The 144,179-nt window shown below is 42.8% G+C and overlaps 1 protein-coding gene, 2 long non-coding RNA genes and 1 other non-coding gene across 7 annotated transcripts in view; all 4 read left to right on the top strand.

Annotated features, from left to right (window-relative positions):
• Window positions 1-19,976, top strand: part of LOC142889628 (NLR family CARD domain-containing protein 3-like) — a 391,584-nt gene extending 371,608 nt beyond the window's left edge. Inside the window, exons 7-9 of the mRNA XM_076028403.1 lie at window positions 17,996-18,172; window positions 18,503-18,676; window positions 19,065-19,976. Of these exons, the coding sequence (XP_075884518.1) occupies window positions 17,996-18,172; window positions 18,503-18,676; window positions 19,065-19,077 (364 nt within the window). The 3' untranslated portion in view covers window positions 19,078-19,976. The remainder of the gene's footprint in view (window positions 1-17,995; window positions 18,173-18,502; window positions 18,677-19,064) is intronic.
• Window positions 213-403, top strand: LOC142889713 (U2 spliceosomal RNA). The gene has a single exon (XR_012926905.1). It is a non-coding gene; the product is annotated as a U2 spliceosomal RNA (small nuclear RNA).
• Window positions 19,977-39,411: 19,435 nt separating the features above from the next.
• Window positions 39,412-39,922, top strand: LOC142889686 (uncharacterized). The gene is made up of 3 exons (XR_012926879.1): window positions 39,412-39,568; window positions 39,651-39,746; window positions 39,847-39,922. It is a non-coding gene; the product is annotated as an uncharacterized LOC142889686 (long non-coding RNA).
• A 21-nt stretch (window positions 39,923-39,943) lies between these two features.
• Window positions 39,944-121,281, top strand: LOC142889680 (uncharacterized). Of its 4 annotated transcripts, none has more exons than XR_012926871.1 (5): window positions 39,944-40,426; window positions 40,570-40,865; window positions 45,533-45,780; window positions 119,899-119,994; window positions 121,083-121,281. It is a non-coding gene; the product is annotated as an uncharacterized LOC142889680 (long non-coding RNA). The 4 variants fall into 4 exon arrangements; XR_012926870.1 differs by lacking the exon at window positions 121,083-121,281 and adding an exon at window positions 120,093-120,168; XR_012926872.1 differs by lacking the exons at window positions 119,899-119,994; window positions 121,083-121,281 and adding an exon at window positions 45,855-45,908 and having other exon boundaries at window positions 39,947-40,426.
• The last annotated feature ends 22,898 nt before the right edge of the window (window positions 121,282-144,179 follow it).

Here is a 144,179-nt window from a genome sequence, read left to right as displayed (position 1 = left end):
ATGCTCACGTGGCCAGAACTAACTTTAAGCTGCATCCACTTGCATTAGGTTGGCCAACTTGTGTGCGGCTTCTGCTGCTCACTGTCCATGGAAGGTTCATCCACACTTTTAGCACCTTGTTGTTGTTGAGGCCAAGTAAATGCTGCCGCGATGCGCCGTGAGCGAGGGTGGCTGTGAGCGGAATGACTCCCTGTGCTCGCCAGTGACGTGGTATCGCTTCTCGGCCTTTTGGCTAAGATCAAGTGTAGTATCTGTTCTTATCAGTTTAATATCTGATACGTCCCCTACCCGGGGACCATATATTAAATTGATTTTTGGACCAGGGAGATGGAATAGGGGCTTGCTCCGTCCACTCCACGCATCGACCCGGTATGGCAGTATCTCCAGGAACGGTGCACTCCTCCTTACGTTGTCTAAAATCAAGCTCAACTAGATGGGGTTGAGGTCAGATTTGATCGGCGGTTTGGAGCGCTTCTGTAATAGCACATGCGGGGTTGCCTTTCCGTGCGCAATTCCCACAATGGGTAGAGTATGATTTCACGTCCCCTGCAGTCCTCTGACTTAGAGCACATCTCCGTAGTAAACAGCAGAGGGCGTTGCACTGCGACCTGTCAGCTGTTGGTCCGGCATCAAGCAGTCTGCTGCCTTTTCTTTGGTGCCGTCCCGCTGTATGCATTGCAGCTAGTGCTTTAGCGTTGCGTTTTCTACTCCTCGATGAATTATGGTCAAAATCCATATTATTATGTTGTTGTTTTTTTTAAATGCTCATACAAAACAAAAAAAAAGTGTCACATCCACTTGTAGTGCATTATTTTCGCCAGCAAGCTTCTCTTGTTACGACTGACCACATTGACCCATATTTTCCATATACTCACCTGACCCATATTTTCCATATACTCACCTGAATCAGATACCCTGCAAGGGCAACGATCTTAGACCTTCCCCGAGGTGATCGGTGGAGTGCCGCGCAACCAGCACGTGACTTCTACGATGAGCTTCCACCCACGGAAGTGCCATAGGAGGACACCGATTAAATAGTATGGCTTGTCCACCAGAAGGCTGTATTATGGTGTACATAATATAAAACTTCGGCCCAGTTCTGCTTGTATTGCAATGGTTGGTGTTCCTGAAGTTTCATTTTTCGTCCCTTTTTATTTTTTACATCCATGTTTGTGATGAAATAGTATTGTGAATCGCTAGCTCGCATTGCATGCTGGGAAACAGCGTCACTCAAGGAAGTTTTGGCTTCGCTGACACGGTCCTGAAGGGAAGTGGGTTTTAGTGCACTGGAACGGGATGAATGTGTTCAATCAAGCAGTACAAACCTGATTAATTGTCTTAATACTTCACTTCGAATGGCCATATTGTTTAGGATTAGAATTAGATGACAACTTCTTCACAATATTTGCAACTATTCAATTTGACCAGCAGGTGTCAGTAGAAGACGAAATTTCATGTTGACTATTTCCTAATGGAAGTGCTCTCTTTACGTTGGATTTTTCTCATAATTATTTGAAGTGTAGGCCTGTAGTTGATGAGGAATCACGGTGTGCTAACGCTACTCAAACAGCTTAGATGAAAAAAGGGAGTGTGATTTGGGTTTGTTTCCCATCAATGTGTATTATATATGTGTTATTTACCTCATCTATTCTACATTTTAAATAGATCACATTTGACATCTGACCCACTGAACACTTACTATTGAACATATTTTTAAACTATGGGCTATTTAGTCTTGTTTTAGGATATAATATAATTCATTGCACAAACTGTCAAGCTAAGTATAAGAGCTATAGTCTACTACAATCAGTCGTGCCAAAAAAGAGACATTGTCTTTATTTTTCATTTTTATTGTATTGTGTCAGCATTGAACCATACAACCATGTAGTGTTGTCCAACAAGAATGCATGGCGAATCAAATCCCAAACAACCTATGAAACAATGAACACGTTTCCATTGCACTTCATTTTATTGAGCACTAGATGACCTCCTCGAGCACTGTGTCATTGAAGCCTGGAGTAATGAACCATTTTTTGAAACAAGTGTCGAAGCTTCAACAAAGCCTCGATCGGCCATCACTACCTACGGCTGCGTGCTCTAACACAATTTCAGAAGTGACTAAGTGACTAGGACCGCACCTGCAAGGCGTCATCCACTCTCTCACACACACACACACAGACACAAACATAGAGGCACCTAGACCCACCCGTGGGTCATAACACTCCGTGTGGATCTTTTCACTCTGGCATTGAAAGGGGGTGCTAGCGCTAGCCGTTTGCTAAGCTATGTACAGACAGCACCACCGCTTGCCTAACCACATAGTCACACCGTTTATATACAACAACTCGTCATCAATATCTCTAAAGTAGAAGTCAAGAACTTTTTTCAAAAACGATAACTAACTCAAACTTTTTTGTGTGTTTATAAAAACAAACTAAAACAAACTTAAATTGAAGTCATATTTCACTTCGTTTACGTCTGTCAAATGAATATTTGCCCAGGAAAATGTTTTAGTTTTACGCAGCAGCACCGAAATGCACCTCGCTTTCTGTGACGTCACCCCTCTTTCACAGCAGTATGTTGACGAGCGACTCGTGGCGGGAAAGTCCGATATGCCACTTTTTCCCAATACGACGAAGAGAGTGACAAAAGCCATTGTCTTGTGGTGGAAAGACACAAAATATGTGGCTTGCTTCTAAAAAGGGAAAAACCCTGACAAACCTCCATTTAAGAAGCTCGCACAAAGCAGTAGTGAACATGTTTATTGAGACTGGGAAGTAGACACGACAGTTTGACTCAGTTGACTCAAATATCCTGTGGCGATGAGAGTGGTTATGGCTATCTGATAAAGCAAGATTTAATATTGGGAATTTAACAAAATGAAAAGGAACTGACAACGCCACCCTGGGAATTTCACCCAGGGAGTTCTACTAAACACAAAAGTAATAATTAGGCACACAGGTAAGTTCTACGAGGAAGGAGTAGGAGACGTGGTTCAGAATGTTTAAAATATGAAACCAACTTTTATTCAACATTTAAAAATAAAAGGAACAAACAGACCAACACTTCAAACGGAGCTACTGAGCTCCTTATTCTTGGTGTAGAAACTGAGGCTTACCGATGAGGGGGCCAAACGAGGGAGGAACCAAAGAAAACAAGGAACACCCTACTCACACGTGACACACCTGCAAAGAAAGTGAAGTGCAAAAAAAAGAAGAAAACAACCACAATCCCGGGTCACAGCACTTGAAGGGGCCCACCACCCGGGACACCGCCACCACCAGCAGCTCTCAGCGACTACAAAAGAAAAGATAAACAGTTGGTTACTAAAAGTTCCCTAAAATCTGTCACATGTACTGAAATAGCAAGAAAAACAAACAAACAATGCAATTATGCAATTACACACACACACTAGTTCCCACCAACCACGCACACGCATACACACATGCACACCACTGTAGCTGGACCGGAGACTTGATAGTGTAATGTCTGCTGTCTGAGGGTCAGCAGTAGCGACGTAAGCAAACAAGGAAAAACACAACGAGAACGGAAAAACAACAAGTAAAACCAAGGCGGGACGGAAGCAACATGCACCGTCCACCGTCTGTATAGGGCGGCTAGCACAATCAAGTGCGGGCGAGGCAGCAGTGTTCCTGCACTTATCTTATAGGACCGAGTTTTGGGCCACAGGTCTTGATCACCAAGCGTCCTCCAGGTGAGGAGAACAACGAGGAGGCTCTGCGCAGCTTTGTGCTCGCAGGCGGCTGTAGTGTGCCGGTGAGGTGTTCAGGAAGCACTGTAAAAAGAACGGACAGGTGAGGTACTACGTACCTATGCTAATAAGCCATAATAATTTAAATGCTAAAATGTCCGCACCTGATCCTCTTAAAACTCGGGCACACAAAGCGGATGTTCAGTGTCCCATTGACCACAATGGACCACTAAACGAAGCTTTTAAGAAAAATGCGAAATGAAGCCACTGAGAGCTAAAACAACATGCAAACAATGCCACAGTGCAGCTTTTCTCAAACGGGTCAATTTTGAAATCATTTTAATCAACTCTGTCTTCATTGATCAGAAGGTTTTTGCAGATTTGGAATTAAAACATTTTAACTGCAGGAATCATAAAATCGTCTCATCAGTGACGTTTATAGAGCCATTAAAAAATTAAATATGTGCTGAACAGACGAACGGAGGTGTAAGAGGCCTGTGTGACCAGCAGGGGGCAGCAGAGGACCGACAGCCGCAAGTTCCTCCTCAGAGAGGCCTGAGAAGGTTCTGCACCTTCAGCTCCTCCAGGAGGTCCTCAGCAAAGTGTCAGATTTTGTCAGTTTTTTACCTCGGTCGGCAGAGTCACAGTATGAAGCTTGCAGCCAGGGGGCACTGCAGCTCACTCAACACCTACAAGGTTTGAAAAGGAAATTGAGTGGAATTCATCTGGAATGAAAAGAAAAGCACAACTACAGCAGAAAAACTGAACACAAAGACGCACAAAGTTTGAACTACACACTGCTCTTCTTCTTCTGTTGATTCAAATGAATTTGACAGAAATAATATCTGAAAGAAGAAAAAAGATATTTAGCTCTCAGCCAATTAGAGCTGCTGCTCCTGTGTGTGTGTGTGTGTGTGTGTAGCTGCTCTCAGGGGTAGATCCTCAAAAAAGGGTGGGCAGCGCTAAAATGCGGCGCATTTTGCTGCGGGATTGCAGCCGCAATTTGCGCAACAGATGCGGGTATCCACAAAGGTTTTTGCACTAATGACATGCAGGCGCAAACACGCCCACGAATGCGGCACCTGAAACAGACCGCAAATGTTGCGGTCTGGCAACCTGAGAGCAGTTTGCTGGTGAGATGGTGAGTGCATGTGTTTGACAGTGAAACTCTGCTAGGATAAAAGCGCTCCTGTGCGCGCCTGGCATTACGATGCAAAACGCATTTGTCACCAACACTTGAGTACCATTCGTATTTTTCATAGCCGATCTAAAATATTGGCATATGTACTGTAGTCTATGCCGATCTATATGTAAGATTTGGGGACCTACATATGTAACGGTGTTATTAAATTGTGTTCAATCATGTTAAACTTGGTTGGGGCACAGCCATGGCTCTTTATATTTTATTTTTATTTTATTTTGTATTTTATTTTGAAGTTAGCGCTTTGCATTCTGGGCGATTCTCAGTACAGAGGAAGCCCAAGAAGCAGGTGAGACGGTCTCCTCCCTGCTGAGACAGAAATGAATGCAATAAGTTGAGCTATGCTTCATGTAACTGTGTTTGAGTGTTTAAATGTGTGCTGGTGTCTTTCATTTATTTATTTATTTATTTATTTTTTAGCAAAGTTCGTTTTTATTTTTATTCCTATTAAAAACGATTAGCATGCTAGCATGTCCATTAGCAGCACACAGCTCTCATACGGAGCACGTTGTCTCTGCAGGAGGTGACCAAGTTTCACGGAGCAAGTTATGGTTGTGTCCCATTCTGTTTCAGGTATGTGTGTGTAACTGGAAGAATGTTACAGTGTATAAAAATGGAGCTTTAGGGAGTGAATTATTTAAATTGCGAATGTAATTTTTTTGTATTTTGTAGAAAAATGTATTTTATTTTTAATATTATTTGTATTGTAAAAACAACAACTATACGATCACTACTTCAGTACAGAGGAAGCCCATGAAGCAGCAGGTGACAAAGTTTCACGGAGCAAGTTATGGTTGTGTCCCATTCTGTTTCAGAGAATAAACTGCTGCTCCACACCTGACTTCTGCAAGTCTTCATTATACAGCAAGCAGGACAGAATAGGAGAGGTCACACATATATATTGTAATGGTCTGCCGGACGGTGCGAAGAAGAAGGCACTTGGGGTAACAGAATGCTTTATTTATAGTACCTGGTTACTGTCGGCCGTAACCACGCCAACCACAAACTCACAATCCAGCTTTTGCTAACACGTTCAGGCTCTCCGCCTCGCAGGGTCGACTCTCGCACCCTTTTCAGACTTCCTCATTCCCTCACATCAGTCCCGCCCCCATTTCCTCTCTCAGCCATTCACATGCCTAACCAACTTAAGATGCATTCAGGAACATAACAGATTCTAGAACATTAAACAACAGCAGCTTGCTACAATATATTGCAGGCTTTTCAGAGAGGAACGTTTCACTCAGAAGCCAAAAACACTTTGACAGACAGAAGCTACACCTGGTTTTGTCCGGCGGTATTTGCGTCTGTCAAACTGCGCGCGGACACGAGCACAAACTCTTTCTGGATCTGCCACGGTTTGGCGTTTTGCGCGCAATGACTCATTTAAATACATTCAAATGAGTCTGGCGCAACCCTGCCGCTACTTGCGCCTCGGCGCATTTTGCGCCGGTTTTCACGTTTGCGTCCTCTCTCTGGATCGGAATCACCGTTTTTGGCGCTATTTACACGGATTTTCTGGCGCAAAAGCCGCGCAATCGCTTTGTGGATCTGGCCCACAGTCACTTCACACATTTGCAGATTTAATTTTGATTTCTAAAGTACTGCATAGTTTGGCTCCAGATCCTCTGGCAGAGTTCACCAGCCAAAGAAACAGGTGTGTGTGTGTGGTTAGAGAGCGAGTCTGGACACAATTTGAACAGCTTGAAGATCTTGATTGAAGCAGCACAAGTCCTCCATGCAGACATCAGGTTGCACAGCAGTGGGTTGAGGACCACTCAGCTGCCCACTCAGCTGCCCAATGACAAAAGAACACAGAAAAAACAGTTCCTGAAAGCTCAACCCTCGGGGATTTGAAACAACTGACGAATGTGATATTTATGTCCCAAGTTTTGTTGTGTCTGTTTGAAACAGGGAGCTCACTCACTCACTCACTCACTCACTCACTCATTCACAGTGCTCTTTTATTTCAGGTAACGGGGAGCAGCTCAAAGCCCAAGTGGTTCTCCGTCAGGCTCTAAGTTGAGTGGAGGCAGCAGCAGCAGCAGGGTGAGTCCTCACTGACTCAAGGATCCACATTAAATGTGATACCAGTCAACAGGGTCAGTGAGAGGTGGACCAGTGTTTCACTCCACTGGAGACTCAGTGACATTGTTTGAAGTGAGTGTGATCGTCCTCCTGTAGGTGGCTCTGCTCTGCTGTGATGTGGAACTGGCCAATCCTTGATCCACAGTCTCTATTGCAGTGGGTGCATGTGTGAATGCTTGTCATGGTGGTGGTGGTGGAGGTGTCAGGACGCATCTTGGTGGTTGCTCTCTCCTTTCTCAGTGGCCTCTTTTTCCCTGCGGCACTGTGGACGTCCCTCTCTATTTGTACTGAGCCTTCATGGACCATCCTGCTCCACATGCCTCTCTGGAGGGCAGCCTCCTCCCAGGTGTTGAGCTTCAAGTGGCACTTTCTCTAAAGTGTGGTCTTCTAGTTAATGTTTATCACTCTCTTGAAGGTTTATCGTTCATGTTTTCTGGAATTTCTGGTGAAAAACAGATTGTAGATGTTATTTTTCATGGGGATGAAAAGTGGATGAAAACTGTTTTTATCTCCATATGTTGAAAAAAGTCAAATTCAGTTCATTTGATTCATTTACTGGAAATGTCATATTTTAGTATATACAGACTATTGACGTTCCATGATTATTTACTTTTTTTTAACGTTTTTCCAGAGTGTGCTGTCATTTCAGGCAACACTTCCTGTATCAGAAAGACTAGAACCAGGAATCCTGAAACACTAAAGCAGCAGCTCAAAGTCCAACACGGTCGTGTTCACCTCCCGCCCCTTACTTTAGTCGCAGATCAGAGGCGCGGAGTGTTGATAGATCACAGCCAACGATCCATACACTGGAAGAACCCAAAACGCTGGGAATTTGACATGAGATGTGCTGCGGAGACCAGGACCAAGCAGGTACGGATGATGAATGAATGATAAGATATGATATGTTGTTTCATCAGGAAGTTGGTTCACCTGGGACGATCGGCACGTAAGCCCGGGAAAGAGATGTGTACCTGCAAAAGACTTTGTTCAGTGTGAAATGAGTGAGTGAGTGAATTGGTGAGTGAATGAGTTGGGGTGGTGTGTATGGGTCTGGATACCCATTCATTTCCTATGGCGGTCACTTTTGACCGGGAACACCACAGGTGTTGATTAAAACACTCAAAATTCAATGAAAAAGGTCAAAATTAATTTTATATGTTCAAGTGCGTAGAGTGTAAGGCCTTGAGGCAATCAGATGTAAAACACAATATCTATGAGTGTGTTAACTTGTACATCAATCAGATTTGACCCGAACACGACAGGAAGGTGAAGAGGAAGTGAAAGTAAAAGTACAGCCACCACCAGTGGACACACAGACCTGGAGAGAATTCTTGGTCAACTCCACAGTGTTGTTCCTCCAACAATGATTCTCACCTGCTTTGTGGTGCTTCTTCCCTGGTTGTGCAGCTCAGCACCAAGTAAGTTTCTAATGGCTTCACAATGCTGTCCAATATTTCTGCCGTTTGGTACAATCTGCCACTTATCACAGTCACCCACTAATTATGTTTGAAGGATCTTCTATGACAATAAACAACCTACTGCTGTGTAGGACCAATATATGAACGCAAGAAGGTGAAAATGAGGAGATGAATCTCAACTGTGAGACTGAACGAGTCATTGAATGAATTCTCTGTGTGGATTCATATTTGGCAATAACCCTGATTCAACTTCATCCAAGTATTTTTGTTTCATTTAAAGTGACCGTGTACATTGATCACATGATCAGCATCAATTGCAGCAGATTTAGTCAGAGGTTATTCCAGTGGCCTCGTCCTCTGTTAGCACCCCATATTCATAAACTGCAGTCTGGGACATAAATAGATGGCATCTTCTTTTCTATTGAAGAAGATTCAGGGAAGTGAGACTCTTACCATGCACAGAACTGACCACATCCTTTCCACAGCTGGGGATGAAATCAAGGTTTCAGTCTCGTCCTTGGTCCCAGTACGGACTGGACAATCCACCACGCTACCCTGCTGGCTCCATCCACCACAAAGTGCTGAGGATCTTGAGATCCAGTGGTACTGCAATGATCAAGATGATTCCCAGATCATGGTGTACAAGGAGAGGAAAATAGTGTATGCAGGCCAGAACACGCCGTATGAGGGCCGGGTTTCATTCGGCACCAAGGACGCAGCATCAGGTGGGCTGGCATCAGGAGACCTGAGCCTCCAACTGGTGAACGTCACTGTGGAGGACGCAGCAGACTACACCTGTTATGTGAGCCGAGATCAGGGCTTTGACAAAGCAGTGATCACACTGCTCCAGTAAGTACTGTGAGGGAAACTAAAGCAAACCAAACACAAGAATCCTGATGCCTTGAAGTCAAACATCTTCTGACCTTCCTCTTTCTCCACCCTGCTCCTCAGAAACTGGAGGTCCTGTGCTTCTGTCAGCAGTGTGGAGAGATGACAACACAGCGAATGTCAGCTGTGAGTCTGGAGGCTGGTATCCAGAACCCAGGCTGCAGTTGAGGGACTCTAAAGGGGCTCTGACAGCAATGAGTCTGAAACACAGCAGAGACTCTTCAGGTCTGGTGTCAGCCCACAGGCTTCTGGTCTCCAGCTCCTCAAAGATCTCCTGCTCAGTGGGTCTGGATGGTGAAGAGGCCAAGGAGGCCAGTGGGTATCTGGTCCAATCATCCCAACCCAGTTACCAGAGTTCAGGTCTGAATTTCCTTCTCCTGGTTAGGAGCTAACTGCATTCTGTTGCTTGTACATGTGGCAGCTGATGTCATGATTTCATGTGGAAACATTTTCACAACAAGGTAGCATGTGGACATTTATTGGAGACAAGAGTTGAAATAAGCATGTATGATAAACTCTCCAAGGCAGTTATGATACCTCTGTTGAATAAACACTGTTGACTTCCATCCAGCTGGAGGCACTGGAGGGTCTGCATGGGTGGCCTTCACTGTGCTGCTATTGGCCTGTTGTGGTTCAAGAGGAGAGGTAAACCCTGATTGGACATCATATTTCTATTTTTATAAATATAAAGTGCCCCAAAATCCCACTGTGTGCTCAGATGACTGATGAGTTTCTCTTTGTAAGCAGTAAAATTAAGATCATCTTCTGTTTCAGAGATATTGACCAGTAAAATGAAGGATGAAGAGAATCAATGCAGTGGAGGTAAATAGGAGTGCACATTTTATTCCCACACATCAGTGAAACATTGCACTGTTTGTTGTGATTCTGAATGTTTCGTTTAAAGCAAATATCAGAAATAAAAAAGTACTTTGAATGAGTCAAAGCAGTGAATTCAGCTCCAGTTGTTTCTATGTGTGTCCACCAGGGAAAGACCATCCTTTACCAGGTGAGTCTCACTCTGGAGATAATGAGTCTGGTCAGCATCTTTGCCTCCAACATTTTCTCCGTTCGTTCCACTCCGACCGTTGTAGTCCTTGGTGCGACGGCCACCGGCTGCGAAACCAGGAAGGCTTTTCATTGTGTGTTGCTCCGTTCGTCCGGCTCGCTTTGAGCTTTTTCTTCGGCCACAGAGAACAGAAACGTCTGTAGTTCTTTGTTCACCCATGGTACAGTTTCATAAGCTTTTCAGTTTTTAATACGTGTTAATGTAAAAATCCACACACAAGGCATTTAAAAATGGCGGTTTTGGTCTTTCGCGAAAGACTGCCTTTGGCCAATCAGTGTCCTGAACGTTGCTACGTCACCCTTATGGTCTCAGCTCTGCTCGCTTCGAAGCCCAACGAGGCAGGTACCAAAATCCTAACCCCTGGGACCGTGACAATTGTTTTTTTCAATTTAAGTTTTCGTTATTTTATTCGTTTTCGTTAAGTATTAGAACCGTGGTCAGCACTGGAGGACATTTAGAGCAAACAGTCAGACAACAGCAGCTTCACCACATCAGCTGAAAAATGGAGTTTGGATGCTTTCAGCTTCAAGTCGTGGACAGAAAATGATGCTCACACTGTCACACTGATGTTTTCTTCTCCAACCTTCTCTCAGCTCCAGAGGTTGGTGGTCTGCAGGAGCTTCTACAGCAGCAGAAGATCAGTCTGGAGAGGAGATGTGAACGTGTGACTGAAGGTGAAGAAGCAGGAAGTCAAGCTCTCCTCAACAGCATCTACACTGAGCTCTACATCACTGAGGGACTGAGTGAGGAGGTCAACCGAGAGCATGAGGTCAAACAGCTGGAGACCAAGAAGACCAAGAAGACCAAGGAGATCCTCCACGACCGTCCAATCAGGTGCAGCCAGATCTTTGAAGCCTCACCTGAACAGCAGGGACTCAGGGAGTCAGAGTGGTGCTGGCCAACGGCGTCGCTGGGGTTGGAAAAACCTTCTCAGTGCAGAAGTTCACTCTGGACTGGGCCCAGGGCCTGGAGAACCAGGACCCTCATCTGGTGCTTCCTCTCTCATTCAGGGAGCTCAACTTGGTCAAAGAGTAGCACTACAGTCTTCTGGAGCTGCTCCATGTTTTCCATCCAACGTTAGAGAAGCTCACAGCAGAGCAGCTGCATGTCTGCAAACTTCTCTTCATCTTGGACGGCCTGGATGAAAGCAGACCGGCTCTGGACTTTGAGGACAACCAGGTGGTGACTGAGGTCACTCAGAAGAAGTCAGTCAGCGTCCTGCTAACAAACCTGATCAGAGGAGATCTGCTTCCCTCGGCTCTGCTGTGGATAACTTCCAGACCTGCAGCAGCCAATCACATCCCTCCGTCATGTGTGGACAGGCTGACAGAAGTACGAGGCTTCACCGATGACCAGAAGGTGGAGTATTTCAGGAGGAGGTTCAGAGATAGAGGAGATGTGTCCAGCAGGATCATCTCCCACATCAAGGCCTCCAAGGAGCCTCCACATCATGTGTCAGATCCCGGTCTTCTGCTGGATCACTGCCACAGTTCTGGAGAGCATGTTGAGCTCAGAGCAGAGAGGAGAGCTGCCTGAGACCCTGACTGACATGTAGTCACACTTCCTGCTGGTCCAGACCAAGAGGAAGCAGCACAAGTATGGAGGAAGTCCACAGGAGCTGACGCAGGCTGACAGGGAGCTTCTTCTGAAGCTGGGCCAGCTGGCATTTGAACATCTGGAGAGTGGAAACATCATGTTCAACAGTGAAGACCTGGAGAAGTGTGGTCTCAAGTGTGACTGACGCCTCTGTGTACTCAGGAGTTTGTACAGAGATCTTCAGAAGAGAGAGTGTGATCTTCCACAAAACCGTCTACTGCTTCGTTCATCTGAGCGTCCAAGAGTTTCTAACTGCAGTCTACATCTTCCACTGTCACACCATGACAAAGGTTTTGGAGGGTTTCTTAAAGCATATGGAATCATACCCTGTTTTAACTCTGGCGTTTAATATCAACCCTAAGAATTTGATCTCCCTCACCAATCCCTGGATGAGTTCCTGAAGAGGATGATGGAGAAATCCCTGAAGAGTCCAAACTGTCACATGGACTTGTTTGTTCACTTTCTCCATGGACTCAGTCTGGAATCCAACCAGAGACTCTTAGGAGGCCTGCTGGGTCTCACTGACAACCATCCAGGAACCTTACAGAAGGTCATCAACAACCTGAAGGAAATGAACACTGGTGATGTTTCTCCTGACAGAAGCATCAACATCTTCCACTGTCTGCTGGAGGTGAAGGATCAGTCAGTGCATCAGGAGGTCCAAGAGTTCCTGCAGTCAGAGAACAGATCAGAGAAGGAACTCTCAGCCATCCAGTGTTCAGCTCTGGCCTACATGCTGCAGATGTCAGAGGAGGTTCTGGAGGAGTTGGACCTCAGCAAGTACAACACATCAGAGGAGGGAAGATTGAGACTGATTCCAGCTGCGAGGAACAGCAGGAAGGTTGTGATAGGAAGGTACGTAAACATGTGTGTGTGTGTGTGTGTGTGTGTGTGTGTGTGTGTGTGTGTGTGTGTGTGTGTGTGTGTGTGTGTGTGTGTGTGTGTGTTGAAGCTCTATGTGCTGTCATTCTTGGACAGGTCTCTCTTGTAAAAGAGATATTGGGTCTCAAAGGCCCTGTTTGCACTTGGTCACTTGCAACTGTTTTTGGGGATCATATCACGAAGTACGCATCTTGAAGCATCTTTTCGCACATAGCATTAACATGCGTCTCGAGCGTGCCGCTTGTGATCGCGTTAGTGCATTTTCAACCACTAGGGGCAGTAAAGCACAAAACTACAGCTAGTTTCACCTGAAAACGAATAAGAATCAACTTCCTGTTTGCGGACGATATCAAGTTACTTGTTTTAATTCTACTGCAGCTCGTCCGTATTATCGGAAGTCGTGGACAAAGTCAGTTAATGGTCTTGGAGCGCCGACTAAAGAGAAGAGCAGCATGGAGAAGAAAGAGGGCTGCAGCATTTGTCTCTGCTCTGATAGCCGCGAAACCAGAAAGATGCGTATGAATCCGAATGAGGAGTAAAGACTGGTGGGACAGAGTGGTGATGACTTCATTTTCGGATCAACAGTGGCTGGCAAATTTTCAGATGCAACTTCGCACATTTAATCTCATATGTGGGAAACTGCGACCGCTGCTCCACTGACAAAATACACTAATGCGGAATGAAATTTCTTAGTATCCTAATAAAAGAGTCAAACAAAAATGATTTGTTTTCGCTTCTTGTTTGTAACTTTATAATGACGACGCCGGGAGGTGGGGCGCCGACCAAGTACGTACACGGGAGAGGTGAGTGGAGTAGGCGGTCGTTAATGTGGACTGAGCCGCATTCTGTTCACATGTCCGTGACGAATGCTATGTTATGCTATGCGAAGCGTCAAAACCACCTCCCCGAGGTGGTTTGAATGATCGAATGACAAAACGGATTTGGACTGTTTGCCCTTGGTTGCGTGTGATTTTTTGCCGATCGAACTCGAAAAACGCTTGAAATGACCAAGTGCAAACAGGACCAAAGGGACAAACCTGGTTAAATAGTTATAATAATAATTCAACTACAGAAGAGTTGTCAGAATAATCAATAAAGTTCCCTAAAACACAAATCAATGAGAGTCAAAGATCTTCCAATTCATAGATATAGTGGACGTGAAAACACTAGAAATACTATTTCCAGGAAAGAATGAAAATCTTGCGCTCAGTATTCTAAGTTTTTTAAAGTGAGTTGCGTTTCTCTTTTTTTCCTTTTTGATTTTGTCTGACTAATTATTCCAGCTAATCTTATGGACTGTATAGGAGAGGCAAGAATCAGCTTGGGCTTCAGCCTGCTGCTTTTTCCTTAACACAGTTGTTATGTTTTTGTTGTTGTGAGTCTTTATAATGTGCACATTTGTTTTGGAAGCTTGTTTTTCATTGTTGTCAGTTGATTGCACAAGATTGATTGAATTTACACTGTCAACCAAAATCAACTATTCAATCATTCATGATGAAGATGATGGTGATGGTGGTGATGATGATGTTGATGATGATGATGTTGATGATGATGATGGAGGTGATGATGATGTTGATGATGATGATGATGATGATGATGATGGAAGCAGCTGATCAGCTTGTCCAGCACAACTTCTCACTCTGATCTTCTTCATTCAGGTTTCAACTCTCAGAGCTTGAGTGTGCAGTGGTGTCTTCAGCTCTGCAGTCCAGCCCCTCCCACCTCACACTGCTGGACCTGAGTACCACCACCCTGAAGGATCCTGGAGTGAAGCTGCTCTGTGCTGGACTGCAGAGTCCAAACTGCAGACTGGAAGTTCTCAGGTCAGTTCCTGCTTTCTACTGGTGGACAGTGTGTGTCAGCAGATGACAACTGGTGTGTAACGCTGCTCAGTGTGAAGACTTTGAAGCAGATATTAAAGACTCATTGAGACAAAGTGGATGTTGTTGATATTTTCATGTCAACAATCTGCAGCCAGAAAAGACTTTGGATGGTGGAAGAAAGTGTGGAAAATGTCTCCAGTCACTTTGGAGCTCAATGGAAGTTGTTGATTGGTGATGAAGGTCACATGACTGAGCAGAAGATGCTGTGAAGAAATATCAGAGGCAGATTAATAGTGCAGCAGTATTCCTTCATCTTGTCCTTTGAATGTGTTTGACTTGTAACAAGACTCTGATGACTGAAAACAGCCACAAGCACACAAAGGACTCACTGATTATTTTCCATCTTCACTGCTGATTGGCTGCACACTGACTGACACACTGCTGTTGTTATTGTGTTGACAACACACTGCTGTTGTTATTGTGTTGACAACACACTGGCACAATGACTCCTTTGAGGGAATGACTCAGTGATCCCAACAGCTGCACATCTGGATCATCAACAGGGAGAAATGACTCTGAATATGACATTTACACCATGGAAGAAATCAAATATTGATTCTTTATTCAGGTTGAGTTGGTGCAGGTTGTCAGAGTTCAGCTGTGATTGGCTGCTCTCAGCTCTGAAGTCCAACCCCTCCCACCTCAGACACCTGGACCTGAGTCATAACCAGCTGCAGGATTCAGGAGTGAAGGAGCTGAGTGGTTTTCTGCAGAGTCCAGACTGTAAACTGAAGACTCTGTCAGTTCACCCAGTACTGTCTGTACTGGCTGTACTTGTGCCAACTTGCTCGGTCCCAGTATTAAGTTTGTTTGAGAAGCAGAAACGATATTGCGACATCAAGTGGACACATTTAGAACAGCAGCTTCTTTCATTGAAAAATTGTTGTATTTAATACTTCAAAAAATTATCTTGCGGGCCGTAAAAACCCAGCTTGCGGGCCGTATGGGACACCCCTGGTCTAAAGACACAGTGTGTAAAATCCTGCTATCTACTGGTCAGATTTCAGATTGCAGCACTCATTCACTCACTCCCTCTCTTTTTCTTTAGTTGCAGATTCTGAAGTCGACATTTCACTTTGATTTTCAGCGTGATGACACCCTGGAAAAACTCTCTATCATTATAAACTCTCCATTTATTCTCTATTCAGGTTGGAGAAGTGCAGTTTGTCAAAGCTCAAGCTCAGATTGGCTGCTCTCAGCTCTGAAGTCCAACCCCTCCCACCTCAGACACCTATACAGTATATAGGTGAACCCATTGTTTGAAGCTGGTGGTTGGATCAGCCATCTTGAAGCGTATGTGTGGTGTGCTCTCCAGTATGGAGCAAACTGTCAACCTGCCTCGTTCTCAGTGTTTCTCTTCCCAGATTATAATAATAATGATAGATTTTATTTATAACGCACTTTACATCTGCAGTTAAATCTCAAAGAGCACAATGAAAACAGTAACGACAGTAAAAACAGTAAAAGAGAATAAAAAGACAGTAAAAACGGTCAACAAATACAAACAGAAAATCAGCCAGGAAAAGCTTTGCTAAAAAGGAAGGGTTTTAGGCTGGAGTCCAGTTGAGTAACAGAGGAGGGGGGAGAGGAGGTGGGAGTGATCTTGACGTAGAGTTGTGTGTCGTCGGCATAGCAATGGAATTGTATTCCATGCCTGCCTACGACATGACCGAGGGGAAGCATGTAAATGGTGAAGAGGGTTGGACCAAGAACAGAGCCATGGGGGACCCCACAGGTAACAGTGTTGTTGCGGGACTTGGCATTACCCAGGGCTATGAACTCAGTCCTTCCAGTGAGGTATGATTTGAACCTGAGCAGGGCTGTGCCAGTGATGCCTATGTCATGTTGGAGGCAATGAAGGAGAATTTGATGATCAACAGTGTCAAAAGCAGCAGAGAGGTCAAGAAGGAGGAGGAGGGAAGTGGAGTCAGAGTCAGAAGTCATCATGAGGTCGTTGGTGACTCTGATGAGAGCTGTCTCAGTGCTGTGAGAGGGGCGGAAACCAGATTGGAATTTTTCATACAGACTATTAGAGTGAAGATGATTATGTAGCTGAATGGAAACAACTCTTTCCAGAATTTTGGAGATGAAGGGGAGATTGAAGATGGATCTGTAATTTGACAGAGGTTCAGGATCAAGGGTGGGATTTTTGAGCAGGGGCTTGATGATGGCTGTTTTGAGGCTATCCAGATTGGAGAGAGAGATTAATAATGTCTGTGATTAATTTGCTGATGGAGTGACAGTGATCTTTTAACAGAGGGGAAGGGAAAGGGTCAAAGAATCGGTCAAAGACGGTTTGGATTTAGTTATAATGTTTTCAACCTCCTGCTGCTCTGAGGGGGAGAAGTGAGACAGGTGCTGTGTGATGGATGGAGAGTCAATTGATAGAGCAGAACTATTGGTTTGGTCAGTTTGGTTGTGGTGTAATAAGGTTTGAGAAGGAGTTTTACGGTGGAGAAAAGTTGTTTTGAGTTACCTGAGTTGTTGTTAATGATAGAAGAATAGTGTGCTGACCTGGCTTTGGAGAGCTCTTTGGCATAAGTGCGTCAGTGTTCGCGATAGGCCAATTTATGCACCGTCAGTCCAGACAAGACGTAAATCGAGGATGGAGAGTAGATTGTGGTTATAGTAATCCAGGAGGTCATTAACTGAAGTGTTAAGGGGTGGAGAAAGGAGCTGGAGATGCTGACTGAGGGAGGTGGAGTCAATGTTCTTTAAGTTCCTGAAGGATATACGGCGTTGATGTTTGGCAAGTGGGGAGGGGAGAGGGAACCTGAAGGTGACAGCGTAGTGATCCGAAATACCAATGTCCTGAATGTGAAGGTCTGAGATCTGGGTGGAATCTGTAATAACCAAGGCCAATGTTTGGCCTTTGATGTGGGTGGAACCGGTGACAAATTGATTGAGGTTGAGACATTCCAGGACCTGTTTAAAATCAGCAGCCAGTCGACAGGAGGGTGAGTCTACATGGATGGGGGTGGGGGGGCGGGGGGGGGGAGCGCGATAAATGAGTGCTATGGTAGCAGATTTTACACACTGAACCTTTGAGGCAAAATGAATCAATGAATTACAACATTTTTAACAGCTGATTATTGGTCACATGATGAAACAAGTTGACATAAAATATTTTATTGTTATGATTCATTATTTCAATATTATTGTTGTGCTTCTGTTTGGTTTAATGGACATTACAGTGTTATAGACATTAATATTGTTTAATAGTGTTGAAAACTCCACTCACACCATCATGTATTCTTTATTCAGGTTGAGTTACTGCTGGTTGTCAAAGCTCAGCTGTGATTGGCTGCTCTCAGCTCTGAAGTCCAACCCCTCCCACCTCAGACACCTGGACCTGAGTCTCAACCACCATCTGCAGGATTCATCAGTGAAGGTGCTGAGTGGTTTTCTGCAGTGTCCAGACTGTAAACTGGAGACTCTGAGGTCAGTTCACCCTCTTCACTCTACAACTTCTATCACTCTTGTTATTGTTGTCATGATTTTCACTTCACTTGTGATGGAAATTCAATTTGCAGTCCCTGCTTTGTGTTTGAAATGAGTGAAACTTGAGTTTAAAGACAAAGTTTGCAAAATCCTGCCATCTAGTGGTCAGATTTCAGATTGCAGCACTCATTTACTCGCCCTCTCTCCCTCCCTCTCTTTTTCTGTAGTGTCAGATTCTGAAGTCGACATTTCACTTTGATTTTCAGAGTGATGACACCCTGGAAAAACTCTCTATCATTATAAACTCTCCATAATTTATTCTCTATTCAGGTTGAGGAGCTGCAGTTTGTCAGAGCTCAGCTGTGATTGGCTGCTCTCAGCTCTGAAGTCCAACCCCTCCCACCTCAGACACCTGGACCTGGTTGGGAACCACCTGGAGGAATCATCAGTGAAGCCACTGATGGATCTTGTCCACAGCAGAGACTATCAACTGGAGAGTGTGAGGTCAGTACTGGTTTGGAAGCAGTGGATGATGGGTCCAGCACCAAAGCCAGTTGATCCCACAGCAGCGGTCCAGTGTTCCCAGTCACAGTGTGAGAGGAGGATGGTGACGTCCAGCTGCTCCTCATTCATCCAACATCTGCTGCCAAACTGCTTCTTCTCTCAGTTCACCACTCAATTATTGATCAGTTCATCTTCATCAGGCCTCAGTATCAGTCCAACACTCCATGGTCACATCATATGGACCTTCATATGTTCCACACTTGACATGTGACTGAGAGTCTGCTTCTCACCAGTCACTCCATCATCTCCATCAACAGTCAACATCTCTGTGATGATGCGTTCAAGGACCGTGAGTCCTGACTCCTGCTGTCTCTTCCTCTCTCTACAGGTGGGAGGATTGAGGGAGGATGAGGAGGAGAGTGAAGAGGAGAGCTCCATCTAGTGGTGACTGACAGAATTACAAGTGGAGCCAAACAGCAAGCTGCACACACTAGTGTGTGGGCGTGTCACGACCTTTGACCCCAGTGGAGCCTGGTGGCTGGCGGACTGCTTCTCACTACAAGCTGCTGTGGTTACTGGGAGAGACGTCCCAGAAGCCACTGGTGGACCTTGCAGTGCCACATATGGACTCTTGGATTGTTCTTGGCCTTCCAGTGAAGCACTGCGTGAGCACTGAAGGTCAACCATGACTGACTGCTGTCCTCCTCTCTGGACACCACAATCTCACTTCCCATCTAAAAGTCATGAAAAAGCTTTGTGGGTGAGATCCTCTCACCATCTGACCACTGTTGGGAGTGGAGCCTTCAAACACTCCAATGACTGGACACTAATCAGAGACTGAGCCCGACTGGAAGCAAAGTCACTTTCATGGTGTTGTTCCCCCAGCAGCACTTTCCACAGGCTTCATTCTCATTAGCTGATCTGACCAAGCAACTCCAGGTTGAAGCTTCACGCTAGCTTTATTGTCAATGCTACAGTTTATGGACCATATACAGAGCATTGAGCTCTTGTTACTGGGCGGCCCACGGTGTGAGGAGAGAGCTGCTCTGTGAAAACGGAGCCGCAAGCAGTTTGCATTGCAGTGCAGTGATTCCAGCCTCCAGTAGCACCTGAATGACACCTAGGAGCTAGCACGAGCTAACGGAGCTAACAAGAACGTCAGAGCGCTGAATACAACCAAGTAGAGTGGACAATCAGATGTAGTAAAATGATTCACATTCTCTACTTCAGTACAGATACTTGTCTAAAATCAACTCCTTTACTCATAGTGCAGCTTCTGAAGTCAATTGAAGTCAAAACTGTTTGAGGCCATTAATGAAACAAAACATTTGTTTTGTTGGTTGTGACAGAATAATCTGGAGTGAGCTGACCAGAGGTCAAAGGTCAGAGGGCTCACAAACTACAAAGACCATAATTAATTCGATTATTTTCTTTAATCGAGTCCCAGCACTAATAAATATATATTTGTTTCATAAATGTTTAATGCACCTTTTTTCTTGAGCAACATAATTAAATCTCCACCTGCTTCCGTTTGCATGTTTCAGCAGAGTGATGTGTATGTAGATAGAAAAATCTATGTGAGTAGGTTCAGTCTGCTGTGAAGTGTGGCCCTGTTATGGCCATGGGGGCCTTGGCTATTGCCCTGTTGTTGCTGTGTACTGGTTGTGTGTCTCTTTCAGGTGCTGATGACTAACCAGGTGCACCTGGCCGGTGCACAGCTTGTTTAGGACCGCCTCCCTCAGCACTGGCTCTCTCACACATGGCTTCCACCGCAGCAGCTGCTTTGTTTTTCACTTCCCATGATGCTTTTTCTTTGTTGCACACAGACAACACGCACTCATACCATTCACTCCATCCACACACCTACAGACATTACTGACAAGTCACTGACTCTCACACTCCATACATTCTTATTTTTATTTCTTCACAGTTTTGCTGTATTTTAACTGTTTTTATTGCAATTAATTTTAGTTGTTTCATTCTGGAAAGCACCGTGTGCACCATTTGGTTGTTGGAAGGTGCTATATAAATAACATTTGATTGATTGATTATTTTTGGTGTGGTGTGCGGCTTTATTGTCATTGCAACACGTAAACGTGTACAACGAAATTGTGCATAAACAGTCCAAATACAATACAACAGTAAAGACAGGACTGCAGGATTGAGCATTTTCAGTGGGGGTGAAGGTGTTATTATGTTTAGTTTAGATGTTTGTGTTTCATAATATGATTAGTTTAGCTGTTTGTTTACAATAATATGATTATTGATATTGAAATGTTGAACTCAATCAAAAGAGCTCCACATAAAGAAAGGCATTGTTGCAGGAGTCATGCAAAGAGCTCAAGGAAGGACAAAGGAAGCACATCCCTCATCAACTGCTGACCAGAGGGGGACCAGAGGATGGACAGCAGAAGCAACTGGCTTTGCCACCACCATCAAACTCTACAACACATTCAGTTCCAGGGTGGGGAACTTCTGATCCATGGGAGGCACGGGAGACAGGAACCTGTGACCTCAGGCTTGTCTTGCAGGAAATTGTTTGAACAGGTGACAGCGGAAGAAGGGAGGGATCATTTGGCTCCCTGCCAAATAAGGACTTGTTTCTTCTCATTATCAGTAATCAGAGTGTAGCGCCTCCAACCTTCACTGGATGAAGACACCACACTGTCTAGTAGTGATGGTGAGGTGAAGCCTCATGAGGCGTTCAACCACTTGAGCCAACTGCTTGGAGAAAGGCTTCATTTCTCAAAGCTTCATGTGCACACGACACCACATACTGGCCAAGTGTACAATCACAGGCAAGCTGTGTCTGAACGACGTGTGATGCATTGAATTTTTGTGTCTGTTATGTCTGTTGGCAATGACTATGAATTGCAAAAAATGTCGGACCAAATCATTTCTCTACATAAATTATAATATGTGTATGATACATTTTTGAATGTATTCTGTTTGTGCAAATGCTCAGAAAATGCTAATATAATATGGCAGGTTGTGCAATGTCTTTGTGAAAAGGGCATGGGTGTAATCAGGCAGATGACAGTGAAAGTGCTTGTGGGACTTGGAAAAGGGCAGAGATCAGGGGTGCTCACACTTTTTCAACATGCAAGCTACTTTTAAAATGAGCAAGTCAAAAAGATCCACCTACTATAAAATAGGAAAACATATTAATTCAGAAATATATTTGTAGTCCAGTGATAAAGAAAGAAGGAGGATTAAATGGGTCAACATGTTCCCATGTGCATGTATGCTTATCATTGCACAGAAAACTCATGGTTTAAAATTGTTAAGGTTATATCTGCCTAGGTTTTATTTTATCAGTAAAAGTGTGTTTACGTTAAGATGTTTTACTGGATATTTTTGTGTTTTTCAACGCATAGATTAGGGATAATTGGTGTGTGTGTGTGTGTGCACTTTGTTTCCTTGGCGCTGAAGACTGACGACGACAACGACGACGAGGAATCAACACACACACACACGCACAAACACCAGTGCAACACACACAGGTCCTTACACCTGTAAACAGTGTGTGTGTGTGTGTGTGTTAGAGGCTAATGTTAATGCTGGGTGTTAGGCTAGGTGTCTTCACCTGTCACAGGTAATTCACTGTTATTTCAACTGAGGCACCGCCGCTATCTGCTAGCCACTCACCGCTATCTTCTTGCTCTTCATAAAGAGCTTTATGGAGCAATAAGAGCGGCCAAAGTGAACAACTGCTGTGAAATCAGGTGATGATCTAGTTTAGATTTTCCTCTCCGACAGGTGACCTTTGTCCTCGGCCACCGAGAACCAAAGCATCTGCAGCTCTTGGTTCACCCACGGCAGTTTTCAACAGGTGAAAATGTAAAAATCTCCAGGCACTAAATTTAAAAGTGGTGCTTTTGGTTTTGGTGAAGGACTCAAACTCGTCTTTGGTCAAAACTCTGAGCCAATCAGTGCCCTGCTCTGTGCTCACAGTGGAAACCACTAGAAACCTGCCCTCTGCCTCTCCCCTGTGGTGAGCAGCTGGTCCTGCAGCCTGACATCAGTCACGTCGAGAGGAACCCAAATGCAGACAAAGATGGCGGACACCGGCGCCGCCATATCTCCAAGACCGGAACTCAACGTCGGAAGTTACTTCATCTTTTTTTTTTTTTTTTTTTTTTTTTAATAATTGCGCAAAACTGTACAAACAAAAACAAAACAAAAAAACACAATTGCAACAAAAACTATCCAACAAAAACTAAACTAGCGTCGCCATAACTTCCTTTTTTTTTTTTTTTTTTTTTTTCACAATCAGAAGTGTCTCTGAATGTCTATGATGGCTGACAGATTTTATTCTCAGAGGTAGATCTTGAGAGTGTTGGGTTGTTTCAGGAAAGCAGAGAGGGGAAATGAGTGTGAAGGGGGGAGGGGAGGTGATGAGAGGGATAGAGAGAGAGGAGTAGAGGAGGCAACTGGCAACAATATACAATTGTGTTAAAAGAGAACAAAACAGATCGTAAATTTGCATAGCTAATTGTCAGATAGTGCATATATACCCATACAAACATACATGCGAGTACATACAGTGATGATAATAATAATAGTGATGATAATAATAACAACATTAATAGTAATCATAATAATAATAATAATAATAATAATAATAATAACAATAATAATAATACATTCATGGATAAATAAGACAATAAGCTATGCAACAGTGTGCAACAGTGTACCCGCGCTTGTGTATACTTGTGTGTGTGTGCATGCTTGCATGTGTGTATACATGTGTGTGTGTGTGTGTGTGTGTGTGTGTGTGTGTGTGTGTGTGTGTGGATGTGGTGGTGTGTGTACCTGAATGTGGGAGGGGGTGTGTTTAAGTACGTCACTGGAAGTAGGCTGCCAATTAGTGCGGCCTCCGAGGTCGCAACCGCCCCACGCCAGCGACAAGCCCGACGTGCCCAAGGCAGGCCCGGGCACCCAGAGGCCCCCCCCCTACGGACCCAGTATGGCGCATCAACCGCCCCCCTCCTCCCAACTCCTCCAGAACCTCCTCTGACATCTGTAGCATGTAGGCCAGAGCTGAACACTGGATGGCTGAGAGTTCCTTCTTTGATCTGTTCTCTGACTGCAGGAACTCTTGGACCTCCTGATGCACTGACTGATCCTTCACCTCCAGCAGACAGTGGAAGATGTTGATACTTCTGTTAGGAGAAACATCACCAGTGTTCATCTCCTTCAGGTTGTTGATAACCTTCTGTAAGGTTCCTGGATGGTTGTGAGTGAGACCCAGCAGGCCTCCTAAGAGTCTCTGGTTGGATTCCAGACTGAGTCCATGGAGAAAGTGAACAAACAAGTCCATGTGACCGTTTGGACTCTTCAGGGATTTCTCCATCATCCTCTTCAGGATTGGTGAGGGAGATCAAATTCTTTTATCTTAGGGTTGATGTCAAACGCCATCAATGGTGTGACAGTGGAAGATGTAGACTGCAGCCAGAAATTCCTGGATGCTCAGATGAACGAAGCAGTAGACGGTTTTGTGGAAGATCACACTCTCTCTTCTGAAGATCTCTGTACAAACTCCTGAGTACACAGAGGCGTCAGTCACACTGAGACCACACTTCTCCAGGTCTTCACTATAGAACATGATGTTTCCACTCTCCAGATGTTCAAATGCCAGCTGGCCCAGCTTCAGAAGAAGCTCCCTGTCAGCCTCCGTCAGCTCCTGTGGACTTCCTCCATACTTGTGCTGCTTCCTCTTGGTCTGGACCAGCAGGAAGTGTGACTACATGTCAGTCAGGGTCTTGGGCAGCTCTCCTCTCTGCTCTGAGCTCAACATGCTCTCCAGAACTGTGGCAGTGATCCAGCAGAAGACCGGGATCTGACACATGATGTGGAGGCTCCTGGAGGCCTTGATGTGGGAGATGATCCTGCTGGACACATCTTCTCTATCTCTGAACCTCATCCTAAAATACTCCTCCTTCTGGTCATCGGTGAAGCCTCGTACATCTGTCATCCGGTCCACACATGACGGAGGGATGTGATTGGCTGCTGCAGGTCTGGAAGTTATCCACAGCAGAGCCGAGGGAAGCAGATCTCCTCTGATCAGGTTTGTTAGCAGGACGCTGACTGACTTCTTCTGAGTGACCTCAGTCACCACCTGGTTGTCCTCAAAGTCCAGAGCCAGTCTGCTTTCATCCAGGCCGTCCAAGATGAAGAGAAGTTTGCAGACATGCAGCTGCTCTGCTGTGAGTTTCTCTAACGTTGGATGGAAAACATGGAGCAGCTCCAGAAGACTGTAGTGCTGCTCTTTGACCAAGTTGAGCTCCCTGAATGAGAGAGGAAGCACCAGATGAAGGTCCTGGTTCTCCAGGCCCTGGGCCCAGTCCAGAGTGAACTTCTGCACTGAGAAGGTTTTTCCAACCCCAGCGACGCCGTTGGTCAGCACCACTGTGACTCTCTGAGTCCCTGCTGCTCAGGTGAGGCTTCAAAGATCTGGCTGCACCTGATTGGACGGTCGCGGAGGCTCTCCTTGGTCTTCTTGGTCTCCAGCTGCCTGACCTCATGCTGTCTGTTGACCTCCTCACTCAGTCATGTAGACCTCAGTGTAGATGCTGTTGAGGAGGGTTTGAAGACTTCCTGCTTCTTCACCTTCAGTCACACGTTCACATCTCCTCTCTAGACTGATCTTCTGCTGCTGTAGAAGCTCCTGCAGACCATCATCAGCCTCTGGAGCAGAGGAAAGGTTGGAGAAGAAAACATCAGTGTGACAGTATGAGCATCACTTTCTCTCCACAACTTTTCAGCTGCTGTGGTGAAGCTGCTGTGTGACTGTTTGCTCTCAACGTCCCTCAGTGAATCTTCTCACTGGAGGTCCTGACATGATCTCAGAGTGAGAAGTGAAGGAGGTGCAGGTGGACAGTCTTACTGTGATCAGTCTGGGTGTGACTGGCAGGTTGCAGTGCTGCTCCACACCCACCACTCGTCTTCCTCCTCTTCCTCCTCCTGTGGATGGAGACACTTTGATGAACTCGTCACTTTTTAATCTTTCTTTATTGAAATTCTTCATTTGACATGAACTTTATTTTAATCTTTGGCTCTAAATCAGCTCTAATTCCCATGATGCTCTGCTCCCAGTCTGCCCAGTAGAAATGATTTCATCAGCTCTGCTCAGTTTTGAAGTCAACACTGGGGTTGTGTTTCTTTCCAGTGATGCTTGCTGGATTTCAACAATTTTAAATGTGAAGGAGTTGCGCGCGCGCGCACACACACACACACACACACACGCACGCACGCACGCACGCACGCACGCACGCACACACACACACACACACACACACACACACACACACACACACACACACACACAGTGTTCTTACTGTGTCTCAGGAGGTCCAGGTTCATTACTAAAGAGTGGAGGTTCAGCTTTGGACCAGTGACTCTTCAGAGACTCCCAGTTGGACCCTGGCGACTCTGCTCTCTTTCTCTTGTATTGAACTCTGCAACACAAACATTGATGTCTGTGTTTAAACATGATTCTTTCATCTATGATCTGCTGAGAGTCATTAATAAATCTCCACACACTGCTGTTTCCAGTCAGGATGAAGAAAGAGGGTTGTTCCTCTCACATCAGGTTCCAGTTTTTCCAGACAACCAACAGTTTGAACAGTGAGTCAAACAGCAGTTCCAGTTACTGAGTCACTCTAAGTGTTCTTACTGTGTCTCAGGAGGTCCAGGTTCATTACTGAAGTCTGGAGGTTGATCTTTGGAGTGGTGACTTCCACTTGGGAGCGAGAGAACAGGAAGAAATCAACCAGACTGAAGTCACATTGTTGACTAGCGTCACATTGAATGAGTTATTCAGTCAGCCAGGACTCACCTGCTGCTGCTGCTGCTGCTGTGGCTCCTCTGTCTGTTTCTGCTCCTGCTGCCTCAAAATGGAGTCAGACTGAAAAGTCTTTCGCTTTCAGTGTCTCTTCCTGCTGTCCCAACACTGACAAATGTGTTTCTAATAATAATATACAGAAGTGTTTCACTCTAAAGCTACAAGAAGGAACCAACTCATTGTTAATAAAAAAAAAAAAAAAAATGACTGTTGATGGAATCGTTTGAGTGGGTCAAAAGTCAAACTTGATGGAAGAAAAAAAAGCGTTTCTTAAATGTGTTTTTCTCTTTCAGAAAAAATATAATATATGTAGCTGACTTTGATCAAATAGAATAAATAAGATAGTATTGGACTATTGGTTGATTTACTTTTCGTTCTTTCAATTTTCCTGTTTTTGTTTTGTCAGTCTTTGTACGTATGTTTACCTTTGGATGCTTGGAATGTAATATAACAACAAATATAATAATAGGTTGAGTGAATCAATGAGAAAAAGATCAATAAAATGTTTGCACATTACTTATTCAGTCAGTCACGACTCACCTGCTGCTCCTCTCACTGTTTCTGTTTGCTGCTTCAAAATGGAGTCGGACTGAACACACCTTGACCTTCTGTACCTGCTGCTGCTGCTGACGCTGATCCCAGAGTCTTTTATCAGAACCAATCAGAACCTCAACCAGGATTCACTGTGTCACTGATGATGTGTTGTGTGTGTGTGACTGCCTCTGACAACTGACACCTCAGAAATATAGATGACATTTCAATAGTGTTGGAGGAGGAGCATCTAAACATCAGGGGTCATGCGGTGCAGTGATGTCATCATGAGAAGGCTGTTGTGTTTTTGCTGGGACAGAATCAGTCTCTGTGGCCAGTGGCATGTGAGACTGGATCAGTCATGTGAAGAAGGTTCATTAACACACAGTGCATCTGAAAATATACATGAGAAAATAATGGATTTCAACAGACACTGTAAACTTCCTGCTCCATCACATCCGGTCGTCTTTCACCAGACCACAGAGACTCTTTCCACTGACTGATACAATACACACATAGAAAATCAACACAACATAGAATGTCCAATTTTTTTCCCCTCATGTCCAAAAAAGATACTTTAATTTGTCCAGATTGCATCGTCACCAACATCTCATCACAGTTTAGCACAAGACAGAGCTATTCCAAGCAAAATCCAAAGAAGAAGAAGAAAAAGAAGAAGCATTTATTAATCCCAAATTGAGGACATTTGCAGTTTGTCTTGCTTTTCTGGGACAAAAGAAAATTCAAAAACTCCTTGAATGAGGCTGAAACTGAGGTCAATGAGCGTCCTGTCATGGCTGAGACAGAGTGGAAGGATGCAAACCAAGACTTCCAAAGGACCAGTGGACCATCAGAAGGTTTGAAGAGTGGCCAGGTAGCTCACTGCATCAGAGGAAGAGCTTTGAATGGCAAGGTTGCTGGTTCAAGCCCTGGCACAGGCACACTAGTGTTTTGAATTCAAGAGGAGCAACTTGTCATCAGAATTGAAGCAGTCAGTGTTCAGAGACATTTTGCTTTTCATGCTGAGCTACGTGAAAACTGTGAAGTCACTTCTACTGATCTTTTGGGGCCGTTGGAGCTCAAAATGGATCGCTAGCTGTTGTTGGAACTCGATCCTCCAACCACAGGAACTATCAGTCAGCACTCTTCCACCCTGAGCCATCAGCTGACTCTTTAAATACATCCACTGCTACATTTATCCTTCGTTTTGGAGCCATTGACCTTCAAAACGGATCTCAGTGCATGGTGGGACTTGATCTAACAACCTTATGATTCAGTCGTCTTATCAACTGAGCCGTCTGTGGGGTGATGGGATGCAGCTCCTGGAGAACTGATTTAAGCTCTTCTCTGAACATCTGAAAAAAATCTATATATGATGTTGTTTTTTCCAAGTACAAAGAATTTTAAATGCTTTAATAAAATGCTTGAGTCAGTCCAAAATGTCCCGAAACTAAAAGTCCTGTGGTAGCTTAGCATGAGACAGCGCTACACCAAGCAAAATCTCAACATGTCTGAAATCATCAAAAAAACACATACTACAGTATAAAGTACAAATATGTATAGTAAAGACGTGGTCATGTGTTACCAACTGGGATTTGAACCCACATCTCCAATAACCACAGTCAGAGGTTTAGCCTACTGAGCTAACCACCGTGTTAGCCTGAGGACTGTGGAGGTCAATAGGTCACTCTGTTCATACAGCCTATTATACAGCCCACTGCTTCTTGTAAACACATGACTATAAACTGTTTCATTATATTACCCACGGTGAGGCTGCATTCAGCTGTTATGGTCCTACTCGGTGGAACAGCCTGCCAGAGAGCCTCAGGGCCGCAGAGACTGTTGATATTTTTAAGTGGAGGCTCAAGACGCACCTTTTTAACCTGGCGTTTAACTGACTTCTTTTACTCTCATCTCTCTTACTTCACTATTTCTATGCCTTTTATTGCATTTTCTTTAAATTATTATTCGTATGCCTTTGTGGTACATGGATCAACCACAATTAGTGTTTAAACACTGGGAATATGTTAAATTGTTGTGCTTATTTTCATTCATTTGTTGTTTATAATTTTATTCAAATAATTTGAGTGTTTGGGTGGCATGTGTGAAGTATGAGAGGGGGGAACTTATGTGTTGGGGCGAGTTGCGCTGGGGACAGGTAAAGGGGGCGGTGCCTTCGCCGTTTCCTCAGATGCATTCTGGAACGATCCACAGCACAGACATAATAAATGAGTAGACCCCGCGTTGGCCGCTACCATCTATTGGCGCTGTCGAGAAATGCAGCCGCCATCTTGGCCCGGTCGTCCGCCTCACTCTGAACCGCTGTTTGACCGGCGCTATGAAGTCTCAGCACATTAAATCGATCATACTTCTAAAATACTTCATTAATTTTCACACAAATTTTTCACCGCAAACGTCATACATAGAGGCAATTTGTTTGGGCATTTCAACTATTCAGAATAGGATCGACAGTAATAGAATATATCCTGATGTGCAATTGAGGTGCTGAATGATAGGAATTTTGCAAAACACACAATACAGTAATGTGAAATCACCATTATACAAACAGAAAATAAAGGTAATATTAATCAATGATATATCGAAAAATAATAATAATAATAATGATAATAATGGATAATCAAAATTATAATAATCAATGTTACATTTTGCTAGCACAATTATTAACCAATCTAGAAAGAGCATACATGATTAATTATTAATCAAGGATCTATCAGGGTTTCTGCTTTGTCTCAATAATTATTGCAAACTGGTGGTCTTAATAATTTAATATATACACACATACATGCATATGTACATACACATAATTACAAGTTAAACTGCAACATATTACATGCCAACTTCAACATGTGGCATGCGTCCATCATTATGAACACTTGGTCACCAGTCGACGGATGTGGGAAACTAGTTTTAAGGGGCTTCTGTGGGTTACCCCTGAGTTCACAACCAAGTTGGTTGCACATGCTGATGTTTGAAGCATGCCCATCCATTGTGACACATACCACCTGAATACCCCGTGCATGCAGCTCCTCCAAAGACTGACTGAGAAGGACCCTTTGTGTGTCCGGAGACAGAGTCTTTGTCAGGTAGTATGCAATGGGAGCCTTCCAATGCCCTTGAAGGCCATAGTTGTGATCCTAGGATAAGTAGAGATGAATTGTTTGAGTTGTGTATTACTAGCTGTATCACACATGAAACAGATGAGCTTACATTATTTCTAAAAGTCGTCAGCTGTCCAGTCCACTGCCAGTCTGTGAAACCATCATGATATGCTTAAAATAGAAATACTCACATGTTTATGCTGAGGTTCTGAATGTGAGGTTGAGGCCTCTGCGTCATCCTGAGGGGTCATAGACGGGCTCTCCTCAGCTCTTCTTGAGGCAGATGTACTCCTGTTTTTTTCTGGCTAAAATGAAGATCAGACAGACAGGTAGACAAGAATAATGCAATATTTCACTTCATGAATGTTTTTTTGTGATACACCTACTCTCTGGAGGTGATCTGGGAAGTTAAAGATGGAGGGAATAACGCAATCTTTGAGGCGCACATTCTGTCCTGTCGTGTTGAAATCCTCCTCCTTAAAATGTTCACTGCATAGCACTGAGGAATCGCTTGCCGTGAATTTGTCCCTCCTCAAAGCCACTTCCCACTGCTTCCTTAAAACGTTGTCTTTAGGAAACCTTCAAAGTGACACAGGAAGTCACCAAAACACATTTTAAAAAGGAGCTCACTTTCTTCTTCGTATTTTCTTCATTAATGTTTCTTCGAACGTCTCCTAAACAGAAGTTTTTCCAACCTATGCAAATCTATTGATAATAAACCAAAGTTGCTGTAATAATAAATAAGCCTGTTTGCAAATTGCTCTTCAGTCAGATGTAATCTCGACTGCATTTACTGTGGGATGGGAATGAGGCATGAGAGAATATTACAGCCTGTGTCACTTGTCTAAAAACAATAGCTGGTCAATGTTATATCGGCAATATTTGCATTCTTTCTATCATAGCATTCTGGTATCCGTTGTAATATAAATCCTTGTTTTTGTTTTATCTTTGTTTCTCGGTAAAAATTGTAGGTTGTTCGCCAAGCTTCGTTTTGAAGCATTCAGCTATTTCACAGGCAGACATAGCAGTAAATACAATACAATAGTATTACATTGATAAACGACGAATAGAAAAAGGTTTAATCTTACCTGTGAGAAGTTATCCCCCGTGCCCTGCTCTCCGCCTGTTGGCACAGGAATAAGCAGCACAATGCTCTGGCATCTTGGACAACTGAAAACAACACGACCACAGAGTACGACCATATGAGTAGGACGACCGGGCCAACATGGCAGCCGTTTCTTGCTGCGCAGCGCCCCAGGCGGCGTCTCGCCTTTATTATGTCTATGATCCACAGCACCAACTGTGTCTCTGCTTCTTTGTTTAACCTGCTTCATACAGGTCGCTAAAGAAAAAAGACAAAACACCGTAATGCCACATATATGAGTATTTGTGTACTACCAAAAGTGTTTTTTGAGAATTTAATTTATGTTCAAGACTTTATTTATGTTAAGATGACCGCGACAAGTCGCCATTTTGTGTCCGGCGGAGCAGCAGTTTCGCTCGCCGGAGCAAGAGTCAGTGTTTGTACTCTAAGTTAAAGCGTTATGATTGTTGTTGTTTTATATTTTTGTTAACAGCTTAGGGTCTGTGTGTACGGAAAATGTTCATTTATTGTAATGCATTAAAGCATGTGTATTTGTTTGTGAACTGTAGAGATGGAATTGAATGTGAATGTAAGAGAACTGATTAGAGGAGTATGTGGAACTGAGCTAAATAGCATTGGAAACGGCAAAGCATTGTGTTTATGTAACTGTTGATATGATATATGTGAGTGAATAAATCTCAGATGCATTCTGGAACGATCCACAGCACCAACTGTGTCTCTGCTTCTTCGTTTAACCTGCTTCATACAGGTACAGTATTTGTTATTGTGGTCCTCCATCCTGGGGACCCGTAACACCTTTTATTGCATTTAACTCAACAACAGGTGCCACTGATCCCTCTGGCCCTGCGCTTTTCAAAGCCTCCACTAGGGGGCGCCAGAGGACTGCGGGGGAGGCGACCGTGAAAACTGTGGCATCATATTGAAAGTGAAGCCAAAGTTGAAGGATGAAGCGGAGGGAAAAGCAACAGTGTCCATAGTGATGATGAAAGTCTCTGACTACAGTTGATGTGTTGATGATTTGATTGGAGGAATTGCACCAGAAGCCTCAGAATGAAGACATTAGTTGACTGGAGAACTGGAGGAGGTTTCAATGGATTGAAAAATATGTTGCAACACTGCAATAATATATATATATATATATATATATATATATATACACATATATATATATATATATATATATATATATATATATATATATATATATATATATATATACATATATATATATATATACATATATATATATATACATATATATATATATGTATATATATATATATATATATATATATATACATATATAAATGTATACACATATATATATATATATATATATATATACATATATACATATATATATATACATATACATATATATATATATATATACATATATATATATATATATATATATATATATATATATATATATATATATATATATACATATATATGTGTAACCGATGTGTTAGTTAGTTAGTGTTTGTTAGATTTCATAAAAATCTGTTATTGTTTATTTTGTTCATGCCTATGCCTGCCTATGCCTATCCCATAACCCTGGAGGGTCGTTGGGTCACCACGGACGATGTTCTGACCAGCTCTCTCCATCCCTCTCTGTCCTCTGCAGCTTTCATTGCCTCACTTAGTTTCAAGTGGGTCCATTCTCCGATGTTATCTTCCCATCTTTTCTTTTGCCTCCCTCGTCTCCTTCCACCTTGTACGGTGCCTTGAAGGATGGTCTTCGCAAGGCCTGAGGATCTGGTGATGTGTCCGTACCACCTCAGTTTGCGCTTGATGATCCCTCGCTACTGAAGCAAGTAGACATGCAATAAAATTAAAGCAAACATTTTTAAATCTTTCTCTTTAAAATTTCCCGTTTTCGGAAGTCAAATAGCGAAACTCTGCTAGGATAAACGCGCTCCTGTGCTCGCCTGGCATCTCCATTATATTTATTTTTATATTTCCATTATGGCACCAGACTGCTGCCATAATGGAAAGAAAGTCAAGACACAAGACGCGTTAGTCACCAACACCTGAGGACCAGCTGTATTTTTCATAGCCTATCTAAAATATTGGCATATATACTGCAGTCTATGCCCATCTATATATAAGATTTGGGGAGCCATATATATATTTCAGGCTTTTCAGAGAGGAACGTTTCACTCAGAAGCCAGGAATACTTTGACAGACAGAAGCTGCACCTGGTTTTGGCTGGCGGTGTTTGCGTCTGTCAAACTGCGCGCGGACACGAGCGCAAACTCTTTCTGGATCTGCCGCTGTTTGAATGAGGCATATTTGCATAGAAGGGGGTGTCCTTTTACGCGTAATGACTCATTTAAATACATTCAAATTTGTCTGGCGCAGCCCTGCCGCTACTTTTTCCGCAGATTTTCACGTTTGCGTCCCCTCTGTGGATCGGAATCACCGTTTTTGGCGCCATTTACACGGACGCCAGTGAAGGAACTCTGATCCAGTGGAGCTCCAACCTGCAGTGACTTTACACACAACTGAGCATCATGTTGAGTTGAATCAGCAGATCAAAGCAACACTGTCAGTCACAACAGGACGTGTTGACACTCAGTGGCTGGAACACACTGGAGTGTGAAGCTGCACTGAGTTCCCTTGTTGAGGAGACTGCAGTGGAGACACTGAGGACCTGCTGATGGACATGAGGGGAAGATCAGGGGAAAGACTGGAGGCGAGAACCAGAACAGGCAAGGTCAGTAGCAGGTGAGTCAGTCCGGGGTTACGTGCTGGAGCGTCGTGCATGGCAGAGGAACAATCCGGCAGGGAGGAGAGGGAGCAGGGCGGCTAAATAGTCTGGCAAGGAGAGCAGGTGAAGAGAGTTAGTGCTGATTGACCTGGGTGGAGAGAAGTGGTGATGCCTTCAGGGAAAAAAACGAAAATTCAGCATGAACATGATGGCAAACCATGACACAGACTGGAAGTTCTCAGGTCAGTTCCTGCTTTCTACTGGTGGACAGTGTGTGTCAGCAGATGACAACTGGTGTGTAACGCTGCTCAGTGTGAAGACTTTGAAGCAGATATTAAAGACTCATCGAGACAAAGTGGATGTTGTTGATATTTTCATGTCAACAATCTGCAGCCAGAAAAGATTTTGGATGTTGGAAGAAAGTGTGGAAAATGACTCCAGTCACTTTGGAGCTCAATGGAAGTTGTTGATTGGTGATGAAGGTCACATGACTGAGCAGAAGATCCTGTGAAGAAATATTAGAGGCAGATTAATAGTGCAGCAGTATTTCTTCATCTTGTCCTTTGAATGTGTTTGACTTGTAACAAGACTTTGATGACAAACAGCCACAAGCACACAAAGGACTCACTGATTATTTTCCATCTTCACTGCTGATTGGCTGCACACTGACTGACACAATGCTGTTGTTATTGTGTTGACAACACACTGGCACAATGACTCCTTTGAGGGAATGACTCAGTGATCTGAACAGCTGCACATCTGGATCATCAACAGGGAGAAATGACTCTTAATATGACATTTACACCATGGAAGAAATCAAATACTGATTCTTTATTCAGGTTGTGGGGCTGCTGGTTGTCAGAGCTCAGCTGTGATTGGCTGCTCTCAGCTCTGAAGTCCAACCCCTCCCACCTCAGACATCTGGACCTGAGTCATAACCAGCTGCAGGATTCAGGAGTGGAGGTGCTGCGTGGTTTTCTGCAGGGTCCAGACTGTAAACTGGAGACTCTGAGGTTAGTACTGGTTTGGAAGCAGTGGATGATGGTTCCAGCACCAAAGCCAGTTGATCCCACAGCAGAGGTCCAGTGTTCCCAGTCACAGTGTGAGAGGAGGATGGTGACATCCAGCTGCTCCTCATTCATCCAACATCTGCTGCCAAACTGCTTCTTCTCTCAGTTCACCACTCAATTATTGATCAGTTCATCTTCATCAGGCCTCAGTATCAGTCCAACACTCCATGGTCACATGTTGCTCATATGTTCCACACTTGACATGTGACTGAGAGTCTGCTTCTTCTCACCAGTCACTCCATCATCTCCATCAACAGTCAACATCTCTGTGATGATGCGTTCAAGGACCGTGAGTCCTGACTCCTGCTGTATCTTCTTATCTTTGCAGGTGGTGGTGAGGATGAGGAGAGTGAAGAGGAGAGCTCCATCGACTCGTGGCTGACAGAACTACAACCAGTGGAGCCAAACAGCAAGCTGCACGCACCAACACTGTGTGGGCGTGTCACGACCTTTGACCCCAGTGCAGCCTGGTGGCTGGCAGACTGCTTCTCCCTACAAGCTGCTGTGGTTACTGGGAGAGACGTCCCAGAAGCCACTGGTGGAGCTGAATCCTCAGTGGAAGAAAACCAAACCAAACCAGGAATGTGTTCCTGTATCTACGTGAATTTATTTCCATCACGTCAGTCTGGACTCTGGCTGTTTGACGGACAGAAGTCAATGGTGTATCATCTTTATATATTTGTGTATGTATTTATAATGTCAGCTCTGTTTTCTGTTCAGTTTTTTTCCTGTCTGAAATGTGTCCTGTTGGCCACTGAGTGGCGCAGTCGGCCCTGTGTGGATCTTCTTGGTGTTCCAGGTGCTGGAGAGTGATTGGCTGGTGCCACTATTGAAGGAGGACGACCACAGCGCACATCACCAGGTGCCCCGTTCAGAAGGAGAAGAAGAAGATTTCTTGATTTTAATTTTGAAAAATAACATCTAATTGCCGCTCTTATTTAGATTCATAAATCAAACAAAATAAATAAATACAGAAATAAATAAATGAATAAAACTTTTACATAAGCATGTCACTAAAGAATAATTCCCCCTTTGTCACCACACACAACGCATCGTTAAAAGTCCACATTTCACAAAAAAAAACCTCCAAGTCCCCTGCCCTCCTGTAAAACATGAAATCAACACGTAGTCTGGACTGGATCAATTTCTTGCATATGACGGAGGGATCGACCTCTGCCCCATCATTTGTCTTCCTCTTACGGCTCAACCACACCCCCAGCTTAGTCTGGCTTAAAACCAAGTTTAAAACCTGGCCTTTCCTCTTGCTCTGGCGACTGTATTGTAATATATAACAATAAATTGCACAGTTCCGCATTGCATAAATGAGGCACATAAAAGCCGAAAAACACAGCCCTCAAGTCATCTCTGAGACCAACTATCCTGCACACCCGTTACACAGAGACGGAAGATTCTGTACTACCAATTGTCAAAGAGGCTCCAGATGTCAATCTGGTATTTGAGCCCGGACCATCAAGAGAAGCTCCAGTCGATGAAACTGAGAACTGGAGAGGCATCGGCATTCCACCCAAGAAGAGGAAAGGGTCTTCCTACCTCTGTCCTTGTCCTGAGTGGTTCCACGCCGATCCATCTGTGACAACCAAGAAAATAAAGGTTGCGTTGTTAAGGAATGGAAATATCAACAACACAAGAGTCTGTGTACTAAACACGTGTGTGTTTGATGTCTTCTGTCAGTGCTTGTGTCGTACTTACTCTGACAGTGTTAATTTCCAAAACCTGGTTAATGGTGAGGAAACTGACAACCAGCTACTTCAGTTGGTGAAAGCCATCACAACTGAGGGAGTGTCTCAGCAGATGCATTTACAGAGGGCACAACTGTTGGGTACACTGTTTGAAAGTGCACCGTCGAGTTCGGGCACCCTGCAAATTGATGCACAATGCAATATTACTGCCATCATTCAGAGGACAATGAGGAACATCGCAAGTGTTTACATCAGAAAACAATGTTCCTCAGAGCATTGTCGACTCCATACACCAACAACAAGGGAAGTTCCACTTGTGTGCCCATCCATTGCTGTCCTACAGGAATCTGGAATGGCTCATCTTCAAACAGCCATAGAACAAGGACTGAGCCTTCCAGAGTCTCCCTGCCTCAGGCCAAATCCTGCCCCATCTCAGGTCCCATCTGCTGACAGAGGCACAACTGTGAGAGAGGAACGATGTCCTGGGACAGTTACTCACAGCTATGGTGTTGGAGACATGTTATGGTTTGACACAGACCTTGAAAGGTGCCCCTCCAATTGCCCCCCCCAAAACAATACTTGCCAGCGAGAACTTTTGATGAATGAATTTCCCCTCAATTTGATTCTCCAAGGCAAGAAATTCATCCTAAGGGCAATAATTGCTTTTCGAGGAGGACTGACACCATTATGTGTCTTATTGCCGGAGGGCTCATTGTGTCTGGGAGCTCTATGAGGACCTGAGAAGTGGAGTGCAGACAGCATCAGAAACTGTCAAGCCTTCAGGCTGTGTTATACTGCACATAGAACAACACAATCCATTTAAGGGCCTTACGCAGTGTTGTATTGTACACAGTTGTACATGTTCTGGTTGTTAACTTTTGCAAAACTGCATTATAAATGAGTTTTAGACCTCAATGTGTCTTAATTAACTTTTTGCAGTTGGTCATAATTGCTAAAGATGAGGACAACGTGTTGAAGAAGAAGCAATAGTGGAGGTTGTAACCTGTACTTGGGGACAGAGAACACAAAAGCCCCCCCCAAACCATCCACCAGTTAGTTATATGTTATTTAAATTTTAAAATAACGAAGAAGTACGGAGATGATCTATCAGACACATTCCTCTTTGCAGATGGGCCAACTAGTTTTGAAGCTGCTTGAGCCTCAGAATGGCAGTCATGAGCAAGCGGGCATCTCCAGCACTAAGGCAGTGGAGCTGCCGACCACAAGAGAAGAATCAACCAGTCCATTGAAACCATTTGTTTGGTCTAGTGAGTGGCAACAGTTCTTTGAGGATCTTTAGTGCCTTCTCAGCTGTAACCCTGTAGTGTCTGCTCCAAATTTTTCCTCATTGGCTAGAAGCCCCAAATTTGACGTGGATGTGTCTTCGGGGATCCTGATGAAGCAGCAAGTGGCCCCATGTCTCTAGGACAAAGTTGACCTTTGACCCTCATAGACTTGTATGGCATTAGGGTTAGCGATAACCCTTTAGACAACAGTTTCCAGCTGTAGGAGAATTAACTGGCTGTTTGTGAGGAGTTCTGACAAGGTGATCCACCTGGTTAAAAACAGGGAGGTTTCCCAACAATATGTAGAAGAATATGGCCAAGGGCCAATTCCAATTCCTCTATTAATCCTCAATCTCAACCTTCGCCCTTAACCCTCAATCTTTTGCCCTCAAAAATAAGTGTAAGGGCTATCTTGTGACTTGTGAAATGGGATACCCCTTAAGTGCAGTTACGTCTTCAGACTGTGGGGGGCGGCCTTACGCCAAAGAAAATACTCAGAAAATACTTCCATTTGTAGCTTGCTTTTTTCATCGCCATTTTTCGAAGATGTCCTGGCGAAAATACGTAATGCTTTCTGGGTAGCCCTTACTCCCAAGGGTGGTGCCGGAGAATGTCAATATTGAGGGCGATACAGCCGCAACTTGACGTTCTGAGAATCGGGACAGCACTTGCACTTCGCGGGAGCGCACATTTTTGAGATTGAGGGTTAAGGGAGGAATTGGAATTCACCCCAACTGTCTCTCACCAGTGACTTTTCTCTGGAAATAATGAAGATCACCTGCAGTTGAACTGTCAAGCAAGCTCCTCAGTGGAGCGATGCACATTATGAACTAGCTGCCATTCATCTGTCAGTTGTTACCTGTGAGTATTTACATCGTGTGTTTGTGTGTGTGTGTGTGTGTGTGTGTGTGTGTGTGTGGCTGTTCTTCATAAAGTCAGACATTGGCAGCAGCAGCTACAGGACACAGTTTCTATCATTCTGTCCCACATTTTGATTGGCTCTCAGCAACAAAGTGAAGCTGCTGTTGGCCAGAAATGATGATTTTAATGAAGATGTTTTGAAGAAGTTGTAATTGTCTTCGATTGTTTTCAGTTTATTGCATGAACAGTCTGTTGGTTTGATGTTTAACTTTCCTTCCTTCTTCTGTTCAGATTTTCTCCTGAAGCTTCTTCACTGATGAATATTTGACCTTTGTTTAATGGACACAAGGCTGTTTGTCTCTTTTGTCTGCAGGGATGAACTTTGTTACCATGTTGTTGTTTTTCTCCTCCGTCTTTACCAGTGACACGAACTGAGAACCATCAGTTGTCCTGATATGTGACATCACAAGGTACAAAGTGAGGTGGCTGGATGATGGAGAACCTTATTTACCTGAACCCAGGTATGGATGCCAAGAAACTGTATGAATGTGTCAACACCGTGAGGAGCAACTCCAGGAGGAGCTCTTCTCCTGTGAGGTGTGGAGGACTGCTTCTGCTGATGATGTTCAGCTGTTTCCTCTAATCCGTCAGACAGAAGGTCAGACTGGGACCAGTAAAGTGAAATCTGTTGCCAGAAAAGGAGAAACTGATTTTTTGTTTTTTGGTCTCTATTTGTCCAGGCCCCGATACATCAGCAACACTGACCACCATGTGGTATTGTGCCTCTGGGAGCACTGGGAACACTGGTGGGAACTCTGAGGAGCCTCAGCCTGGAGGTGGTTCAGCTACGTGTGGTGGATCTTGTTTCTTCAGACTCTGGAGGATTCACCTCTGAAACAAGTCAAGTTTCAAATTAAGGTATTTTTCTTCTTCCAGGCTGGTGGCGCCACCTTGTGGCAGTTTTTCTTGTGGTCGTCGTCATGTGCATCCTGGTGGACTTTCTACTTTGAAAAGAGCCAATTTCTGAAGGCAGATGACAGAGAGGCACACAACACAATGACACCTGCAGTTTTGTAGAACAGACAGTGGAGACAGAAATTAAGAGACTCCTGCAGTTCGGAAGTCATTTCTCCTCCCTTGGCTTTGGTTTCACACTAAACTGCAACTTCCTGTCATGATGCCATATTTAAAACAAAAAACTTTCGATATAAAGCCTCAGTTCCTCAGAAGACGGCAGCTGAATGTCTTGTGGCAGAAATATTTTCCAGGCTGCCAGGTTTCAGAAAGCTGAACTGATCTCCTCTGTTTTCCAATTTGAGCACCTCAGAGACTCCAGAGAAAAGATACAACTCTCAAACATCAGAGATCTTTTTTTCTTTCAACTTCGTCTTCAAAGTTAGCAGAGTGATGGCTGTCGGTAGCACAGGGGTGGAGGAGCGAGACGGAAGAACCTTTGGAAGCCAGAGGGTGAAGATGTGTGTGAGTGTGTTTGCCACACTCATCATCTCTGTTGCAGGTAAGAACTGAAAAAATGCCAAAGACTTTTTCACAAACGATGGTGCCAATGTTGAGATGGAGGAACTGAGGTTTGCTTTCTAACATCCTGAGTTCAATACAGTCTGGAAATGCTTCCACTTGATGTTTCCTATATTCTTACAGTTGCAGAGCCTCAGTTTGTTGCCATCAGGAACGGAGACAACCTTACTTTACCCTGTGGACAACAGCTTCCCAGCTGTAGGGGAATTCACTGGCTGTTTGCTGGGAGCTCTAACGAGACATTTCGCCAAAACAAGGAGGTTTCCCAACAATATGTAGAAGAATATGGCCAACTGTCTCTCACCAGTGACTGGAAATAATCAAGATCACTGAGGAGCTTGTTGGACAGTTCACCTGCAGAAGGAGATGGAGTGGTTCAATTCAAGATCTGGCCACCATTTATCTGTCTGTTATTTCCAGTGGGTATTTACAACTAATCTAAAGTGTGTGTGTGCGTGTGGGTCACCCTGTTTTGGCTCTCCACCATGGAGCCTGATTCTTGGAGGAATGGGCAGAGATGATGAGGAATATTTGACCTTTGATTCCTGGAAACGAGGCTGTTTGTGTCTTTTGTCTGCAGGGGTGAACTTTGTTACCATGTTGTTGTTTTTCTCCTCCGTCTTCACCAGTGACCAGAACTGAGAACCATCAGTTGTCTACTCTGTGGCATCACAAAGTTCCTGTATATACAAATTAAGGTATTTTTCTTCTTCCAGAATGGTGGCGCCACCTTGTGGCAGTTTTTCTTGTGGTCGTCGTCATGTGCATCCTGGTGGTCTTTCTACTTTGGAAGAGAGCCAAAGGTGGGAGCATCTTTTCCACTCATGAAACTTTGTTCTGAGGAGAACTTTGCATTCAGGAGCTGAGATTTGACTGTCTGTGTCTCCGTCTGAAGGCAAGACGAAATTTAAGGCGGAGAACACAGTGAGTGAAATTGTGTTTTTGCACAATTTGGGCTTAAAGTCACTTCATTTGTGTCATTTAAAAACAGACTGTTCTTTGAGTTGTTTTAACACTGGTAAAAAAAAAACACAAACTGACAAGAGCTGAGTCATCTAAAAATAGAATATTTTGAACAACACATGGTGAACAAACACACAGGAAGTCCTAACTCGCAGCTGTGTGTGCTTGGATGTAGGTGGAGCTGGTTGTCAGCTACACCAAGAGAGGCGCCAAAGTCAGAGTGAGAAACACACAATAGCAACACATAATTTAATTCCAATTATTATGACCATGATGATGATCATCATCATCTGACCTCCAACCCAGGTGCACGTCAGAGACGGTGAAGATGGAAGGCTGGAATTTGAGTGAGGGTCTCGGGGTTCCTCATGGGCTAGAAGCCCCAAATTTGGCGGCGTGGGTGTGTCCTGGAGGATCCTGATGAACCTGAAAGTGGCCCCATGTCTCTAGGACAAAGTTGACCTTTGACCTCCATAGACTTACATTGAATTAGGGTTAACGATAAGGCTGAAACTAGGGTTAGGGTTAGCTGAAATTAGGGTTAGGGTTTCAGGGTTCCTCATGGGCTAGAAGCCCCAAATTTGGTGTGGGCACTTCTTGGGGGCTCCTGATGAAAACGCAAGTGGCCCCATGTCTCGAGGACAAAGTTGATCTTTGACCCTCAGACTTGTATGGCATTAGGGTTAGCGATAAGGCTGGAATTAGAGTGAGGGTTTCGGGTTTCCTCATGGGCTAGAAGCCCCACATTTGGCGTGGGTGTGTCCTGGAGGATCCTGATGAACCTGAAAGTGGCCCCATGTCTCTCGGACAAAGTTGACCTTGGACCCTCATAGACTTGTATGGCATTAGGGTTAGCGATAAGCGATATAACCTGGTGAGTTTAAGACTTAGTGACTCTACGTGCATAAATGTATGGGGTACCCCGTCCTTACCTTGCTCCAACCCACCCTCCACAAACCTGGCTGTCCAGTGCCGAAGTCAAAGTGAGAGAGAGAACAAGGAAGGAGGGGGGCCTTTAAACTGTGACACCGCTGCTGATTGGCTAGTTGGTCGGTTGAATGAGCCAATTCTAGAGCTCCCCTTGGAGTCCACAGGTGGCAGCTAATCTTCTTGATCACAAGCGCCACCTGCCTTTCTGCATTCCCCAGCTCGCCCCGTAGCCTCTGGGTGGCGCCAATCTTGTACTTCCTTGAGGACATAAGGAGAAAAGAAGAGGAAAACAAAGAAAGGAGCCTCTGGACATGTAACATATAAGACTTATCGCTAACCCTAATGCCATACAAGTCTATGGGTTGAAATCTCAACTTTGTCCTAGAGATATGGGGCCACTTGCTTTTTCATCAGGAGCCCCCAAGAAGCGCCCACGCCAAATTTGGGGCTTGTAATACTTGAGGAACCCCGAAACCCTAACCTAAATTTCAGCTAACCTTAACCCTAACTTCAGCCTTATCGTTAACCCTAATTCAATGCAAGTCTATGGGGTGAATTTTCAACTTTGTCCTCGAGACATGGGGCCACTTGCTTTTTCATCAGGAGCCCCCAAGAAGTGCCCATGCTAGATTTGGGGCTTCTAGCCAATGAGGAAAAATTTGGAGCAGACACGACAGGGTTACAGCTGAGAAGGCACTTAAGATCCTCAAAGGACTGTTGCCACTCACTAGACCAAACAAATGGTTTCAATGGACTGGTTAATTCTTCTCTCGTGGCCGGCAGCTCCACTGCCTTAGTGCTGGAGATGCCCGCTCAGGGGCACCGCCAGGAATTTTGGGCCCCCTTCAAAACAACAAAAACAAATGGGCCTCCTTTGCGCAGCGCTTGTCAAAAGCTTCACATCACTCAAAAAACACACAGTATAGTTCAATAATAGTGCTTGAGTCCATCTTTGACAGTGTCAGTGTATTTTTATTGTGAATTCTCCACTAAGCAAACTCTTAACATTTATGAATGATTCATGAAAAAAACACTTGATGTCTCTCGGACAAAGTTGAGCTTTGACCCTCATAGATTTTCACTGTATTAGGGTTTAGCGATAATGCTGGAATTAGAGTGAGGGTTTCGGGTTTCCTCATGGGATAGAAGCCCCAATTTTGCTGTGGGCGCTTCTTGGGGGCTCCTGATGAAAACGCAAGTGGCCCCATGTCTCTAGAACAAAGTTGACCTTTGACCCTCATAGACTTGTATGGCATTCGGGTTAGCAATAAGCGATATAACCTGGTGAGTTTAAGACTTAGTGACTCTACGTGCATAAATGTATGGGGTACCCCGTCCTTACCTTGCTCCAACCCACCCTCCACAAACCTGGCTGTCCAGTGCCGAAGTCAAAGTGAGAGAGAGAACAAGGAAGGAGGGGGGCCTTTAAACTGTGACGCCGCTGCTGATTGGCTAGTTGGTCGGTTGAATGAGCCAATTCTTAGAGCTCCCCTCAGAGTCCACATGTGGCAGCTAATCTTCTTGATCACAAGCGCCACCTGCCTTTCTCCATTCCCCAGCTCGCCCCGTAGCCTCTGGGTGGCGCCAATTTATACATCTCTTCCCTTGAGCCGCCTGTTCACAACTGTTTCTCCACTCACTCGAGTTTACTGAGCCCCGCCTCTCTCGCTCTGTGAGTGGAACTCCTCCCCCGCAGCCCGAGTGCGCGGCTGACGACGAGCTGGTTAATAAAAAGAAAAACAATGGTTCAATCATTTGGAGGTGGTTCGGATTTAAAGTTTCAGATGACCATCAGCAAAATGCGGTTTGTAAAGTGTGTCGCAAACCTGTTGCAACCAAAAGTTCGAGCACGACTAATCTCTTCCGCTATCTACAACTACGCCACAAAGTGGAATACGAAGTGCTAAACTGCGTGCCGCCACCGAGACCACAAAGCCTCCACAGCCTCCTGCCCAGAAACAAACCACACTTCAAACTTCTTTCGGTTGTGCTGTGCCGTATGAACGGAAGAGTGAAAAATGGCATGAAATTACGAATGCGGTGGCTTACTATATCGCTAAAGACATGGCCCCCATTGCAACAGTAGAGCAGGACAGTTATTTATTTTATTTTATTGTTATTTGAAATTTGCACAAAGAAGAGATGCACTTTGCGTTTTGTGATTTGCACAACTGCCAACCAAACAAGTCTGCCTGTTACAGTTTGCGTAATTGCACAGTATTTTTTTTTAATTAGTTGCTATGTGTATTTTTGTTATGTAGGAAAGGTTATCCAGGCAGTTTTTTTTTTCATTGTTTTATACAGTATGATATTGTGCAGACAAAAAAGAAATAAATAAAGGTGCCTGTTTGACATTTGGTATGAGGCTACGACTGATAACTTAGTTTTTGTGTTTTTTTTGAAGGGTTTGCCTTAGCGAAAAAATTAGCAGAGAGCTTTCGAGGGAACCAAATTACATTGCGGAAAAATATCGATATAGATCGAGTATCGCCATTCAGCTAAAAAATGCCGAGATACAAGATTTTTTCAAAATCGCCCAGCCCCAGCGCAAATCATATCATTATGACTGCATCCATTTGAACTTGTCCTGTATTGCCTTGGATCCCACTAGATGGCGCATTTGCCTTATTTACAAGCACCACGGTCATCGGAGCTGATCGCTGCCACTCTCCCATCTCTGCAGCGTCTACTAAGATTCCACAATCTATTACACCTCCTGAGCAAAACAGGCTACAGATAAAATTAAACATCTTCAGTTGAGCAACTCAGGCAAGTTAAACTGATTTGCACTATAATACTAGGAAAATAATCCTCTACATGTCAATAAATACAACAGATTGAGTAATCATAAAAAAAAAAATGCTTACTTTAAAGAAGAAAATCCAACAAACCAACAAGTGCAACACTAAAAAGCAAACCATCAATTAAAATCATGCTTAATTACCTTAGCTTCGTCCCTGTCAGGCCGGGACTTGAGGCAGGACTCAGACACAGAGATTTAACGGAAAACAAGTAAATTTATTTCACACAATTAATTGTCCGCAGATCAGAGAGATCAAATAAAACAGGCTATAAGTAATCCTATTCTCACTGACAACAAAATCAAAATCACTCGCATGGAGGAAAAAGGACTGACTAACTAACAAAAGTTCTATTCTAATGTATTCTTGTTTTTCTCCTCCGTCTTCACCAGTGACCAGAACTGAGAACCATCAGTTGTCTACTCTGTGGCATCACAAAGTTCCTGTATATACAAAGTGAGGTTTCTGTATGATGGAAAACCTTATTCACAACCTGAACCCAGGTATGGATGCCAAGAAACTGTAGCTATGTGTCAACACCGTGAGGAGCAACTCCAGGAGGAGCTCTTCTCCTGTGAGGTGTGGAGGACTGCTTCTACTGATTATGTGCAGCTGTTTCCTCTCATCCGTCAGACTGAAGGTCAGACTGGGACCAGTAAAGTCAAACCTGTTGCCAGAAAACAAATTGCTAACTTTTCAGATGTTTTGGTCCAGGCCCCGATGCAACAACACCAACACTGACCACCAGGTAGTCTCGTGCCACTGGGACAAAACAAAAAATCACTCACAAGGAGGAAAAAGACTAACTAGTAGTGATGGGTCCGGCAACACCGATACGTCGGCGCATGCGTCGAGGTCATAGAGCAAAACCCCGTGTCGGTGCGCGTATCGCTTTAAGAAAGTCACGTGACCGATACAGAAACTGTTTCGAACTGACACCGACGCGCCAAACTGTGTTTATAAGGAAGCGCATCTGTCAATGGGATGTATCGGCCGAGAATTATGGCGCAGCCTCAAGCAAAGAGAAAGATTTCCGCCGTGTGGGACCATTTTGATCTCATGTCCGAAAATAAGGTATTTGTTTTAATATCCTTGTTGATTCATCCTGTTCCTCTCAGAGTTTCCACTTGATCTATCTGAATTCAAATTCATTTCAAAGTGACTCTTAGTTTACAATTCATATTATTTTCTGCAGGTTAAATGTCGCATTTATTCGACAGAACTATCATATTTAAATAAAAGCACCTCTTCAATGCTGAGGCATTATAGGGCCAGGCATGCGAATGAAGTCCCAGATGCACCCAGGATAAACTCAGGTATACAGCCACTCTACAACTTATTCACAGTTGCTTTATTGATAATTAATTCCTATTCATTTATTATTTACTTCATTTTTAACCATCAAGCTTCCAGGAAGCAGGTGCTGGATGAGGCTCTGCTGAATTTCATTCTGAAGGACTGCCAGCCCCTCAGCATTGTTGAGAGTGAAGGGTTCAGGGAACAGGTTCAGGTCCTTGAGCCCTCATATGTTTTGCCAACCAGAAAGGTTTGTGTAGAAATCATCTTAAGTATTATCTAAAAGTAAAAGTATCTAAATTTTATTCTTTAATTTAAATATATTGATTTGCTTTTGGTTTGACTTGGTGTAATTTTCAGACCATCAAACAAATGGTGGCCAAAAAGTATGAGGAGGAACGGGAACGAGTGAAAATGGAAGTACAGCAAGCTGTGGCAGTGAGTATAGCAGCTGACATGTGGACATCTGTGAACATGGAGGCTTACTTGGCTCTTACCTGTCACTACATTAATGAGAATTTGCAGTTGTGTACATCTGTGTAGGGAGTGCAATACTTTCCACAAAGTCACACTGCTGACAATTTGGCCCAAGTCAAAAGGGGCATGATGGAGGACTGGGCCATAACCGACAAAGTAAAGTGTTTTGTGACTGACGCAGCACCAAACATGATTGCATCCACTAGACAGCTCCAAATTCGGCAATCAATTTGCATTGCACATAGTCTCAATTTATTAGTTAGAAAATCATGTGATCAGATCCCCACACTTCCTTCCATCAGACACAAAGCCAGGCACATTGTCACATACTTCAGATCAAGCACTACAGCCAAGGAGAAGCTTGCTCAAGTGCAGCAACAGATGGGACGACCAACCCTGAAACTTATCAATGAGGTGCCAACACGCTGGAACAGCACATATCAAATGCTGTCAAGGCTATATGATGAGAGGGAACCAGTGTGGGAATCTCTGGCCTCTCTAAAAACAGATGTGACTCCACTTACAGCTGATGAGTATACCATCATAGGAGAAACACTTCTTGTGCTTGCTCCTTTCCATCAAGCTACAGTGGAGTTGTCTGAAGAGAGGCAAGAGTCGGGGTCAAAGGTCATCCCGATGATGAAGATGCTCTATCATGCACTAGAGCGTAATGCTTCAACCTTGCACACACAGGCAGCCATACACCTACATGAACACCTGAAGTGTGGAGTCACAGACACTGCTTCCAATCTGGAGTCATTAAGTGTGTTGACCCGAGCAACACTTCTAGACCCCAGATTTAAATCACTCGGATTCCGCAGTTTCTCCAAGTGCAACGAGGCCATCAGTAGACTGCGGTCAGAATGTGCGTCTGTAATCGGACGCACAAATGAGCCCCAGGAACGTCTTCACAACAGCTGTCTGCACCCACTTCAGGCATGTTATTCAGTATTATTTGTTTGTTGTTGTTTGGAAATCATGTACTAAAATGCCAATTTGTTGTTTTTTAGATAACCTTTGGCAACATGTTGACATCGAAGTGGACAGGCAGACCAAAAGTGCCACAGCTGATGCCATCCAGGAGGTGCAGAGATACCTGGCACAGGGCAATATTGCCGGGTCCCAGGATCCTCCTCCTTTTTATCCACACCTCTACCAGCTTTCTTTACAATTTCTCTGCACTCCAGCCTCATCTGTGCCGTGTGAGCGAGTCTTTTCTACAGCTGGAGAAGTTGTCTCAAAAAAGCGTAACAGACTCAATTTCAAAACGTTGGAAGAACATATTTTTTTTTAATGAAATTTGTAAAAAAAAAAAAAAAAAAAAAAAAAAATCAGGTCACAAGCATCCTCATTTACAACACGTTCACTTAGATTTTCACGTTATGATACATGTTCACATTATTTATTGACCGTATCTAAAAATATCCAAGATATTTTAAATTTAAATGAATATATGAAATAATACAATATATAATACAATGACTTCAATTATATTATTGTGTATATACACTAGGTCATCAAATCAGTGTCAGTTGAGTCCGTCAACTAGGTTGCCTGTAGGGATTTTTAAGGTCCAGCAGGTGTCAGTATTCAGTGACACAGTATCAACATAGTATCAATACAGTTTGGCAATGTGTCGAAACGCGTCATGATGCCTCATCTCCCCATCACTGCTGAACATAAATCACCAGTCAATATCTAATAAAAAAAAAAAGGAGAGGAAAGATTTTGCCAAGGTGAGCTCTCAAAGTTGTTTCATTTATTTCTCCTAGACAACTTTGAGGTCTGTGTGAAACCAAAATGAGACAATGCCTTATGTCTCCTGTTTCTCATTTTTTCCCCCTCTAGAGCGCCAAGGCATCTACAATCTCACAGTAGTCTATTTCTAAGTTGAAATGGAGATCTCATCAAGCGCTAAAATGATTCTCAGATTTTTCTCACTCTCTGTGTCTCTTTGGGATCTCAGGCAGAGCGATCTGGGAGGTCTCGGCATGACCTCTGTCTATTCTCATCAAAGTATCATTTATGCAACTCATACAAAAAATGATTTTCAATGCATGTGTCTCTTTGGGATCTCAGGCGGAGCAAATCAAGAGTTCTCCACAAGCACTCGTTGAATTCTAAGTCAGTTAAACTTTGTGTAAGTGCGACAAAATACAAATTCTTTAAAAATGTATATAGATATGATAAGTGAACACACATAATCAAATTCGGAGCCGTCATTTGAATCAACTTTTTGTACTTCAAGACAGGTTACCTTGCTGTTTGACAATGTATATGTTTTAAAAGCTCAGAGTTAATATTTGTTACCATTTGAGTTTACAATACAAACTGTGAATCGGTGGCCCAAAGATGTAATCTTGTGTCTTCACACTATTTTCAGTCCCTTTCAAGTTTGTTAGGGAAATGTACAACAAAGAAAATACCAGGCTTTGAGGACAGATCAATACACATCAACTTTCCCAAAATGCTTTCAAGTGCAACTACTGTCCTTTTAACGGGAGCTTCAAGTAGGCTCACAATATGAAAACATGTCCCACCTGTCAGAGTATCCTGTATAAGATTTATGCCTGCAACAGAGAATTCATTGACAAATGCAAATTTGATCTCACTTTGACATTCACTGTTTTTTTTAAGGCACACAATAATTCAATCTGGCCATATTTCATCTGCATCAAAAAAATAACAGTGGAATTTTTCCTTCGTTTTGATTTCACATATTGCTTTGAAGTGTAAAAAGTTTTCCCTACTTGAGCTCTATTATATGCCTTAACATCATTGTAATGTATTCCCTGACCAAGAAATTGTTCCACGAGAGATTTATTATCGGCTTCAAGACACAAATGCAAAGATTCCCCGATCATCTCCACATTCTCAACAACACTGTGTGTTAAATAGGAAGTGTCACTTGTCAATTTGGCCAAGAATGCAGTGGTTGCAGTGTTCAGCTTTATGTATTGCATAAACATGAAATGTTAACCAGCTCATCAAATATTAAATATATTTTTCTGTGAGGTTCAAAATCAAATCAAGTGAAACACGTCAACACAACTTTAATCCAAAACAACTTCCTGCCCCTTTTAAAAGCAACAAAACTATTTTTCTTAATTGTCGGGAAGACAAAAACTGTAGGTGTTAATTCAATGGAGCACTTCACACATCCTCCACACACACACATATACACGCACGTAGCTTGCTGCACGCACACTTCCAGACAGAACAAGCAGAACCATTTAGGCGGTTGAATCGAATGCAAAGTCCATAAACACTGACACCAGCAGCACTGAGGCAGCAGCTGCACCTCCAAGATCCAATGAGTTTCAACTATTAGGAGAACAGATGTGATGACAAGGTGCAGCTCCGAGGAAACTGACTGAGTGACTTCCAGCACTCGCAGTTGTTAATCTAATACCAGCGTCCTAATGTGACGCTAATCAGATGCTAATGTGGAGCTGCATCTGGTGGGCATCCGTCCGTCAGTCTCTCAGATCCAGCAGTAGGAAGACGTAAATTCCACTCTAAAGCTGTTCTTTGGTGTTGGGGACTGTTGACTGTAGAATCGTTCCGCAAGGGGTCTTTCACACCAGACTTGAAGCGGTGCGTACCTCCGCAGCTGGCTTGCGCTGTGCAGCGATCGTTTCGGCGTCTGGTCTATTCTCTGTGCGAGCTGCGAGCAAAAAAGCAAGAGGACAATGACAATAAACAATTTTCGAGCGCTGATGGAACGTAATCGAACACCTTTGGCGCAATATTATGAAGTAGCACACATAACGCTCCACGTCACCCCGTGCGGCAGGTACAATATGTGATGTCGTTGTGGGTCTCCCTTCCCCACTACAAGCCGATCGGAGCCGAGCCAAATGAGCCGATTTCAACCCAGGTCCCTTGCCGGGTTGTTTGAAAAGTTTCGGCGCGGCTCGGTGAGCCTTTCCCACTGCCACCAAATGCAGAGTAATAGCAGGACTACATTACGTTTTTTTGGCCAGTGGAAAAGGCGCTTAAGTCTGGAATTTGCTCTGAGTGCAGCCTGGAGAGGAGACAACTCCAGTGTGATGTAAAGAGCTTGTTTATGAAGCTGTTGGTAGCAGCAGCAGATGAAATCATCAGCTTCTGAAGTGAAAAGCGAGGCTCAATCGCTTCCATATAGCCTCTGTTCCACTAAAATTAGCGGGATGACACCATGTTTTTGGACGCGGGACGTCGCGGAAGCAATCGGCATTGAGTTCCGTCTCCACGCACCAAACCCAACTGGGTTGCACCCCAAGCTGCACCCCCTCCGCTTTCACCGCTGCGTGTCTGCTGACGTCATCGCGCTGAGATCGCATGATGAAGTGCTACAGAATTCAAGAGTCCGGCGGTGGCCAGTGTTCTTAGTTGTTGGTCACTTTTGGCTGTAGTGGAACGATGACGTCGTTACCGCCAGACTTGAAGCGGCGCGCACCTCCACGGCCGCTTCCCGCCGTGCAGCGATTGTTTCGGCGTCTGGTCCATTTTGTGCGCGAGCAGCGGGCGAAAGGTGGTGTTGTCCCGGGTTTCCGGATTCCATCGCAAGCCGATCGGAGCCGATTTTGACCCTGGTTGATTGCTGGGTTGTTTGATCCGTTTTGTCGCGCGGCTCGGTGAGCAGATTCCACCGTCACCAAATGCCAATTATTTTCAAAAAAACCCCACGTTTTTTGGCCAGTGGAATTGGGGGGGGGGGGGGGGGGGGGAGAGAGAGAGAGAGAGAGAGAGAGAGAGAGAGAGAGAGAGACCCACATGGTCTGTTGATGTTTGAAACAACCTGATGATTGATTGCTCATCGCTGTGAAAAATCCCCATCTATTGTTATTCTTTGAATTGAATTTTGGTTATTTTCCTTTATTGCCCAATTATCAGCTCATAGCTGTCCAGAGCCCCCTCCACACCCCAAGGGGGATACGCCTGGGACGTCATCATATTCTGACATCTGTCAGTTTAACTGTCTTCTTATGTGTAGAAGAGACAGAGAGACAATGAGGGCATGGCCTCCAGCTAAGGGGTGGTGCCTCAAGCTGAGGGTGGGGCCTTAACGTCCTTGGCTTTCTTTTCGTGCTCTTGAACTGTAGTTTTTGGCAGCTGGTCTCTCGAATGCTTCAGGCTTACAAAATCATTCTGATGTTTCTGCTTTACAGGGAAACTAATGCAGCATTACGTCAACCCCCCCACTCCCTCAACTCCCCTCCCCAGATGAAAACCATTAAAACTGATTGGTCAGGTTTGTTGTCTTTGTGGATCGTGTGCAGACATCCTCAGATGTTAGCAGGGAATTGTTGTTGATTCGTCTGTTTACAGCTACGTTGAAACTCAATCTGGACCAAACGTGCAGCCGGATAATCTAAAGGTGAAGAAGTCCCCCTCAGAGCCTCCACCTTCGAGCCAAATGGCCCAAATAAGATGTTTATTGTTCTCTGCCGTAAGCAGCTTATGGGACAAAGTGGTGCAGAAACATCATCAATATGCTTAATTCATTTTCTTTTCTTTATTACGGTGAATGTCCAGATGTTGCTTCGTGAGCCTCAGAGTGCTTCAAGTGCAGTGTGTCTTCATTACGGCTGTAATGGGGCAGAGCATCCTGCGCATTCCTATGAGAACACCCCCACGGACCACCACCTCTCCACCACGCTGATGATATCATCGGTGCAAGCACTTTTTTTTTTCTCTCCAGTGCACTTGGGGTCCAAACAAAGTGGAGCCACGGAGAGAGAGTCAGGAGGAGTTCCATTAAAGGTAGCCACACACTGAGTTTCTGCCAACTGGTGACCAGTGGGTTCAATAAACTGGTGAGGTTAAAAATCAGCAGACATCTGGTGAGAAGAACACTGGGAGTCCCAGTAGTCCCAGCAGTAGCTCAGGTCTTCCTATTGGCAGTTTCCTTTTTTTATTGTTAATTTTTTTTTTGTGTTTGTTTTTTTTTTGTTGCAAAAATCAATTATAAATTACATCACACATTATAATTACAACATTTTAACTACACAACTTAACTTAACTACAACAATTATTTACATCATGCAAATTTCCCCCTTTTTCTCACACAACTCCTCAAAAGTGAAACCCCCCAATGATGCACCAACACACTTGGGCAGAAAAAACGACACACACTATTATGAAAAATAACTAATTAGGACAATAAAGCAAAATAGATGTTGAGTAACACTTGAAAATAAAAAATGGTTGTGTTTCAGACACAAGCAATAGCAGTTCTGAATTTACTATAACTCAAATTCAAAGAAAACAGAAAGAAAACACACTTCTAAGTCACAGTGTACTTAAATGACCTAAGCCGGCATAAACTTAAACAAACAAACAAAAAAAACCCAGTTGAAGGCCTGTTTGAAAGGATAACTGGGTGGCAATCTCTTTGCTCTCCCTCGGAGCCCAAACGGCGCGTTCACTGGCGCCGACGGTCGGAAAAACGGCGCTCCTAGCTAGCCGGGCTAGCCTCTCCTCCGGAAGGCTAACCCGTGCCTCTCGCTCACCCCAACAGCTGTCGTCCGCCGGCGTCCTCCTTTGGGCGTCGCCGGCACACGCGTACGGAGCTCCTTGGCACGACAGATTCACTAGTTCAGCAGTCTTTTGGCCGTCCTCAGTCCAGGCACGTGTTGAGCTACGTGAGCTCAACACTCGGACCGGCTAAGTAACTCCACCCTGCTTGGGAAAAAAAACACTTTGCACTGGCGAGTTGCCAGTAAGGTCTTTGCACCTAAAAACCAAAAACCAGTAATAACCTAGCGGTACCGCAATGACACCTTATTAAACTGTTTTTGACCTTGGCATTAATCTTTACCGACAGCTTAGCTTCTACCTTTTCTTTCTCGTCTCCCTCTCGCTCGCATGTCTCACTCATTTCTTGCCCACCCCGCCTTGCTAGGTGTTCCCACTCTCTCGGCCAATCAAACAACAGTACCCCACAACAACAATATAACCCCACACTCAAAATGAACATTTTCCCCCACATTAAACTTCTCACATCCAAAACTATATTAAAAATTCAATAACAAAATAAACAGAATAATAATAATAATTTTTATAACACTTTTTAACCACTGATGAAATATTGTCTTTTAACCACCGGGTTACACAACTTAAAATAAAACAACTGGCCAAACATATCATCACACAGCTGTGTGATGATGTTATGAAAAGCTTTTGACAAGCATTGCTCAAAAATGGCCCATTTGATTAGTTTTTTTCAGGGGGCCCAAAATTCCTGGCGAAGCCCCTGTTCACACTATAGAAATAACAAAAAAATACCAAAAAAAACCAACAACTATCAAATCAAAATCAAATGAAATTTTATTTGTATAGCACCTTTCATACAATAACATGCAACCTAAGGTGCTTAACAGCAATTAAAATAAAAATAAAGAATAAAGATAAAAGAAAAAGAACAAATAAAATCCATCTGCCTCCTCCCAAAACACATACAGGTTATCAACCCCACCCCCACACTACATCCCAGAGAACAGTCAGGAAATTAAAAATCAATAAATAAAATTAAAATTAAATAGCAGGGCACTGAGGGACAGTATGAGGAAACAGCCACCCAGGGGGATCATCCACTGAGAGGGTCCCCAGACCGATGACACCCCTCTCAGTGAGGAGCCCCCCACGAGGAAGCACTAGAGCTAGAAACAATACAGGAAAGGAAGAGAAAAGAATAATAATAAAATAGCTATAAGACCGTGGAGTAAAAACATATACAGAAAATAAGATAGCAAATAAGATAAAATAATAAAAAACTAGGGCTGGGCAAGTTAACGCAGACAATTACTTTATCGCGCTGTAACGCATGTTGCTCACGTGCTGTAGGAGCCGTGACTCAGGGATGTGCGATATATCCCCGAGTCGCAAAAAATCTACCTCGTGAGAATGTCATCTTGCGGTAATAACGATAAATTGTGTTGATAACGTAATTACGTGCGCAAAGCACTTGCTGCTGCTAGCCGGCAGCTCATGTGTCGCACAATAATAATAATAATAATAATAATAAACTTTTATTTGTACAGCGCTAAATCACAGCCAAAGGCGTCTCAAAGCGCTTTATACAATCAGAGAGAACCAACCGGGCCCCCGGAGCAAGCAAGATGCGACAGTGGCTGGGAAAAACTCCCCTGTGGGAAGAAACCTAGGGCAGAACCAGACTCCAGAGGGCGATCATCTGCCTATGAGTAGTTGGGGTGAAGTAGAAAGATAGAGGAGAGACAGAGAAAGAGAGAAAGGAGCAGAGTGAGCCAGGTTGGCAGACAGGACAGAGTGAAAAACAGATACACCAACCAGGCAAAACGGATATAAACACAAAAAATAGGAACTAATTCAAGGCTGCTGTCCATGTGGAGTGTAAGTGTCCATGCTTTGGAAGGCAAGAGCCTAGCTCGATGGACAATCTGCCGATAGGACTAGTCCAGGTCTTAAGCGTGGCGGTGGGATGAAGCGATGACAGCAAGACCCCCAGGACAGCACAATCCAGCTCCTGGCGCAGTGGTCATCACCTGCCGGGGACACAGAGACTGCGGCAGTATCATGCATATCGAGCATACTGTACAAAGCATAATGAGAGCTTGGACAGAGTGGATAGAGTAAAAGATTGATTGGGTGAGGAGAGTGATAAAGGTTCCGCCTGCACAGAGCAACGATCCCTGTAACGGGAGCGAAAGATCTCCCTCCACGGCGTAAGCCTACAGCAGCTTAACTGACAGTGGATGGAGTCTAACTATAAGCTTTAAGAAAAAGGAAAGTCTTAAGTCTACTCCTAAATAAACTAACTGTGTCTGCCCCCCTCACCGAGGCTGGAAGATGGTTCCAAAATAGAGGTGCCAGGAAACTGAAACACCTACCTCCTGATCTAACTCTAGAAATTTTTGGGATAACTAAAAGACCTGAATCCTCAGAGCGAAGGGCTCTTGGAGGATGATAAAGTTCAATTAGTTCCCGAATATAAGAAGGAGCCTGAGAATGAAGAGCTTTGTAAGTTAAAACTAGAATCTTAAATTCAATTCTAAATTTGACAGGCAGCCAATGCAAGGAAGCTAAAATTGGAGTAATATGCTGCCTCCTTCTAGTTCCGGTTAACAATCGTGCCGCGGAGTTTTGGATTAACTGTAATGTCCTAAGGGATGAATTTGGGCATCCTGCTAGTACCGAGTTACAGTAATCTAGCCTAGACGTAACAAAAGCATGGATTATTTTTTCCGCATCTTTGAAGGACAAAAAACTTCGAATTTTGGCAATGTTTCTTAAGTGGAAGAAAGCTGACCTCCCTACATTCTGTATATGAGAATTAAAGGTCAGGTCCTGATCAAAAGTGACTCCTAGGTTCCGCACGGTAGAACTGGGTGTAGTACCAAATAGACCACTTTGTCCATCAAAAACTCTGTCCCTACTCTCTCGCGATCCAAATATAATTATTATATTACAATAACAATAACAATAACAAGCACGGGGCTGATAGCGTACCCACCGTGCTCGAGAATCGATCGTGGATTGTGTGCAAAGTGAAAATAAACACCACGGAAACGATTTGCAAACATCCTGTTTTACTTTTTATTTACTTTCTTTTGGGTCAGCGGACCGGGATGTTGAGGCACACTCTAAAAAAAAAAAAATGTACTGGCTCAACTTAAAAAAATTGAGGTAACAATTTGCATGCATCTTTTTAAGTAATGCCAACCAGAGTTTAATTTAAGTATATCCAACAAGGCTCTAAATGTCGCACTGACACACTGATGCTAGTACTACTAACATGATTTTCTTTATCTGTAAGCAAAATTAAGTTAAAGTAACCTAATTTATTGAATTCAAAATTGTGTAGATAATGTTGTAAATTTAGCTGCAATAGCCATTTAATTTATCCCTATGCTACTTAAAAATTTCCATGTAAGTTATAGATAAATCAATATTGTTATATCATTAATATAGCACAATTATGATTTTACATTTTTTATGCAATCAATTAAATTTAGCATTGATAATACATTGAGTATTAGTTATTCTTAACTCAAGTCAATACAACTGGCAACTCCACCTTTTATTTTCAAACCATAAACAGTTCCTTTCAAATGTTTCCAGAAACCTCTCACGTTTATCTGTATGTTTAAACAAAATAGACACATAAAAAACAAAATGCGCACCATTTCAATACAATTTCAAATTAAAAAAAATATATACTGTTAAATCAACCAAAATATTTTTAAGTGAGAGTGCTGTAAACTTTTTTTTTTTAACAGTTGATATGACAACCAAAATAAAACTATGTTTATCATTTGTTTTAAAGCTAGCAAGAGACAATGCAGGCTTTGCATCAATATAAAACATGTCACACTAAGTGCTCCCTGGAACATAGAGCCTGTTTACATCTGTGGAATTAGACATGACACTGTGAACATATGACTGCTTTCTCACCTCAGCAAGGATTTAACATCAGAAGCAAAACTGAACCACTTAGGAACACAGTACACAACAAATCAAAGGGATAGTTCACCTGAAATGAAACTTCACATATTTTCTGCTTACCCCTGTGTCATACATTTCACAGTACAGTCTTGCCAGATGCCCAGTGTTCCCTCATTTGATGACCGCAGCTTGTTTTTAAGCGACATGACTTTAGGGCTGGCTTTCAGGCCATCCAGTTCAAGGAGCATCTTTTGAAATACCTCTAAGGTGTGTTTCAGTTCTGTTGGGCAGCTCAGATTGAGTGCGTATATCAGAGCCATCAACAAGGCACAGCCTCTTGCTACAGCCACGCCCCCTAGGACCTCCGTTCCCTCCATCACGATGGTTGTGCTGGCTGGATCAGATGCTGTAGCCCCTCTGGTGACACCTATCTTCATCACTTGGTTGGTGACATCTCCATTCTGCCCTTTGCCATCCTTTTAAAGTCAGAAGCACAGAAATGGAAATGAGTAAACTTGGTTAAATGGAAGACTCCTCCCAACTCTGCTGCTTTCTGGAAAAAGCAGCTAAATCTACCACTTCTCGCAGCTCAGTTATTTTAGACCAGATTCATCCATGAACAATGGTGAGGATAGAAGCTTACTATTAAAATGTCTGTTGTGTGGAATTATTTTACTTTTAAAACTACAGCAGCCCAACAGCTAAATGATGTCTGCAACAAAAGCATTTGTAGAAAATGTAAGGAACAGAGCCTGCAACCTAGCAAGGGTTAATGACGACATCACCGCCTTAACCACTTTGTAGGCTCAAGACAGGATAGGTGCATCTGGGTCCTCGCCTGCTATCTGCTTCTTCTGAATATTTGTAACTGTGTGTAAAAAAAAATAATCTTGTTTTAAATATTTACATGAAGATAAAGAGATACCCTTACACTTATTTTTGAGGGCCAAGATTGAGGGCCAAAGATTGAGGGTTAAGGGCGGGGGGTTGAGATTGAGGAGTTAAGGGAGGAATTGGAATTGGCCCTTAGTCTTAATGTCAAAATCTTAAATGTTATAGTGCCAGTATAACATTTTGATGGAAGAAAAATCAAAACACAAATCAGAGCACAGCTTTTCGGATGCTGGTATACAAAAAAAAAGAGAAGTTTTTTTGTTTAAAAAAAGAACGCAGCTTGTTCAGTGTGAAGATCTGATGATTTAGTGTTGCCTACCAAGTATTCCTCGACAAGATCCTTTTCCTTTTCCCCGAGATGCACGACCAGGCAGCGGATGGCAACCTCTCTCCGTCTTTCAACTGCATCACCCTGAAAAGAAAAGGAAAAAAATTCTTAGACCTGCTCTACCATATGACTTCCATATAGCTGCAACTACCAAGAGTGTAAACAAGCAATTCTGAGGAGAGCTATTGTGGAGTGATGCAGAAACAAAGTAGGTCCATGGGTAAGAAGGCTATGGGTAAAAAAGTGCAAGTGATGAAGCCCAAACCTTCATCCTTAAATACTTTTCTTTTCCCCAAAATGTTCAAGTTCAATCATTTCAGAGAGGAAAGAATTCATGCAATAGGGAAGGAGCTGACGGGTCAAATATCACCAGTTTAAATTAAACAGGAACAGGTACACAAAAATCTTTTGCATACTTGAATCATCTATTGGACAGGTGTGTAGGTGGAGTAGAAGGAACACCCACACACTGTCTACACTTGCACAATAAAGACTAGATTTAATAATTTGCACAACATTTCGGTCAAAGACCTTCATCAGTTGTATAGAGACAAATGGAATCCGGGTCTTTATATACAAAAGTAGCGTACACAGTGCCTGATCACTGTTTGCTTGCTATCAGAAGTGACAGGAGACACCTTGTGGCTCAGAGTGGACTCATTTTATTCATCACAAGATCAATTTATCATAAAACTAAAATATATACGTGTATATATATATAATGAAAATGCAGATATTTTAATGATCTATGGTATGTATTCAGGTAAACTGATGTTTTCTGATAAACTGATGTTGGGATGAAGGAGTCCACTTTAAGCCACAAGGTGTCTCCTGTCACTTCTGCTTGCGAGCGATAATGATTGGCCTGATTCCATTTGTATGCACACACATGTCTGGAGGTCTCTGATTGAAACGTTATGTGAATTAAATATAGCGTTTTTTGTTTTTTTTGCTTAAGTGTAAACAGTGTGTGGGTGTCCTTTCTTTTCTAATGAACAGCAACAAAGATTCATATCTGAAGCAGCATGTTCTTGATGTTTTGGATCTTAATTTTTGCAGCTCCTCCCCGCGAAGATACCACAGACATTATTTTTGGGAGGTACTGATCAAGTTTTGCCATGAAGGTTGACTGTGGTGATCCGTTTGAACTCTTCATTGATCTGTATGGGAAATAAAAGCACAAACAGGGACACGCAATTACAGAAATGTCAAAATTAGAGTTTCATATCTAGAAAAATAACACTCAAAACTTCAATCTCCCACCCCCCACCACCACCCGCCAGTACACACGCACACATCTGGACATTAGCACTAAAGAACTATGGAGTACTTACTTGAACACGCATCACTACTCAATCAATGTTTTATGTTTAAGAGATATGAATGTTCAAAAGCATGTTTAAATTGAAAAGAAAAGACTAAATGCTCAGTATTAGTTTTTAGACCACTATACCTGTTTTGCATCAAAACGAGCAGGCCAACGGTCCCTGAATTCCATGATGGGTGGTTCTCCGTTGACAACCTCCTGCCTGTGAATGGAGATCTCTAAAAAAAAAAAATTAGACTTGGTGTACCGTAATTTCCGGACTATAAGCCTCTACTTTTTTCCCATGCTTTGAACCCTGCGGCTAATACAACGGTGCGGCTAATCTATGTTTTTTTTTTTTTTTTTTTTTTTTTTTTACAGCTAACGGCCACTAGGGGACCTTCTCAATTTATGGATTTTTGCAGCAGCAGTTGTAGCCAATTCAGTGGTCTGGCACGGACCAGTGGTCTCTACCGCTAGGGGCGCTAAAGACACTGGTACTGACCAGTTGGTCTGGCAAGTACCAGTAGTCTCTACCGCTAGGGGCGCTAAAGACACTGGTACCGACCAGTTGGTCTGGCACGGACCAGTGTTCTCTACCGCTAGGGGCGCCAAAGACACTGGTCGCGGCCAGTTGGTCTGATACGGACCAATGGTCTCAACACTGGTCGCGACTGCTTTACTGTGGTCTGTCCTGTGCACCTTGTGGTCTGTCTGTTGTCTGGATCAGTTAATAAGTGGTCCGTGAAGTGGTTTTTGATTTTTAATGCACCTTCTCCGTTCACTGAACGTGTTGTCAGTACTGTTAGCTGAATACATATCAAAGATCATCAATTTTTGTCTGTCAAATCCACATACTGGTGTCGCGGGTGACAGTTTTCGGACTATGGTTCTTACAGTCTGACTGTGAACTAAGTGTCGCCTCCTCCCACGGGGAACGAGCGCCTCGCTCGACAGGAACAACGTACGCTATATCCTGTACAAGGGGACGGTCTACCATAGTGTAACCGGTGGACGAGACGTCTGCCGGATTCTCTCGTTGGTCACCTTCAGTGTGGGACGTCAACAGGTCGGGCGGACGATGATGTCGATGTTGCCGTTGTGTAAGGTGCAATTTTATTATTTTCTGTATGAAGTGATTTGTGATTGTTTGCTGACGATGCAATTACTTTCTCTTTCTCTTGTGTTTATATCATTGTCTATACAGGCAGTTGATACTGTTTATTGGACTCCCCCAGCACCTTTCCATTACATTGGACTGGAGATATTAAATCCCTTGAGCTCATGCTTTAATTCCATTGTCATTGTAAATAAAGCATTAAAAAACCAACAACAATTCTATCTTGTGGTCTATTGGGGATTAAAAGCAACTTCTGTGTCACAACACTTGCACTTGCTGACTGCTGCCTGACACTGACCAGTGAGCCACCGGTCGTGATCAGTGGCTGCCAAGCACTGACCTGTGACTTACCACTTGCAACCAGCTCTACAGAGGTCTTTCCTGTGCATCTTGTGGTCTGCCAGTTGTATGTTGGTCTGTTAGGTTAATAAATTTCAGAGATCATAATCTTTTGTCTATCAAATATACTCTGTAGAGGCTAAGCCTACCGCTGGAAGCCCCTGAGATGCTTGCTTGATGGGCACCTGTTCGACGCGCTTGCTACAAGTCGCATCGTTTATGTCCACAAAGATGACGAGACTTACTTGTTTGCAAAGACGAGTTCATTGCAAATCACCCTGGCCCAACGTGCAACAATCAATTCCTTGGACATAGCTTGATGATGCAGACACAACGCCTTACGTAGCAACGCGGTCGGAAACTGTTTGTGCTCCACCCATCAGGCAACCTCTAACACCTGAAAATGGGTGTGACACCAATTAAACTGGAGTGCCACCTAGTGGACAAACACATAATGGCAGAGAATAGCTCTTACATACTCAGTTTATTATTATTATTATCATCATCATCATCATCATTATCATCAGTAGTAGTAGTAGTAGTGGTAGTAGTAATATACTAATAATAGGTGGACAATAGGTAGGTGGATGAATTTCCCCAGCATCTTTGAGACAGTGTGTTACAGACATAAATTCAGGATTATCTTGTGTTCCAGACCAACATAGGTGTTACATAGTATGCGGATGGTACTTTTCCTCATATTAGTGCAACAGTACTGTTTACAGTTGATTATGGAGGAAAATGTACTTCATACCTTGAACGTAACTTACAGCGCAATTATTCATAATTTTAAACTTATCTATAAAAATGTTTGATGCAATTTGCCAATAACCTCCTGTATGATTGCACAGTTGATGGAGCAATGACTGTAATAACACATAGAAAGGACATAATGTCACAACAATATAGAGTGTATTACAAGTTTGAGTATTCCACTGCCAATATAACTGCAATCCACTTGCTGGCCTGACACAGACCAGTGGTCACAACCAGTACAGGCGCTGAAGATACTGGCACAGACCAGTTGCTGCCTGGCACTGACCAGTGACTCACTGGTTGTGACCATCTTATTTAGTGGTCTGTCTGTCTGTCTGTCTGTCTGGATCAAAGGTCTGTGGAGTGATTTTTGATTTTTAATACACCTGCCCCGTTCTCTGTACAATTGGAAGTACTGTTAGCTGAATAAATGTCAAATATAATATTGTGTCTACCAATGATACTCATGATTATTTTATTATTTCTATTGTGAGTGATTCATCGTTTGAGACAGTGCAGCTGATATCCAAAAAACCTTGCAACCTGAGTTCTGGAAGTAATTTTGGTTGTTTTTTGAGACACTAGATGTCGCTATTCAAAGATTCCACAATCTTTCGTAAGTTTGGACCTTATTTTTTGAGGAGAGAAGTTGAACTTCAGTGGTCTGAGCTTTCCTCGCGGCTGCTTTAGTTGGACACGAGGCCAGGTGAGTCACTTTTTGATTTTGATTGAATATTTGAAGACCGTTAATTTAAAGGGTGTGAGTCATTTTTTTTTTTTCTTCACATGCAGCTACAGTATGCTACTTAGACGCTTAATTGAAGCGTGGAAGTGCTGCCATCGCGAGGTGAACAGAAAAATTACAAGAAAATGAAGTTCATTAATGTATGAGCTGGGGACTGAAAGTACAAAGCTGTATTATTTGCTAGGATAATAAATACATTTGAAATGGAATTGATAAGACATTTAAATGATTTTGGGTTACGATCAAGGTCAAATTTGCCACAAAAATCACTGTAAGAAAACACATTCCCATTTTCATCTAATAAGTTATTCCACATACAAAACTCAATCCACATTAAAAATAAATAAATAAATAACATATATATATATATATATATATATATATATATGTATATATATATATATATATATATATATATATATATATATATATATGTATATATATATATATATATATATATATATATATATATATGTGTATACATATATATATATATATATATATATATATATATATATATATATATATATATATATATATATATATATATATATATACATACACACATATATATATATATATATTGTTATAATTAAAATGTAAAACTTAATCTGGGACCTGATTGACTGTTGTCTTCATTCCGTGTTAGACATATAATTTTATGTTTTAAGTTTTGAATAGCGTTTGAGCTTTTCTTGACAGAAGCTTACATCTTTTAAAGTCAATGTCAGTATACCAATATTAATACGAAATTATACTGTCATTTAGAGCTCAGTACAGCCTTCCAGAGCCTGGAGGAGTTTTACCTCAATGAAGACAAAAATTGCTAGTACTGTAACGTGGCTACAGTGGCAACCAGAGCCCACCTAAACAAGGTCCACTTGAAGTATGCTGTGTGCTTCAGTGATGATGGAGTTGGTAAGCATAATTAGTTTGTTTTATGTAATTTGTTCTGTTTTGTTGAAATTGTGCCAAATTTTAGCGTAATGTCAGTCTGTATTTATGGCTTAATATATTAATTTTCTCGACAGTAAAGTGTTATTTTTTTCCACAGACAGTTTTTGTATTCCATGTCGCTGCCAGATGAAGGTCATACAACGGAGCCATTGGCACTGTCCTAAGTGCCAATTCATGATGCAGCGAAAGCATTCTTTTGAAATTCACCTCAAAAATCATGGTAAGATCTTTTAAAAAAAAAAAAAGGACATATATCTTACCCTCTTCAGTGCATGTAGCCCACAGTTTTTTTTTGTTTGTTTTTTTTACACAGAGTGGTCTATGTAAAATTTAACATCTTCAAGTAAAAGGAAATAAGCACATCTATTGTCCATACCATTTGCAGGAACAGAAAACATAGTGTTTGGAAAACACACAAACACAAAACAAAATATAAACAATAAAACAGATCATAATCACAAAACAACATCTTCAACAACAACAACAACGACACTAACAAAACTTTACTCTATACAGTCTCCAGAAGAGAAGGCCCGCCAATTATTTTCTTTTCTTTTTTTAATTGTTGCAGTACATTGTGTTCTGAAACTTATTTTTCTTAATCAACATTGTAGCACAAATGTTGAGGGGTTTTATTGGGAATTGGGGGGACCTAACCTAGTATTTGAGGCATTTTCTTAAGTGTCTGCACAATGTTTTTTTTTTTTTTTTACAGTGTTTTTGTATAACATTACATGCTTAGTATTTGAGAAAAAATAATGCCACATGCAGTCTGTGATGTACAGCGCCTTGCAAAAGTATTCACCCCCACTTTGCTTTTATCTATTTTGTTAGATTTCAGCCTGTAATTTAAATGTTTTTCATCTGAATATTTCGTGAGATGGAAATGCACAAAGTAATCTAAGTTGGTGATGTGAAATGAGAAAAAAATATATAAAAGAATAATTTAAAGAAATAAAAAAGTGGAAATTGGCATGTGCATATGTATTCACCCCCTTTGCTATGAAGCCCCTTAAAAAGTGCTGGTGCAATCCATTACCTTCACAAGTCACAGAATTAGTTCAATGAAGTCCACTTGTGTTCAATCTAAGTGTCACATGATGTGTCAGTATAAACACACCTTCTCTGAGAGGCCCCAATGGGCTGCAACTCTACTTAGCAAGAAGAATCACATCATGAAGACCAAGGAGCTCTCCAAACAAGTCAGGGACAAAGTTATAGAGAGATACAAGTCAGGACTGGGTTACAAAAAAAATAAATACATCTTTGATGATCCCCCGGAGCACCATCAAATCTATAATCGCCAAATGGAAACAACACGGACCACAACAAACCTGACAAGACAGGGCCGACCACCAAAATTCACAGACCGGGCAAAGAGGACATTGATCAGAGAGGTAACACAGAGATCAAAGGTAACCCTGAAGGAGCTGCAGAGTTCTACAGCCAACACTGGTGTGTCTGTCCATAGAACCACAATAAGCTGTACACTCCATAGAGCTGGGCTTTATGGAAGAGTGGCCAGTGAATACCTGTCAGTGTTAAAAATAAGAAGGCACGTTTTGAATTTGCTAAAAAGCATGTGGACAACCCCCTAAATGTATGGCGGAAGGTGATCTGGTCAGATGAGACTAAAATTGAACTTTTTGGCCACAAAGGGAAATGCTATGTCAGCATGTTGGCAGCAACCCAACACTTCCCATCACCCTAAGAACACTGTCCCCACAGTAAAACATGGTGGTGGCAGCATCATGCTGTGGGGATGTTTTGCAGTAGCAGGGACGGGGAAATTGGTCCGCATAGAGAGTAAGATGGATGGTGCTAAATACAGGGACATTCTAGAGAAAAACCTGTTTCAGTCCACCTGTGATTTGCAACTGGGACGGAGGTTCACTTTCTAGCAGGACAATGACCCGAAGCATACTGCTAAAGCTACGCATGAATGGTTAAAGGAGAAGAAGTTAAATGTGCTAGAATGGCCTAGTCAAAGCCCAGACCTCAATCCGATTGAAAATCTCTGGTTTGACTTGAAGACTGCCGTTCACAAGCGGAAACCATCCAACTTGGAGGAGCTGGAGAAGTTTTGCCATGAGGAATGGGCAAAAATCCGAGTTGAAAGATGTGGCAAGCTCATAGAGACCTATCAGAAGAGACTTACAGCAGTAATTGCTGCAAAAGGTGGCTCTAAAAAGTACTGACTTCAGGGGGGTGAATACATATGCACATGCCAATTTCCACTTTTTTATTTCTTTAAATTATTCTTTTATATATTTTTTTTCTCATTTCACATCACCAACTTAGATTACTTTGTGCATATCCATCTCACGAAGTATTCAGATGAAAAACATTTAAATTACAGGCTGAAATCTAACAAAATAGATAAAAGCAAAGGGGGGTGAATACTTTTGCAAGGCGCTGTATTCTTCTTTTCTCCAGACTTGACATTTGTGAACAAGGATCCAGAGGATTCTTTTGAAGCCAGCACAAAGTCATTTCAGTGTCCTGCGTGTGGTGCATGCTTCTCCACCGCAACAATATTGAGGAAGCATGAATCTGTAAAACACATGAAGGTGACAGAGCCAATATTCCTTGTGGATGAGGAGAGGGGAATATTTGTCACTGCCCAGGACAAATCTGGACCACGCACAATTATACACATGCGCAAGTCCTTCAATCGACAGGTTTTTGATTGTGAAGTTGAGAGCTGTCGGGAATTCGTGGCTATGGCCACTGGCAGAGAATGTATACATCATGAAAGAGTAAAGCATTTCTAGCCACAACAGCTACCTCCTCTGCTACAAACTACATCCATCGATGAGATGTTCCAAAAGGGACCTATCTCCAGTTCAACAAAACAGGAATGTTGTCAACTAAATCAGCAGGCCATGGAAGACGGGACTACATGTGTTTATCCTGTTTTTCTTTGAAGAGTATGGTTTTTCCAGGCCGTAAAGTGAACTTCTCGGTGTTTACTTCAGTAGTAGACAGTTGGTCCCTTTTTGGAAGGACAAGAGTCACACTAGACGCTGACAGTGGGAAGTGGACATGTTGCTGCAAATGCAGAAAGAAACGTAAGTGTGTCCACATTCATGTGTCAATATGCTGGACCTTCCAAGAGAGACGACACCTCTTACAGGACAGGGAGATGGATTTCAGCAGTGACACCGACGACGATCTGGACAGCAACGACATTGAGCCAGGGCTTTTTCAAAAGACAAATGACTTAAGTTCAGTGCAAATTAAAAAAAAATGTTGAATACATGTGTGTAACAGGTTGAACTGTTTCCTGTTATTGAAAATCCTACTGAAATATGTAGTCTGTCCTTTTGCTATGAGTTTTCTTTGAGTTGTTCTTTTTTTGTGATTAGTTAGCTGGCGCCATCTACTGGCAATTGATGACGTGTAAATATAACCGGAACCGGAACTTTATTAGCAGTTCTGGAGCAGTCTGCTAATGGTGAGCCACGGTCCGGTGTTTCTCTGCACAAAACGTGAATTTTGTACAGTTAGCTTCCGAATTGAGTGCATTCTCAGTTGTACTGATTCATGTTGGTTATGCTATGCTTTATTTTTATATACTGAAGTCGGTATTATTATTTTCCTTTTAGACATTGTTTGCAGCGGAGATCCTGATGACAAATCGGTTGTCATTCATTACAGGTAATTGTGTTCAATTATAAAAGTTCTCTGTGTGAAGGCACGTTTGTGTGTTTTACCGACGCCATTACATGTGAGGCAACGTGCTTCACGATTGTGTTTTTTTTTTTGGGAAACCACTAGAGGGTGCTGAAGTGCAATTTATTTTGTTTGACGTTTTCTATTTTGTATTGTTGATTCATTTCCTACATAAAAGAGGATGATATTGTTTTAAAAGTAAATTGAAACTGTGTTAAACTAATTGTAAAAAACACTATATGATCACACCATAAAGTAACTAAGAAAAAAGAAGAGAACATTGAACTTTATTAGCAGTTCTGGAGCAGTCTGCTAATGATATTGTTTGCAGCGGAGATCCTGATGACAAATCAGTTGCCATTCATTACAGAAATAAAATAATTCATCATCCACCTGGTGCCTCGAAGTGTGTCACTGGCGGGACGGGAAGGCAGCAGTTACAACTCTAAAAAACTTCCTGCTAAGTTGCCAGAAGAGTTGCAAAACACAAGACCGAGCATCCTCCTCAGGCTTTCACCTGAGGAAACAAAATGCCCATATTGTCCAGGTCCTACACCACCAGATCTGTCAGAGGAGAAACTTGTCACTAAAAATGGCACTGTTTATGGCATTCTCACAGTTTAAAAAGTCTGAGTTTGAGTTCAATTTTAATTCCAATTGTAACATTCAAAATGTTAATGTGCCTATCTAGTACTGCATGTCATGGGTGGATGTTCCCTTTTTTGTCCCCCTTTAGATGTCCATGTGTACATCAAAACTTGCCCTGTCTGCAAGATACCTGTCAGATTCCAAAATTATTTGACAGGAATACATAATTACAACAACCGAGTCTTCACAACCCTTCAGTTATGTTCATTCATGACAAATTTACTAAAGGTAACATACTTTTAAACTACCTGCATGTAATAACATTTAGTTTAATGTTGCAAATACTATAAAACTATTTTATTTGTCTTCAGCAGAGCCACACTGCTATCGGGAGATTCATTGCCGCTATGGAGCATCAGCTCAATATCACAATCCACCACAACACCATACGGAGGGCTTTTTTCCACTACTCTGCACTTGTAGCAGAATGTTTTGTATATGTCAGACATTATAAGCGTGCGTGACAAACATAAACTTGATTTAAATACCTTGTGATATTTTATTTTGGTCTGTGCATTTATTTTCTATGAGGGTATTCGTTTCCTGTAGTGGCAGCACTTGGTCAGCAAGGGGCGCTGTGTTGCAATGGTTTTGGTGGCTGACGGGGCTCAGAAATAGAAGAAGCAGTCACAGCAAGATTGTGATGGTTAAGACAGGTGCTGACTCCTGACGTTCCTGTGTTATTGTTCCATACAGGTAAGATACACCAAATGTGAAGCTAGAATTAATATCAGAGCGACGTTTGTGTTAGAACCCTAGAGCGTGTTTGTGAATTGCTACTGTGATACGACACAAAGGCTAACACCGATAGAGCCCGCGTGCAGATTGTTGCGGACCCGGTGGACGGCGTGCAACTTCCGGTTGGTTTTCAAAAGAAGAGTTAGCGCTTTTTCTGTTACATTTAATTGTATTATTTTCGGTTTGGTTGAATTTGTGATTTCATTTTCGTAATTGAAAGGTTGTTTAGTTAGATTTACATTGAGTTACAGTAATATGATCACACTGTGAACTAGTTGAATGTGTTTGTTTCCTTTTTCTTTGAATGAATATGCTTTGCTCAGAAATAGAAGAAGCAGTCACAGCAAGATTGCGATGGTTAAGACAGGTGCTGACTCCTGACGTGCCTGTGTTATTGTTCCGTACAGAAATAAAAAAAACAACATTAATGTGCTGCACAAAGAACTGGTCAAGCGCCATTCTTTAACGTGTAACACACTTACAGATTACAACTATGACTTCTTCTGCTACAAATGTGGTCACCACACCCCAGTGGCAATAGCAGATGCCAACTGGAAGTTGTCTATTGATCTGCCTGGTATGTTAATGCTCATTAATATGCATTAAGGAGTGACATTTTTTTTTGAAAGAATTTTTAATTATTTCAGGCTTTTAGAAATTTCCAAACTTATTTCTTATTGCAATTATGGCTCAGAGAATCAACTTTGTGATACTTGGGAGTATCTATGTATTATTGGGTGAAGGATTAAACACATGGACATTTTGCGTTGAAATGCATAGGTCTCCAATTAGTTTAGTTTTTGTTTTGTTTTTTCATGAAAATGGTATTTGTTTAAAAATTGCATGGCACAACTCTTACATTTTAATGTTTCCAACTTTTTTGGTGATTAGTGAGTCTTCTAAAGAGGCCTGATGCCACAGAGATTCAAGATGAGGATCTGTCAGTGAACATCACGACAAAGTGGGACCGACTCAAGAAGGAAATTATAGCAAGTGGCATCTGCGAAGGTTTGTTGTTGCACAGTTGTGAATGGTGACGTAGTTGAAGGAAGTAATGATGAATAGTAAATGTGACAATGTAATGTCCAATCATGCAAGTAATTACTCGGATACTAAACTTTTTTTTTTTTTTTTTTTCTGCTTTAAGAGTTGAAAACCCACAACCCATACTCTGAGGAATTGTCCCATTCCTCTTTTGTGCCGTGGATTGGACCTGCTTCAAGAGTTGGAGACGTGCTTCCCAAGACGGAGATCCTGAAAGGTCTTATGAGGAGGCCAACTACAGAGCCTATTAGACACAAAGGTCCATGCTTGGATGAGGATGAGCTTCTTCAGTTGATGGACTCAAAAAAGGTGATACTGTTAGTGGCTGGCCATTATTTCTGCATATTTCCCCGGTTTCCCCATTGGTTTGTGCTGCTGGGATTAGTTCATATTCACCTCATTTCAGTTGTCACTTTATTATGCCACCTGCAGGCAAGCAAGAGTGAGTTTATTAAAGCTTGCACAGATCTGGGTGTTCCAACGAAAGGTTCGGAGGCAGACCTGATCAACAGACTGGAAGAGATGCTACTTTACAAGGATGTTTATCCCAAAATGTTCACAAAGCTGCAGAGAACGGGGGCTGAGGATACAGATGTATACTCATTTAACATGCACTCCAGTGTTATTTGTGTAATGAAATTTGGTTATCACAAAAACATAATTTGATATATTTCTTTTTTGTACTTTTTATTGTTATTTTCCTTTTAACCTCACCTGGAGGTACAGTTAAAGAAAAAATTTATATAATACATAATCAATGTTTGGCAACTTTCTTGTATTTGTAACAGTCATCATTTGTCTTCATTTCGGTGGTGTACTGCACATGGGGTGCACTCACTCTGTAGTTTACTATTGTTCACCACTTCTCTGGCAAGAGTGCAAGGGACCATGCAGATGGCCTTTTAAGCTTTCTAAACCCTCCCAGCATTTACATTTCGGACATTGCTGGTCATGTTGCAAGACACACCAACAGTAGAACACAACAGAAATTTTTTCAGCCGCATGATGGAAGGATTTGCGAGCCGTCAAAAGAAAACATCCAAGCTGCACAACAGAAAACCCTGAAAGTGGACTTTCCATGGGCCAAAAAGCTCCTCTTCAGGAGTAATAAGATGGACTTCCAAAATGATGACAGTTCAGGAGACCCATTAAAAAGACCACATCCGATCACAGGCACAGCACAACGGTACTCCCTCTATGACCATTTCCATCAGAAAAACAAGACCCGGTCAGAGGAACTGCTGCGCAGCCTCAACCTTGTTCCTGAGCTGTGCAGTTACGTCAATTCAGCAGAGGCTGAACAGAAAAACAGGGAGCTGTCTTACGACAGATACTTCCTGTGCTAGATGAAGGAGACACATTTCCTGTTTTCTTTAAGGTTGGTCTTCCATCTGCATAATGACATGATTAATCAGATATTCAAAAAAAAACATGGAGAAACAAACAAAATAACAACTTGAAATTGGACCTCATGGACGGCTGCTGCTTACCAGTACAGGTAATTGTGCGACAACTTTCTAAAATGTAGTTATTTTTAATTGGAGATATGACGGATCATGACTGGTATCTGTGAACTGTGGTTACGCCTTTTTTTTTAATTTAATTTTTAATTTTATTTTACCTTTTCAGATTTCTCTGCCACAAGAGGAAACGTGGACGTACCAATGGATGTACCTTCAGAACCAATTGCCAGACCAAAGACAGACCAAATCCTTCCCCAAAAGGGATTCTCATTAGTGCATTTCCAAATAGAGGAAAAACACAAGGTCATTTAAAAAAACTGTTGCCTTAAGTGTAGTGTAAATGTGTTAAATAATCAAATCTTACGAGCGGCCTGCTGAACTTGTAGTTCTATCCATAGCATAGAGTAGATTGAATAAAGTAGATTGGGGGTTAATGCTATGATTTGAAACCTCAATAACATGATGCTAAAGGACATTCCTAGGGCACATTTCACTTCGCATTATACATTTAAAGTAATTCATTTTAACTTTTATCTTTGCTCCCTCCAAAAGGAAAAACTGACTGACATGTACAGGGCTCCAGCAGCAGACTATGCCGTGGTTAAAGTGGATCAAGCATTAGTCTATCGGACAGACCTTGAAAGTCTCTGCCCACAAGCTCTCCTACAAGATGACCTCCATGCCTCATATCCATGGCTCACAGATGATGTAGTGACCCCGAACACATATGTTGTGGAATACAATGACAGCAAGTGTTAAAACATTCATAGCTTTACTTGTAACTTTACAGGTGGTTAATGCAAGAGTAAGCCAGCTGGCAAAACCTCTGCAGAATGTAAGCCAATTTGTTTTTATTATAATTATTTGCAATATACTCGCATGGATAGAGTAACAGTTCACTTATACAAAAAAAATGTTTTATGATCTTTTTACAGGTGTTTGCTTTGCAGACTTATCATTTCACAGCTTGGTGGAGAAACAGCATAAAAAAATGAGTCTATCAGCACCCGGCATTTGAAATCCATCCAGGTATGCATACGTTTTACATGCATATTCTTGTTTTGCATTCCCTTGCAGAAATGCACTTCAACAGTAACAAACTACAAATTTTGCATTAAGGGTTTGACGAACGACTCAACTGTTCTGTTTCCCCGAGTTGTTGGCCATGAAACTCCAGAAACAGGAAATCATTTCATACTTTGGGTGAGCACTGCAGTAAAATTAACAGACCAGATTTTTTTTCGAAGAGTTATGGAATGAAGTTTAGATTTGAGATGGAGATTGGAAAGATTCAGGGTTTAAAGAGGAAAAACGACCAGATTAAAACCCGATTAGATAATGATATGGCCTTACCCCACTGAGCCACCAGTATGACTATCATATGGCTTGTTGTGGAAAAGAGCAAAGCTACTGAGGCAGAAAAGCTGAGTGAATAAGTAATTTAATGAACAGAAAATAAAAGATCGGAGTTCCGAGGCACAAACACAGTACAACCAACAGAACAGATGCAACCAGTGCAACAGCTCGAATGAATGCAAGTGCAAGTGCAAAGAGGGAAGGAGGAAGAAGGTCTCTTATACAGTGGACCGGGAGAGGATAAGATAAGGAAAAGGAGGGGAGGATGAGAGGAGACAAAACAACGAATACATCACCCTGGCGGGCGACGACGAGAATGTCTCGAGGATACATACAGTGGCCTCACCCTGGCGGGCCACGAGGAGAATGTCTCGAGACGGTTATACAGTGAGACATAACAGATTACACGGGATGCCAAGAATACTTATTTTCCATTACAGGCTTTAATCATTTTTCCTTGCATCTGGTGTGTGCAGTGATACAAATGATTGCCATTCTGTTGACAGATTTTTGATGGCTCGAAGAGGGAGATCAGAATATACGATTCCCTGCGAGAGTACACACACATTTCTGCAGAAGATATGGAAATTCTGTGGTATGTAAAATCGGTCAAGGTCGAGGAAAGACACATGCTTTTTCTTTGTCTGATTCTTGGTGGGAGGTTTGAGGGAGTAGGTAAGTTGGGGTACCCTATACACTTTGCACGCACGCAGTTGTTTTGTTGTTATCCCACTAGGTTTATTGGTTGTGCCACACTTGTATGTTTTTAGAGAACTTTTTTTAGATAAGCCAGTGAGGCATCTTGTTTATTTGTTTTTCTTTAGAGTTCAGCCAGACAGGCCTACTTTTGTTATATTGATTTCATTTATTTAGGCACAGTCACCCTGCCCCATCCTCCCCCACCTTGTGTTCATTTATAACAATAAATCCTTTGTTCACTTTCATTGAGACTTGTTTGATTTCCTGATTGTCTCGTGTTTGTCCACCAACTGTGGTTCACCAGGTGGACGTAACACAATTGGGGGCTCGTCCGGGATACCTTTTCCCAGAGCTGACAATCAAAATTGACGAGTTGATGTGGTTGTGGCATTGAGAGTAAGCATGAGCTTTAATTTGCAGAATTTCATTGATGACCCAAGTTTTGAAACACTTGACTCCTGTCGCAAGGATGATTTGCTATGTATTGCAGCTCACTTTGATATTATTGTGCAAAAGTATGGTGTTAAAAAGGAAATCAAGAATAAAGTCCTAGAGAAGCTAATGGATTTGGGGATCCTTACGGACCCTATTGACTCTGCTCAGCCTATGGCTGGGGTTTCTCCAGGGGTATTTTCTGTAGCTGGGCCAAGTTCTTCCTTGGTTTGGGATGATGAAGGGGGGCAGCAGGTTGCACAGGCCACACCGCGGGGGGGAAAAGGCTGTCCGTGAGGGTCCTCCTGCAACGTTGCCTCGCTTTGAGCCTCTCTCTCCAGAGATTCATGGGTTTAGTGGCGATGCCAAATTGAAGGTTTGTTTAGCCTGCCTTCAGCTAGAAGCACAGGAAAAGGAGAGCATGCACAAAGCAGATTATGACCTTAAATTGCAGGTTAGAAATTGAGGCTGAAAAAGAAGTGAAGTTGCGGCAGCTTGAGGTAGAGGCCATGAGGATCTCCTCTGCGCAAATAATGGCACCTTCACAAACAGTTTTCCACAAACAAAGCTTTGATGTCAGTAAAAATATTGCCCTGGTGCCAACGTTTCGAGAGACGGAGGTTGATTCTTATTTCAGTGCATTCGAAAGAATTGCAACTGCACTAAAATGGCCGAAAGACATGTGGCCTATTCTCCTTCAATGCAAGCTGGTTGGTAAAGCCCAGGAAGTTGTGTCATCTCTTTCCCTAGAAAATAGCTTGAAATATGATGTGCTGAAAGAGTCCATTTTGCGTGCCTATGAGCTTGTGCCAGAAGCGTACAGGCAAAAATTTAGGAATCATAAAAAGACAAGTGGTCAAACCTTTGTTGAATTTGCAAGAGAAAAGGGGGTTCTTTTTGACAAATGGTGTGGTGCTAACGATGTCAAGAATAGTTTTGAATCCCTTCGTGAGCTGATGTTGTTGGAAGACTTTAAAAATGCTCTGCCTGAAAGGATGGTGATTTTCCTAAATGAACAAAAGGTGACTACATTGTCCAAAGCGGCTGTTTTGGCCGATGAGTTTGTTTTAACACATAAAAATGTTTTTATGTCACCTTCCCGCTCTGACAGGGTCTCAATGTCTCGCTCAATGAGACCTGATTCTGGCCCACCTCCTTTTGAAAAGGCTAAGGGACCACAGTCCCCTTCTGACACTCGAGAATGCTTCTACTGTCATAGGAAGGGTCATGTTATTGCTGATTGTTTTACTTTCAAGCATAAACGACAATTCCCATCTAATTCCTCACAACCAAAAGGCATGGGTCTGGTTGAGACTGTTTCCCCTCCAGTCACTAGGATGTCACAAGATGCTGAAGACGTTGAACCTGATCCCTGTTTTAAACCCTTCATTTCGGAGGGCTTTGTGTCACTAACTGGGGATCCAAACAATCAAAAGTTGGTAACCATCCTTAGGGATTCAGGAGGTGCCCAGTCCATTATCCTAGAGGGCATCTTGCCTTTAACGTCCAAATCTTCATGTCGCTCAAGTGTGGTTGTTGCTCCTCTGCACAACATTTATCTTCAGTCTCCCTTGGTCAGCGGATTATTCAAAGTGGCTGTTCTTCCTGCCTTGCCCATTAAAGGTGTTGATTTCATTCTTGGCAATGACATAGCAGGAGACAAAGTTGTGCCAGCCCCTGAGGTACTAGACAAGCCCAATCTGACCCTAGAATCTGACTACACAGCCCAGACATGTGATATCTTTCCTGCCTGTGTGGTAACCCGAGCTCAGTCAAAGAAATATGGTGTTGACTTGTCTGACTCTTTCATGGTTATTGAGCAGGATCCAGATGCTGTGGTAGCTGAGTCTGAAAGTCAGGTAAAAGCCAAGCCTTCGGATGCTGCATCATCCTCTTCCAGTTCAGAGGTTATGAACCTGCCAGCCACCCGAGAGGAATTCATTGCAGCACAGCAAGGTGATAGCATACTTTCAAAATGTCGTTCTTCTGCTCTTGGCCAGGTGGAAGCAGAGACTAAGATGAAGGAAGCCGCGTATGTTTATAATGATGGCCTTTTGATGCGTCGCTGGGTTAATGATCCTTCAGAGGAGGATGCAAACTGGAGTGCAACTTACCAGGTTGTCGTGCCTATGGCCTATCGTTTGCAGGTGCTGTCCTTAGCCCATGACCACCCATGGTCAGGACACATGGGGGTGACAAAAACACACAACAGAGTCCTTAAACATTTCTTTTGGCCAGGACTCAAATCCGATGTTGTTGGTTATTGTCGCACATGTCATCTGTGTCAGGTTACTGGAAAACCGAACCAAATTATTCCCCCTGCACCTCTTTGTCCTATTCCAGTAATGGGACAGCCATTTGAAAAGGTCATTGTCGATTGTGTGGGGCCGCTAGCAAAGACTAAGGCTGGAAATCAGTTCCTTCTAACAGTGATGTGTGCTTCCACCAGGTTCCCAGAAGCCATCCCACTCCGGAGAATAACAGCTCCAGTTGTCACCAAGGCTTTGGTAAAGTTCTTCACAGTGTTTGGTCTGCCAAAAGTCGTTCAATCGGATCATGGAACCAACTTCAAATCCAAGTTGTTTGCCCAGGTGCTTAAGACTTTACGCATAAAGCATATAACATCTAGTCCTTACCATCCTGAAAGCCAAGGCGCACTTGAACGATTTCACCAGACCATGAAATCCATGTTGCGCAAGCACTGCAATGAGTCTCAAAGGGATTGGGATGATGGTGTCCCATTTGTTTTATTTACTGCTCGTGAGGCTGTACAAGAGTCATTAGGTTTTAGTCCCGCTGAGCTAGTGTTTGGGCATGAGGTCCGGGGTCCTTTAAAGGTCCTTAAAGAGCATCTGGTCACACCAGGGAAAGAAGTGACAAGCATTCCTGAGTATGTTTCCAGGCTCAAGGATCGCCTCCAGTTAGCCTGCTCCTTGGCTAGAGAAGCCCTGACCTCGTCCCAGGTGAAGATGAAGAAAAGGTATGATCGGAGAGTGACTGCCCATTCATTTCAACCAGGTGACAAAGTTTTGATTCTCTCGCCTGGTCCTGGTTCTACCCTCTCAACTAAATTTTCTGGTCCTTATGTTGTAGAGAGAAAACAGAGTTTGTCATGTCAACATGATAAAACAGTACTGTTCCAGAGAGGATCAGAAGAGGTTCTCTGCAGCTGAAGATGTGCAGACTGCTGTCTCACCTGTGGCTTCTGTCTCAATGGTGACCTCTGCTGGTGTTTAAGATGATGGCGATGGGTTGGTGATGCATAGTGCCACACCGCAGGGGGCAAGGCTCAGTAATACTGAAATATTGTCTGATCTGTCCCACTACTTGTCTCATCTCTCTGATGACCAGCGTTGTGATGTTGAAAAGCTCATATGTGATTTCCCAGACCTGTTCAAAGACATTCCCTCTCAAACCTCTGTCATTGCTCACGATATTGTTCTGACAAAACCAGCCCCGATTAAACAGCATGCGTATCGGGTTAATCCCGCAAAGAGGGAGATTATGAAGAAAGAGGTTGACTATCTCCTACAGAATGGATTTGCGATTTGAAGTTCTAGTCCATGGAGTTCCCCTTGTCTTCTGGATACAAAGTCTGATGGAAGTCCCAGATTCTGAACTGACTTCCGCAAGGTAAATGCTGTCACTGTTCCTGATGCACATCCCTTACCTCGTATTGATGACTGTATCGATGAAATTGGTCCAGCCAACTTTGTCAGTAAGCTTGACATGTTAAAGGGATACTGGCAGGTTCCTTTAACTGCACGTGCTTCTGAGATTTCAGCCTTTGTGACCCCTGACAGCTTTCTCCAGTACACTGTGATGCCCTTTGGTCTGTGCAATGCACCGGCTACTTTCCAGAGGCTAGTGAGTAAGGTACTGGGGGGTGTTTCAAACTGCCGAGCATACTTGGATGACATCGTTGTACACGCAGATGACTGGCTTAGTCACATGACTACACTGAGGGAGGTTTTCTCCTGTCTGTCTGGTGCATCTCTTACCCTCAACCTTGCAAAATGTGAATTTGGAAAAGGCACTGTGCTTTATCTTGGTCAGCAAGTTGGTCGAGGACAGGTGCGGCCTGTGGATGCAAAGATCTCTGCCATTACTGCGTTTCCCACACCCACCACCAGGAGAGAGTTGCACCGTTTTCTTGGGATGGCTGGCTATTATCGCCGGTTCTGCAAAAACTTCTCCTCAGTAGCTGCTCCGCTGACCGCTTTAACCAGTCCCTCAAAACCATTCAGTTGGTCCAGTGAGTGTCTACTGTGTTGCACTCCTGTTTTGTCTGCACCAGATTTCTCTGTGCCCTTTAAGCTTGAAATTGATTCCAGTGCAGTTGGTACGGGAGCTGTTCTTCTGCAAGAGGACCAGCAGGGCATCACTCATCCTGTGGGATACTTTTCACGAAAATTCAACAAACAACAACTGAAGTATTCTACCATCGAAAAGGAAACTCTTGCACTCCTGTTTGCACTGCAACATTTTGAGGTTTACCTCGGATCCAGTGCGAAGCCTATTCAGGTTTTCACAGATCATAACCCCATTGTGTTCCTCCATAGGATGCATAATCAAAACCAACGTCTCATGCGTTGGTCCCTGATCATTCAAAACCACAACCTTGAGATTCACCATAAAAAGGGATCTGAGAATGTTCTGGCTGATGCCTTGTCACGTGCGTTGTCGTTGTATATCATGCTGTTCCAAACATTATGTTTGGACTTATATGGGTGGGCGTGTCAAGCAGACAGCGTGCGTTTTTGTCTTCCCTCCCCCCGCCCCTTTGTGTTTTTCCTTTCAGGTGCTTGCTTGCGGCAGCATGCCACGCCTCCTATTGGCCTCCTGTCTTTCAAGCTGGCCTATCAGGACGGAGGCTACCTGATAAAATGGAGGTCTGCGGCCTTCCAGTTCTCTTGCCCCTGCTGTTTGTTTTGTTTGCTCAGACACATGCTTTTTCTTTGTCTGATTCTTGGTGGGAGGTTTGAGGGAGTAGGTAAGTTGGGTACCCTATACACTTTGCATCCTCCTGCAACGTTGCCTCGCTTTGAGCCTCTCTCTCCAGAGATTCATGGGTTTAGTGGCGATGCCAAATTGAAGGTTCGTTTAGCCCGCCTTCAGCTAGAATCACAGGAAAAGGAGAGCATGCGCAAAGCAGATTATGACCTTAAATTGCAGGTTAGAAATTGAGGCTGAAAAAGAAGTGAAGTTGCGGCAGCTTGAGGTAGAGGCCATGAGGATCTCCTCTGCGCAAATAATGGCACCTTCACAAACAGTTTTCCACAAACAAAGCTTTGATGTCAGTAAAAATATTGCCCTGGTGCCAACGTTTCGAGAGACGGAGGTTGATTCTTATTTCAGTGCATTCGAAAGAATTGCAACTGCACTAAAATGGCCGAAAGACATGTGGCCTATTCTCCTTCAATGCAAGCTGGTTGGTAAAGCCCAGGAAGTTGTCATCTCTTGCATGCTTTTTCTTTGTCTGATTCTTGGTGGGAGGTTTGAGGGAGTAGGTAAGTTGGGTACCCTATACACTTTGCACGCACGCAGTTGTTTTGTTGTTATCCCACTAGGTTTATTGGTTGTGCCACACTTGTATGTTTTTAGAGACCTTTTTTTAGATAAGCCAGTGAGGCATCTTGTTTGTTTGTTTTTCTTTAGAGTTCAGCCAGACAGGCCTACTTTTGTTATATTGATTTCATTTATTTAGGCACAGTCACCCTGCCCCATCTTCCCCCACCTTGTGTTCATTTATAACAATAAATCCTTTGTTCACTTTCATTGAGACTCGTTTGATTTCCTGATTGTCTCGTGTTTGTCCACCAACTGGGTTCACCAGGTGGACGTAACAAATGGTCCATGTTGTTTCCTGAACAGTGGCAACAGAAGGATGGTGTCAACTGTGGTGTGTTTGTCTGCACAGTGAGTACCTTATTTTTTTTTTTAAAGGAAATGTTTAAAGAAATGAAATGACTGAAAATCAACCTTTTACCTTTTTTCTTTTATTGCTCACGTCAGGCAGCAGAGCTAGACATCAAGGGGACAGAAATGACAACTGAAGTCTTGAACCAAGTGCAGTTGTGCCGTCTCAGGATTTACCATGCAGCCTGCTTGATGGCAGATGCTGTTCCTGAGGTGACGTATCATAGGACACCTAGTGGTGAAGTGAAATCATGACTACATAATAAAGCTTCACTTGTGTGTTGTTTTTTTTTAATTGGCAGAATAGAAGACTGAGAATCATTACAGCCTGAATATAGTTTGAAGTAAATCTTCAACTTCTTCAATCATCATCTTCAATTTCCTTTTTTTGTAGGACATTAAAGTGTCAGAGTCATGTATGGCGGAAGCAATTCATACCTGCAATTATTATGACAGCAGTGGAAAGGCGAAGAAAAGGTACAGTTGTACTGGTGAAGACACTGTATTAAGGGCACTAGATTCACAACTGCACCCCTTCAATTTACAATTTGGTACACTTGGGAATACAAAATCTTCCATGAGATGTACATGTAATCATGGAAGTAATGTAATGGGAAATTAATCAGATTTGATCACCTAAAAATGGAATTAAAATTCTCTATGCACAACTGAAACTCATTAAATTCTGGTGTTTTAATGTGAACGCATGAATTAATTATTCTCAGAATTTAGAAATTGTGTCTTGTGCTATAGATTTGATGTTGTATAACATGATACAACACCATGTTAGACATCTGTTAACAATAAATCACTAAAATTTTCTGTGACTTTTATGTTTTAATTACAAGTGTTGCAGCCATCTTTGTGTAAAATGTTATATACTATTATACTTTTTTTTGTCCTGCTTTTAATTGATATTTGTGGTGAAACTTGGCAACACATAATTTATTGGCAATGTTACAACAGAAAACATTTTAAAATGCTTGGCTTTGTATAGTCACATTAAATGTGAGAAATGTACAAAACATTTTGCTTCTCAGTTGGAAGTGAAACATTCAGCTGTCTGAAAGAGGCTTAAAGACTGTAGCTGTTGCATGTGCCTTCATTTGTGTCTATGAAATTGTAGGCGGTTATACCCAAAAGTGCAGGAAGAGGATTGGGTCAAATGTGAGACCTGCAATGGCTGGCTGCACAAGGACTGTGCCAATTACGAGGGCAGTCACTCCTCTGACTTTTTCTCCTGTGGGTGTGTCCTGCCTGAGCCATACTCCTTCACCAGGTTTGGCCAAATGATTCTTCACCCTTCTTCCACTTAATCAATTAAAATCTGAAACATGTATATTTCAATAACTGATCTTTAAGAAATTACATATTATACTCTGCTGTTTTTTTGTGTTTTTTTTTTTTTCTATTTGCAGCACTTTGACCTGCCTCAGGAGCAAAGGAGTAGAGGGACTCATTTCAAAACAGAGAATACAGGTTTGTATTTATTCTGGTTACTCATAAAGTAAATGATGCAACGAATGAAGCTAACAGATGTTCTTCTGAAAGGCACTGAAAGAAATGTTGGAACGTGGGGAGAGGAAGTCCAACAGGATGTACCTGTGGCAAAACCGCGGCTCTAATGGTGGACTAAAACAGATCCTGAATTTAAAACCAACATGTTTCAGTGAGGTCAAAGTATTTAAAAGTGATCACTTTATCAAAGTGTCAGAAAACTAGATGGTTTACCCTTACTGTGTCCAACAGATGAGTGAGCTAATTGATTTGGTGAAGTCAGCGCTATCCTTGGACTACACAGTCTGGAGAAACATTGACTTCATCATTGATGTCATGGTGCCAGAGGTATGTTCAATTTCAGTTGAGGAAAGACATTTAATTCCATTGATATCCAAATTCTACTATCCTCACAGTGTTTAGGTTATATTGTTTACTTAATCACCCATTAATACAAATGTTAATATTGTTGTCTATGAGTCATCTTTCTTGTAATGGATCTATATTTTTTTTTTTTCTGTAGTCCACTAAAATGTGTTCTGTTTTGTAGGCCACAATAGACATCTTGATGCGACATGAGGGTTTTCCTATAGGCTGAAATATGTGCCACCAGAAACTGAATTTGAATCATTTATATTTGAATTTGAATAGCTAAATGCGAATAATTGAATTAAAAATTTGCATTTGAACCACATCATTTGAAATTGTATTGTTAAATTTGAATCATTGCATTGAAAAACTGTATTTGAATAGTAAAATTTGAAATTGAAATTCAATAAAAAATTGATTGTCACTGAAAATCCAACTGTCTAGACATCTTCACATTCAGTTCTCACAATTCAAGTTCAGTTCTCAAAATTCAAATTCGCTTCTTAAAATTCAGCTTCAGTTTACTGTGACAGACATCCGGGTGCTTGAGGATGAAGGGGAAGAGCAATTGAGCTCCGATACACAGGACTCCTCTTCGGCCAATCAGCACTTACTTTTGTACACTTACGTTGATGTACCGGCGTTCTGGTTCAACTAGCTACTATGTTAACTGGCTACCTTTGTTTACTCGCATCTGTGGTCCAAGTGATCACATTCCATGTTTTTGTTTTGTTTTTTGAACGTTTCTTTGTCTGTCTGGTCGGAACGGTGTTAACGAAGAGAGTTGGAAGGAGTTGCAATGAATGTTTTTCATGTATGTGGCGATATTGGTAGGTGACAGATGTGACTGACTGACAGGTGCATATGGGCATGGCTCGCCTGCTGCCAAGCGGTGCGAAGCAGCCTCACCATATAGCAATGGGAATACGTGCTTAAAAGTGAACTTCGGCAAGTCACACAAAGTGTTTTACGGGGATTTGGGGTCTAAGAGTTACGTCTCTGTTCAGAAGGTAAAATGGGCGACGTTAAGTTGTGAAATACCCCATAAAACAACATAACACAGGGTAGCAAGTTCATCAAGACGACTGCTGCCTGCTGTGACTAGTGACGTAGTCCTGGACTCCTCTTAATAATTGCTGCTGCGTTGCAGATTGAACGTGGCAGTCGGTGGAGTAGTGGCTAAAATGCTTGGTTTCTTAGTAACCAGTTAACATAGTAGCGAGTAGAACGTTCAAAAAAACATGGAATGTGTTCACTTGGACCACAAGGAGAAATCGTTAAACGTTCATAGTAACGAATTGAACCGGAACGCCGGTCCATCAATGTAAGTGTACAAAAGTAAGTGCTGATTGGCCGAAGAGACGTAATTCTTAGGCAGCGCACCAACACCAAATCCCCGTAAAACACGTTGCGTGACTTGCCGAAGTTCACTTTTAAGCACGTCTTCCCGTTGCTATATGGTGAGGCTGCTTCGCACCGCTTGGCAGCAGGCGAGCCATGCCCATATGCACCTGTCAGTCACATATCTGTCACCTACCAATATCGCCACATACATGAAAAACGTTCATTGCAACTCCTTCCAACTCTGTTCGTTAACACCGTTCCGACCAGACAGACAAAGAAACGTTCAAAAAACAAAACAAAAACATGGAATGTGATCAGTTGGACCACAGATGCGAGTAAACAAAGGTAGCCAGTTAACATAGTAGCTAGTTGAACCAGAACGCCGGTCCATCAACGTAAGTGTACAAAAGTAAGTGCTGATTGGCCGAAGAGGATTCCTGTGTATCGGAGCTCAATTACTCTTCCCCTTCGTCCTCAAGCACCCGGATGTCTGTCACAGTAAACTGAAACTGAATTTTGAGAAGCGAATTTGAATTTTGAGAACTGAACTTGAATTGTGAGAACTGAATGTGAAGATGTCAGTCAGACAGACAGTTGGATTTTCAGTGACAATCAATTTTTTATTGAATTTCAATTTCAAATTTTACTATTCAAATACAGTTTTACAATGCAATGATTCAAATTTAACAATACAATTTCAAATTATGTGATTCAAATTCAAATTTTAATTCAATTATTCGCATTTAGCTATTCAAATTCAAATATAAATGATTCAAATTCAGTTTCTGGTGGCGCATATTTCAGCCCATATTTTCCGAGGTTCCATGCCGAAAGAAATCCTTGGACGTGTAATTGCTTGACTTCAGGTGGATGGAAGTTCTGTAAATGTTTTTTTGGACTCTAATCTGTTGTTTTTGCTGAAATATCGTTTACACAAATGCACTCATGTTGTTTGTGTGTTTATCTAACTTCAGAAAGATAGATACACACAATACTTGTCTTCCTCTTGCAGAAAGGAGGAAGACGGTCATAATGGTATTAACCTGCTGCTGAAGAGTGAGTTTTTTACATTGTTCTCTTTCAGTGTACAATGGCTTTTTGCAATTATGCTTTGTTTTATGGTTTACATCCTGAAGATCCTTCAGAACTTAGGAGCGCAGTTGAGAATCTGTTTTCAGCCAACAGTGCTGCCAACACATATAGAGATGGTATATTAAGTGAGCGAGCTCCCCCTCCCCTTCTCACTGTCTCCCCCAGGAGGACACGGCGGCGTGGCGTCGCCCACGCGGGAGAGCGAGCGGAAGAGCCGCTGTTTTGCACGCACGCACGCACGCACGCACGCACACACACACACACACGGTTGTGTAGTGGATTTTTATTGTATTTGATACTGTTGTTGTGCACTGCCGTGCTTTGAGGCGGGGGGACGTGTGGCTTGAGACTGCGGTCAAGCCAACCGACAGTTCGAAAAAAGCGGTCGAGCCAGCAGGCACTCGCTTTTTGCTTGCTCCGTGTACACCAGGTATTACGTTAGTCATTGTACTCAATGGGGAAACGAGATCGAATCGCTTTTCACTGTACTTGGTTTCAGATGAACATTATTGGAGAATTCCTAATTGTCACGCCATCATTCCACATCAGGGTGCTAGGGAACCACCCCAGGAACACCCTCACTGAATTTCAGCAATTTCTGATGGAGCGTTTCAGAATAAAGCTCATCCAAAAATGTAATTTTTTTATGTTTATTCTTGATTTCAATTGAAAATAGTTGAAGAATTCCTAATTGTCACGCCAGTATTCCACTTCAGGGTGCTCGTGCACAACCCCAGGAACACCCTCACTGAATTTCACAAATTTCTGATGTAGCGTTTCAGAATAAAGCTCATCCAAAAATGTACTGGAGTGACAATTAGGAATTAGGAGTACATTTTTGGATGAGCTTTATTCTGAAACGCTACATCAGAAATTGCTGAAAGTCAGTGAGGGTGTTCCTGGGGTGGTGCCCTAGCACCCTGAAGTGGAATAATGGAGTGACAATTAGGAATTCTCCAAATATTTTCATCTGAAATCAAGAATAGTAAACATAAAAAATTTACATTTGTGGATGAGCTTTATTCTGAAACACTCCATCAGAAATTGCTGAAATTCAGTGAGGGTGTTCCTGGGGTGGTTCCCTAGCACCCTGAAGTGGAATGATGGCGTGACAATTGGGAATTCTCCAATGATGTTCATCTGAAACCAAGTACAGTGAAAAGCGATTCGATCTTGTTTCCCCATTGAGTACAATGACTACCGTAATACCTGGTGTACACGGAGCAAGCAAAAAGCAAGTGCCTGCTGGCTCAACCGCTTTTTTCGAACTGTCGGTTGGCTTGACCGCAGTGGCGTGAGCAGGGTGTCGGCGTCGGGAGCGCGGAGCACCGCGACTCCCATTCTTTCCCATTTAACAACCTGTAACAGTTGGTGCACTGGTCAATCATCTCTCACCATCATCTGTTCCTCACTAGTCACCATGTTGCTCACACACACCTCACCTGCATCCGTTTGGTCCCAGTCGGCTCTGCTGCTCCTGGGCGGAAGCGCGCGCCGCTGCAGGGGTGGGGTTTTATTGAGTGCCGGGCTAAGTGCCGTAGCCCATTGCCGTCAGGGGGGGTGTTGGTTTTTGTTTGAATAGGCAATTAAGGGGAAAATGCGGGGTTTATTTGTATTTAAGGGTTTGTATGTTTAGGGGGGGATTGTGTTCAGTTTATTGAAGTGTGTATTTCTTTGTGTGATTGGTTTTGTGGGAATATTCTGTATTTTCAAGGTCCCCCACGGTTAGTGGGGTGGCCAAATGGGCCACAGGATGCTGCCCGATATAAACAAGAGTACCGAAACGCAGACACATGGGCGCCGCCATTACTCCAACCATAGATATATATAGAAGACTAGACGTCTCACGGCGCAGAATCCAACGTCCGCACTGGCCGCCATGTTTCCACAGTCCGGCTGTCACGGTCTAATGTAGTGAATGTAAGGGAAGGTGAGTGATCTGAACAAACATTAACACTCTGATCTCGCTGAAAACTTGACGGATTTGCACACGTTTGCTTTCTTACAAACGTTCATAACGTAGCAATAATTCTGGATGGTTGAACATGTTGATAGTGCAGCTTTCTATCAGAAAAAAAGCATAATGGTGCTAAGGCAGCCTATTTGCACAAGTTAGTACGACTGAGACCACTAAGATTTTCATTTTCGTTAAGTTTAGCCAACAGCTATTTCAGGACAAACTAGTATTTTGTTCTCATACAATATTTGTGGTGTCGGTTGTAGTTATTCGCTGAGGTGTGTTTCCTGTAACGTTGCAAACCAAGCTAATGAACTTAGCCTACATCTATTGCTGCTGCATGAACGCAGTCTCATCAGTTTATGCAGCAGAGACACGGTGATCAATGAACTAGAGCTGCTATCTCACCCCCCACCTATTTGATTCAGAGTCTAATGGTGACAACCTGAGATTACAGTCCGTCTTTTTTGTTGATGTGATAAAGGGATTAGGATTGGTAGGTGTAAATAAAACGAGCAATTTGACATATGGAGAGACAGAATAGCTTTTCTTTTCAATAATTCAATAATTTAACTTAATTCGCAAATGATTTACAATTGGATTGCTTTGTTACAGCATCATGCATTATGATTTCTCCAGGAAATTGGAGACTGAAAAGATGCCGGACTTCTGTGCAGCTTATAGATGCAGCAATCGTCGCTGTTCACAAACAAAAGCTTGTGGGATCACGTTTCATCTGTAAGATATTGTTGGAGATATTGTTGGAGCTAGTCCAGTCTAATTTATTCTAGTCCTTTCTAGGTGTGTCCTTATTGTAAAAGGAAATATTGCTTAAAATTGTTAACAATAATTCATCTGGAAAAATTTCACACATTTTAAGGTTTCCCAAAACCAAAGAGAGGAGGAAGAAGTGGGAACTTGCCCTAAAAAGGGAGGGGTTTTCTGCATCAGAAAGAACACTGCTCTGCAGTGAGCACTTCAGGGCTGTGGATTTCGATAGGACAGGGCAGACTGTCCGGCTTAAAGATGGTGTGGTGCCATCCATCTTTGACTTGCCCACACATCTTCAAAAGGTAGCCTATTTGTATCATGAAGCAAAAAGAAAACACAGTGCAGGCCATTATATCCAGAAAAAACTTCAAATAAATGCCACAATTGAGTTTGTGCCTCTGCAAGTTCCAGAATGTGTTTATTAAAACAAATGGTAAACAATCAAAAAATGTTTTACTTGTGATTATTTTTGTAATTGGTAGCAACAAGATGCACAGCCACTTCCAGAAGAGTGGAGGATAGTCTGCCCATGAACTTGTCTCAACCTGATGTGAGTATTTACACGTCAAATGTCAGAGCACCATATCGCTGTTTATATCAAATCTTTTAAACTCAGAACAGTACCCTATGTGCGGGTGTTAGAATTTGAAGAGCTCAAAAAAATTTCAGCTGGTGGTCTGTGTAGACAGTAAAAGCTTTAAAATCCGCTTTCTGTCTTTCTCTGTCACTCCTGCACTTGAATGAAAAAATGTAAGGCTTGAAGATTGAACAGACACCTAGGGGTAGACAACCATTACATTGTTATCCACAGTCACAAAACTTTTTTTTTGTTTTATAACCTGACAAGCCTACACAAACTCTACATTCAAAGTCAAAGTATGCTGCTGTGTTTTCTGTAGATTGATTAGAGAACTTGAACATATTTTCAGGCTTACATACTTGAAAAGTGAAGAAATGTTATCAATTCCTATGTAACTATAGTTGATATATTTGTTTATTTTGCCAAACAACAGGAGGCAGTTGGAGAGAGGAGCTGTAAGCGACAGGCCACTGACCATTTGTATGCACTGCCTGCTTGCCCACAGGCTATGAAGGGCAAACTTGATGAGGCTTCATTGAGGGTAAGTCAACTGCATCGGGAGAAGAGCAATGCCATGAAGAGGGAAAAAAGGGCCAAAAAAAACATGCAGGCTCTTTTGGAGGACCTGAAGGAAAGAAAAGCTTGAATGTTACTCAGGTAAAATAAAAATATTTAATTGCATTTTTCGTGTATTTTGTGATCATTGTTGACGACCTATAGTTCTATAAAAAGGAGACCTTAATCGCTTTTGCTGAATGAATTTCTGATCTTCCAGTTCACCTCCTTTCAAACCAGGGTGTTGAATACACCAAGGCCCAGAGAGAGTTTGCCCTCACACTACACCTGCATGGTCCTAAGGCTTCTCACTACCTTAGAGAGTCATTGCATATTCACCTACCACATCTCAGTTCACTGCAAAGGTATTCTTTGTGATGTTTAGCTACTTGGAATTACATTAACCATTTTAAACAATATCATTGCCAATATTTAAACTTACTGATAAAATAGTTCAAATGTCATTCTTGGCAAGTTGATATTGTAGCTTTTATTCTTTGTAAAGTACCAGGGACGCCTGGGTTTGTTGTAGAATTACATGGTTAGATTTCTATTTTCTATTTACCAAAGGTGGCTGGGCTCTCTTGATGCAAGACCAGGTCTCAATATAATGATGATGGACATGCTGGAAAGAAGGTGTCAGGAAGACATGGAAAAATACAGACGTGTCACCCTGATGCTTGATGCCATGTCCATTAAAAGTCATGTTCAGCATGATCCTCAAACCCAGACGATGTTTGGTTATGTTGATATGGGGGATCAACTTAATGAAGCAGACATTGCCTCTGAGGTTCTGGTGTTTATGTTGGTTGGGCTAATAGGTTATTGGAAAGCTCCAATAGCCTATTATTTGACAAAGTCCCTCACATCAGAAACTCAGAAGGTTCTGGTTGAGCATGCAATTGAGGAGCTCCATCGTCGTGGTATTCAGGTGGTGTGCATGACCATGGATGGTCACGCATCAAATCTTAGCATGTGCAGCCAACTTGGCTGCAATCTGAGAGCAGACCCTCAGAAGCCCCTGAAAACACATTTCCAACATCCAGTCACAGGTGAAAATGTGTTTGTGATGATGGACGCATGCCACATGCTTAAGCTAACAAGGAATATGATGCAGGTACATGCTCATTATTGCCAGTTTACTCTGGTTGACTTCTCTTACTTATTTTTTATAACATCGTATAACACATTTTACATATCTTTTTTTTAATATATGATGCTTTACAGCACTTAAAAATATAATGTGATTCCATGCAGGCATATAGCCCAATTTTCAGCCCATCTGGCAGCATTTGCTGGCAGCACATTGTTCACTTAAACAATGTGCAAAAGAAAAGTGGGCTACATGCTGCCAATCGCATCACCGACAAGCATGTGAAGTTCGACAACCAGAAGATGAAGGTATGGTTGATTTATATAGAGAGGGCTACACTCAAAATAGGAACTTGGGCTGTATTTTTATACTCTGTTGATGTTTATCTCAGTCTGTGCTCTTATTTTCTCCTTTACTAACCAAGGTCTCCCTGGCAGCTCAGACTTTGAGCAACTCTGTAGTTGTGGCACTGCGCACCTTGAGGGACATGGGCTACACAGAGTTCCGGGATTGTGAGGCTACGTCGCAATTTATTGAGGTAATGCAGCTGAGTATTTACATTACTGACCAAAACTATTTTACAACATTCTACTGTTCACACTATGTGACTTAATTGCTTTACCTCTTTAACATGTATTCTCTCCAAAACCCTAACACTCACCTTCATGAAGAAAAGAGAGTGCTATACCATTTTACAGGTTTGAAGTAATTTTTCAATTTGATTGTAAAACACATAGCAACACAGGATATGCTATGCAATGTCTCGTGCTTGGGTCTTTTTCCTGTCAGATGCTAAGATATAGTCACGATTCCAGTGTTTCAAGTTAATGTAGTTATTTTTTAACAGATCACAGACAGGCAGTTTGACATCCTCAACAGTCGAAATCCCAGGGCCAAAGGGTTCAAAGCCCCTCCTGATTCTAGGAATTGGGCCTACACCAAAGAGTTTTTAACAAAAGCCAGAGGGTTTTTCCTCAGCTTGAAGACTGAAGATGGCAAGCCCCTCTACCGCACAAAGAGGTGTTTTAAAATAGTGAATGTTAAAAGTGATGCACTGACACCATGCTGATACTCAGTACCAAATCATTTTTGTCATTGAATTATCAGAATAAGACTCTTAATTTTGAAAATAGGGCGTTATTTTATTCTTCGTGAGATACTGGCCAATTTACAAATCAATCAATTATCTAAGGCAAACATCTCCTGGTTACAGGGCATCCCTCAAATCCATGATATAAGTTCATGAGACCCTCCGTTCTTTTGTTCATCAATTATCTTCTGCATCAAGTTCAGATGCTCTGTCCTCGTGTCTGCATCAAGTTCAGATGCTCTGTCCTAGTGTCTGCATCAAGTTCAGATGCTCTGTCCTAGTGTCTGCATCAAGTTCAGATGCTCTGTCCTACTGTCTGCATCAAGTTCAAGAGATGCTCTTTTCTGTCTGCGTCAAGTTCATAAAGTGGTATGTATTATTTTATTCATATGATACTTGCTCCAATGTGTGTATTTGTCTGTGTTCCAATTCTTCTAATTCTTGTATTCAGTGTTTTTCTTCCCAGATGCCAGTGACAAAATGGTATGAATTGCTATGTCTGCACATTATGTTGTGAATTAATTCAAATATCTAAACATCACGTGGACCGATTTGTGGAAGCTGCCCCAAGCAAGGGTAAGCTTTCTCATCAGGGCCACATACGACACCCTCCCAAGCCCCCAAAACCTGCAACGCTGGTATGGTACGGAAGAACTCTGCCAACTGTGCGCCCACCAATGTCCCAGCCTACAGCACATCCTCTCCTGCTGCAAGACCGCACTGAGCCAGGGACGGTACGGATGGCGCCACGACCAAGTCCTGCGGAAGCTTGCAGAGATCATCGAGGCGCGCAGGCTTGAAGCAAATAGTGGCAGCCTGGCAACACCACACCCTCCCATCCAGTTTGTCAGGCAAGGGGGAGAGGCCCTCAGCAGCAAAGCGAGTGCTAAGTCCCTGTTGTCAGCAGGGGGTGAGTGGGCCCTGAGAGCCGACCTAGGCCGACAGCTAAAATTCCCACAGGAGATTGTTGCAACCACCTTGCGACCAGACATTGTGCTCTGGTCTGCCTCCACAAGGACAGTCATTATGGTGGAACTGACTGTGCCATGGGAGGATGGGTTGGAGGCCGCATTCGAGAGGAAGAAGGACAAGTATGCAGAACTTGCAGCTGCATGCACACAAGCTGGTTGGAGAGCATACATCTACCCAGTAGAAGTTGGCTGCAGAGGCTTCACTGGAACCTCCACTCAGCGGTTCCTCAAGACCATTGGCATCAGAGGCGCCAAGCTGGGAAGGGCACTGAAAGACCTGGCAGAAGAAGCGGAGAAAGGGCGCTTCTGGCTCTGGCTCTGCAGAAAAGACAAGGCTTGGGGGAGAGATGGATCCTAGGGCCAGCTGCAGGGGGCTCCACCACCCTGAGATGTTCCGGGATTGAAGGAGCGAAACATCAAGGAAGGGTGGCTCCCGGCTGACGACCCTGCAGCTGGACCATTGGCACTGGCAGAAGTGCGTCAGGCAGGACTGCCTTGCAGGTGGTCTCACCTGTGCTTCCATCTATAAAGAGGTTTAGTATTCACATATTTAAAGGGGAGGGATACAAGGATACAAACTATTTAGTCCACCCCCCCTATACCCTATAGCCTACTGTTAGTTTGCATCCCTGCTTTCTTGTGTGCTGTTTGGCCGAATCACCATGGTAATACATTACATTTGCTTTTGGAGGTTCCTCTCTGTCCAAGGCTTTGTCATAAACATTGACACATTGCTGTCAATGGTTCCTCTGCTGCTTGAAGGACAGCAATACATCCTGACCTACAGGTTCAGCCAGGACCACTTGGAACTTCTTTTCAACTGCATCCGAGCATCCGGTAAGATTCATCATTCAAATTAACTAGTCGCAGCCATAACACAATTTAACCATTTTGTGTATTTAGAACAATGTCTGTGGGTTTGAATATCTGTTTGCAGATTTCAACACCATTGATACAATTGATACAGTCTAGACTCTAAATAATGTCATAAGATCATTCAGTACAAGAAAGCATGTTTTGAATATCTGTGGAATGCACTAATGTATCTTGTGTTTTTAAAGGTGGGTGGAATAACAACCCCAACGCCAGCCAGTTTAAGTACATATTTAGAAAGCTTGTGGCCCGGTGTGGAGTTGTTACATGCAGAGGCAATGTGACAGCCCAGGATAACACACAGTACCTCCCGGCTGACAACACCTCCACCAGTCTAGCAGCTGTTGATATGTCCTCCGCAGCAGGAGAAGAGGAGCTTCCATCCCCATTTGCAGACATTCCTTCACTCATACATGACCACAGCTACCTTTGACGGCCTTGTGGACAACGCTCTGGTTTACAGTGCAGGTAAAGGATGACTGAAAGTGGATTTTGCCCATAACTGATTGTGCCTTTGGTCAAAAATTTAGCTCACCTATTACAATAGTCCCAAAATATAAAAATAATAATTAAAAAACATGTCTCTTAATTTCATCCTATCCACATTTTTTAAATAATTATTAAAAGTTATGATATTGTTCATATACCTTAAATTAAAGGCTTTGTTGTGAGACGGACCTTCAAGAAACTCTCCTGCGATGTCTGCCGTGGCAGTCTGGTTACGGATGCTGGGTCCACCATCGAAGATCAGAGCTAGCACCTGCTCACTCTGAAAAACAACGGAGGTCTGGTGATTCCTTCAGAAGGCACACTGAGAGTCATCAGAGCCGCAGAGTGGGTCATTCGGAAGGCATCATTGAGTTTTGAAAGGTCACAGCCCATCAAACTGCTGGAGGTTGGGAGATTGGGACAGAGGACGTGTTTGGGCTCGGGGAACACATTAATGACACACAGTATGGGATCGACAGCCACCACCATACACTTCTTGAATTGCTTGTGTCCCTTTTTTTTAAACTCAGGCTTCATCACATTGCAAAAATGAAAACGATGAGCTTACAGAGCAACAACATGCAACAGAAATTGAACAAAACTGTCCTTCCAAGGGCATTAGTCCTATAGGTCCTCTCTCTCTCTCTCTCTCTCTCTCTCTCTGTCTCTCTCTCCCCCTCTCTCACATTATTTTTCAGTTACTGTAATCAATATTCTGCTATTACTGTTGTTGAAACATTAAAACATGGCTCTTGCTGTTCAGTGTACATATAAACACAACAAAATGTTATGTTGTATTTGTTGTCCTTTAGGCCACTTCCACTTTCTGTTTTTATTGCCGCACTGCAAATGTTTAAAAAAGGAATGTGCTTTATATTAGGCTATATATTATAAGTTATATTTATTAGCCTACATCTCATTTCGTAACACTGAGTTTTGGTAGCCTAATAGGCTACCAAATAGGTGTGTGTGTGTGTGTGTGTGTGTGTGTGTGTGTGTGTGTGTGTGTGTGTGTGTGTGTGTGTGTGTGTGTGTGTGTGTGTGTGTGTGTGTGTGTGTGTGTGTGTGTGTGTGTGTGTGTGTGTGTGCGTGTTTTCGCTATTTTCACATGAAAGCCTAGGGTTATAACTCAATAAGTATGCAGTATCATAGCTATGCTTATAACAAACCAAACCGCTCGAAAATCGGTTCAACATAGAGCAATGTAGGGCTATTTAAAAGAACATGCACGATAAGAATACAGTTATGAGTGAGAGAGGCGGAGCGAGGTGACTGTGGCAAAATGGACGCCAGTGCGGAGGTTCGATTCCATTGGCCAGCAGTGCGGATAAGACATCTAGCCTTCTATATATATCTATGACTCCAACCCACTGACTCCACATCGGAACTCAACGTTAGATCTTTTTTTTTTTTTTTCCTTATGTATTTTTTAATAATTGCGCAAAACAGTACAAACAAAAACAACAAAACAAAAAACCCAATAGCAACAAAAACTATCGCCAGGGGGTTGCATACATAAAAGTATTTTTACGGTTTGCACAATAAAAATAATTGTAGAAGGCAGATAGAGTCAGGGTCTTGATAGCTTGTATGTTGCTATTATTTTCAAATAGTTTTAATATACTGTTGGGCATCGTCCTCAAATGTAAGAAAAAGGGTTTTAATGCATTTTTTAAAAAGGGTAAAATCAGGTTCAATATAAGAGAAAATCAAATTATAGACATCTACTCAGCGAGGGTTAAGTTAAAAGAATTTTAAAAGTAAATTTGTAGGCTACTATAAAACTCAGATTTAGTTCAAAGCTCACAATCACTAAGTTATAATAGAAAATTAATAAAATGGGACTTTACACAAGCAAATAAACAGAAAACTTTCTGGTTAGGCTGCAGTTGCAACATGCACACATGGTCAAAACAAATGGCATACTTACTTTCACATTAGCATATGGTTACTATTCATTCATGTCAACAGCAAAATAAAGGCACTGTAAATCCTTGCTATTGTGAAGTGTATCAGGAATGGGCAGCAATGTGAATATAAGGACCTGATCAAAGCCTTCAGTGACTGGAGTCACAAGAACCGTCCTACTGAAAAACCTCAAAGACCAAGGAAATAATAATAGATTTCTTGCAGATCCAAGCCCCCTCTTCAGCCAGAGTACCAGTGGGGAAGACCTCAAGGTGGTGCCAAGTCATAAATATCCAAGTGTACACCTGGATAATAATTTGAAGAGGTACCTAAACAGAGACGCTCAATAAATTAGGGCAGAGCTGCCTCTTTTTCTTAAGGAAGCCAAGATCTCTTGACATCTGTAGCAAAACGCTGAAGATGTTTTGTTTGTGGTGGCATGTGTGTTGTTTTATGCTGCAGTCTGCTGGGGAGGGAAGGAAAATTGTTTTAGGTTTCTGATGTGTTCATCTGCCTCTGCAATAAATTCAAACACTGCACAGACACAGCTCCCAACATACTGTTTTTTTCAAAGGCACAGAAAAGCAGCTTGGCAAAATGACTTCAGTCCTGCTGGTTGTTTTTTCATCCACCAGAGATCTCCAGGGACAAGCATTATGAGTAAAACAATGGCCCCATACATCACTGCAACAAAACAGGTATTTCCTGCTTCTGGAGAGCTCTTCATTATCCCATTTAGTCATTATATGCATGAAATAATTATATTCAACCATTATCAGTTTTCTGTTCATTCTATTGTTTCTAAAATGTAATAAAAACAATATTACACTGTCATACTGGCAATAATAATTTGACTAGAAGTTCTCACAATGCCTTTATTAAGATAATCCAAAAAATAAATAAAAATTGACCAGAAACAAACAAAAAATAAGTGACCAGGCTTCAGTTGGCCGTTGTGGTGGCGGGTGGCTGTGGTGAGGAGTGAGGAGGCTTAAAAGCTGCCACGAGCAATGTTCTTTCTGCATTCAGTCTTGTCATCCCGTCATTCAGAAAGACTTCAATAAATATCTGAAACACAGTGACATAGATATAATTACACGCAGATATAATTTCTACAAAAAGAGAGGTCAACGAGGACAGACAAGGGGACGTGCTTCTTCTGCTTCTCGTTGCCTTGTTTAGCACAGTGCTACTTTGGAGTCTGTAAAAAAAACGGTTTTCCACCATTTCCTGGAGGACTTGGTGGTCCAGTTGTTCCTGACTGGCAGTGGCATCACAGTAATCCAATGAACGGATATGGTAACACAAGCTCTGAGAGAGACCACTTCGCTGTGCAAGCAGGTGGTATTGCCGGCAATCCTCCATCTCGCATCTCGTCACATGTTGCTGTCCCCATGCCTTGTGCTGCACATGAAGTGGAACACTGAATCCTCTGGAAGTTTTTCTGACGGCATAAAGGCTGTTTCTTTGATCAACACATATACTTTTTAGGTGAGATTTTGCTGTTATGTCTTTTTCTGGGCCGGGCTTTCTTTGGACATGTAGAAAAAGATTTTTCTTGTACAGAACAAGTGGACAGTGTGGGCACTGCACATGGGCTGGAGGCAACTTGCCAGTCGTTTTGTTCTCTGGAGCAATGGTTTCTTTTGAGGTTATAGCTAGATCTGGCTCTTTTGGTTCTGCTTCTTGATCTTTCTTTCTCGGTGACAACTGCAGGGGTCTTCGGGGATGCTGTTTGAACATATGAATGGTCAGTTTTAACAGCTGACACGTAAGAATGTTCCATGTCCACTGATGAAAGAGCAGGGTGGGTCTCTGTTGGGGCTGGTTGAGGAGGTGGAACTGTGGTGAGTTGGGGAAAATCACATCCATGTTTGCACTCGATTAAATGTTTTGTCATAGTGTCTTTCCAGATTACTGTTTCACCACAAAATGGACAATGAAAATGGCCTCCATGTCTGCTAGATGAACTTTTCTAAAAAGGGACAAAAAAATGTGTTAAAACCATACAGTGCCTGAGAAACAAATATTTACTCAACACCTTATAGAGCATATACACATGCATTTTCCTTACCGTAAATACTTAGTTCTATTTCAAAAATGACTGGGTATAACAATGGTTGAAACATGACACGCAGACATGCAAAATCACAAGTATCATGCAAAATTACATGGACATGCATATTTTTCCTGAATATATCCTTAAAATGCACTGCATGTGCCTCATGACTCAGCAAGTGCCTCTCGATGACACTTGGGCTTTTGGTAAGAAATTTGGGGCAGAGGACACCCAAAGACCGATGATGACACGTTTGTGCACTTCAGTCTTTCCTCTGTAAAAGGGTGAATCTGGAAGAAAGAATATAAACACATAGGCAGAGAGACAGACAGACAGACAGATAGATAATGGTTAAGGAAATGATCGTGTTTATATAATTATTTCCTAAAGAGTGATCGGTGTGCCTATTACATAAAAAGGGAAATAGCTCCGTATAAAATTGGCATACGACTTTGCCACATCCGTGAATTTATCAAAATAATCCATTAGCGTACTTTCTTTGGCTAAGCTAACGTTAGCCTGGAGCATCGACTCAAGCGTAGAAACAACCTTAACGACGACACTGTAACAAATTCTTCGAAACATCGCATTTGAAAATAGCACAAATCGCATCTTAGTGACCATGCCACACTCGTTGGTGGGAATTTTTTAAAAACATTTTTTCTTACCATTCTCGCGCTCTTGCTAAACAATGCTGCTATGGACGCCGAATAAGCAAAACATTTCACGAAGAAGAATGAACTTCCGGTGTGAATTTCTGGTATGGAAGTTATGGCGCAGCTAGTTTAGTTTTTGTTGGACAGTTTTTGTTCCTATTGTTTTTTCTTTTGTTTGTACTGTTTTGCGCAATTATTAAAAAATATATTTAAAAAAGAAGATCAACTAACTTCTCCCCCCCTGAGCTGCCACCTTATCGTGGTGGGGGAGTTTGAGTGCCCGAATGATCCCAGGAGCTATGTTGCCCGGGGCTTTATGCCCCTGGTAGGGTCTCCCAAGGCAAACAGGTCCTGGGTGACGGGACAGACTAAGAGCAGCTCACAAAACCTTATGAATCAAACCAAAAAGAGGACCGTGACGTCGCCCGGTATGGCGCAACCGGGGCCCCACCCTGGAGCCAGGCCTGGGGTTGGGGCTCGTATGCGAGCGTCTGGCGGCCGGGCCTTCGCCCGCAGGGCCCAGCCGGGCCCAGCCCGAAGGAGCGACGCGGGTCCCACCTCCTGTGGGCTCACCACCGACAGAGGAAACCGTAGGGGTCGGGTGCAGTGTGGTTTGGGCGGTGGTCGAGGCGGAGGGCCTCGACAGCCCGGGCCTCGGAAACAGCCTCTGGCTGTAGGGACATGGAATGTCACCTCGCTGGGGGGGAAGGAGCTCGAGCTGGTGCAGGAGGTCGAGAGGTACCGGCTAGATATAGTCGGGCTCACCTCCACGCACAGCATCGGCTCTGGAACCCAGCTCCTCGAGAGGGGCTGGACTCTCCATTTTTCTGGCGTTGCCCGCGGTGAGCGGCGGTGGGCTGGGGTGGGCGTGCTTATTGCCCCACAGCTTAGCCGTCACGTGTTGGAGTTCACCCCGGTGAACGAGAGGGTCGCGTCCCTGCGCCTTCGGGTTGGGGACAGGTCTCTCACTGTCATTTCGGCCTATGGCCCGAATGGCAGTGTTGAGTACCCGGCCTTCTTGGAGTCCTTGGGAGGGGTGCTGGATGGTGCTCCGACTGGGGACTCCGTTGTTCTGCTGGGGGACTTCAACGCACATGTGGGCAGCGACAGTGTGACCTGGAGAGGCGTGATTGGGAGGAACGGCCTCCCCGATCTGAACCCGAACGGTGTTCTGTTGCTGGACTTCTGTGCTAGTCGCAGTTTGTCCGTGACGAACACCATGTTCGAACACAGGGGTGTCCACCGGTGCAGTATGCATCAGGATGCCCTGGGGCGGAGGTCGATGATCGACTTTGTTGTCGTGTCGTCTGACCTCCGTCCCTGTGTCTTGGACACTCGGGTGAAGAGAGGGGCTGAGCTGTCAACTGATCACTACCTGGTGGTGAGCAGGATCCGCTGGCGGGGGAGGAGACCGGAAAGACCCGGCAGGCCCAAACGTATTGTGAGGGTCTGCTGGGAACGTCTGGTTGAGCCCTCTGTCAGTACGGTCTTCAACTCCCACCTCCGGGAGAGCTTCTCCCAGATCCCGGGGGAGGTCGGAGACATTGAGTCCGAATGGACCATGTTCTCCACCTCTATTGTTAACGCGGCTGCTCGTAGTTGTGGTCGTAAGGTCTCCGGTGCCTGTCGTGGCGGTAACCCCCGAACCAGGTGGTGGACACCGGAAGTAAGGGATGCCGTCAAGCTGAAGAAGGAGTCCTATCGAGCCATGTTGGCTCGTGGGACCCCGGAAGCAGCTGACAGGTACAGGCAGGCCAAGCGGGCTGCAGCTCGGGCGGTAGCGGAGGCAAAAACTCGGGCTTGGGAGGAGTTCGGGGAGGCCATGGAGGAGGACTTGCGGTCAGCCTCGAAGAAGTTCTGGCAAACCGTTCGGCGCCCCAGGAGGGGGAAGCAGTTCGCCACTGACACTGTTTATGGTGCAGGCGGGGAGCTGTTGACTTCGACTGGGGATGTTGTCCGGCGGTGGAAGGAATACTTCGAGGATCTCCTCAATCCTGCCGTCACGTCTTCTGCGGAGGAAGCAGAGGCGGGGGACCCGGGGGAGGACTTGTCCATTACCCGAGCCGAAGTCACCGAGGCAGTCAGGAAACTCCTTGGTGGCAAGGCTCCGGGGGTGGATGAGATCCGCCCCGAGTACCTCAAGTCTCTGGATGTGCAGGGACTGTCGTGGCTGACACGTCTCTGTAACATCGCGTGGTGGTCGGGGACAGTGCCTGTGGACTGGCAGACCGGGGTGGTGGTTCCTCTTTTTAAAAAGGGGGACCGGAGGGTGTGCTCTAATTACAGAGGGATCACACTCCTCGGCCTCCCCGGTAAAGTCTATTCCAGGGTGCTGGAGAGGAGGATACGGCCGATAGTCGAACCTCGGATCCAGGAGGAACAGTGCGGGTTCCGTCCGGGTCGTGGAACACTGGATCAGCTCCATACTCTCCGCCGGGTGCTCGAGGGTTCATGGGAGTTCGCCCAACCGGTCTACATGTGCTTTGTGGATCTGGAGAAGGCGTTCGACCGTGTCCCTCGATGCATCCTGTGGGGGGTGCTCCAGGAGTATGGGGTCCGGGGCCCTCTGTTAAGGGCCGTGCGGTCCCTGTATGATCGGAGCAGAAGTCTGGTTCGCATTGCCGGCAGTAAGTCAGACTTGTTCCCAGTGCGTGTTGGACTCCGGCAGGGCTGCCCTTTGTCACCGGTTCTGTTCATTGTTTTTATGGACAGAATTTCTAGGCGCAGCCAGGGGCCGGAGGGAGTCTGGTTCGGGAACCACATGATTGTGTCTCTGCTGTTTGCAGATGATGTCGTCATGTTGGCTTCATCGAGCCAGGACCTCCAATGTGCGCTGGGGCGGTTTGCAGCCGAGTGTGAAGCGGCTGGGATGAGAATCAGCACCTCCTAGTCCGAGGCCATGGTTCTCGACTGGAAAAAGGTGGTTTGTCCTCTCCGGGTCGGTGGGGGGATCCTGCCTCAGGTGGAGGAGTTCAAGTATCTCGGGGTCTTGTTCACGAGTGAGGGGAGGATGGAGCGTGAGATCGACAGGCGGATCGGTGCAGCGGCTGCAGTGATGCGGTCGCTGTACCGGTCCGTCATGGTGAAGAAGGAGCTAAGCCGAAAGGCAAAGCTCTCGATTTACCGGTCGATCTACGTTCCCACCCTCACCTATGGTCACGAGCTTTGGGTAGTAACCGAAAGAACAAGATCGCGAATACAAGCGGCCGAAATGAGTTTCCTCCGCAGGGTGGCTGGGCGTACCCTGAGGGATAGGGTGAGAAGCTCGGCCACCCGGGAGGAGCTCGGAGTAGAGCCGCTGCTCCTCCGCATCGAGAGGGGCCAGCTGAGGTGGCTCGGGCATCTGTTCCGGATGCCTCCTGTACGCCTCCCTGGGCAGGTGTTCCGGGCATGTCCCACCGGGAGGAGGCCTCAGGGAAGACCCAGGACACGCTGGAGGGACTATGTCTCCCGGCTGGCCTGGGAACGCCTTGGGGTCCCACTGGATGAGCTGGAGGAGGTGACTGGGGCCAGGGAGGTCTGGGCATCTCTGCTAAGGCTGCTGCCCCCGCGACCCGACCCCGGATGAAGCGGTAGAAGAAGAAGAAGAAGAAGAAGAAGAAGAAGATCAACTAACTTCCGGTCTTGAGTTCTGGTCTTGAGTTCCGGTATAGAAGTTATGGCGGAGCCCATGTCCGGCGATAGTTTTTGTTGCTCTTGGGTTTTTTTTGTTCGTTTTTGTTTGTACTGTTTTGCGCAATTATTAAAAAAATACATTTAAAAAAATAAGATCAACTAACTTCCGCCGTTGAGTTCCGGTGTGGAGTCAGGGGGTTGGAGTAATGGCGGCGCCCATGTGTCTGCATTTCGGTGCCTCTCGATATAAAGGGGGCTCATTTTGGTATGGGGAGTTGAGCTGGCTAGTATGATGTGGGACTAGAACACCTGGAAACTGGTTCCCGCTGTTTCATTTATGGTTGTTTTTTTTTTGTGGACAGAAGAATAAAGTTTTTTTCCCTCCTGCACTTGACGCTGCCTGCCTCCTCCTTCGACTCCACAACCTCAATCCGGTCGGCCCAGATCCCCTTTTTCGTGGGGAGCCCACTTTGCCCCTCCACACAGCCACAGAGTCCGCCCATGCAAATCCTCCCTCCGGTCTCAAGGCTATATGCAGAACTTCTCAGTGACCAAAATGTTGTGCAAACTCAATACTTGTCTGCTGTTCAGCTAGGCCAAAATTATTTATTCAAAATTTGTTTAAAAATGAGTTGGGATAATTTTATTCATTTTCAGTTGAGAGAGACACGTTACAATAAGTTATTACCCCACTAGTTTAAGTAAAGGTGAAAAATGCATTTTATCATGCTGAGAGACTTGTTTATTTTGAGTGTAACTTACTAACCCTCTGAATCATTTTTTAGAGTGCAGGAAACACAAAAATGTTAGTGAACTTTTACTGGTACAAAGGTCAATTTTAGCATGGACTTTTTCAGGCTTTGTATTCTAAAGTTACTCGAAGCAGATTTTGAACTCTGTCGTTTATCCGCACCGTCTTTTCAAGAGCTATCTTTCTTTCTATTCTCTGTGGCGCTCGTTTTTAGTGAGCTACTGCTTCTGTAAACACAACGTGATTCAGGCGTTCTTCTTCTTCTTCTTCCGCCTTCAAGGAATAAACTTGCGGCGCCACACCAGGCCGGGCATAGGTACTCCATCGTTTTCAGTCGTTTCCAGACGCGTATCCGTGTAAACGGGATTTATTTTTTTGATTTCTTCTTAATACGACTTGGTGTAAATGCATTTTTCTTCGAGTGCGGTTTCAAATATATGCAGTTTCAAAAAAAAAAAAAAAATTCCCAAAATGGAGTTGAATTGTTTTTATTTATTTATATTTTTATTGTCACTTTTATCGTTATTACAATAAATGCCAGAAATTATTGTGATAAAACTTTTAGTCCATATCGCCCATCCCTAACCGTGAGTTTCTAATGTTTATATTTGTGAGCGCACTTCTTTAACACTTGGGTAGGGGGTGCGTGTGTCACTGTGGGGTGTAGCCACAACGCTACTTAATGACATTCACCTGTGCGCCTCGGATGGCTTGGTGTGGTGGGGTGAGCATCAGAGGTCATTGTGATTAAGAATAAAGTAAATAAAAAAGAACCTCAAAGCAAGAATGGATTTTTTTTTTGCATGCGCGTCAACAATTACTCCTTCGTTTAGCCCACCGCGGCTTATTTATTTATCGATCGCCAGTTAGCCACAATACGTGCTTTTATTTTGTAAATGTGTGTTGCTGGCTTCTGCGGAACCAGAAAAGAAAAGACTTTGTTCATATAGTAGAACATTAAAATATAAGTGCACTATACACTTCTTTTAAATTGATTATTGGATTTTGCGTATACAGTGTGATTAGTCGTGATTAATCAGGGAAATGAAGCGATTAATTGCGATTAAAACTTTTAATAGTTGAACAGCCCTGATATATACACACACACACACACACACATATATATGTATATATATGAACTGCTTCACTAAAATTTGTTTAATTTTTTCAGTAGTCAAATCTGTTATATTTAAAGTACAAGGGCTAAAATGCGCACTGAATAGAGTAGCTACTGTATCTTGTCTGCTGTTTAATAAAATGTTCTCCTTAATAGAGTGGAATTTCCATTGAGAAAACTAGAGCAGTAGTAATCAGATGTCTAACTGACTACCTGGGAGAAGACATGGGTGCCTTAATCAAGGAGTTTGAAGTGAGCACAATAAAATACATAATCAGCTGCACTTTGCTCCTTTGTGTCTATTGGAAAGACTGCAACATTGCTCTTGTATCTAAATAACATTGGGTTTAGCAAACCTAATACACCAAAATATTATCTAAATCTAAAGTAATTCCACATTGGCATGCCATTCAATTCAAATGTGGCAGAAGGCTGAGGTCTATCAGGACCAGAACCTCCTGCCACAAGAACAGCTTTTTTCCATCCGCAACTGCTCTGATTAACAGTTCTTGTGTCCCCCCACCTTCTCCCATAGACAATATGCACTCCATCAGCTCTCTACCCTGCACTACCTACTTGTTGTACATTGCTAATTTTGTAATTTATCCAAAGTGTATATAACTGTATAGCTGACTTCCTTCTGTATATGTTTTAAATATTTTTTAGTTACCGCCATCTTTTTTTGTTCTGCTGTCCTCTTAAGCACCAACCACACGATAACAAATTCCTTGTAAGTGCTAAACCTACTTGGCAATAAATGTGTTTCTGATTCTGATTCTGATTTCATTTATGTAGTGTAGGGATCGTCATTGAGGGTTCCATCATACCCAACCACGTTCGGGATCTCAGCAGAGCCTGCTGCTACTTGCTTGGGCTGACTTATGCCTTGGACCTTAAATACCCCAAAACTCTAAAGTACACTTTTGAGGTTTTTCAAAAGATGCTTGTCGAAGTGGATGCTGGGAACCTGTCAACAAAAGTGCAGAGACTGAAAAACAATGTAATGATATAGTTGTCTGTTGGGTGAGCACAGATGAAACTCAAACCCACTATGTGTGTAAGGCAAAAACCGACTGCACCCTCAGTATTTAGTGAGTTCCGTCTGTGTTATTTCTTTTTGATTGCACATTTACATTGTGTTTTGGTTTATCATTCCTGTGAGCCACAAGGTTTTAAAGTTTTTGCTTTAGAATTTTGAGGCAGGTTCACCATAAATAACTTAAATGTTGTACTTCTAATGGAGCAAGTTTTTGCATTTTTTTACATTTTCAGTATTGACTTCTTTTCTTGGAACAGCTTCATATGTGATGCTGTGGGTTAGGGCTGGACGATATGACGATATATATCGTCTGGACGATAGAAAATGTCTATCGTTTAACATGAAGCTGTATCGTTTATATCGCGGTGTCGCAAAATACGCTTTACGGCAGTATTTCACGTCACCGACGCGCCATACGGCAAGCCAAGGCACGCTGCGGTGTTTCCAACTTGCCGACTTTCCAACTCCCCACGGCGACTTTTTTTTTGTAATAAGCGACTAACGACAAACCTAGCGACTTTTCCTGGCGTTATTGGAGACTTTCCCGGTATTTTGGAGACCGACATGAAAGCACATATCATTCCTCCGCAGTTCCTGTTCTTAGCGAGCAGCGGGGGCTGCCGAGAGCGCCTGCCCCGCCCCAAATTAGTCAAAAACGGTCACGGCTCGACTCTCGAGGCTGTGACCTGTTTTACACCAGAAGCGTCTGCAGAGCGTCAGCAGAGCGACCGCGTTGACGCTCTGCTCACGCTCCAGCACCCTCCCACACAGGACGCGTTTTATGAGCAGAGCGTCTCGCGCAGCGGCTCGATCAGTTCACGCGAGGATTACAAGATCGCGCGACAACCCAGGTAGTTTTCGCGTGTTTTTAAAGAAAACAACAATGAAACAAAACATCGATACTTCAAGACACTGTTGGGACAGTGTCTCAAAAAAAGAAAAATAATAATAAAGCGAACTGCTGGCATCATACAAAATGCAGGTATTTAAAGTATGGATGCATTTTGTTCATCATAGTTTGAGATTCAAAGTGAAATCTGTTTTTGTTTGACGGCCGACCTGAACAGCGTTGATGTTTCACAGTAAAGTACAGCACATATAAATACAAAATCCAGCACATTGTGTGTTATGATGAAAATCAACCCGATCCAGCGTGTTTTTACACCATTGACTTCCTGTCTGAACGATCCTACCTGCTACAATTGACGCAGGAGGGACGCGGCAAGCGTCAAAGAATAAATTCTGGCGTTCTTTTCCAGTGGCTCGCGTTTTACTGCTTCTGGGATGCTTCTGAAACGCGGACGCTCTGCGCCTGGTGTGAACCTGCTCATTCACTTTAGTGGCTGCGTTTCACTGCATCGACGCGGACGCTCTGCTGACGCTCTGCAAAACGCTTCTGGTGTAAAACAGGGGTGAGTTGCGCGGCAGTCTTTGGCAGCTGCAGTCAGGAGAGGAGCAGAGGAGACCCTCAGAGAGGAGACCCTCACCACTGCGAGTCCAGGCAGCAAATGAGCCGCGCACGCTGATCCCGTCCTTTTTTACAGAGCGGGGTGTAAATGTAAAAGGTTTATTCATCGTCACACTAAAATGAGTCACTGCATTCGACTCGCAAAGCCTCAGTCACCCTTAATTTCAAGAACTTATGGTCCAACAACAATGCTTTTAAATAAGGTGGTTAAAACCAGAAGCTAAAGATATGCTACACTCATAAAACCAGCTGCGAGGCTCCGGCTAGCGGCCAAACCTCTTCACTAAATAATGAGCCAACCATACTGCGCATTGAAACTGTATATACATATATATATATATATATATGTATGTATATATATATATATATATATATATATATATATATATATATATATATGTATATACACACATAAATATACATATACAAACATACATACATACATACACACATACATACATATATCGTATCGAATTGGGGTATAAAATGAGCTATATAGGGAATTGAAATTTTCGTCATATCGCCCAGCCCTACTAAAATGTATGTTTCTCATTTGTGGCAGTTCAGATAAATGTCACTTCAAAATAAAGTTGGAGAAAAGTAAGCAATGAGATTTTTGTCAAACTTTTTAAAGAATAACTGAAAACATACTTTATTGTGGTATATCGTGATAGATATCGTTATCGTGATATAAAATAATCCATATCGTGATATATGATTTTTTCCATATCGCCCAGCACTACTGTGGGTGGTTAGACAGATGAACATGTTAGAGCAAATATTAGTTGCCGATGATCGGGGGAAAAAAACACAGTTGAACCCCTCCTGTTGTTGTGATACAACTCTAGTTCTTGCAGAGAATTTTGAAGAATTTGGGGGGGGGGTCCTTGTTAAAATGCACTTTTTCTTATTACGTGCAATATAAATAATGTGCAGATGTTAGAAATTTTTTTAATTTTCTGTGGGTAAATTGTTTTAAAAGAAGATGTATCCTGTTTTGTGAGCTCTTGGTCATATTCATTTATCGTAACTACCGAATGTCCTCAAATAAAAATTACAATTAAAAAAAATCTGTCAGTACAACACATTTTAAATAAGTCATTAGCAATTATCTTCTATAAATGTTTTTAATTATACTTGCTGAATTTCTTTAGTGTCGTCTACTCAGGTTTCCCATATGGTAAACACATAATTTCAGTTATGTCTACTCAATTTATGTGGTATTTGAGCCAAGTCAATTCATTCAGATGAATTTCAAAATATTACTTAGATTTACTCATGATTCATGTTTTTTAAAACCAATTTGAGAGCTTTCAAATCTACTCAATATCTTTCAGTGTAAAAATGTTTCACTAATTGTATTAACCCTTCAAGAAAATATTCTATTTTAATATTCAGATTTCAAATGGCTGTGACTTGAAATTGGTTAGAGATAAAGCCATACTGTAATTGAGAAAAATCTTCAGTAAACCCAGACTTTTTGTTAGTTTGTTTTTGTATTATGTCAGATGTCTGGGGTCTGTATTCTGCATAGGGACGCACCGGCAGACTCGCTGTCACGGGACGACTGAACATCATCGTCAGAGTGCGAATATTCCTCTTCATCATCTGAGTCAGACATTACTTGACGTAGTACTTCGTCAACGAACAAACCTCTCGGCAATGTATTCTCGGCAAAATTCGCTATCTTTCTCTCCGCTGCCACTACAACCACTTCCTCGTCTCCTCGACTGAGGCGGTCTTTCTCTCTATTTATACTCCGAAATCTGAATATAAATCCCCCCCACAAATGCTGCTCAGATTGAAGCCACAAGTATCTGCCATCTCCTGATGTAAAGTGGAAACTACTTTTAGTACCATATTTGCCGCTATGGCCTGTTTAATTCAACAATGACGCTTGTTGCAATTTTGCGACCATGGCGCCTAAAGGGTTAAGTAACATATGATTGTGTTCAACCAGGGTTCAGAAAAGACGCTGCACAATGTAGTCTCGTTCTCACACTCTTTACTCAGCTGTGCCGCCACACACATAGACATAATAAATGAATAGACCCCGCGTCGGCCGCTACCATCTATTAGCGCTGTCGAGAAATGCAGCCGCCATCTTGGACCAGTCGTCCGCCTCACTCTGAACCGCTGTTTGACCGGCGCTATGAAGTCTCAGCGCATTAAATCAATCATACTTCGCTAAATACTTAATTGATTTTTCACTGCAAACGTCATACATAGAGGCAATTTGTTTGGGCGTTCTCAAATATTCAGAATAGGATCGACAGTAATAGAATATATCCTGATGTGCAATTGAGGTGTTGCAATGATAGGCATTTTGCAAAACACACAATATAGTAATGTGAAATCACCATTATACAAACAGAAAATAAAGGTAATATTAATCAATGATATATCTAATAATAATAATAATAATAATAATAATAATAATAATAATAATAATAATAATAATGGATAATCAAAATTAAAATGATCAATGTTACATTTTGCTAGCACAATTATTAACCAATCTAGAAAGAGCATACATGATTAATTATTAATCAAGGATCTATCAGGGTTTCTGCTTTGTCTCAATAATTATTGCAAACTGGTGGTCTTAATAATTTAATATATACACACATACATGCATATGTACATACACATAATTACAAGTTAAACTGCAACATATTACATGCCAACTTCAACATGTGGCATGCGTCCATCATTATGAACACTTGGTCACCAGTCGACGGACGTGGGAAACTAGTTTTAAGGGGCTTCTGTGGGTTACCCCTGAGTTCACAACCAAGTTGGTTGCACATGCTGATGTTTGAAGCATGCCCATCCATTGTGACACATACCACCTGAATACCCCGTGTGCATGCAGCTCCTCCAAAGCATGACTGAGAAGGACCCTTTGCGTGTCCGGAGACAGAGTCTTTGTCAGGTAGTATGCAATGGGAGCCTTCCAATGCCCTTGAAGGCCAACCACCAGAAACACGAGCGCCTCAGTAGCAACATCAGTCTCATTGCTTCCATCACCCATGTCTACAAAGCCAGGCATTGACTGGTTATGCGGATTATATTGCACATGTTTTCTGATGGCCATGGCATCCAACATGAGTGCAACACGCCCATATTTAGCCTGGTCATCCTTCTGTTTTTTCTTCAACATATCCAGCATAATTTTGTTCAGGCCGGGCTTGTCATCCACAGAACAAAGCCACCTGTAAAGAAATATTGAGAAATAGTGATTAACATATTACCCATGCTATGTAACTTCCCAAAAAGGAATTTGATAACATCATGACTACCTTTGTAATGTATGTGGATGGGGGAGGGGAAAATTCATAGTGTCTCTGAGGTATTTGTATGCCTTCGGACTATGAAGATGGAGTGTGAGGGCGAACTCTCTGTGCTCCTTTGAGTACTTATGACCCAGCTTTGCCATGAAGTCTAGGTTAAGATTTGAAATAGCATAAGACAAAATTCACAAGTCACCTTCAATTAATCACTAAAAGTTTTAGCTAATAAATCAATTTCAAAGTGGTAATTTCATTTTACCTGAGTAGAACTCAAGTCGGTCCTTGAGGTCTTCATTAATGAGGTTATTTTCACTTTTGCCCTCTTTTCACATGCCTTGGCATTCTTTTTTTCTCGCTCCAATATTTGCACTCTTTCCAAAGCTTCAGTGAGTTTGGCCTTTAAAGCATTTGGGGAGGAAGCCATTACATAGTTGTGATCCTAGGATAAGGAGAGATGAATTGTTTGAGTTATGTATTACTAGCTGTATCACACATGAAACAGATAAGCTCACATTATTTCTAAAAGTCGTCAGCTGTCCAGTCCACTGCCAGTCTGTGAAACCATCATGATATGCTTAAAATAGAAATACTCACATGTTTATGCTGAGGTTCTGAATGTGAGGTTGAGGCCTCTGCGTCATCCTGAGGGGTCATAGACGGGCTCTCCTCAGCTCTTCTTGAGGCAGATGAGGACAGGCTCCTGCTTTGTTCTGGCTAAAATGAAGATCAGACAGACAGGCAGGCATAAGTATTGTACCCTGCCCGATGAATAATGCAATATTTCACTTCATGAATGTTTTTTTGTGATACACCTACTCTCTGGAGGTGATCTGGGAAGTTAAAGATGGAGGGAATAACGCAATCTTTGCGACGCACAATCTGTCCTGTCGTGTTGAAATCCTCCTCCTTAAAATGTTCACTGCATAGCACTGAGGAATCGCTTGCCGTGAATTTGTCCCTCCTCAAAGCCACTTCCCACTGCTTCCTTAAAACGTTGTCTTTAGGAAACCTTCAAAGTGACACAGGAAGTCACCAAAACACATTTTAAAAAGGAGCTCACTTTCTTCTTCGTATTTTCTTCATTAATGTTTCTTCGAACGTCTCCCAAACAGAAGTTTTTCCAACCTATGCAAATCTATTGATAATAAACCAAAGTTGCTGTAATAATAAATAAGCCTGTTTGCAAATTGCTCTTCAGTCAGATGTAATCTCGACTGCATTTACTGTGGGATGGGAATGAGGCATGAGAGAATATTACAGCCTGTGTCACTTGTCTAAAAACAATAGCTGGTCAATGTTATATCGGCAATATTTGCATTCTTTCTATCATAGCATTCTGGTATCCGTTGTAATCTAAATCCTTGTTTTTGTATTATCTTTGTTTCTCGGTAAAAATCGTGGTGGTTCGCCAAGCTTCATTTTGAAGCATTCAGCTATTTCACGGGCAGACATAGCAGTAAATACAATACAATAGTATTACATTGATAAACGACGAATAGAAAAAGGTTTAATCTTACCTGTGAGAAGTTATCCCCGTGCCCTGCTCTCCGCCTGTTGGCACAGGAATATGCAGCACAATGCTCTGGCATCTTGGACAACTGAAAACAACACGACCACAGAGTACGACCATATGAGTAGGACGACCGGGCCAACATGGCAGCCGTATTTCTTGCTGCGCAGCGCCCCAGGCGGCGTCTCGCCTTTATTATGTCTATGATCCACAGCACCAACTGTGTCTCTGCTTATTTGTTTAACCTGCTTCATACTGGTCGCTAAAGAAAAAAGACAAAACACCGTAATGCCACATATATGAGTATTTGTGTACTACCAAAAGTGTTTTTTGAGAATTTAATTTATGTTCAAGACTTTATTTATGTTAAGATGACCGCGACAAGTCGCCATTTTGTGTCCGGCGGAGCAGCAGTTTCGCTCGCCGGAGCAAGAGTCAGTGTTTGTACTCTAAGTTAAAGCGTTATGATTGTTGTTGTTTTATATTTTTGTTAACAGCTTAGGGTCTGTGTGTACGGAAAATGTTCATTTATTGTAATGCATTAAAGCATGTGTATTTGTTTGTGAACTGTAGAGATGGAATTGAATGTGAATGTAAGAGAACTGATTAGAGGAGTATGTGGAACTGAGCTAAATAGCATTGGAAACGGCAAAGCATTTTTTATGTTTATGTTTATCATTGTTTATGTAACTGTTGATATGATATACGTGAGTGAATAAATCTCAGATGCATTCTGGAACGATCCACAGCACCAACTGTGTCTCTGCTTCTTCGTTTAACCTGCTTCATACAGGTACAGTATTTGTTATTGTGGTCCTCCATCCTGGGGACCCGTAACACCTTTTATTGCATTTAACTCAACAACAGGTGCCACTGATCCCTCTGGCCCTGCGCTTTACAAAGCCTCCACTGGGGGGCGCCAGAGGACTGCGGGGGAGGCGACCGTGAAAACTGTGGCATCATATTGAAAGTGAAGCCAAAGTTGAAGGATGAAGCGGAGGGAAAAGCAACAGTGTCCATAGTGATGATGAAAGTCTCTGACTACAGTTGATGTGTTGATGATTTGATTGGAGGAATTGCACCAGAAGCCTCAGAATGAAGACATTAGTTGACTGGAGAACTGGAGGAGGTTTCAATGGATTGAAAAATATGTTGCAACACTGCAATAATATATATATATATATATATGTAACCGATGTGTTAGTTGTTTAGATTTCATAAAAATCTGTTATTGTTTATTTTGTTCATACCTATGCCTGCCTATGCCTATCCCATAACCCTGGAGGGTCGTTGGGGCACCACAGACGATGTTCTGACCAGCTCTCTCCATCCCTCTCTGTCCTCTGCAGCTCTCATTGCCTCACTTAGTTTCAAGTGGGTCCATTCTCCGATGTTATCTTCCCATCTTTTCTTTTGCCTCCCTCGTCTCCTTCCACCTTGTACGGTGCCTTGAAGGATGGTCTTCGCAAGGCCTGAGGATCTGGTGATGTGTCCGTACCACCTCAGTTTGCGCTTCATGACAGTGGAGAGCAGGTCATCATGTGGGCCGATGGCTTGGCTGATCTTTTGCCGAACTTCCTCGTTTGTGACGTGTTGAGTGTAGGAGATACCCATGAGTCTTCTGTAGCATCTCATCTCCATGCTCTGTATTCTCTTCTGTAGCTCTGCTGTAAGGGTCCAGGTTTCACAAGCATATAGGAAGATTGATATGACCAGTGAGCGCAGTAGTCTCACCTTTGATGCAAGACTGATGTTTTTGTCCTTCCATATGGGCTTGAGTTTTGCCAGTGCAGCAGTTGTTTGAGCAATCCTGGCAAGGACTTCCCGTTTGGATCCTTCGTCGGACACAATTGCTCCGAGATATTTGAAGCTGGTCACTGTGTCCAGAGCCTGTCCATTGACTTTGATGTCTGAGCAGATGCCATTGTTGTTGTTCATACATAAGAATTTTGTTTCTTTGTTTTGGGGGAGCTATTATTTTGTAAAATTAATTTCATTGCTTTAATTTATTTTATTGACCCTTGCGGTTTTGCCTCTCTTTAGCTTTAGCATTGCTGGGGAGAGGTAAGAAATGAGTTGTGGTTACAGTACTGAGATCGTTTTTATTGTATTATTTTACATGCTTTTCTTTTAAATGTGTATGTTGTAGAGACGGTCGGTGGAGATGTGCTGTGCCGAACTCATTTTGTGTTTTATTATTTTCTATGAACAGAAAATAAATCCCACCTGCCAAATGACCTGCATGCGTCTGTGCCTCATTATACCCACCGAAGACACAACGCAAAGTCAAAGTCAGTAGCGAACATATATACATATATGTACATATATATATATATATATATATATATATATATGTACATATATATATATATATATATATATATATATATATATATATATATATATGTGTATATATATATATATATATATATATATATATATATATATATATATATATATATATATATATATATATATATATATATATATATATATATATATATATATATATTAAGGGTGTCAAAGTTAACACGTAATTAAAGTGTTAAACTCAACGCAGCTTTATCGCTGACAAATTTTTTATCGCGCGATTAACGCACACGGTGCTTTTTGAACCTTTGGCCGCTTAGATTGTGGAAACGGGAAATGAATTGACTCACAGCACACAGTCACACGCTTGCAGCCGGCTTGTACACACAACAGAAAAAAGAAAAAGACACTGAGCGTAGATGAGCACTAGGAAGGACTAACATGGATAAGGCGTCAATTGTAAATGGAAAGTTCCACTTCAAAACCCTGTCAGATGGCAGTCTTGACAGGACAAAAGTGATATGCATTTCCTGTAACGAGCGCTTCCATTCGGCGCCCATGTTAATCAATGTAGTTCACACCAGACGCAACAGGCGCGCGGCTCCCCTCGCGGATCGCGCCATGCATTTAACGTCAGTTCACTGGACGTGGAAGCGAAGCGCCGCCGAGCGTTTCCATTCGGCGCCCACGTTAATCAATGTGGTGGTTCACACTAGACGCGAACAGGCGCGCGGCTCGCACCATGCAGTTGTCGTTTCGGCGTCTGCTCTAGTTTGTGCGCGAGCCGCGAGCTATCCTCGTCAATGCAGGAAGTCGCTAAAAAAAAAAAAAAAAAAAACGAGAACCAATTTCAAAATAAAAACAGAATGACAAATTCGATCATATTAGTATGTTATATTTGTCAGTACATTGTATCAGAGTGCGAGAGAGATTAGACAAATAAACACACACAGAGGAAGACTTGATCAAAATACGTCTGTTTGATCCTAGAGATGCCGGTCAGTGATCATTATGAAAGAGGTCTTGAGATGGACACCTGAGGGCGATAATGAAGTTTAATTCTTTTTTTTACCCTGTGCATCTTTTGTTTTGTTCGTAGTACTTGTTATTGCTCCAACACGAATAAACATGCTGCATTTGCAGAAAGCAAGTATTTGCAAGTATATATATATATATATATATATATATATATGTATATATATATATATATATATATATATATATATATATATATATATATATATATATATATATATATATGTATATATATATATATATATATATATATATATATATATATATATGTTTGCATGTTCTCCCTGTGTCTGCGTGGGTTCTCTCCGGGTTCTCCGGCTTCCTCCCACACTCCAAAAACATGCATGTGAGGTCAATTGAACACTCTAAATTGTCCGTAGGTGTGCATGTGAGTGTGAATGGTTGTTTGTCTCTATGTGGCCCTGCAATGAACTGGCGACTTGTCCAGGGTGTCCCCTGCCTTCGCCCTAAGACAGCTGGGATAGGCTCCAGCAGACCCCCGTGACCCTGAGCTCTGGACTAAGCGGGTATGGAAAATGAATGAATGAATGAATGAATATATATATATGTATATATATATATATATATATATATATATATATATATATATATATATATATATATATATATATATATATATATATATATGTATATATATATATATATATATATATATATATATATATATATATATATATATAAACACATAGAAATGGAGAGAGAGATTATTTCAAATCAGGACTTTTTTAAAGTCAAAGGTGATATCGAAGCAATGATACTTCAGCGAAAAAAGTTTCTCTACAATAAATGCAACGTGCTCATTGAGGTGTGCGTGTGCGCGTGTGTGTGTGCGCGTGTGTGTTTGGCCAGCAGAGGTCACTGTTACTGCAGCTTGCAGTCATGAAACCATTTTCAAGTGCTTGGATGTTTCCCAGAAGCTCCAGAGCTATGGCTCCAATTGATCATGCGCCCAGGCTACTTGGCCAAGGGGATTTCCCTTTGGCCGAATGGTTAAGCGCACATGGCTATTACCCGAGAGTCTGGGGTTCCAAGCCCCCCTGGGCCTTCTGCACCTTGCCACATGTTCATGGATGCACGGAAAAGAAAACAAATATTTTCAGATGGTGAGCTGGCTGCCCTCGCTACTGAAGCAAGTAGACATGCAATAAAATTAAAGCAAACATTTTTAAATCTTTCTCTTTAAAATTTCCCGTTTTCGGAAGTCAAATAGCGAAACTCTGCTAGGATAAACGCGCTCCTGTGCTCGCCTGGCATCTCCATTATATTTATTTTTATATTTCCATTATGGCACCAGACTGCTGCCATAATGGAAAGAAAGTCAAGACACAAGACGCGTTAGTCACCAACACCTGAGGACCAGCTGTATTTTTCATAGCCCATCTAAAACATTGGCATATATACTTCAGTCTATGCCCATCTATATATAAGATTTGGGGAGCCATATATATATTTCAGGCTTTCCAGAGAGGAAAGTTTCACTCAGAAGCCAGGAACACTTTGACAGACAGAAGCTGCACCTGGTTTTGGCTGGCGGTGTTTGCGTCTGTCAAACTGCGCGCGGACACGAGCGCAAACTCTTTCTGGATCTGCCGCTGTTTGAATGAGGCATATTTGCATAGAAGGGGGTGTCCTTTTACGCGTAATGACTCATTTAAATACATTCAAATTTGTCTGGCGCAGCCCTGCCGCTACTTTTTCCGCAGATTTTCACGTTTGCGTCCCCTCTGTGGATCGGAATCACCGTTTTTGGCGCCATTTACACGGACGCCAGTGAAGGAACTCTGATCCAGTGGAGCTCCAACCTGCAGTGACTTTACACACAACTGAGCATCATGTTGAGTTGAATCAGCAGATCAAAGCAACACTGTCAGTCACAACAGGACGTGTTGACACTCAGTGGCTGGAACACACTGGAGTGTGAAGCTGCACTGAGTTCCCTTGTTGAGGAGACTGCAGTGGAGACACTGAGGACCTGCTGATGGAGATGAGGGGAAGATCAGGGGAAAGACTGGAGGCGAGAACCAGAACAGGCAAGGTCAGTAGCAGGTGAGTCAGTCCGGGGTTACGTGCTGGAGCGTCGTGCATGGCAGAGAAACAATCTGGCAGGGAGGAGAGGGAGCAGGGCGGCTAAATAGTCTGGCAAGGAGAGCAGGTGAAGAGAGTTAGTGCTGATGTCCAGCTGCTCCTCATTCACCCAACATCTGCTGCCAAACTGCTTCTTCTCTCAGTTCACCACTCAATTATTGATCAGTTCATCTTCATCAGGCCTCAGTATCAGTCCAACACTCCATGGTCACATGACCTTCATATGTTCCACACTTGACATGTGACTGAGAGTCTGCTTCTTCTCACCAGTCACTCCATCATCTCCATCAACAGTCAACATCTCTGTGATGATGCGTTCAAGGACCGTGAGTCCTGACTCCTGCTGTATCTTCTTATCTTTGCAGGTGGTGGTGAGGATGAGGAGAGTGAAGAGGAGAGCTCCATCGACTCGTGGCTGACAGAACTACAACCAGTGGAGCCAAACAGCAAGCTGCACGCACCAACACTGTGTGGGCGTGTCACGACCTTTGACCCCAGTGCAGCCTGGTGGCTGGCAGACTGCTTCTCCCTACAAGCTGCTGTGGTTACTGGGAGAGACGTCCCAGAAGCCACTGGTGGAGCTGAATCCTCAGTGGAAGAAAACCAAACCAAACCAGGAATGTGTTCCTGTATCTACGTGAATTTATTTCCATCACGTCAGTCTGGACTCTGGCTGTTTGACGGACAGAAGTCAATGGTGTATCATCTTTATATATTTGTGTATGTATTTATAATGTCAGCTCTGTTTTCTGTTCAGTTTTTTTCCTGTCTGAAATGTGTCCTGTTGGCCACTGAGTGGCGCAGTCGGCCCTGTGTGGATCTTCTTGGTGTTCCAGGTGCTGGAGAGTGATTGGCTGGTGCCACTATTGAAGGAGGACGACCACAGCGCACATCACCAGGTGCCCCGTTCAGAAGGAGAAGAAGAAGATTTTTTGATTTTAATTTTGAAAAATAACATCTAATTGCCGCTCTTATTTAGATTCATAAATCAAACAAAATAAATAAATACAGAAATAAATAAATGAATAAAACTTTTACATAAGCATGTCACTAAAGAATAATTCCCCCTTTGTCACCGCACACAACGCATCGTTAAAAGTCCACATTTCACAAAAAAAAACCTCCAAGTCCCATGCCCTCCTGTAAAACATGAAATCAACACGTAGTCTGGACTGGATCAATTTCTTGCATATGACGGAGGGATCGACCTCTGCCCCATCATTTGTCTTCCTCTTACGGCTCAACCACACCCCCAGCTTAGTCTGGCTTAAAACCAAGTTTAAAACCTGGCCTTTCCTCTTGCTCTGGCCACTGTATTGTAATATATAACAATAAATTGCACAGTTCCGCATTGCATAAATGAGGCACATAAAAGACGAAAAACACAGCCCTCAAGTCATCTCTGAGACCAACTATCCTGCACACCCGTTACACAGAGACGGAAGATTCTGTACTACCAATTGTCAAAGAGGCTCCAGATGTCAATCTGGTATTTGAGCCCGGACCATCAAGAGAAGCTCCAGTCGATGAAACTGAGAACTGGAGAGGCATCGGCATTCCACCCAAGAAGAGGAAAGGGTCTTCCTACCTCTGTCCTTGTCCTGAGTGGTTCCACGCCGATCCATCTGTGACAACCAAGAAAATAAAGGTGGCGTTGTTAAGGAATGGAAATATCAACAACACAAGAGTCTGTGTACTAAACACGTGTGTGTTTGATGTCTTCTGTCAGTGCTTGTGTCGTACTTACTCTGACAGTGTTAATTTCCAAAACCTGGTTAATGGTGAGGAAACTGACAACCAGCTACTTCAGTTGGTGAAAGCCATCACAACTGAGGGAGTGTCTCAGCAGATGCATTTACAGAGGGCACAACTGTTGGGTACACTGTTTGAAAGTGCACCGTCGAGTTCGGGCACCCTGCAAATTGATGCACAATGCAATATTACTGCCATCATTCAGAGGACAATGAGGAACATCGCAAGTGTTTACATCAGAAAACAATGTTCCTCAGAGCATTGTCGACTCCACACACCAACAACAAGGGAAGTTCCACTTGTGTGCCCATCCATTGCTGTCCTACAGGAATCTGGAATGGCTCATCTTCAAACAGCCATAGAACAAGGACTGAGCCTTCCAGAGTCTCCCTGCCTCAGGCCAAATCCTGCCCCATCTCAGGTCCCATCTGCTGACAGAGGCACAACTGTGAGAGAGGAACGATGTCCTGGGACAGTTACTCATAGCTATGGTGTTGGAGACATGTTATGGTTTGACACAGACCTTGAAAGGTTCCCCTCCAATTGCCCCCCCAAAACAATACTTGCCAGCGAGAATTTTTGATGAATGAATTTCCCCTCAATTTGATTCTCCAAGGCAAGAAATTCATCCTAAGGGCAATAATTTCTTTTCGAGGAGGACTGACACCATTATGTGTCTTATTGCCGGAGGGCTCATTGTGTCTGGGAGCTCTATGAGGACCTGAGAAGTGGAGTGCAGACAGCATCAGAAACTGTCAAGCCTTCAGGCTGTGTTATACTGCACATAGAACAACACAATCCATTTAAGGGCCTTACGCAGTGTTGTATTGTACACAGTTGTACATGTTCTGGTTGTTAACTTTTGCAAAACTGCATTATAAATGAGTTTTAGACCTCAATGTGTCTTAATTAACTTTTTGCAGTTGGTCATAATTGCTAAAGATGAGGACAACGTGTTGAAGAAGAAGCAATAGTGGAGGTTGTAACCTGTACTTGGGGACAGAGAACACAAAAGCCCCCCCAAACCATCCACCAGTTAGTTATATGTTATTTAAATTTTAAAATAACGAAGAAGTATGGAGATGATCTATCAGACACGTTCCTCTTTGCAGATGGGCCAACTAGTTTTGAAGCTGCTTGAGCCTCAGAATGGCAGTCATGAGCAAGCGGGCATCTCCAGCACCAAGGCAGTGGAGCTGCCGACCACAAGAGAAGAATCAACCAGTCCATTGAAACCATTTGTTTGGTCTAGTGAGTGGCAACAGTTCTTTGAGGATCTTAAGTGCCTTCTCAGCTGTAACCCTGTAGTGTCTGCTCCAAATTTTTCCTCATTGGCTAGAAGCCCCAAATTTGACGTGGATGTGTCTTCGGGGATCCTGATGAAGCAGCAAGTGGCCCCATGTCTCTAGGACAAAGTTGACCTTTGACCCTCATAGACTTGTATGGCATTAGGGTTAGCGATAACCCTTTAGACAACAGTTTCCAGCTGTAGGAGAATTAACTGGCTGTTTGTGAGGAGTTCTGACAAGGTGATCCTCCTGGTTAAAAACAGGGAGGTTTCCCAACAATATGTAGAAGAATATGGCCAAGGGCCAATTCCAATTCCTCTATTAATCCTCAATCTCAACCTTCGCCCTTAACCCTCAATCTTTTGCCCTCAAAAATAAGTGTAAGGGCTATCTTGTGACTTGTGAAATGGGATACCCCTTAAGTGCAGTTACGTCTTCAGACTGTGGGGGGCGGCCTTACGCCAAAGAAAATACTCAGAAAATACTTCCATTTGTAGCTCGCTTTTTTCATCGCCATTTTTCGAAGATGTCCTGGCGAAAATACGTAATGCTTTCTGGGTAGCCCTTACTCCCAAGGGTGGTGCCGGAGAATGTCAATATTGAGGGCGATACAGCCGCAACTTGACGTTCTGAGAATCGAGACAGCACTTACACTTCGCGGGAGCGCGCATTTTTGAGATTGACGGTTAAGGGAGGAATTGGAATTCACCCCAACTGTCTCTCACCAGTGACTTTTCTCTGGAAATAATGAAGATCACTGAGGAGCTTGCTTGACAGTTCAACTGCAGATGGAGCGATGCACATTATGAACTAGCTGCCATTCATCTGTCAGTTGTTACCTGTGAGTATTTACATCGTGTGTGTGTGTGTGTGTGTGTGTGTGTGGCTGTTCTTCATAAAGTCAGACATTGGCAGCAGCAGCTACAGGACATAGTTTCTATCATTCTGTCCCACATTTTGATTGGCTCTCAGCAACAAAGTGAAGCTGCTGTTGGCCAGAAATGATGATTTTAATGAAGATGTTTTGAAGAAGTTGTAATTGTCTTCGATTGTTTTCAGTTTATTGCATGAACAGTCTGTTGGTTTGATGTTTAACTTTCCTTCCTTCTTCTGTTCAGATTTTCTCCTGAAGCTTCTTCACTGATGAATATTTGACCTTTGTTTAATGGACACAAGGCTGTTTGTCTCTTTTGTCTGCAGGGATGAACTTTGTTACCATGTTGTTGTTTTTCTCCTCCGTCTTTACCAGTGACACGAACTGAGAACCATCAGTTGTCCTGATATGTGACATCACAAGGTACAAAGTGAGGTGGCTGTATGATGGAGAACCTTATTTACCTGAACCCAGGTATGGATGCCAAGAAACTGTATGAATGTGTCAACACCGTGAGGAGCAACTCCAGGAGGAGCTCTTCTCCTGTGAGGTGTGGAGGACTGCTTCTGCTGATGATGTTCAGCTGTTTCCTCTAATCCGTCAGACAGAAGGTCAGACTGGGACCAGTAAAGTGAAATCTGTTGCCAGAAAAGGAGAAACTGATTTTTTGTTTTTTGGTCTCTATTTGTCCAGGCCCCGATACATCAGCAACACTGACCACCATATGGTATTGTGCCTCTGGGAGCACTGGGAACACTGGTGGGAACTCTGAGGAGCCTCAGCCTGGAGGTGGTTCAGCTACGTGTGGTGGATCTTGTTTCTTCAGACTCTGGAGGATTCACCTGAAACAAGTCAAGTTTCAAATTAAGGTATTTTTCTTCTTCCAGGCTGGTGGCGCCACCTTGTGGCAGTTTTTCTTGTGGTCGTCGTCATGTGCATCCTGGTGGACTTTCTACTTTGAAAAGAGCCAATTTCTGAAGGCAGATGACAGAGAGGCACACAACACAATGACACCTGCAGTTTTGTAGAACAGTGGAGACAGAAATTAAGAGACTCCTGCAGCTCGGAAGTCATTTCTCCTCCCTTGGCTTTGGTTTCACACTAAACTGCAACTTCCTGTCATGATGCCATATTTAAAACAAAAAACTTTCGATATAAAGCCTCAGTTCCTCAGAAGACGGCAGCTGAATGTCTTGTGGCAGAAATGTTTTCCAGGCTGCCAGGTTTCAGAAAGCTGAACTGATCTCCTCTGTTTTCCAATTTGAGCACCTCAGAGACTCCAGAGAAAAGATACAACTCTCAAAGATCAGAGATCTTTTTTTCTTTCAACTTCGTCTTCAAAGTTAGCAGAGTGATGGCTGTCGGCAGCAAAGGGGTGGAGGAGCGAGACGGAAGAACCTTTGGAAGCCAGAGGGTGAAAATGTGTGTGAGTGTGTTTGCCACACTCATCATCTCTGTTGCAGGTAAGAACTGAAAAAATGCCAAAGACTTTTTCACAAATGATGGTGCCAACGTTGAGATGGAGGAACTGAGGTTTGCTTTCTAACATCCTGAGTTCAATACAGTCTGGAAATGTTTCCACTTGATTTTTCCTATATTCTTACAGTTGCAGAGCCTCAGTTTGTTGCCATCAGGAACGGAGACAACCTTACTTTACCCTGTGGACAACAGCTTCCCAGCTGTAGGGGAATTCACTGGCTGTTTGCTGGGAGCTCTAACGAGACATTTCGCCAAAACAGGGAGGTTTCCCAACAATATGTAGAAGAATGTGGCCAACTGTCTCTCACCAGTGACTGGAAATAATCAAGATCAGTTGTCTACTCTGTGGCATCACAAAGTTCCTGTATATACAAATTAAGGTATTTTTCTTCTTCCAGAATGGTGGCGCCACCTTGTGGCAGTTTTTCTTGTGGTCGTCGTCATGTGCATCCTGGTGGTCTTTCTACTTTGGAAGAGAGCCAAAGGTGGGAGCATCTTTTCCACTCATGAAACTTTGTTCTGAGGAGAACTTTGCATTCAGGAGCTGAGATTTGACTGTCTGTGTCTCCGTCTGAAGGCAAGACGAAATTTAAGGCGGAGAACACAGTGAGTGAAATTGTGTGTTTGCACAATTTGGGCTTAAAGTCACTTCATTTTGTGTCATTTAAAAACAGACTGTTCTTTGAGTTGTTTTAACACTGGTAAAAAAAAACACAAACTGACAAGAGCTGAGTCATCTAAAAATAGAATATTTTGAACAACACATGGTGAACAAACACACAGGAAGTCCTAACTCGCAGCTGTGTGTGCTTGGATGTAGGTGGAGCTGGTTGTCAGCTACACCAAGAGAGGCGCCAAAGTCAGAGTGAGAAACACACAATAGCAACACATAATTTAATTCCAATTATTATGACCATGATGATCATCATCATCTGACCTCCAACCCAGGTGCACGTCAGAGACGGTGAAGATGGAAGGCTGGAATTTGAGTGAGGGTCTCGGGTTTCCTCATGGGCTAGAAGCCCCAAATTTGGCGTGGGTGTGTCCTGGAGGATCCTGATGAACCTGAAAGTGGCCCCATGTCTCTAGGACAAAGTTGACCTTTGACCTCCATAGACTTACATTGAATTAGGGTTAACGATAAGGCTGAAACTAGGGTTAGGGTTAGCTGAAATTAGGGTTAGGGTTTCAGGGTTCCTCATGGGCTAGAAGCCCCAAATTTGGTGTGGGCGCTTCTTGGGGGCTCCTGATGAAAACGCAAGTGGCCCCATGTCTCTAGGACAAAGTTGATCTTTGACCCTCAGACTTGTATGGCATTAGGGTTAGCGATAAGGCTGGAATTAGAGTGAGGGTTTCGGGTTTCCTCATGGGCTAGAAGCCCCACATTTGGCGTGGGTGTGTCCTGGAGGATCCTGATGAACCTGAAAGTGGCCCCATGTCTCTAGGACAAAGTTGACCTTTGACCTCCATAGACTTACATTGAATTAGGGTTAACGATAAGGCTGAAACTAGGGTTAGGGTTAGCTGAAATTAGGGTTAGGGTTTCAGGGTTCCTCATGGGCTAGAAGCCCCAAATTTGGTGTGGGCGCTTCTTGGGGGCTCCTGATGAAAACGCAAGTGGCCCCATGTCTCTAGGACAAAGTTGATCTTTGACCCTCAGACTTGTATGGCATTAGGGTTAGCGATAAGGCTGGAATTAGAGTGAGGGTTTCGGGTTTCCTCATGGGCTAGAAGCCCCACATTTGGCGTGGGTGTGTCCTGGAGGATCCTGATGAACCTGAAAGTGGCCCCATGTCTCTCGGACAAAGTTAACCTTGGACCCTCATAGACTTGTATGGCATTAGGGTTAGCGATAAGCGATATAACCTGGTGAGTTTAAGACTTAGTGACTCTACGTGCATAAATGTATGGGGTACCCCGTCCTTACCTTGCTCCAACCCACCCTCCACAAACCTGGCTGTCCAGTGCCGAAGTCAAAGTGAGAGAGAGAACAAGGGAGGGGGGCCTTTAAACTGTGACGCCGCTGCTGATTGGCTAGTTGGTCGGTTGAATGAGCCAATTCTAGAGCTCCCCTCGGAGTCCACAGGTGGCAGCTAATCTTCTTGATCACAAGCGCCACCTGCCTTTCTGCATTCCCCAGCTCGCCCCGTAGCCTCTGGGTGGCGCCAATTTATACATCTCTTCCCTTGAGCCGCCAGTTCACAACTGTTTCTCCACTCACTCGAGTTTACTGAGCCCCGCCTCTCTCGCTCTGTGAGTGGAACCCCTCCCCCGCAGTCCGAGTGCGCGGCTGACGACGAGCTGGTTAATAAAAAGAAAAACAATGGTTCAATCATTTGGAGGTGGTTCGGATTTAAAGTTTCAGATGACCATCAGCAAAATGCGGTTTGTAAAGTGTGTCGCAAACCTGTTGCAACCAAAAGTTCGAGCACGACTAATCTCTTCCGCTATCTACAACTACGCCATAAAGTGGAATACGAAGTGCTAAACTGCGTGCCGCCACCGAGACCACGAAGCCTCCACAGCCTCCTGCCCAGAAACAAACCACACTTCAAACTTCTTTCGGTTGTGCTGTGCCGTATGAACGGAAGAGTGAAAAATGGCATGAAATTACGAATGCGGTGGCTTACTATATCGCTAAAGACATGGCCCCCATTGCAACAGTAGAGCAGGACAGTTATTTATTTTATTTTATTGTTATTTGAAATTTGCACAAAGAAGAGATGCACTTTGCGTTTTGTGATTTGCACAACTGCCAACCAAACAAGTCTGCCTGTTACAGTTTGCGTAATTGCACAGTATTTTTTTTTAATTAGTTGCTATGTGTATTTTTGTTATGTAGGAAAGGTTATCCAGGCAGTTTTTTTTTTCATTGTTTTATACAGTATGATATTGTGCAGACAAAAAAGAAATAAATAAAGGTGCCTGTTTGACATTTGGTATGAGGCTACGACTGATAACTTAGTTTTTGTGTTTTTTTTGAAGGGTTTGCCTTAGGGAAAAAATTAGCAGAGAGCTTTCGAGGGAACCAAATTACATTGCGGAAAAATATCGATATAGATCGAGTATCGCCATTCAGCTAAAAAATGCCGAGATACAAGATTTTTTCAAAATCGCCCAGCCCCAGCGCAAATCATATCATTATGACTGCATCCATTTGAACTTGTCCTGTATTGCCTTCAATCCCACTAGATGGCGCATTTGCCTTATTTACAAGCACCACGGTCATCGGAGCTGATCGCTGCCACTCTCCCATCTCTGCAGCGTCTACTAAGATTCCACAATCTATTACACCTCGTGAGCAAAACAGGCTACAGATAAAATTAAACATCTTCAGTTGAGCAACTCAGGCAAGTTAAACTGATTTGCACTATAATACTAGGAAAATAATCCTCTACATGTCAATAAATACAACAGATTGAGTAATCATAAAAAAAAATGCTTACTTTAAAGAAGAAAATCCAACAAACCAACAAGTGCAACACTAAAAAGCAAACCATCAATTAAAATCATGCTTAATTACCTTAGCTTTGTCCCTGTCAGGCCGGGACTTGAGGCAGGACTCAGACACAGAGGATTAACGGAAAACAAGTAAATTTATTTCACACAATTAATTGTCCGCAGATCAGAGAGATCAAATAAAACAGGCTATAAGAATCCTATTCTCACTGACAACAAAATCAAAATCACTCGCATGGAGGAAAAAGGACTGACTAACTAACAAAAGTTCTATTCTAATGTATTCTTGTTTTTCTCCTCCGTCTTCACCAGTGACTGAGAACCATCAGTTGTCTACTCTGTGGCATCACAAAGTTCCTGTATATACAAAGTGAGGTTTCTGTATGATGGAAAACCTTATTCACAACCTGAACCCAGGTATGGATGCCAAGAAACTGTAGCTATGTGTCAACACCGTGAGGAGCAACTCCAGGAGGAGCTCTACTCCTGTGAGGTGTGGAGGACTGCTTCTACTGATTATGTGCAGCTGTTTCCTCTCATCCGTCAGACTGAAGGTCAGACTGGGACCAGTAAAGTCAAACCTGTTGCCAGAAAACAAATTGCTAACTTTTCAGATGTTTTGGTCCAGGCCCCGATGCAACAACACCAACACTGACCACCAGGTAGTCTCGTGCCACTGGGACAAAACAAAAAATCACTCACAAGGAGGAAAAAGACTAACTAGTAGTGATGGGTCCGGCAACACCGATACGTCGGCGCATGCGTCGAGCTCATAGAGCAAAACCCCGTGTCGGTGCGCGTATCGCTTTAAGAAAGTCACGTGACCGATACAGAAACTGTTTCGAACTGACACTGACGCGCCAAACTGTGTTTATAAGGAAGCGCATCTGTCAATGGGATGTATCGGCCGAGAATTATGGCGCAGCCTCAAGCAAAGAGAAAGATTTCCGCCGTGTGGGACCATTTTGATCTCATGTCCGAAAATAAGGTATTTGTTTTAATATCCTTGTTGATTCATCCTGTTCCTCTCAGAGTTTCCACTTGATCTATCTGAATTCAAATTCATTTCAAAGTGACTCTTAGTTTACAATTCATATTATTTTCTGCAGGTTAAATGTCGCATTTGTTCGACAGAACTATCATATTTAAATAAAAGCACCTCTTCAATGCTGAGGCATTATAGGGCCAGGCATGCGAATGAAGTCCCAGATGCACCCAGGATAAACTCAGGTATACAGCCACTCTACAACTTATTCACAGTTGCTTTATTGATAATTAATTCCTATTCATTTATTATTTACTTCATTTTTAACCATCAAGCTTCCAGGAAGCAGGTGCTGGATGAGGCTCTGCTGAATTTCATTCTGAAGGACTGCCAGCCCCTCAGCATTGTTGAGAGTGAAGGGTTCAGGGAACTGGTTCAGGTCCTTGAGCCCTCATATGTTTTGCCAACCAGAAAGGTTTGTGTAGAAATCATCTTAAGTATTATCTAAAAGTAAAAGTATCTAAATTTTATTCTTTAATTTAAATATATTGATTTGCTTTTGGTTTGACTTGGTGTAATTTTCAGACCATCAAACAAATGGTGGCCAAAAAGTATGAGGAGGAACGGGAACGAGTGAAAATGGAAGTACAGCAAGCTGTGGCAGTGAGTATAGCAGCTGACATGTGGACATCTGTGAACATGGAGGCTTACTTGGCTCTTACCTGTCACTACATTAATGAGAATTTGCAGTTGTGTACATCTGTGTAGGGAGTGCAATACTTTCCACAAAGTCACACTGCTGACAATTTGGCCCAAGTCAAAAGGGGCATGATGGAGGACTGGGCCATAACCGATAAAGTAAAGTGTTTTGTGACTGACGCAGCACCAAACATGATTGCATCCACTAGACAGCTCCAAATTCGGCACTCAATTTGCATTGCACATAGTCTCAATTTATTAGTTAGAAAATCATGTGATCAGATCCCCACACTTCCTTCCATCAGACACAAAGCCAGGCACATTGTCACATACTTCAGATCAAGCACTACAGCCAAGGAGAAGCTTGCTCAAGTGCAGCAACAGATGGGACGACCAACCCTGAAACTTATCAATGAGGTGCCAACACGCTGGAACAGCACATATCAAATGCTGTCAAGGCTATATGATGAGAGGGAACCAGTGTGGGAATCTCTGGCCTCTCTAAAAACAGATGTGACTCCACTTACAGCTGATGAGTATACCATCATAGGAGAAACACTTCTTGTGCTTGCTCCTTTCCATCAAGCTACAGTGGAGTTGTCTGAAGAGAGGCAAGAGTCGGGGTCAAAGGTCATCCCGATGATGAAGATGCTCTATCATGCACTAGAGCGTAATGCTTCAACCTTGCACACACAGGCAGCCATACACCTACATGAACACCTGAAGCATGGAGTCACAGACACTGCTTCCAATCTGGAGTCATTAAGTGTGTTGACCCGAGCAACACTTCTAGACCCCAGATTTAAATCACTCGGGTTCCGCAGTTTCTCCAAGTGCAACGATGCCATCAGTAGACTGCGGTCAGAATGTGCGTCTGTAATCGGACGCACAAATGAGCCCCAGCCGGGAACGTCTTCACAACAGCTGTCTGCACCCACTTCAGGCATGTTATTCAGTATTATTTGTTTGTTGTTGTTTGGAAATCATGTACTAAAATGCCAATTTGTTGTTTTTTAGATAACCTTTGGCAACATTTTGACATCGAAGTGGACAGGCAGACCAAAAGTGCCACAGCTGATGCCATCCAGGAGGTGCAGAGATACCTGGCACAGGGCAATATTGCCAGGTCCCAGGATCCTCTGAGATACTGGGACAACCAAAACATTTTTTATCCACACCTCTACCAGCTTTCTTTACAATTTCTCTGCACTCCAGCCTCATCTGTGCTGTGTGAGCGAGTCTTTTCTACAGCTGGAGAAGTTGTATCAAAAAACGTAACAGACTCAATTTCAAAACGTTGGAAGAACGTATTTTTTTTTAATGAAATTTGTAAAAAAAAAAAAAAAAAAAAAAGAAAAAATCAGGTCACAAGCATCCTCATTTACAACATGTTCACTTAGATTTTCACGTTATGATACATGTTCACATTATTTATTGACCGTATCTAAAAATATCCAAGATATTTTAAATTTAAATGAATATATGAAATAATACAATATATAATACAATGACTTCAATTATATTATTGTGTATATACACTAGGTCATCAAATCAGTGTCAGTTGAGTCCGTCAACTAGGTTGCCTGTAGGGATTTTTAAGGTCCAGCAGATGTCAGTATTCAGTGACACAGTATCAACACAGTATCAATACAGTTTGGCAATGTGTCAAAACGCGTCATGATGCCTCATCTACCCATCACTGCTGAACATAAATCACCAGTCAATATCTAATAAAAAAAAAAAAAGGAGAGGAAAGATTTTGCCAAGGTGAGCTCTCAAAGTTGTTTCATTTATTTCTCCTAGACAACTTTGAGGTCTGTGTGAAACCAAAATGAGACAATGCCTTATGTCTCCTGTTTCTCATTTTTTCCCCCTCTAGAGCGCCAAGGCATCTACAATCTCACAGTAGTCTATTTCTAAGTTCAAATGGAGATCTCATCAAGCGCTAAAATGATTCTCAGATTTTTCTCACTCTCTGTGTCTCTTTGGGATCTCAGGCAGAGCGATCTGGGAGGTCTCGGCATGACCTCTGTCTATTCTCATCAAAGTATCATTTACGCAACTCATACAAAAAATGATTTTCAATGCATGTGTCTCTTTGGGATCTCAGGCGGAGCAAATCAAGAGTTCTCCACAAGCACTCATTGAATTCTAAGTCAGTTAAACTTTGTGTAAGTGCGACAAAATACAAATTCTTTAAAAATTTATATAGATATGATAAGTGAACACACATAATCAAATTCGGGGCCATCATTTGAATCAACTTTTTGTACTTCAAGACAGGTTACCTTGCTGTTTGACAATGTATATGTTTTAAAAGCTCAGAGTTAATATTTGTTACCATTTGAGTTTACAATACAAACTGTGAATCGGTGGCCCAAAGATGTAATCTTGTGTCTTCACACTATTTTCAGTCCCTTTCAAGTTTGTTAGGGAAATGTGCAACAAAGAAAATACCAGGCTTTGAGGACAGATCAATACACATCAACTTTCCCAAAATGCTTTCAAGTGCAACTACTGTCCTTTTAACGGGAGCTTCAAGTAGGCTCACAATATGAAAAAATGTCCCACCTGTCAGAGTATCCTGTATAAGATTTATGCCTGCAACAGAGAATTCATTGACAAATGCAAATTTGATCTCACTTTGGCATTCACTGGTTTTTTTTTAAGGCACACAATAATTCAATCTGGCCATATTTCATCTGCATCAAAAAAATAACAGTGGAATTTTTCCTTCGTTTTGCTTTCACATATTGCTTTGAAGTGTAAAAAGTTTTCCCTACTTGAGCTCTATTATATGCCTTAACATCATTGTAATGTATTCCCTGACCAAGAAATTGTTCCACAAGAGATTTATTATCGGCTTCAAGACACAAATGCAAAGATTCCCCGATCATCTCCACATTCTCAACAACACTGTGTGTTAAATAGGAAGTGTCACTTGTCAATTTGGCCAAGAATGCAGTGGTTGCAGTGTTCAGCTTTATGTTTTGTGTAATACAAGGGAGACTCTGTATTACATAAACATGAAATGTTAACCAGCTCATCAAATATTAAATATATTTTTCTGTGAGGTTCAAAATCAAATCAAGTGAAACACGTCAACACAACTTTAATCCAAAACAACTTCCTGCCCCTTTTAAAAGCAACGAAACTATTTTTCTTAATTGTCGGGAAGACAAAAACTGTAGGTGTTAATTCAATGGAGCACTTCACACATCCTCCACACACACACATATACACGCACGTAGCTTGCTGCACGCACACTTCCAGACAGAACAAGCAGAACCATTTAGGCGGTTGAATCGAATGCAAAGTCCATAAACACTGACACCAGCAGCACTGAGGCAGCAGCTGCACCTCCGAGATCCAATGAGCTTCAACTATTAGGAGAACAGATGTGACGACAAGGTGCAGCTCCGAGGAAACTGACTGAGTGACTTCCAGCACTCGCAGTTGTTAATCTAATACCAGCGTCCTAATGTGACGCTAATCAGATGCTAATGTGGAGCTGCATCTGGTGGGCATCCGTCCGTCAGTCTCTCAGTTCCAGCAGTAGGAAGACGTAAATTCCACTCTAAAGCTGTTCTTTGGTGTTGGGGACTGTTGACTGTAGAATCGTTCCGCAAGGGGTCTTTCACACCAGACTTGAAGCGGTGCGTACCTCCGCAGCTGGCTTGCGCTGTGCAGCGATCGTTTCGGCATCTGGTCTATTCTCTGTGTGAGCTGCGAGCAAAAAAGCAAGAGGACAATGACGATAAACAATTTTCGTGCGCTGATGGAACGTAATCGAACACCTTTGGCGCAATATTATGAAGTAGCACACATAACGCTCCACGTCACCCCGTGCGGCAGGTACAATATGTGATGTCGTTGTGGGTCTCCCTTCCCCACTACAAGCCGATCGGAGCCGAGCCAAATGAGCCGATTTCAACCCAGGTCCCTTGCCGGGTTGTTTGAAAAGTTTCGGCGCGGCTCGGTGAGCCTTTCCCACTGCCACCAAATGCAGAGTAATAGCAGGACTACATTACGTTTTTTTTGGCCAGTGGAAAAGGCGCTTAAGTCTGGAATTTGCTCTGAGTGCAGCCTGGAGAGGAGACAACTCCAGTCTGATGTAAAGAGCTTGTTTATGAAGCTGTTGGTAGCAGCAGCAGATGAAATCATCAGCTTCTGAAGTGAAAAGCGAGGCTCAATCGCTTCCATATAGCCTCTGTTCCACTAAAATTAGCGGGATGACACCATGTTTTTGGACACGGGACGTCGCGGAAGCAATCCGCATTGAGTTCCGTCTCCATGCACCAAACCCAACTGGGTTGCACCCCAAGCTGCACCCCCTCCGCTTTCACCGCTGCGTGTCTGCTGACGTCATTGCGCTGAGATCGCATGATGAAGTGCTACAGAATTCAAGAGTCCGGCGGTGGCCAGTGTTCTTAGTTGTTGGTCACTTTTGGCTGTAGTGGGACGATGACGTCGTTACCGCCAGACTTGAAGCGGCGCGCACCTCCACGGCTACTTCCCGCCGTGCAGCGATTGTGTCGGCGTCTGGTCCATTTTGTGCGCGAGCAGCGGGTGAAAGGTGATGTTGTCCCGGGTTTCCGGATTCCATCGCAAGCCGATCGGTGCGGAGCCGATCGGAGCCGATTTTGACCCTGGTTGATTGCTGGGTTGTTTGATCCGTTTTGTCGCGCGGCTCGGTGAGCAGATTCCACCGTCACCAAATGGCAATTATTTTCAAAAAAACCCCACGTTTTTTGGCCAGTGGAATTGGGGGGGGGGAGAGAGAGAGAGAGAGAGAGAGAGAGAGAGAGAGACCCACATGGTCTGTTGATGTTTGAAACAACCTGATGATTGATTGCTCATCGCTGTGAAAAATCCCCATCTATTGTTATTCTTTGAATTGAATTTTGGTTATTTTCCTTTATTGCCCAATTATCAGCTCATAGCTGTCCAGAGCCCCCTCCACACCCCAAGGGGGATACGCCTGGGACGTCATCATATTCTGACATCTGTCAGTTTAACTGTCTTCTTATGTGTAGAAGAGACAGAGAGACAATGAGGGCATGGCCTCCAGCTAAGGGGTGGTGCCTCAAGCTGAGGGTGGGGCCTTAACGTCCTTGGCTTTCCTTTCGTGCTCTTGAACTGTAGTTTTTGGCAGCTGGTCTCTCGAATGCTTCAGGCTTACAAAATCATTCTGATGTTTCTGCTTTACAGGGAAACTAATGCAGCATTACGTCAACCCCCCCACTCCCTCAACTCCCCTCCCCAGATGAAAACCATTAAAACTGATTGGTCAGGTTTGTTGTCTTTGTGGATCGTGTGCAGACATCCTCAGATGTTAGCAGGGAATTGTTGTTGATTCGTCTGTTTACAGCTACGTTGAAACTCAATCTGTACCAAACGTGCAGCCGGATAATCTAAAGGTGAAGAAGTCCCCCTCAGAGCCTCCACCTTCGAGCCAAATGGCCCAAATAAGATGTTTATTGTTCTCTGCCGTAAGCAGCTTATGGGACAAAGTGGTGCAGAAACATCATCAATATGCTGAATTCATTTTCTTTTCTTTATTACGGTGAATGTCCAGATGTTGCTTCGTGAGCCTCAGAGTGCTTCAAGTGCAGTTTGTCTTCATTACGGCTGTAATGGGGCAGAGCATCCTGCGCATTCCTATGAGAACACCCCCACGGACCACCACCTCTCCACCACGCTGATGACATCATCGGTGCAAGCACTTTTTTTTTTCTCTCCAGTGCACTTGGGGTCCAAACAAAGTGGAGCCACGGAGAGAGAGTCAGGAGGAGTTCCATTAAAGGTAGCCACACACTGAGTTTCTGCCAACTGGTGACCAGTGGGTTCAATAAATTGGTGAGGTTAAAAATCAGCAGACATCTGGTGAGAAGAACACTGGGAGTCCCAGTAGTCCCAGCAGTAGCTCAGGTCTTCCTATTGGCAGTTTCCTTTTTTTATTGTTAATTTTTTTTTGTGTTTGTTTTTTTTTTTGTTGCAAAAATCAATTATAAATTACATCACATATTATAATTACAACATTTTAACTACACAACTTAACTTAACTACAACAATTATTTACATCATGCAAATTTCCCCCTTTTTCTCACACAACTCCTCAAAAGTGAAACCCCCCAATGATGCACCAACACACTTGGGCAGAAAAAACGACACACACTATTATGAAAAATAACTAATTAGGACAATAAAGCAAAATAGATGTTGAGTAACACTTGAAAATAAAAAATGGTTGTGTTTCAGACACAAGCAATAGCAGTTCTGAATTTACTATAACTCAAATTCAAACAGAAAGAAAACACACTTCTAAGTCACAATGTACTTAAATGACCTAAGCCGGCATAAACTTAAACAAACAAACAAAAAAAACCCAGTTGAAGGCCTGTTTGAAAGGATAACTGGGTGGCAATCTCTTTGCTCTCCCTCGGAGCCCAAACGGCGCGTTCACTGGCGCCGACAGTCGGAAAAACGGCGCTCCTAGCTAGCCGGGCTAGCCTCTCCTCCGGAAGGCTAACCCGTGCCTCTCGCTCACCCCAACAGCTGTCGTCCGCCGGCGTCCTCCTTTGGGCGTCGCCGGCACACGCGTACGGAGCTCCTTGGCACGACAGATTCACTAGTTCAGCAGTCTTTTGGCCGTCCTCAGTCCAGGCACGTGTTGAGCTACGTGAGCTCAACACTCCGACCGGCTAAGTAACTCCACCCTGCTTGGGCAAAAAAACACTTTGCACTGGCGAGTTGCCAGTAAGGTCTTTGCACCTAAAAACCAAAAACCAGTAATAACCTAGCGGTACCGCAATGACACCTTATTAAACTGTTTTTGACCTTGGCATTAATCTTTACCGACAGCTTAGCTTCTACCTTTTCTTTCTCGTCTCCCTCTCGCTCGCATGTCTCACTCACTTCTTGCCCACCCCGCCTCGCTAGGTGTTCCCACTCTCTCGGCCAATCAAACAACAGTACCCCACAACAACAATATAACCCCACACTCAAAATGAGCATTTTCCCCCAAATTAAACTTCTCACATCCAAAACTATATTAAAAATTCAATAACAAAATAAACAGAATAATAATAATAATTTTTATAACACTTTTTAACCACTGATGAAATATTGTCTTTTAACCACCGGGTTACACAACTTAAAATAAAACAACTGGCCAAACATATCATCACACAGCTGTCTCCATGTCCATGTGTTAATATATGTGTTAAATATCCAAGAGCTTCTTTTCTTTATCAGAAAATAACAGTGGTCCAGTTAAAGTAAAGCCCACTGAACTAAAAGCCCGTTTATTCAGCCTTTGCCTGGAGAAGTTTCAGACTTCAGCAAAACATCAATGTGTCATCAGCATGTTGTACTCAGCTGGTCTTGGAATTCTGATCAGAACCTCTAGACTGGTTCCACCCTCGTCTTCTGGCCCAAGATGCATCGGGAACCAGAAAACTCTTTTTTTCACTCTGTCTGATTAAAGTTGCACAAATCATCGCTTGCTGTCCCCTGAGTGTTTTCACTGGGCCTCAGTCTGATTGTCCAATTAAAACGGAAAAAACCTTGACACCGTTGTCACTCAACCATCAGATTTTGCAGAAAAATAAATTGGTTTAATGTGAACAAATGCCCAGAGTCCAAGGAGGTTCCATCCATGTCATGGTGTTGTTGGTGTGTAATTATTAGTTTCCGCCTCTTTTTGTTCTGTTGGGTTTCATTGGAGCTGCTGCTTTTTCCCTCAAGCTTGATGAAGGGATTGTATGTATTTAAACATTGAAACACAGACAATAATGTTTGAAAAGGTGACAATTTAAGAAAACATCCTAAGATACATTTTCTCCTTATTACCATTAATCAAACAGACCATAAGGTTATTTTGAAAACAGGACGAGTTGAATCAGTGCAATGTGACTTCAGACTGTGTGTGTTTCTGTTGGTATGGATTTGATGGGAAAATAAAGAGGCTGTTAGGTGTGGAACGAGGTCTGGACTCAGGCGCGGACACAAGTCTTAGGAGGTTAGAAGAAAGGTGTCTTTTATTGCCAACAACCTCGCAGGACTGACAGCTGGACTGAAAAACCTAAACAAGAACAAAAACCGCTGGCTCCTCCAGGAACACGGTAAAAAACAAAATCACTACCAAAGGTAGGACGCTGCAAACAGGCAGGGAACAAAAATCGCTAGGCTGGCTAGGCAGATACTAAAATGGAAACACCGGTAGCAACGGCACTTGGAAGTGGCACATAAATACACGGCGCGCAGGGCAGTAACTCTCGGGAGTGGCGACGAGACATTCTGGCACGGAGGAGGAGGACTGCCGGACCTATATGCTGCTGCTGATGATTGGTATTGTCTGCAGCTGGTCCTAATCAGCAGAACCTGCCTCAGTTGCACCGTGCCAGCCCTGGGGAGAAAAGGGAACGACTCAAAGCAGGAGGTAGGGCAAGAAACACAAAATAAAGGCACAATCAGGAAATATAACAGAGGCTCCACTTCCAGCCTGTGGTCGATGTTGCGCCAGAAGTAAGACATAGGGGTGTGGGGAAAAAATTGATTCAAATTCAAATCACAATTCTCACGTTGTTCGATTCAGTGTCAATTCTCATTTTCAAAAAAATCAATTTTCAAACTGAGTCGCCAAAAGAACAGCAGCCCACCTGGTTCACACCAGGCACGGAAGCGCCGCGAAGCAAAGACCGCTTCCATTTGGTCCCCAATGTTAATTAATGGTGTCACCGTATAGCAATCGTATCGGCGTCTGCTCTATTTTTTGCGCGAACTGCGAGCGATCCGTCAATTGGACAGGAGGTTGCTGAAAGAAACACGGGACAAGGGTGTCACAAACAAACAGGGAAAGAGCGAGAAAGAGGCAGAGATGTAGTAGTGTTCGTAAAGACTGATGTTGTAGAATTTTTATTTTTTATGGAACTTTACGTACCAGGAAAGTTCCATTGAGTTTAAAAACCTCTTTTCCAAGGGAGTCCTGGCCAAGAGGCAGCAAAACCTAAAATTGAAGAATAGAGTAGAATGGTTGTAAATGCAAAAGTGACACTCAGCTCTCACTTAGTCAGTCAACGTGCACATCATCACATTGAGGAAAACCCCCAAAAGGAAATGTTCACACTCGGGGGCGCCGTAAAGGAGGGAAAAGTTGGGACGATTCCAAGGCCCTTGCCTTACAGGGCCCCCAAAAATAGGTGAAAGAAATAAGTTTAAAAAAAAACACACCAACATATACAATTATTCAACCATCTACTATTAATATCTCTTTATTTATTTTTATTGTATTATTTCTACTTGTTTTTAGTCGTAAAAGTTAAAAATCCTCATTTGACCGACTTAATTGATTGAAATCGGGAAGAAATAGTGAACTACCAAAATGTTGCCCAGAAAAATAAAATCGGGATTTCAAAAAAGGAATGAGAGAAAAGAGAGAGAGGAGAGAAAAGAAGGGGAATCAACCACAGATTTTTTTCCAGAAAGAAAGGTGGGTAGTCTGCCTGAGACTGAGTGATATTCACCTGTTAGCTAAATGTCCATAGTGAAATAAGCTAGCTAAGTTAGACTAGTGTTAGCCTATTTAATCAGAGCTGCCAACTCTCACGCATTTGACTTGTTCCTCTCACTCTCACGCCACACTTCCGATTTCTCACGCCGAAGGGCTGCATGGCCATACGATACCGTCGAAAGCGGTGAACATAGGTATACTGCCATCTGGTGGTGAGCTTCTGTACTGCAACAGGACCGTGACAGTTGTTGAAAACTGCCATTACTATTATAGTAACGCCAATTTCTCCTTCCATCTGGATGGAGAATTTCCATTTCAACTTTATTTTCATTATTTTAAAATGATGCTTGAATTTTTGTCACTGAATATAAATATATTTAAGTTTGTCTGTTAAAGTCTTTTTTAATTAATCATTCATAAATGTTAAGAGTTTGCTTTGTGGAGAATTCACAATAAAAATACATTGACACTGTCAAAGATGGACTCAAACACTATTATTGAACTATACCCTATTTTTTGAGTTATGAAAAGCTTTTGACAAGCATTGCTCAAAAACGGCCCATTTGATTAGTTTTTTTCAGGGGGCCCAAAATTCCTGGCGACGCCCCTGTTCACACTATAGAAATAACAAAAAAAAAAAAACAACAACCAACAACTATCAAATCAAAATCAAATAAAATTTTATTTGTATAGCACCTTTCATACAATAACATGCAACCTAAGGTGCTTAACAGCAATTAAAATAAAAATAAAGAATAAAGATAAAAGAAAAAGAACAAATAAAATCCATCTGCCTCCTCCCAAAACACATACAGGTTATCAACCCCACCCCCACCCTACATCCCAGAGAACAGTCAGGAAATTAAAAATCAATAAATAAAATTAAAATTAAATAGCAAGGCACTGAGGGACAGTAAGAGGAAACATCCACCCAGGGGGATCATCCACTGAGAGGGTCCCCAGACCGATGACACCCCTCTCAGTGAGGAGCCCCCCACGAGGAAGCACTAGAGCTAGAAACAATACAGGAAAGGAAGAGAAAAGAATAATAATAAAAAAGCTATAAGACCGTGGAGTAAAAACATATACAGAAAATAAGATAGCAAATAAGATAAAATAATAAAAAACTAGGGCTGGGCAAGTTAACGCAGACAATTACTTTATCGCGCTGTAACGCATGTTGCTCACGTGCCGTAGGAGCCGTGACTCAGGGATGTGCGATATATCCCCGAGTCGCAAAAAATTTACCGCGGTAAGAATGTCATCTCGCGGTAATAACGATAAATCGTGTTGATAACGTAATTACGTGCGCAAAGCACTTGCTGCTGCTAGTCGGCAGCTCATGTGTCGCACAATAACAAGCACGGGGCTGATAGCGTACCCACCGTGCTCGAGAATCAATCGTGGATTGTGTGCAAAGTGAAAATAAACACCACGGAAACGATTTGCAAACATCCTGTTTTACTTTTTATTTATTTTCTTTTGGGTCGGCGGACCGGGATGTTGAGGCACACTCTAAAAAAAAAAAAAAATGTACTGGCTCAACTTAAAAAAATTGAGGTAACAATTTGCATGCATCTTTTTAAGTAATGCCAACCAGAGTTTAATTTAAGTATATCCAACAAGGCTCTAAATGTCACACTGACACACTGATGCTAGTACTACTAACAGGATTTTCTTTATCTGTAAGCAAAATTAAGTTAAAGTAACCTAATTTATTGAATTCAAAATTGTGTAGATAATGTTGTAAATTTAGCTGCAATAGCCATTTAATTTATCCCTATGCTACTTAAAAATTCCCATGTAAGTTATAGATAAATCAATATTGTTATATCATTAATATAGCACAATTATGATTTTACATTTTTTATGCAATCAATTAAATTTAGCATTGATAATACATTGAGTATTAGTTATTCTTAACTCAAGTCAATACAACTGGCAACTCCACCTTTTATTTTCAAACCATAAACAGTTCCTTTCAAATGTACATGAATATTTACAGAAACCTCTCACGTTTATCTGTATGTTTAAACAAAATAGACACATAAAAAACAAAATGCGCACCATTTCAATACAATTTCAAATTAAAAAAAATATATACTGTTAAATCAACCAAAATATTTTTAAGTGAGAGTGCTGTAAACTTTTTTTTTTTAACAGTTGATATGACAACCAAAATAAAACTATGTTTATCATTTGTTTTAAAGCTAGCAAGAGACAATGCAGGCTTTGCATCAATATAAAACATGTCACACTAAGTGCTCCCTGGAACATAGAGCCTGTTTACATCTGTGGAATTAGACATGACACTGTGAACATATGACTGCTTTCTCACCTCAGCAAGGATTTAACATCAGAAGCAAAACTGAACCACTTAGGAACACAGTACACAACAAATCAAAGGGATAGTTCACCTGAAATGAAACTTCACATATTTTCTGCTTACCCCTGTGTCATACATTTCACAGTGCAGTCTTGCCAGATGCCCAGTGTTCCCTCATTTGATGACCGCAGCTTGTTTTTAAGCGACATGACTTTAGGGCTGGCTTTCAGGCCATCCAGTTCAAGGAGCATCTTTTGAAATACCTCTAAGGTGTGTTTCAGTTCTGTTGGGCAGCTCAGATTGAGTGCGTATATCAGAGCCATCAACAAGGCACAGCCTCTTGCTACAGCCACGCCCCCTAGGACCTCCGTTCCCTCCATCACGATGGTTGTGCTGGCTGGATCAGATGCTGTAGCCCCTCTGGTGACACCTATCTTCGTCACTTGGTTGGTGACATCTCCATTCTGCCCTTTGCCATCCTTTTAAAGTCAGAAGCACAGAAATGGAAATGAGTAAACTTGGTTAAATGGAAGACTCCTCCCAACTCTGCTGCTTTCTGGAAAAAGCAGCTAAATCTACCACTTCTCGCAGCTCAGTTATTTTAGACCAGATTCATCCATGAACAATGCTGAGGATAGAAGCTTACTGTTAAAATGTCTGTTGTGTGGAATTATTTTACTTTTAAAACTACAGCAGCCCAACAGCTAAATGATGTCTGCAACAAAATGTAAGGAACAGAGCCTGCAACCTAGCAAGGGTTAATGACGACATCACCGCCTTAACCACTTCTGGGTCCTCGCCTGCTATCTGCTTCTTCTGAATATTTGTAACTTTGTGTAAAAAAAAAAATCTTGTTTTAAATATTTACATGAAGATAAAGAGATACCCTTACACTTATTTTTGAGGGCCAAGATTGAGGGCCAAAGATTGAGGGTTAAGGGCGAGGGGTTGAGATTGAGGAGTTAAGGGAGGAATTGGAATTGGCCCTTAGTCTTAATGTCAATATCTTAAATGTTATAGTGCCAGTATAACATTTTGATGGAAAAAAAATCAAAACACAAATCAGAGCACAGCTTTTCGGATGCTGGTATACAAAAAAAAAAAAGAAGTTTTTTTGTTTAAAAAAAGAACGCAGCTTGTTCAGTGTGAAGATCTGATGATTTAGTGTTGCCTACCAAGTATTCCTCGACAAGATCCTTTTCCTTTTCCCCGAGATGCACGACCAGGCAGCGGATGGCAACCTCTCTCCGTCTTTCAACTGCATCACCCTGAAAAGAAAAGGAAAAAAATTCTTACACCTGCTCTACCATATGACTTCCAGATAGCTGCAACTACCAAGAGTGTAAACAAGCAATTCTGAGGAGAGCTATTGTGGAGTGATGCAGAAACAAAGTAGGTCCATGGGTAAGAAGGCTATGGGTAAAAAAGTGCAAGTGATGAAGCCCAAACCTTCATCCTTAAATACTTTTCTTTTCCCCAAAATGTTCAAGTTCAATCATTTCAGAGAGGAAAGAATTCATGCAATAGGGAAGGAGCTGACGGGTCAAATATCACCAGTTTAAATTAAACAGGAACAGGTACACAAAAATCTTTTGCATACTTGAATCATCTATTGGACAGGTGTGTAGGTGGAGTAGAAGGAACACCCACACACTGTCTACACTTGCACAATAAAGACTAGATTTAATAATTTGCACAACATTTCGGTCAAAGACCTTCATCAGTTGTATAGAGACAAATGGAATCCGGGTCTTTATATACAAAGTAGCGTACACAGTGCCTGATCACTGTTTGCTTGCTATCAGAAGTGACAGGAGACACCTTGTGGCTCAGAGTGGACTCATTTTATTCATCACAAGATCAATTTATCATAAAACATCAATTTAACTAAAATATATACGTGTATATATATATAATGAAAATGCAGATATTTTAATGATCTATGGTATGTATTCAGGTAAACTGATGTTTTCTGATAAACTGATGTTGGGATGAAGGAGTCCACTTTAAGCCACAAGGTGTCTCCTGTATTATTTTTGGGAGGTACTGATCAAGTTTTGCCATGAAGGTTGACTGTGGTGATCCGTTTGAACTCTTCATTGATCTGTATGGGAAATAAAAGCACAAACAGGGACACGCAATTACAGAAATGTCAAAATTCGACTTTCATATCTAGAAAAATAACACTCAAAACTTCAATCCCCCCACCCCCCACCACCACCCCCCAGTACACACGCACACATCTGGACATTAGCACTAAAGAACTATGGAGTACTTGCTTGAACACACATCACTACTCAATCAATGTTTTATGTTTAAGAGATATGAATGTTCAAAAGCATGTTTAACTTGAAAAGAAAAGGCTAAATGCTCAGTATTAGTTTTTAGACCACTATACCTGTTTTGCATCAAAACGAGCAGGCCAACAGTCCCTGAATTCCATGATGGGTGGTTCTCAGTTGACAACCTCCTGCCTGTGAGTGGAGATCTCTAAAAAAAAAAAATAATAGACTTGGTGTACCGTAATTTCCGGACTATAATATAACTTTTACAGCTAACGGCCACTAGGGGACCTTCTCAATTTATGGATTTTTGCAGCAGCAGTTGTAGCCAATTCAGTGGTCTGGCACGGACCAGTGGTCTCTACCGCTAGGGGCGCTAAAGACACTGGTCGCGGCCAGTTGGTCTGATACGGACCAATGGTCTCAACACTGGTCGCGACTGCTTTACTGTGGTCTGTCCTGTGCACCTTGTGGTCTGTCTGTTGTCTGGATCAGTTAATAAGTGGTCCGTGAAGTGGTTTTTGATTTTTAATGCACCTTCTCCGTTCACTGAACGTGTTGTCAGTACTGTTAGCTGAATACATATCAAAGATCATCAATTTTTGTCTGTCAAATCCACATACTGGTGTCGCGGGTGACAGTTTTCGGACTATGGTTCTTACAGTCTGACTGTGAACTAAGTGTCGCCTCCACCCACGGGGAACGAGCGCCTCGCTCGCGCGTACGCTATATCCTGTACAAGGGGACGGTCTACCATAGTGTAACCGGTGGACGCGACGTCTGCCGGATTCTCTCGTTGGTCACCTTCAGTGTGGGACGTCAACAGGTCGGGCGGACGATGATGTCGATGTTGCCGTTGTGTAAGGTGCAATTTTATTATTTTCTGTATGAAGTGATTTGTGATTGTTTGCTGACGATGCAATTACTTTCTCTTTCTCTTGTGTTTATGTCATTGTCTATACAGGCAGCTGATACTGTTTATTGGACTCCCCCAGCACCTTTCCATTACATTGGACTGGAGATATTAAATCCCTTGAGCTCATGCTTTAATTCCATTGTCATTGTAAATAAAGCATTAAAAAACCAACAACAATTCTATCTTGTGGTCTATTGGGGATTAAAAGCAACTTCTGTGTCACAACACTTGCACTTGCTGACTGCTGCCTGACACTGACCAGTGAGCCACCGGTCGCGATCAGTGGCTGCCAAGCACTGACCTGTGACTTACCACTTGCAACCAGCTCTACAGAGGTCTTTCCTGTGCATCTTGTGGTCTGCCAGTTGTATGTTGGTCTGTTAGGTTAATAAATTTCAGAGATCATAATCTTTTGTCTATCAAATATACTCTGTAGAGGCTAAGCCTACCGCTGGAAGCCCCTGAGATGCTTGCTTGATGGGCACCTGTTCGACGCACTTGCTACAAGTCGCATCGTTTATGTCTACAAAGATGACGAGACTTACTTGTTTGCAAAGACGAGTTCATTGCAAATCACCATGGCCCAACGTGCAACAATCAATTCCTTGGACATAGCTTGATGATGCAGACACAACGCCTTACGTAGCAACGCGGTCGGAAACTGTTTGTGCTCCACCCATCAGGCAACCTCTAACACCTGTACTGTTGCTCCGACTTAAATGGGTGTGACACCAATTAAACTGGAGTGCCACCTAGTGGACAAACACATAATGGCAGAGAATAGCTCTTACATACTCAGTTTATTATTATTATCATCGTCATCATCATCATCATCATCATCATCATCATCATCAGTAGTAGTAGTAGTAGTAGTAGTGGTAGTAGTAATATACTAATAATAGGTGGACAATAGGTAGGTGGATGAATTTCCCCAGCATCTTTGAGACAGTGTGTTACAGACATAAATTCAGGATTATCTTGTGTTCCAGACCAACATAGGTGTTACATAGTATGCGGATGGTACTTTTCCTCATATTAGTGCAACAGTACTGTTTACAGTTGATTATGGAGGAAAATGTACTTCATACCTTGAGTGTAACTTACAGCGCAATTATTCATAATTTTAAACTTATCTATAAAAATGTTTGATGCAATTTGCCAATAACCTCCTGTATGATTGCACAGTTGATGGAGCAATGACTGTAATAACACATAGAAAGGACATAATGTCACAACAATATAGAGTGTATTACAAGTTTGAGTATTCCACTGCCAATATAACTGCAATCCACTTGCTGGCCTGACACAGACCAGTGGTCACAACCAGTACAGGCGCTGAAGATACTGGCACAGACCAGTTGCTGCCTGGCACTGACCAGTGACTCACTGGTTGTGACCATCTTATTTAGTGGTCTGTCTGTCTGTCTGTCTGGATCAAAGGTCTGTGGAGTGATTTTTGATTTTTAATACACCTGCCCCGTTCTCTGTACAATTGGAAGTACTGTTAGCTGAATAAATGTCAAATATAATATTGTGTCTACCAGTGATACTCATGATTATTTTATTATTTCTATTGTGAGTGATTCATCGTTTGAGACAGTGCAGCTGATATCCAAAAAACCTTGCAACCCGAGTTCTGGAAGTAATTTTGGTGTGTCACTGGCGGGACGGGAAGGCAGCAGTTACAACTCTAAAAAATTGCCTGCTAAGTTGCCAGAAGAGTTGCAAAACACAAGACCGAGCATCCTCCTCAGGCTTTCACCTGAGGAAACAAAATGCCCATATTGTCCAGGTCCTACACCACCAGATCTGTCAGAGGAGAAACTTAAAATGGCACTGTTTATGGCATTCTCACAGTTCAAAAAGTCTGAGTTTGAGTTCAATTTTAATTCCAATTGTAACATTCAAAATGTTAATGTGCCTATCTAGTACTGCATGTCATGGGTGGATGTTCCATTTTTTGTCCCCCTTTAGATGTCCATGTGTACATCAAAACTTGCCCTGTCTGCAAGATACCTGTCAGATTCCAAAATTATTTGACAGGAATACATAATTACAACAACCGAGTCTTCAGAACCCTTCAGTTATGTTCATTCATGACAAATTTACTAAAGGTAACATACTTTTAAACTACCTGCATGTAATAACATTTAGTTTAATGTTGTTGCAAATACTATAAAACTATTTTATTTGTCTTCAGCAGAGCCACACTGCTATCGGGAGATTCATTGCCGCTATGGAGCATCAGCTCAATATCACAATCCACCACAACACCATACGGAGGGCTTTTTTCCACTACTCTGCACTTGTAGCAGAATGTTTTGTATATGTCAGACATTATAAGCGTGCGTGACAAACATAAACTTGATTTAAATACCTTGTGATATTTTATTTTGGTCTGTGCATTTATTTTCTATGAGGGTATTCGTTTCCTGTAGTGGCAGCACTTGGTCAGCAAGGGGCGCTGTGTTGCAATGGTCTTGGTGGCTGACGGGGCTCAGAAATAGAAGAAGCAGTCACAGCAAGATTGTGATGGTTAAGACAGGTGCTGACTCCTGACATGCCTGTGTTATTGTTCAATACAGGTAAGATACACCAAATGTGAAGCTAGAATTAATATCAGAGCGACGTTTGTGTTAGAACCCTAAAGCGTGTTTGTGAATTGCTACTGTGATACGACACAATGGCTAACACCGATAGAGCCCGCGTGCAGATTGTTGCGGACCCGGTGGACGGCGTGCAACTTCCGGTTGGTTTTCAAAAGAAGAGTTAGCGCTTTTTCTGTTCCATTTAATTGTATTATTTTCGGTTTGGTTGAATTTGTGATTTCATTTTCGTAATTGAAAGGTTGTTTAGTTAGATTTACATTGAGTTACAGTAATATGATCACACTGTGAACTAGTTGAATGTGTTTGTTTCCTTTTTTTTTTTTGAATGAATATGCTTTGCTCAGAAATAGAAGAAGCAGTCACAGCAAGATTGCGATGGTTAAGACAGGTGCTGACTCCTGACGTGCCTGTGTTATTGTTCCGTACAGAAATAAAAAAAACAACATTAATGTGCTGCACAAAGAACTGGTCAAGCGCCATTCTTTAACGTGTAACACACTTACAGATTACAACTATGACTTCTTCTGCTACAAATGTGGTCACCACACCCCAGTGGCAATAGCAGATGCCAACTGGAAGTTGTCTTTTGATCTGCCTGGTATGTTAATGCTCATTAATATGCATTAAGGAGTGACATTTTTTTTGAAAGAATTTTTAATTATTTCAGGCTTTTAGAAATTTCCAAACGTATTTCTTATTGCAATT

The sequence above is a fragment of the Nelusetta ayraudi genome, unplaced genomic scaffold (assembly GCF_046127955.1).
Source record: "Nelusetta ayraudi isolate G7.1 ecotype Tasmania unplaced genomic scaffold, CSIRO-AGI_Nayr_v1 ptg000023l, whole genome shotgun sequence".
Lineage (NCBI taxonomy): Eukaryota > Metazoa > Chordata > Actinopteri > Tetraodontiformes > Monacanthidae > Nelusetta > Nelusetta ayraudi.
Note: the sequence above shows the minus strand (reverse complement) of the source record. Positions and strands in the feature narration are given on the sequence as shown.